The following is a 144,179-nucleotide window of genomic DNA, read 5'->3' as shown; positions in this document are numbered from 1 at the left end:
TGCAATCAGCAATTCAATCGTGGCCATTGTGTAGCAGTGCTGATGAGCTTTGCAGAGTAGATAATGGATTAAATTATTTATCCCCCCCCTCCACCCTCCTCCTCAGTGCTTATTGTTGCCTCCTCTTTGTGCTGCTACAGCGGTACACAGACGTAGGTTGAAGGCCTAGATCACTTGCTGCCTTTCATAGATCTAATTTTTCTAATTAGCGCTTGAATGCAGAATGTTCTTTCCCCCTTTATCCCCTTGCCTCCACCACAGTGTTCATTGACAGATACGTTCCATGAGGTGAGCATGTGAACCTATCAGCGTCCAATTCAATGACAGAGAATGCCACTGAACCACCACATCACCGTCACTCCTCCCCATACTTCTCTTATTGAAACACTAAATGATCTTGATAATAACCTAATCAAGGACGGTTTCTTCAAATGAATGCTATTAGACCGCAGCAGATGTGCCGAGGACCGGCTGATCCGGGATCGGGAACAATTTGACCAAATGTCACTCCTCTAATTGTTTTCAATCAGGTGGTGACCATATGGAGGAAATGGGAAAGCTGGTGGATCCAGAATGCCTATAATTTGAAATATGGACAATCCATACATGATAATGCTCAATATACATTATGACTGAGACCTTTTCACCGTTTTTCATACACATGCACTCCAGGTATTTGTACCTCCATCATAATAGGGTTGCTAAGGTGCGTCTTTAGCTGATGAAGCACTTAAAAGCAGTGTTCTCTTTAGCACCGTTTACTATTGCACTGTTCAATGGTTTTTGGTAGCCAGCTATTTTTCATTGTGGATTTTCAAGCTGTTACAGTTTTGCTTGGCATCTATAATTTATTCCTTCAAAAACAGAGATGAGATGATTGAAGCTGATGAAATATCTGCGATGTCAGGCGATAGTAAATTGTTATTTTACAGTTTGTCTTTTTCAGCTTATCGTCTGACTGCTCGTGCTTCTGTCTGGCTTCTTTTTCATAACGCCCTCATGTTCCCAGATCAGAGTTAATATTATGAGCACAGTTTTGCTATTATCAATAAAATAAACCTCTAAACAGGTTTGCAAAGTCAAATCAGTGATTAGTCAGTTAGCTTCTTCACCACGCAAGGCAGCTGATAATCTACAGCCACCAACACGCATGCACTTTTAAAATGATACCAACAGCCCATAATATGTTTCACCTTCAGCTACCATGTAAACACCAGTTCTCCGTTAGCTGTAGCAGCACTACAGCGACAAACCAAAACACTGCCGCCAGAAAAAGGTATTTTGAGTTTGTTGCAATCTGCAACGTCACCGCTAGATGGCACTAAATCCCACATGCTGGACTTATAAGATGTTTAAATTCACACAAATATGCTAAAAGTTACTACACAGTTATGAGGAGTCATTTGTAAAACGAGACAATTTTATCAAACTAAATCATGTCTGAGTTTTAAGTAAAGCAGTTGTATTCAAACTATTACCAGTATCAGTACAAGCAGTAACATGGTCCTGTGTACACTTTACATTTGCATATGCGCATTCGTCTCAGCGAACATGCAAACAAGCAAATTCATCTTTGGCCTGTTGATACGAGGCCTGTGTGGCAGAGCTCGTTCCTCTTCAGCAGCAGCAAATGCAGGCCCCTTTTAGAGTGTTGATAGATGATGCAACTGTTGTGGTCACATCCCAAAAAAAGTGCCACCAGTGTCTCACATGCAGATGGGAGAGATGCAGACTCCATGTCTACAATCACTCCCTATTATTCTTGTTGTGGCCGGTGGAGGCTTGCATGTACTGTAAGTTCCAGAGCAATGTGGCCTGCTTGTGTTACATACTTTTGTGGGCCGCCTCCCTGACAACTGGCAACAAAGGATCCATTGAGCAGAGGCAGCGACGAGGGGCTTTGATGGGTAATCTGCATGCGTTTGTAGAGGGAAACTGGAGCTGGGTTAAAGGAAACAGGTGCAACTAATTACAATATCCCCAGTCCTCTTTTCCTCTGGATTTCCTCCTGCTTTCTCTCCTTCTTTCATTTTCTTTATCATCCTTGTTTTCCTTATTGCGAAATCTTTCGCCAGGGTGAAATTCCCTAATGAGATGACACTATATACACACATGCATGCTGCAATAACACAGAGCGAGCAGCTTCATTCGCTTCCTCCTCGCAGGTCAGACATCAAAGTGGAGAGGTGAAATCTACCAGGGAAGTAACACGAAGACTTTTTAATTTAGTGCTTCACACCGCATGTGTTACGGCTTTGTTCTTTGCACGTCATCAACGTGCTTTCCAACTTCTGATAAACTGAAAGCAGGGTGACATCCTCCTCACTGCAGCATGCTCCCTCTTTGTCAAAGTGCATGCATTCTGTGTGCACGGCTGTGTGCTTGCAGACACAGTCTACAGTGCAAAAATAATGGAAATCTGAGAGGTTTCTGAAGCACATGGCACTGTTACCTCTACAGTAGATGTGATTTCCAATATTTGAAGAATCAGGCTCTATTTCTGAGTCCAGCACAGCTCTAATACATGAGAGGCCATTCTGTGTAGACACACTAGGTATAAATTTAAAACATGATGCATGGTCAGACCTTTTGCTTCCAAATGTCTCCGTTCCTCCATTTTCCTCAGAGCTTGATTTGAGCAGAGGCCATTGGCCAAATCCATACAGATAAATCAGAAAAATAAGCTGCTCAATACATAATACATTATGTGTTTGGCACCGTCTGTGGTATTTTGAAATCATAAGCAGATTTTTTAAGGAGTTACAGGCTGATCTTAAATTTGGCACAGTGTACAGCAGGAGGGCTTTCCGTGCTGATGTTGAACCTGACATGGAATTGACATAAATTGACCATTCACGAGATAGCTTAGCAACTGTAACTTGGCGAGGCATGTCTGTCGAGATTTAGATTTCTCCATATGCTGAAGCAGTGTGCGTGGACTGCAGGGACAGCAATACTGGCCGTTTAAAGCCTTTGGTGCTCCGCTGTAAGCTGCAAATGTTTGCATGTCTGGATAACTAGCTTACGACCGAGTTACGCAAACGTGGCATTATGTCCAGAGCCAAGAGGCATGAGTAGATAACTACATCATTTTTTCCACTGTTTAGTATTTACCCTCTGCCTTGTAGTCTGTTCTGGATGCTACTGTATCAGAGTTCAGTGTCACTTTAGCAGCTTTGTCTCTTCTGCAACCCCGTCCCAATCATTACCCAGGATAGCATTAAAATTGGCAAACTCATGGATCCCTCAAAGCTTCATCTCATGAAGAAAAGGATATGAACAATTAAGCAGAAATCTCACAACCCTCATCTGTGTCACTTGTCTATTATTATTAGTATTATTCCGCATTATTCCAATTCTCTGCTTACTTTTCTCACTCATATTCCACAAACCATATTTTTTTCTAACCAGCTGTCAAACCCTATGAACAGCAGCCAATCACAGGGTTATTGGGTGGAGTTTTTCAGACTGTTGGAGTTTCAGAATATCGAGCTGTCAGAATAATGTGCAGTCCCCCTTATTCCACTGGGACTTCCAGCTTTAGCCTCAGTCTTTTAGCTCAATATCATGCAGCCATTAAGTGCACATTTAAGTTTTAGTATCAAACCAAGCTAACAATAATTAGCTTGTTAGCCAGCTAGCCACGATAAATATGGGATTTGAGATGAGATTTGAGGACATGAGGAATATTGTTGGACATGTTATTGTTGGACATATTGTTGGACATAGTCTGCAGTGTGACTGAGATGCAACGTGCTGAGAACTGAATGTGCTGTGATGCAGTGATACTTAACCACAGAACACACTCATTCATGTGCTGTTATACAAGTATATGCATTCATAACATTCATTAGGCACCTCTTTTGAGATGTAATTAACATTGAACATAGTAATATAAAAGTGAGGCTTATATTCATTAATATAGTCAATATGACTCTGCGTCAATGCAGCTGAAAAATTACTCCGAGTCATTTTTTAAAACTAGTCTATTTGACATAAAAGCTGGATCAGGCTGTTAATTGATGCCCTTAGATCTCCATCTTTTGTTCTACTTTATCTCGTACGTCTAGTCCTTGAGCTCTCCTTTATATCAGCGCACGATCAAAATATGGAGTCATTAATTTGCAGTTCTGTGTCATGTGGTTTCATTTGCTGCAAATATAGTCAAAGACATTCACTAAAACAAGGTGCTGAACTTCTGCCGTTTCTCTGTGTACGTTGGAGAGGTCATACTCGGATTTTATTCCCTTTGTAATCAGTCATTCTAATCTTGGCGGGTAGAAAAAGGTGACTCCCCGAAGAAAAAAGCTGTTATTTAATTACACAGATCCATTCAGTTCATGCTGAGTGAGTCACATTAAGACAATTCAAAGCCTGCTATCTTGCAACAACACATTCCAAAGTCTATGTTTCATGCAGGGTGCAATATCTTCTCCTGCGCTGCCACACCTCCAGGACAGATTAGCTCCATCTATGTGTGTGTGGGGGAGGAAAGGAAAACAATCTTGCACTAACAAAACCATTATTAGTTCATTATGAATTAGAGAGCCACATCTGCAACTAATACATGGCCAGGTGGGATTTGTAAAGAGAGTACAGTGTAGAGTTTGTTCCACTAATGCATTATAAACACTGCGAGAACATGTGGCCTTTGAGGTTATAGTTACACTGAATATGGAGCTTGATGTTGCTCAGATATAATGTTTCTCACATGGGTCAACATTTTTCAATTAAACAATCGGGGATGAAACGAAGCGGTGCCCTTGTTTTTGCTCGCAGGCAGCTTTTATTTCAGCGCTTTAGTCTCACTTTTTATGGAATTTCAGGACTTGAATTCTCCCTTTTTCTGTGTGCTTTTTGTGGCAGACTCTGTCCATTTGTGAATGAATAGCGCATTAATCAAATCCAGTGAGAGACAAAAGAATGACCGCAGCTAAAAGACTCCTGATGAATGTTTATCCTGCTGAACGAGATGAAAAAATATATCTATAAAGCAATCAGGAGCCCATTCATTGCCGCGAGAATTAAGACAAGAGCAGTTTATTTAGTCTCAACATTCATCTAAATTCCATTTATAGCTCTTAGTTGTCCTGTCAACTCTGTGACTTGGAAGGTGGGTAAAAGGCCATTTTCCCAGGCTGCTCAACCAGATTTTGGCTTGAAAGAGAAGCACCGCAATGAGAGAAAAGGGACATCAAAATTGGCCTCTTGTCATCAGGCCCCGGTATGATCCCCATTTGCCTTTCTCCGGGCGATCCGTCAGCAAGCCTTGATCAAAAAGGGATACGTCTTCGAGCATTCCCCCTTTCCAAGAGATGAGTGTCCCTCACTGTCCCACTGCAATCACTTCCTGTGAGCCAGGAAGCCCCAAACAAAGGCCTGCCTCTTTCTCCCGACCAGCGTGAGTGCAGAAAAAGAAATACAACACATATTTATGAGATTATCTGGCATCTCGTGTTTCATTTTAATGAAAGAAAGAATTGTTTCAGCCTCACAGAGTTGAAACATGCGCCACCAGGAAATGGTTTGGTGCTGTTACTCTCTTGTCTGAGAGGACGAGTGTATTTTTTTGGCAGGAGGGATCCGTGATGATGCTATTCAGAAACTGGTTGAACAGTCTGGAATCAGCAGGGGAGAGAGGCCGCATGCTGTTTGGATAACTATAAGGATGCAGTGTAGATGGCCTTATATCCCATAAGCAAGAGCAATAATGATGTTATCTTATGTGTTAAAATATAAAGAGTATATTTTTGGACGAATAAAGCAAACTTTTAATACTGAAGCAGCAGTAGCTAAAAGTGCGAGAAGTAGGTTTGTATCTGTTGGACTCTGCGCACCAGCTGGGAAAGTCTCACTGCTGAAAAGGAATGAGTAATGTTTTCGCCTCCAAAAACAACCACTTTGCTCCCATTTTTTTCTGCTAATGCTGCTTGAAGCCCAGAAACTAGATGTCTGTGGTTACAAGAGCAAGAAGAGAACATGCACGCTTAGCAAAACCTCTCCCATGATAAATAAAGGTAAAACATCAGCAGCCGCAGGGACAGCTGCCCTGCCTGTGTTTGCTCTGGGTGCCCGAGTGACACGGGACTCGGTTTCAGTGGGATCATCTGAGGCCGAAACCAAGAGGTGCAGAGGAAATGAAACGGCTGGCCGAAAGGAAATGTCCTTATTCTGACTCTGCTCTAAAGTTCACCACTAGCATCTACATTGTGCGCTGATGCTGCTACCGGAGACTCAAGGTCTTTGCCATTAATTGTTATATATTTGTATCTTTCCCGTACGTTTGGTACAAAGCAACAGCAGATGCACACTGTCCACAGGCTCGTTGTATGTGAACAGGTTACTAAAATAGGCTCTGAAACCTTCACTCTTTATCTTGTTTCATTAATTTCAATTGCATCATTTGAGTAATTATGATTAGCACGTTAGCATACTTTCCAGCTTGTTAGCTTAAACCTCACTAGCAGCTACGACAACATTGGACTCACAACAGTAACTGTGGACATTTTGCAACTTACAGTACGTGACAACGCTAAAAATAGGTCCAACAAGCCAAGAAAGGTGAGCAGACAGGTGATCATAAAGGCTGTAAATAAGTCAACAGTCTTGCCAGATTAGCTACCATTTTATTTAGATGTAAAAGTAAAAGTGAAGCTGCCATTATGTCACTAAAAATCCCTCATCGTACAGGAAAACCATGAGTGTGCACAACTACGGCAAGTATGGAGGTCAGTGAGGTCATATAAATTAAGATTTCTTGGCCCTGAGAAAGTTGTGCAAACACAAGGACTTAAAAGGGTTAAAAAAAATCATAATAAAAAGAAGAATACTGACCCATGCAAGCAGATTCAAACTCTCCTCAGGTGTGGATCAGTCAGTGGTTTCAGGTGGGAAATGCACGTGGAGAAGAAAAACAGCAACCTAAATAAGACCCAAAAAAAGCCAAACCAACATTAAGTTATATTTAAATAGTCTCAGTTGCACTATTTCTATCTCACCTTCACCAGGCAAGAACAGCCAGCTGCGATCTGTGAGGCCGGTTTACAGTGAGCTGGTGTGCAGAAGGTCGCAGTCCTGTTAACACATGTTAGAGAGAGCACGATAAGAAGAAACTGCATATGCACAAACATTTCAACTGGAGAATGTATGAAGTGGAAAAAGCACGCTGTGAGCCAACATGCATGCCAGGTGTTCTTTATATTTCCATTAAAGATGTTGGTCATTTGAGTAAATATGACAATGTGAAGGAAAGAAAAGCTGCAGCATGGGAGGAGAAGTGGGCTGACCTATGGGGTGGCTCCGTTTGGGGGTGCTGAGGTAAGATGTTTATTTTCTATAATCAAAAGCTTTCACTCAATGCTATTCATTAAGTCTCGTAGCAGAATTCCTTCTGTGGCTCTGACGTGGCAGACATAAGGTCTCCGTATGTCCATTGAACACATAGAAGGGTTATTGAGCTCAGAGAAATCAAAGCTGACAAACTAAAGACTTACAGTACGTACACGGCTGAGTTTTAAATAGAGTTCAGAACGAAGATGCACGCGACCTCCTCTGCAGCCCTGCACAGCGAGGGGGGGGCGAGGGGGGTTATGGCTGACTTGAGGTGACCTGTCAGTGGAAAGTAATTACATTTACTCAGGTACTATAGTTTATTTTGTACAATTTCAGGTACATACTGAATTTAAGGGGTTTTTTTATTTGTGGTGATTTTATTCTTCTACTCAGCTACATTTCAAATGAAAATAAAGTACTTTTCACTCTCCAAAACTTATTTAAAGGATACAATGTGTTCAAGCCTACCAGTTAGGCTTCGCTGCAAGATTTAAAGGAACAGCACAATGTTTTGGGAAACACATTTGTTCACTTTCTTTTTGAGCGTTAGATTACAAGATGAAGCTACTTTGAGCAGCTGGTTAGTTAGCTGAGCACAAAGGCTGGAAACAGCTAGCCTCAGATAGATTAAACAGACGAGACACAACATTATTTATATACTTATTATTATTTATATAGCTATTAGTGAGCTTTAAAGGCGCTGGACAGAGCCAGGCTAGCTGCCTCCACCCATTTTCAGTCTTTATGCTAAGCTAAGCTAACCGGCTGCATGGACATGAAGGTGGTATCAATTTTATTATTAAAAAAGGGAATAAGTATATTTCCCAAAACATATAATCATTTTACAAAATATAAATGCTTGTACATGCACCAATATTTGGAGATATTTTCTGGTTTATATAGGTTAAATAGGTTAATAATAGGTTTGTTTACAGCGTGTAACACAGGAGACAAACAGGCTTAAACTCTGAATTCTGAAAACAAAATGCTTAATTTTTCAGTATCCTCTTAATCACCTGTAATTTACATGACCACAAACATCCCTAATTTCCTCTACGGGGGATTAATAAAGTATTATTACTGATTGGATGGAGCATAACCACTTCATTCATATCCAACACATGGCTGTCCTTCTCTTTTTGGAGCAGATACGTCGAACAATGGCACTTCAAGTTTTTGCCTTTTACTTCACGTCAGACGTTTGTTTTGGTCGTTCTGTCTGTTCCACCATGCTGAGGGAGGGTTATTGTTTAGTGTGTGTGTGCCCAGCTCGAACACCTTGGGTACAAATTCACAGCACAAAAGACTATGTTTTTCTTCCACTAATTGATTTTTCTTAAAAGCATTAATCTTGCCTCACAGTTTATCCCCATCAGAAATCAGACAGAAAATAGAAAACTCTTTCAGTGACTAATTGCCTTTTCTGACACGTCGTCTGATTTTCCTGCAAATCCGATGGAGCATTCATTTTTGATGTGACACAAAAAATAATAGTCCAAGGTCGCCAGAGGATGCTTTTCCTCCATCTGAGGAAAAAAGTGGAAGGGTGAATGTACACTGTTATCAGCTTTTCATCACAAGCAACCTAAGCGGCTATAAATGAGGCAGGGCAGTAGAGCTTTGCAATGGTAAATAGGATGTCTGATTGAAAGATTGGCCCACCTGGCCGTGACTGTCAGGAGGCCTCATCCAAACGCAGGCAACCACAAAGCTCAGCCGGCGTCCTCCAGCACCCACTTCCCACTCTGTGTCGCCCAAATAGCCTGGGACGGGACCCGTGTCTGAGGAGATTGCTTTCGGAGTGCTGTGACTGGACCCTGATAGAGGAACACTTATCTCTGGGTAATTACCCTCCGTGCACAATGAATAAAATGAGAGACAGCTCCATAATCTAAGGTCTGGCAAGCTCGAAGATTACACAGCCACTCATATTATTCGCCAAGACTAATATGCAAAGATGATAAGCAAGTGAGGTTATCTTTGGCTTGTCTTGATGTAGAGTGGGAGTTGTTCAGATTTATTTTACGTTGAAATATATTTCATTTTAATTAGTGGAACACACATATTTTGAAAACCACTCTATTACTGGATCTGCAGTGTTCCCTTGGAAACATAAAATGACTGTGCTGTGGAGACCGCAGGGAATTGAACCTGTGAGCTTGTTTTAAGGCTGTTGTCCACCAATTTGGGCCACGCGCATATATATATATAAAAACATGCATATTTGATTTCACGTCAGAGGAAGGTGAGAGTGTTTTCTCAAAGTCACTCCATGCTTATGGTTATTTTGAGATCTCCATTGCCTCTCGTCTTTGTGGAGGGTATAAGACTTCGCCACTCTATTGTTGAGCTTTGTAATTGGCTGTGTGTTCATGACAAAAGAGGCTCATGGAGGGACCCTGATGAGAAACTGCCTCAATCCAGTTCCTCTGTTTCTGGATGGGCTTAATTAGAATTGCTGCAAAGACCCTAAGGGCCAGAGAGAGGGCCTATTTCATTTTCCTGTTGTCTTTTGTCATCCTCACATCGTCTTCCCTAATTATTTCAGAGCCAAGAAAATCTGCTCGAAGGATTGGGTAAGTGTCTGAAGAGGTCAGTGTAGTAGATTACCCAGAAATGTATCATTATAAGTGGGAGAGAAGTAAAGTTTAGCAGGAAAAACACACATCCCATTAAGGTGCTCCACAGAATAAATGTCTGCCATGTATAATCATACATCATACACGCGCGTGACTTCATCTATATATCATCTAGAAAAGAACTTACAGCCAAATACAGTATATTCATTATAAAGAAGATTTCTGTGGTTCAAGATATTTGTAATCTGACATTTTGGCAAACATGCTAATCCTTAAATTAGACAAGAAGATACGACTGTTTATTCTGATTCAATAAACATGAAGCTACAGCTAGCAGCTGGTTAGCTTAGCTTAGTACGAAGAGCAGTGACATCCTGATGTCTCTGCTGGTTGACTGGAAAACCTCACAATGATGACAAGACTGCAGGAAGTCTTGGCAACTGGAGGTCTGCACATAAACATCAGCAAAACCACAAAAAACAAGTTAATTATTTAGCCTTATAGGTGCTGGCAGTTGGATTTTCTTATCTTTGAACAGAGCAAGGCTAGCTGTCTCTTTATCTTTGTGCTAAGCTAAGCTAACCAGCTGCTGGCTGTCGCTTCATGTTCATCACAGGCCTTCAGACGTTGGAGTGGCATTGATCCCAAAACGCTTTCCAATATTATATTTATTCACTAAAGTGCAAACAAAAGCCAAGACCTTTGCTGCACATTCAGATTGGTTTCATAGCACAAATTTAGTAAACGGCTCTTCTTAAGTCAAACTAGTTATAACGTATTCAGTATTGCTAAATTAAAAGGAGCTTCAGCACACAAGCTAGATCTGACACTGAGATTATTTCATATTTATACCCACATGGACTGCCAGGTGCGATATGTAGCTAACAGAACTGAAAAGCTATGTTAGCATGCTAACGTATGACCTGTTGAGACTGAATAAAGAGGTTGGCTAATACACATCTGCTCTGACACGTCATCAAAATGCTGTTTAGTGGGAAGATTTTAAATTACTTTTCACAAAAATACACAATAGACTGCACCTCAAATTAAAACATTACGCTTGTATCCTCACACTAAATGATTGAATAGCATCACTTAGTTTAGCATAATGAGATTAGCTCTCATGCTACGCTGCATATAGTAAATACTGCTGAGACACGTGTGTGTGCTTGTACAGCTAATTTTTGAATGTTACAACTTGTGATTTTCTGTTTTTATAATTGATTGCTTTTGATTGCAGGTGCTACAGATAAGTAAGACTTTTACTTAATTACAACCCAATTTACTTTGTGACCAGCTAGTTTTAAACCAGCTAGTAATTATGACGAAGTCAGGAAGGATTAAACATAAAGTCATGGCTTTAATTAGCTGTTGAAACCCAATCCTCGTGCTAACATCAGTGAAGGATTCTACAGTGCAGCATGTTCAGCTTACTGAGGTAAAGCTGTTTACAATCAACCAAGGTGAAACGAAGGCAGCCAGCCGCCAGCCCCCATGCAGTCACATACGTGCTATTACATCTGCATACATGGAGTGAAAATGCATCCTGGCATAAGTAGTCCCTGACTGTGCAATCTGGATCACAGAATTAATGAACATACATGTAATGGAAAGTGTGAAAGAGGCCGCGGAGCTATTACAGTACACAATATGAGTCATTCAGTGAAACTGTTAGTTGGAGCAGTTAATCACTTGACATAAATAGCCTTAAGAGTAACAATTTAGCTGTCGAATTTTACATGTAAAGTCAATCACATTCGTTCCCACTGAACATACTGCCTGTACTGTAGTAGAAAGCTGTTTAGCGGGGATGTTGCGCTGTATGAGGGTGATAGGAGTAATCAAGAAGGGGAGGGGGCTTCTCCATAGGAAGTTCCTGCAAACAGAGTGCACCCACTTTTTAAACCCCATTTGTCTTGTTAATGCTCCCCTCTGATTACCTGATTGCACTGGATGACTGTGGAGAAATCTGATTGCGTAAAATTATATAGAGCAAACTTTTGATTGGGGAGGGATCTGGCGAGCTTGCTGCCACCATTGACAGGCTTTGTGAAATTTGGCCTCGCTGATTTGAAATCAGCTAAGTGTCACGTCCCGTAATTGTAATCAGAACTTAATTTTTTTTATCCCTGTTCTCTTTCACAGCACAACTTTTCTCACGCAAACTTTTAAAGCTTGAACAATACTGCAGCCATGTTCTACATACAATGACAAAAAATACACTCATCCGTCTTTAAGGGGACGTTTCATTGAGACGTGCTTTAATTCATCATGGGTCAATGGACACTCGTTCCATTCTGTGTGTGCCTGTAATGAATTCATTAGCTTCCTCTCCGCTGTTTAAACATATTGCTTCAACCATGTATACTCAGATGTTTCCGTTCTCGCATCACTTTGCACACCGAAACATTCATAAGCAAAAAAAAGTTGAACCTCTTCTTGGGATGTCTATCACCTGAATCAAAGGGATGAGAATTAATACCATCTTTTTTCACAGCCAGCAGCTCTGAAAATTATGTTTTTCGTACTCGTCGTCATTATCAGCCCTCAATCAAAGACGTAATGCAACAGATTTTAATCATGACATGCTGCAACTTCATTCATTCATTTCCTCACTCACAGGTCAACTCTGCAGTCTGGAATGAAAAGCATATTCAGTGTGAGTGGTTGGTTGTGGGCAAAGCTAAATATTTTCATTTATTAGATTGGAAAGGTAAATTAAAGGTAGGTTGATTTTCTTTCAGATGTAATGCTGCTGACATTTCAATGATTGGAGCACAATCATAGGCAATCGGAAATCCATACTTCACAACACTGCATACTCTTCATTAATTAACTTCCTATTGATCGCTGACCTCGTCGCTTCAACTTATTTCCATTTCACACTTCAGCTTACAATTCAGTCTACTTGTGCTTCAGTGAAAAAACAGTGCATAAGTAAGAGGAAGTGGTGTAGGCAGGTGGAAATGAATGGCTTTATGTTCAGAATATTCCAAGTTTTTAATTCTTTTGGACAGCCGATTTCCCATTTGGAGATTTTCAAATTCTTGTTTTCATTAAAACTTCCAATAAGTTCATTTTGTTGATAAAGGCTTGTTCAGACGTTTAAAGTGCAGGCTTTAGACTTAAGCTCAAGGACCCACCCAACAGCCGACTCACGAGGCTGGAGGGCATTATGAATTCTTTTCAGCACTGGAACTGTCTGTGTTTTTCACTCACGATCACAGCTCCACTTTAATGCTAAAATTATTATTATCATTATTATTAATAAAGAAAAAGTCAGACTTTCAGGTAATGCTACACAAATACAGCTGAAATCTCACACTGAGGTGTCACCGGAAATCAACTTCAGCTTATTAAACTAAGGTCAATATGGTTATATAGTAGTTAAAGACAAAACCAGCACCACGATGATATAAGAGATCAGCAGGAAACAAAGAAAACAAAGATTTTAGTCCAATTTATGGCTGCAGTTTTTTCAGCTTTACCCATCAGACTGAATTTACAAATTGAACTGACAGCTGAGCAGCACAGTGACTCCTAAAAGACAACGAAATCCACACAAACAGCCATGATGTGATAACTACTGCTGAGCTATGAACAGTGGTGGTCCAGTACTGAAATCTTTACTCAAGTAAAAGCTACTCCCATAAAAAGTTGCTCATATAAATGTAAAAGTATAAACAGTACAAGTTACTTTGTGTTCTAATATTGTTCAGTGTGTGTCGGACAGAGATCAAGTCATCTTATACGAGTCCAAGTTAAGTCTCAAGTCTTTGGTCGCGAGTCTGATTCAAGTCTAACATCTGCATCAGGTCAGAAACTGTGCAACATGGTCATTTCTGGTGAATGCACTTTTTCTGCTTTAAATGTACACTATCAACGTTCTCTCTGTGCAGTAACATGTAACTCAACCATTATCTTGTTTTCTTATTATATTTTTACTTTTTGTTTTGTTTTGTTTTGTTTGTTTTCTTTTTGTATTGTTTTCTTATTATATTTTTACTTTTGCTGCGTTTTATAACTGATGCTTCTTACACCACTTCCTCTGACTTATGCACTGTTTTTTCACTGAAGCACAAGTAGACTGAATTGTAAGCTGAAGTGTGAAATGGAAATAAGTTGAAGCGACGAGGTCAGCGATCAATAGCGATCACTGTCCACTTTGCTGCTGTAATACTGCACATTTCCCTGCTGTGGGATTAATTAGGGATTATCATTTCTCATGAACATGTAGCCAACTAAACCACTTGCTTTAATATTAAAGGTGCTGCATGTGATTTGCCTCTTCCAATAACGTAGGCAGCCAGTGAAATATTACTCTTACGCTAAGACGTCTATGAACATAATCTATACAGAATTAGCATTAACATGGGAGCGGCCCATTGTTGAATGAGGGTGAGCCTGTAGAGGGAGATCTGTGCGTCATGCATAAAGCCCAACAGGACGGTTTTATCCACCCATGTTTGCTCTCACCCTGTGCTTCTTCAAAATGATTGTTTCCTGGATAAATAACAAGCCACCGGCGACATTAAAACACTATTTAATGAATTCATCAGAGGGCATCGCTATAAAAGAAATAGCAACCATTGTGGCTCATTTCAATCAAAAGAAAGCCACGCTGTGCAACAAGCGCTGATCATCTGACTTACATGTTTAAACAGTGAGCAGCCTACATTTGTTCTGTATAGACTGAATAAGCTTTTAATGGACATTAATGGAAAGTAAAAGTATTTCTGCCGGCTTGTGAAAGGGTGATGCTGCTTTCCAGCATGGCCACCAGTGAGCGCTTACTGGATTTGAGTTACATCAGTCACAACAGCTGAGCCTTATTGAAATCCCTAATTGAAAGCCTAATTGAAGAAGTATTTTCCTCATTTCCTCACTGTTTTTATTTGATCAGCTTGTACCAAAAGGGAGACTAGTTTGAATGACATTTAGCTTGTTTCGGTCGATGCAGCGAAGTGCATGAAAGATAACAGACTAGCTGTAACAAAGGTAGCAATGACAAGTGCAGAGAAGTTAACAGTAGATTACTGGCCCAAAAAACACTCAAGGAAAAAACAAAAGCAGGTTTCAAAAGGTGAAAAAAGACTTTGAAAAGTTACCTTTCCTCAGAGTCAGTTAGACATCGTGCTTCTGTTTGAACTGAACGTGAACACTGAAACTAGCAGCAGACAGAACAAGAGTTCAGTAAAACAGCAGAACTGAGTTTGAATCAGCGCAGAATGTCGTGATGCTTTCACTTGTTGCGGCACTACACGCTAAAGTGAATGCTGAACAAGAAAAACGAATTGACAGGAAACGTTACAAACACATAACGGACACGATGCAGGAGGCTATGCACAGAGCTGAATGGAGTGCTGCGCTGGACGATTCAAACTTCCTGGTGTCACCAGTAACCACGTGTACCAGGACTAAAGGTCCAACTGAAGTCACATTTAGTCAATAATAGGTTTACATACCGCTCTGGAGTCACAGGGGGTCAGGGTGAATGGTGCCGTTTAAAGGACTTCGACTCCAGAAAGGGTTTGCATCCTGACTGTGGTTATGGTTTGGGCAACAAAAGCACTTTGGTTAAGGTCGTCACAGCTGCTGACTTTTTACAAATTAAAACAGACCATAATCTGTCATGTTAACCAAGTGCCATCAGTGCCTGAACAGACCCATGAAGTTTAATCATGCTGAGGTCACTACGAGATGATAGTGTGTTGCCTGTTTTGGTGGCATTCAGTTAGCATTATATAGCCAAGCTGCTAATTAGCTACTAAACCTAACTGATGCTAGCAGTGCACGTTTCCTCTGTGAATGTTGGTTTGGTCACTCGCTCAACAAGCTAAAACAGATGTGTGTTCTTGTTCAAAATCAGGAGACTTTAGCAGGCACGCTAACGTGTAATTTGTTAGCATCTGACTGGCTGTTAAACAGAGAATCAACCACATGCTGACAAATTAATGCAAAATTAGGGGTCACCATCACGTAACCCATTAATATAAATTTCTCCCTTTAAGTTTCACATCTTCTTTCTCAAAGGAGAAAATGGGCTGAGTGATTTATAGAGCAGATATGTGCAGTATGCTGCACCAGACAAATACAATTAAATTTCAGTTGCTACATCAGCTGCATATGATGACAGGCTTGATAAGAGCAACCTCTTCCTGTAACTTTACACATATTCATTTGACCTATTATACAAACACTGATTATTGCAGATTTAAGATAGTGCCCTTAAAGTAAACACAAGTATTGAGTTTTGAAAGTAAATGAAAAAGACAAATCGATAAAATGGTCATATCAGTTTTCCAGCAAATTTCAAAACAAAGGCCCCTCGGAGACATTTTGCAGAAATTCTTTGAATGCCAAAAAGGTGATAAAGCTGCTTGTTTTGAGTCCCAAACTGCACGATGGATACTGTGGCTGCATGTGCAATTTCCTGTATTTGAGAAGGAGTTAGTTCAGGCTTACACAAAGTCGTAGCCTCGGAGCCTTTAATCTGGGTTTGTTCACACCTTAAAGTCAAACATCTTTGCAGAGTGGACTGCAGCACAGCAGGAGACATGCTGCAGCAGGACAGAAACTTGTTTTGTCCCATATGCCTTTTCAGGTACAGACAGTACTTTAGTTGCGAGTGTCCTCAGTCCAGTGACGGCCACAGTGCACAGAGGAAACACCATTATAAACTCAACAGCTCCTCAACATCTTGGACCATCTCCATGCGGCATTCCTTCTGGCTCCCGAGCCTCCAGCCACCTGCACGAGTTGTAATAAAACTGTCACAAATGAATGAAAGTCGGGAGGGGGGGAGGGGGGGTTAACACAGATGTCCAAATAAAGTGTGAATGATTCATTTTGCCAAGATTAGTGGCATTCTCCGGCAGAAACTTTCCCATGGCAGAGGAGCTCCGCTGCTTTCATTACTGCCCCGTGGATTGTCATCATAAATTGATTTTCTCTCTGTAAGACAAATTAAATTGCATATGAAATACAACAGAAAGAACAAGAAAGTGTCTGTTTCCCCATTTTCTTCCACAGCTCCCGTCCCCTCCCTTCTCTTTGTTGTCCTCTTTTTGTCAATTTCCCATGTCTCTCACATCTAAGTGATCCGGAGTGTTCAAACTTAAATTAAGATCTCTGGCAAGATAAACAGTTAAAACCAGTTCCCATAGTTACGGCTCACACAGCGTGGTGATTGCATTATAATCCGACAGCAATCAACTCTAAATGAAACAGGGATGATAAGGGTGCTATTTTCTGTGTGCGTGCGTGCGCGTGTGTGCGTGCGTGCGTGCTTGAATGTAGCTTATTTCTTTCCTTTGTTCGACTTAGATTTTTATTACCTTCCAATCAGGTCAGCTCCACAGTGGAGGCTCTTTGGACAAACATGGCCATGATGTGGGCAGAATGAGATTGAGACACTACAGCGAGGCCTCCGTGAAGGGCCTTCTGCTGCGGGAGTGTTCACTGCCCCCCGAAAGCTCAGAAAATGCCTCAACTGGCACTGAGTATGAAAGGTTTGCCCTTCAAATGTAAGCAGTATCTCATCCTGCAGTCCATTTACTGAAAAAAATGAAAGACATATATCCAGATGCCATTGATCGGGACCTGTTAATATTACTGTTTCACAAAGATTTAATAAATGAGACTGGCCAGCATGATGGCCTTCCTGATTGAGTTTCCTGTGTGCTTAGTCATTGATAGAGCGCGTGCATAACATTTAAAGTAAAAGAACATATGAGTCCAGCTGTTTGTGACCATAGTCAGACAGACTTCAGCCTTGCGTGAAAGAATGGAGCCCCTCAGTCATTTGAACGAGGCCACTTTGCTGTCGCAGCAGTGGTAAAAACACACAGGCTCTAAGCAAAAGGAAGAACATTCGATCGAACCTCAACGAAATACAACATTTTCCAGCAAGGTGCTACCTTGGCCAGTCGGATAGATTATTTTGAAACGTGAATGCTGTATTTCTACCGTTCAATATGTGGTTGTTTTTGATCAAAACGCCCAGCAATAAAAGCCCTGATGTCCTTAATCTGTGCACAAGCACAAATGCTAACAAGTCTAACCCCAGCTTGTGGTGCCCACAAAAACACCAAATGAGCTCAAGCACAACAAAACAGCCAACTGACCGGCGAGGGTCACGTTGCAACAAGACGCAAATACTGACAAGTCGTTCAAAATAAGTAAATCACTAATTACACTGTCCAAAGCTAAGGCTTGTTTTGGTTTAGATGCAGGACAGAAAGAGCATACAAAAGAAAATGAGAGACCTTGTCAGTTGAAACTTTGCATCAATAAACTAGAATTACTGCCTCACAGATGTTTGCCTCCACCAGCCAGTCAAGTTGCAGTTTACACGCACGTCTGTCCAGACTCATATATGTCGTGAAGACTTTGGACAAATGTAATGAAAGATACAAAACTGTTTGGGTGAAACAGAAGTCCTCACTGTATTGACATGTATGATTCCAGTGAATCCTGTGAGAAACATGCTGTCTTCACTTAAAGACTGTTTTTCCAGAGGAGTTCAGAGGACTGACAGAGAGCTTCATCACATGGAGCAACGACAGTCACCTGAAGATCAATATCAGCAGAGCCAATCAGCTTCTGCTGGACTACAACACTTCAAACATGGATGCTGCTGCAGAGAAGCTATAGACTGGAAAATGTGGACGCTTCACAAACATCTTCAACCTGCAGCACAGAAGATCTGAACAACCAGCTCAGTTTGAAGGAGGACAGACAAAACTCAGCATCTGACCAAATGTGAAACATGGGCACAATCTGCCTTCAGGTCCTGAGCTATGGTGTTGAACAATGGCCAGAAATGTGTTTCTGCACAATATTATGATGTCACAGTGAAATTGAGCTTTGGGTCATAAAATGTCATCACTTCATTTGACCTGATGAGACATTTGTGTGAAGTTCTGTCATATTTCATGTCAAAAATGTGTTCTGTGTGTTTCATGCAGTCTTTGATCTTTGACCGTCACAGTGGAATCAGTTCATCCTCGAGTCCATGTGGACATTTGTGGTGGATGTGATAATTTCCTCCAGGTGTTCCTGAGATGTCACATTCACGAGACGGAGGGACAACATGAAAACGGCACGTCTCCGTCCACAGCTGTCGCCGGCGCCGAAGCATAAACATGTTTATTGTTTGTTAGCAGAAAAACTACTTGGTTAAGCTCAGAGAAGCAGTGTGGTTTGGGTTAAAATAACTGGTTAAACTTAGAGGAAGGTCGTGGTCATGGTTCAAAGAAGCCGACGTTGACTGTCGGAAGGAAACGAGTCACGTGCTTTATTGACACAATCGTCCACGCTGACTTCCTCCCAGTGAGGTTTTGCTGTGCTATAATAAGAAAAACCACAGACAGAATTCAAACGGGCACAAAAAGTCCTTGTCAAGTGAACGTGGATTGTTTTTTAGCCATTTGAACAAACAACCAAAGCTACAAGCTTTCTGAGAGAATAAAGCCCATCATCTCATCGCTCACAGAGGCATCTTCACAAATGTTCAACCAGCTCCTGAACCACTATGGAGTTCCTCTCCACGCCATCACTTTTCCACGGCCTCGACGCCGAACAGACAGGCTTTCCTGTCCATTCGTCCATGTCTGAGACTTGGTGTCTCTGTGGGAAGAATGGCGCTCGTCTGAGATGTCTGCAGGTTGTCAGAGCAAGAGGGTAGAGGGGCGAGGGGAAGGCAAACCCCGAGGCAGCCCCAAGACAAACAAGAGAGGCATCTGTGAGTGGAAGCCATCATCAGTCATCCTAAAGAAATTATCCCCTTCGCCGTGTGCCACTGATCAACAAGGAGCTGCGTGCTGAGGCCGCGGCCTCCTCGCAAAAAGACAAAACCCTCTTTCATTATTGGCTTGTTTTAATCTACATTAAAGGGAGCTGGTATCGCTGCTTCTAACCACTTCTTTCATTTGAAGTTTTAGATGAATCAATAAGAGATGGACCAGGTAGATCTGGCACGGTGCCTTACTGAAAGAAAAATGAGCGAATTGGGAGGAGGCGAGGTGACGCCATTCTGAAATACACAGCCGGTTTAAACAAAGGAACAATCTCGTCTCCCACGCTGTACTGTGGTGTAGAGCGGCGGCTGGATGCAGTGCAGAGCATGTCGCTGTAAATAAAAAAGGGAAAGAGCGGTCATTCTGCAAAGTGGGGTTAGAGCCAAATGAAATATGCTCCCAATTATGGCAATGGGTGTAAGGAGCTAATAAAGTGAATGTCCCTACAAGACACTGAACTCTAATGGATCCCTACTAATTTGCTTTGACTGATGAATTTCCCACTCCAGTTGTGTGGGGTTGAATAATTATGAAATTTATCACAAGACATTGAGACTCATTAAGGATTCACGACATTTCATTAAAGCAGTGTTGTTAGAGGCAGCGCATGGTGTTCTGTTTGTGTTTGCATGTGTGCGCATGCAGAGAGTCTGAAATAGTGTGTAGAAGCAATTATCCAACGATTAAAGCACTTAAAGGAAGGGCTGTTTTTGCTTCTCTGTCATTTAGTTTGTGAATTCCATCAATCCACATCTCTCTCCCCATCGCTGAGATGCTTTCTGGCTCTGCTGTGCACATTCATTATTGTCAAGGGCTTCTGGTGTGTTTGTAAATGTGCACCCTGATCCATCAAAAACCTACAAAATCCATTACATTTATAGGAAAATGTCATGACAGACTAGATGGGTTCATTATAGAAATGTTTGCTCCTGAAGCCCAAATCCTGTACAGACACGAGCTTAAAGTCGAGCTAATTTGGTGGAACTGAAGTCTCTTCTTGTTTAGAATGGTATCAAATGAGGAACGCTTTGCGGAATTACTTTTGCATTTTCTGTGACAAAACATCTAACAAAGACAGAGACATCGACAGCGATCGCTTCCCCCCTTGATTTGCTTCTCGACCCACATGTTGAGATTTGCTTCACTATGGATACTTCTGCCTTTCTTGAAGCCTTTCAGCTCAGTCCTGTTGCACCAACGAGCACCTGAAAGCACCTCAAATCAGGCCGAGAGGCAGCGTATGTTGTTCCACACTGCAGGGACTTGCGATGTAAAGACGTGGGGAAAACACAGGAAGACGATACTTCAGGAGATGTTAGTTCAACATTGTGGGAAATACGTGTATTTGCTTTCTTTCAGTGAGTGAGATAAGACGAGAATATCAGTCTCACGTCTGTGTATTGTGCTGGAGTTGGGACCTGGTTCATCGAGCTTAGCTTTAGACTGGAGGCGGGGGAACTGGCTAGCCTTGCTTTGCCCGAAGTGTCAGTTCTTTCATTTGTACTAAAACAGAACTCTAAAACCTGCATTCACTTATTTTTGGCCACTTGCGGCCGTTTGTTGGCAGCAGAAACGAGCTGTAAACACAACACTGTTATGTTATGTCCTTTCAAGTTGACATGCAGATCTGTTAGCAAACAGTTGCCTATTTACACATCCAGCACAGCACGGAGCAACATTAGCATTCATTTGTGGTTGTGTTTGTAAGTCCAGTATTCACCCTCATTTAGCTCTATTTTTGTTTCCACCATGTCCTGAGGGAACTGCTGAGAGCGCTGTGTTCGCTGTGTTCACGTTGCGTGGCTGATGATTGGCATTGAACAGGCAGTTTGTTTTTGTTGTTGAAAACAGTGGAGTGGTGAAACTGAACCGAACCAGTAACGTTGCAGGCCCTGAAACCAAAACAACGAGCTGAAAGGCGCTAAAACGCTGAGGGGAACTTCAATATCAGGTGATAATTATCTCTCGGCTCATCACTATGAATGACTGTTTTCACATTACACTTACTTATTTAATCCATTTTAACATAAGAAATATTGATTATAGCAGCTTTAAGTTTTATCATTAGCGTGAGTTTGCTAGGTTTGGTCCCAGCGGGCCTGTCCAGAGATCAGGGCAAACCCTGTGCTCACTAAGTGTAGCTGGCAACCCCTCACTATAACTACAACTACAACTACAACTACAACTACAACTATAACTATAACTGCCAACCCATCATAATTTCAGCTGTAACTACTATAACTACAATTTATAACTATCACTACGACTACAACTATCACTATTACTATAACTGTAACTAAAAGTACAATTACAACTATAGATATAACAATAACTATAACTACAACTATAACTATAATTACAACTACAACCATGCAACAACAGCTTCACCCTGCTTCCTGTCTTAATGCTAAGATAAGCTAAAGGTGTCCTCCCTTTGGGGCCGTTTTTAACTCACAGATATGAAAATAGCATCAACCTTATCATCTCATTCTCAGATAGGAAGCAAAAAAGCGTCGTTTCCAGCATGTTGAACAATCCCTTTAAAAGCCAGTAAATACTGCGTATACTTGTTCTGTACTGATTCATTTGTACTGCGCGTGACTTGTACTACATGTCTCGAATACAGGGAACCATAATCTGTTCTAGATTCGCATACAGTGTCACCCTAAGTGCAATATTTGTTTGAGTTTCTCTGTTTTATCTCCTGATCTTCAGGCCGCTGTATTGGTCCTGACACATTCTGTTGCACTGCCCGGAGCTGATGAAATCAAGAAGTATGAGCCCAGGCTTCACAGAAACCCGCCGACACTCAGGGGGTATTTATTGAGTTGTTGATTTCTATTTACTTAAGCTCGCTTGTTCTCTGTTTAATTACAAACGATAAATGAACATGATCAATACCACCAAATAAATGAAGTGAGGCATATTTTGAGAGGGGGGTATTGAACAAAACACTTCTGGCTGTTTCACTGTTTCGTGACCCAAGTTGAGCTGGAACCACATGGGAAAGTGGAAGGAGTACAGAGAACATACCACAAGACAAAGCAACACAGCCATGAACTCAGATTGAAGGATTTGATTACACTAATTTAGTCATTCTGAATGTGCTTATTTTCATGCCATTTCAACTACACATCGCATGACTGTAGTCTCCATAACTCTGACCTGGAGTGTATTGATCTGCAGAGAATGGGATGTGGTCTCACAGCGTCCCACAAAAGCACCAGAAGTTTTCTTTCTTTGTTTTCTGTTATCGAACTTTCTGTCACACTTTCATAATAACAACTGTCGTAGTTGATAAATGTTTCAGGAGGGTTTGAACAAATCGTTTGACATTTTAGGAAATTTGTTTATGTGCTTTCTTGTCAAATTACCCAAAGTTATCTGAGAGGATTGACACCCCTCTCACGCCCGTACAGGAAATATGAAGCTACAACCAGCACGTAGCTAGCTTAGCTTAGCATTAAGGCTGGACAAACAGGAGTAAACAGTTGACCAAAGGTATTGAAATCAATCCACCAGCACCAGGCCAATAAATAACAGCTCATAATCCACATAAAACCACATATTTTGTCATTTTTTTCACTGTTTTTGTGCAGATTAAATATAAGTGTTAATTACAGTGTTGATTTTATTTCCATTAGACAGAACTAGGCTGACTGTTTCCTGTCCTAATGCTAAGCTAGGCTAACCATGTCCAGACTCCAGCTCCTGACTCACCACACTGACATTAAATCGATACTGAAGCTGCTGCAGCAGTTTCCACCGTCTCTCTTCCCCCATGTTTCCCCTTTTTATGCTAAGCTAAGCGGCCGCCGTGGGTTCAGCTTCATATTTAGCATGAGTGGTATTGATCTTCTCATCTGACTCTTGGCTGGAAAGCGAATAAGCGTGTTTTCCAAAATGTGGAAATATCCCTAATGTGTTTTTAGGTAAGTAGCCAGTCACTTAGAAGATTTCATTTGGAGATCTTTCCGCCGAGTCCGATATCCTCCGTTCAGTCAGTCTCTATCTGCAGATAATCTGAACTCTAATCTTCCCTCATCAGCTGGCTCGGCTAACTGAATATCATTCTCTCTAAAAGACAGCACACACACACACACACACACACACACACACACACACACGGCAAAGCGAGCGCTGTATCACAAACAGCAGACAAGGCCGCACTTCGCTGCGGTAAACAATCCAGTGGGATCTTACGAGATGTGTGCGAGAGGAAGTTGCGGTGACCTGCGTGTTGTTTGGCTTGAGGATTGTCTGCAGTGTGTAAACTCGCAGACTGAAGGCGGCCTCTTTGTGGCTCAGTGTCATGTTAATAGAATATAACGCAGAGTGAATCCCAATCTGAAGTTAACCATGCTGAATGTGGCTCTCCTGCTTTTTCCCACAGGAGGAGCAGCTTCATTATGAAGCACCGAGGTCTCCTTTTCATCTCGGTGAGATCACCCCTGTGGGGAGTATCAACACTGCGAGCCACATCTGACGCTCTCTTGTCCCTGTTTAAACATTGAAATAGTGTTCCGCCATATTGTTGTGTGCTGCTGTTTTGTTTTTTTTTTTATCTGGTCTGCTTCATAATGCAGCTGCTTGGAAACTGCCACAGGACTGAAAGATCTCAGCGGAGAAAGGAGATGATCAATTTCTGAGGGAACACCCCCCCCGAACCACTCCTCCTCATCCCCAGTCCGTCTCCCCCTCAGAGCTCCCTGACCCCTCCACCGCCTCCTCCTCCTCCTCACTTCAACTAGCCGTAATTATTTTGCAAAAGAGCTCCAGAAAAAGAACACGCAGAGTAATTTCTCTTGCCCAGTTATGAAAAGCTCATTAAAACAGGCCTGGAACAAACAAAGCTTTTCCTGTGAGGCCCCTTTTCAAATCCATTTCATAATTTCCCACTGTTTTAATCATTTATATCAATTAATCATTCCTTGGTGGAAAAGATATTCTTTGCCATCTTCTGTGGTTTTTTGTTCTGCTGAGTGAGAGGCTTGATGAGGGTGTCAGGAGAGCGAGGCTCAAACCAAGGTGGAGTAGCATCGGCTTTGCCAAAGGGAAATCAGCTTGATGCGGCACGATCTCTTCGGAGCTGCAAGAATAATTAAACAATTAAAGTCAAGAAAAAGATCATCTTTATACATCTGATGTCTTTCTAATGAAGCCAGGGGCATCTCATAATGAAGCTGTTTTGTCATGTAAAACCGCTCGACCCAGTGAATCTCAAGCAACTTTTCTCCGAGGCAACTTTTCTCCAATAGCAACAGTTTTTCCAGCCGAGCTGAAGACGTCACTCGCCTTTCACAACTTCAGGCTGCGACACTGCAGCACTTTCGAAGCTGAACGCAGAAGAGGAGGAACTCCCTCCTCTTTCAACATCGTGCCGGAGAACATGTCAGCACCACCTTATTTTTATGAGAAGGTGTTGCAATCGCTTCCAGTTTATCTTGTCTTTGAAGTTTTAATGATGGTGGAAAAACTAAAACTGTGAGGCTGAATGAATTAAAGGATCTCAGCCAAATCGAGGTCTTGCAGATTAGCCTTAATAGGTGTTGAAACCAATGACCTGAGGCTTAATGAGGTTGTAAACGACAGCAGGCCTGGCTGCGATTATTTCCAGTGACAGACGATGGCGCCACTACGCAGCTATTAGGCCTGATATTTCCCAGAGGTTGGAGTCACCCTCGGTAAACTAAGTAGTTATTGAATGTCAACTAATTAAACTCAGACGTGAGATGAATGTAGTTTACCGGATGTTGCCATGCAACTTGTTTTTAGGAAAATGTTCATTTGTGAATCCAAGCAGAATGGAGGCCCTTCGGTTTAAAGAGGATTATATGAAGTTATCACAGCAAATCAGCCACTTTATTATAGAGAGGAGAATAAATTACACGATTTAGTGTCGCAGCTAATTAGAGAGGACACTCATTAAGAGTATGTTTGTCACACGTGTGTCCTCGCCCCCCCCCCCCCCCCCCCCCCCAGCCTTAAAAACCCTGAAAAGCTTTTTTAAGTGCGTCCCTTCGCCGCTCGTCCCCTCGCCGTGTCCCTCGCCTCTCTCGGGTCCATCTCCGCCGGTCACCTCCGCTTCCATCCTCCTCTGCGTGTCCGAGTCCATCTCCCCTCCCTCCGATTGGCTGGATTTGTTATTCCTCTTAAATGGGCTGCGCGCCGATTGGCTGCGGCGACACCTTCGTCACGCGGCTAAAAGGGGTTTTTACTGGAGGTTTCTTCCTGTCAGCGACACATGTAGACGAGCAGCTAACGGGACCCGGAGAGCGGAGCGGAGGACGCGCAGCTTCAGCCTCTTCGCGTCTTTTCTGCCTTTCTCTCCAAAACACGCACTTCTCGGTGTGAGGAACTACGGCACGCGCGCAGCTGACAGCACGGCCTGCGATGGACTCCTTTTGTTCCAGCGAGAAGCGCGAGCGGTGAAGCAGCAGCAGCGGAACCGGGAGCCGTCCAGTGGAAATACTATCTGATAACTCCATTTTCTCCGCCGCTCGCCGGTGAAGACCCGAGCTCGAGCCCTCGGCGCTGGAGGCCGGCCGCGCGCGACAGTGCGTCCGCGTCGTACCTGTACTTTTTTTTTTTTTTTTCCTTTCAGGAGGGGGGGGGGGGACGGGACTGTTGTCGCCTACCTGTTCACCTACCTGCGCTTCAAGCCGCTAACTTTCCAGCCATTACCCTGAAAAGAGACCATCGAGGTGGGTGTCCGCTGATGTTGCAGCTGTTCCGTTTCTTGATTTGTGGTTTCTCTCCGCAGAAACGTCCTCGTCCTACTTGTGTCTCTCTGGTTTTGTCTTTCTTTGGAGAATGCTAGCGGTGATATTTGATAGCCTGTTATTCTTCAGACATCCTCCTCCTCCTCCTCCTCCTCCTCCTCATCACGCATTTAACCCGCAGTAACACCATCGTGATGCTACATTTCTTTCATTTTCCATTAAAAGCAGCAGCAGCCGCCGCCGCGCGCAGGACCTCTTCGCACATGGCTGCCTCATATGTTTTTTCTTTTCCTCTCTCTCTCTCTCTCTCTCTCTCTCTCTCTCTCTCTCTCTCTCTCTCTCCTCTCTTTCCATGACTTGGTCTCTGCTCCCAAATTGCCTGCCCGTGTAATTACTTGAGTTAGCCCATTTAAGTTAAAAGCCCCCTCCTCCCCCTCCATCCCTGAGCGAAAAAAAAAGAAAAAGAATCTCCTCTCTGAATGAAACTTGACGATGGTCCGTCTTGTTTATCCAGGGAGTCACTTTCAGGCCTTTTGATTCATCTCCTTTTAGATTTAATCAGCACTAAGGCACGCTGTGGTTTGTCCCTAAGAGCCATCACTAATGGGCTTACTGAATGCTTTTCTGTGTGCGCCCCCCTCCCTCCTCCTTCTCCCCCAACTCTAATTAGCCTACCTGCCTTTCAACAAAGATTTGGCTTTATCCATGTAGTCTGCTGCCCGACCAAATTGGAGAGGATTACATGTGAAAGAGCCCACGCTAATTTCGTGGCTGAAAATGTCTGCATTGCATTAGATTAGAACACTTAGCGTCGTTGCAGCAGGTCTGTGGTGAAAGTGCCGTTAAATATCAGTTTTTCGCCTCTGGACGGCTCGTATTAGGCGCTGGGGTCAAAGGCCACGCGAGCATCAAGTGTTGGTAAACACAGAAGCGGCGAGCCAAACTGTTCACGCGCCAGTTAGAAGCCGATTCTGCTCGAGCCCTTTCATGCAGCGGCCCTTTGTGCTCGCCAATAATCACCACCTTCCAGCTATTCAACCTGCAGCAGAGTGAGGAGCTGTGCCGTGAAGTATTGTGCTTTTTAGAATTTCTTAGGACAGCTCGACAAAAGCCAGCGCTGCATAATTGTTCCTGTGGCTGCCGGTGTTATCAGTCAACGGACATTCATCATGAGGGGTCCGATGAAGCCACGGCGCGGGGATGAGACAGAGATCAAGGACAGATTAGTCCTCTAAATGACTCGCAGCTCTCTTGTAGCAGAACAGGACTCACAACTGTTCCCTTTATGAGATCAGCTATTGTGCTTTGGTGCGATTTGCAGCCTGCAGCCATCAAAGACCACGCAGACGCAGCGAGACGTTCGAGGGGCCGAATTTGAAACGGGATAATTGATAGATTGGCTTGTTGCGTGTGGCACAGATGACCTTGTTGTGCAGGGATCAGACTCAGTCCTCTGACCTTTGCCAGGTCCCGAGCTGCTGGTAAACAGAGGAAGACTCGCCTGGTGAACGGCAGCCTTCCGGGTGAGACGTGCAGCCGGTTAACATCACTTCTTCTGTGGTTTTAGGGACAATGGTGAATCCCGGAGGCAGCAGCCAGCCGCCGCCGGTGGGCACGGGCTCTCTGTCCTGGAAGCGGTGCGCAGGCTGCGGGGGCAAAATCGCCGACCGGTTCCTCCTTTACACCATGGACAGCTACTGGCACAGCCGATGCCTCAAGTGCTCCTGCTGCCAGGCCCAGCTGGGTGAAATCGGCACGTCGTGCTACACAAAAAGCGGCATGATCCTCTGTAGAAACGACTACATCAGGTGAGCAAAAGACTCGTGCATCGTTTGGTAAATTCACACCAGTTTTCAGGAGATTATCACTGTTAGCGAACATGTGAGGCACTGATGCTAAAGTTAAATACTTACACCAACCTTTAATTGTTTTTCTCTGAAACCGGATAACTTTTAAAAGTCCAGCAATAAATTAAGAAAGGACATGTTAGAAAGGGACAGAAACGGGCAGCGATCAGCAGGACTGGGTGTGTTTCTGCAGAACATGTGTCTCAGATTGTACTAACATCATCAAAGCGTCCTGGCCGAGTCTCCCTGGTCTCCCCTGAAGGAGGTCAAACACGCTGGCGTGTTGACAGAGCACAAAGCGATGCTCTGCTCTGCAGGCCGTCTGCATGTCTGTCCTGTTCGCTGCTCATGGTCAACTGAAGGACACAAAACTGGTCTTGTAAGATTTATGTCTGCTCTGCAAAACATACGTAGAGAGTCCGCGTTGGGCGCAGACCAGCGTCTTTTTATATCGCAGAAAAGCGCCATTTAATTTGCAGGGAGAGCCTTTTTAAATATTCTAGTAGGTGTGCCAGACACCCAACCACAGCTTATTGACGACACTCATTCTGGTAATGTAGAGCAGCCTGATGTGACGGCGAAGACAGTTTACAGAGAGTTCAGATACTTTCCTGAATCACCCTCAGGCGCAGTAACGGCATCGATTTTAACCCTTTTAACTGACTGTTTTTTGACTGTTATCCTCCAGCGCTTTAGATCGCTTTCATACCAGTGCAGCACGTGTTGTGAGCACATGTGAATTAGTGCATGTGAGTTTTGGGTGCAGTTATTTTGCATTAATCGTCTAAAAGCTGGAAGTCGCGCCACAGTCAGCTCCAGCGCTGCTGTTAAATGTGCTCGGATAATTCAGAATCTAAAGCGTGCCTGTGCGCTCTCACACCCACCTCATAAAAAGGATGAGGAAGTCAATGGGGTACTTCATTCATAATGGGACTATAACGTAATTAAAATTGGAAGGGGAGAAAATGTGGATACACCTTTCCACTTGTAATGAGAGCATGCTTGGTGGAAGAGCTAAAACGCATATTATGGAAGCATGAGATCTCTGTAGAGATAAAGATAGGAGCGGGGAAAAAACATGTGACAGTGAGTCTACACAATTAAATGCTTTAATTATAGTCCCCCTCCATTTCCTTTAGTCCTGATGGGTTTTATCTAATGAGATCTGGTCCCTGGCTTGTATCCGCTCCCAATGACGTGTCCGAAATGAATGAGAGCCACACTGCAAACAAAACATTTAATTAACCAAATTGGCTTTTGAGAGAGAGCAAGAGAGAAAGACAGATAGAGAAGAGGGATTATTGCGAAGGCCATTTGCCGCTGTTTTTTTTTTTTTTTTTTTTTTCCCTCTCATCTTAAAGGGCCAGACTCGTTTTTCTGCTAAACCGCACATACGTTTCAAGCTGTGGCTCCAAACTCATATTAACACAGCTGATATGAAAATGCCCGTCTGATCGATCAAGAGTCGAAACGCATCGCAGCATCGCAGCCATAATGGGGCGTACGCCCGGCCCGGGACCGTCCCCACCTCCCATCAATCATCAGGAGCGTTCACAAACGCCACAGGATGAGCGCCGGCCCTGTTCTTCATCCCCCAAACGCTTTAATGTCAAACTTTGAGCCACAGTTGCATTTGCTGTGGCGATGGTGTTGTTTTAAGCTGGAGGTGATATTATTTCTGTGGGCTGCTCGTAGACGGAGAATTAATTTACTCGTGGCTGCTGGATTCAGGGAGAATGCTGTCCCCTTAATTGAATAAGCCAAGGTAATTAAATGGCACTTTTCCAATAGAACGTGTGAGGTAAATCTAATAGTTGGTTATTTAATATCACTTTGAAGTCTGCCCACTCAAGCACTATGACAGCACGAGAGAATGTGAACTATTAGGCCGGGAAAAAACCAGGATCTCAGAAATTAATTAAATCGCATGCAATTTAGGGGAAACGTTTATCTTGATTTGTCATAACAGAATTAATTCAAGGCCTTCAATTCACTTGGGGCCAGATCTGTTACTCTGAATTAACCAAGTGTAATTTGGCTGATCCCCCCCCACCACCACCACCACCACCACCACCACCCCCACCACCCCCACCCTCCACCCTCCACACACACACCTCCCCATCCCCCTCTTCCCAAAACACACACACACAACACAGATCCACGCACGCCCTCCCTCATCCTCGCAATCTCCCCACCCCACCCCACCCCACCCGGTCCCCGGCCCCTCCACCCTTCTCTCTAATGCAGCTCTTGCCATTATGCAAAGCCCCGCTTCAGTATCAATATGGCCTAGTGCTTTTAAGGTGCTTTGGCTGCTGATGTAGAGAGGCATTTTTAATGGACTGTGTTGCAGAAATCATTGTTGTGGGGTAATTTTACCCTACTCAGAGGCCTTGGTGAATGAGGTCTGCATTTACCAGACAGCCTAGCAGCCAGCCATGCTATATTTCACCTGGCAGTCAGTGCTGAAATGAAATCCAATAGTCATTGCCCATATAGACAACAGACAGCTCCAAATGTGTTTTTTCCTTTGTTATTTAATTTAATCAGAGCCGCTGGTCGTCGCAAAGTCAGATCCACGGGGGGAGGAGACATAAATCACGATGAAACCATCCTCCAGAAACATAGTACGAACCACTGGTTTCTTTAGGAGCAGGAAGCTGAAACCAGATGTGTCACTGCAATTAAAGAGTCCCTTGGCCTTAATTAGACTGACCTGGGGTGTCTACTTCACTTCAGCGCTGTAGGTCACTGGCGGAGGAGGCCATTAGAGCTCAAGTTCAAACCGATATAGCAACTTAATTGAGCACCTAAAGGCTTTGGCTCCTTAAATCAAACACTATCAAGAGCTCTCCCCTGGTAAAATAATTAACCTGATCCGCGTTCCACGCTGTGGTGAAATACAAAGGCTACGGTGACAACGTCCTGCAGCCTTTGTTTCGACACCTCTGCGAAGCGCTCGCGCAGAGGAAACTCCTCCGGGAAGGAATCTGCCGCGGACACGAGGAGCAGCAAAGTTTGAATTCTGGAGCTTTGATATGCAGAAGCATGTTTTGCGGGAGGAGGGTCGCTTTGCCTCTCCACACACTGCGCGAGCATAAGAGTCTTAAAGCGAGGCCTATATGTTCATTTCCTCCGTCGTGTTTGTCCCAGTGAAAGCAGAGAATTGGCAGCGTCGTGACGACAGTCTCCAGTTAATTAGTTTCTGAAATTGAGTTTTGATGGAGCCTTTCCAAATGATGCCAAGACAAAATTTGCTTCTGCCTCGGCTGTCTTATTGAAAGCCATTTCTGTGTCCCTTTGCAAAGAGCTCTGCCGTGTTTGTTCGTCAATATATCTAACAACTGCTCGGGTTATGGTCGGGATGGTAGCGGCATTTATTCCCTCGCTCCGTCTCAGCGTGAGTTTGTTAAATACTGTTCGTAAAATCGTCCTGAAGAACGTCTGAGCAGGAAAAAATCTCATTCTGACATCTTTTCTTTTTTAGGCTAATTGTTTTTTAAGCCAAACAACTTTATCTGATGCACACACAGCGATGTTAACCACTCCCCCCTATCCCTTTCTCTCTCACCCCCCCCCCCCCCCCCCCCCAGGAGCATGTCAGATGCCGTGCTCTTATTTGATTGCTTAGGAAAAGTGCAGTGATAGAGCAAACACCCGGTGAGATATGATGACAAATGGGTCCAGATCCCAGTAAATTACTTTCTGCTCAAATCGAAATTTCATTCAGTTTGCTGCTCACCGAGATGAAGTAATCTAAATTGTGGACTCAGAAGGAAGATAGAAGGGAAGCTGGAGCAAGCATTTCATTATCAAGAGGCAGAGGGAGAGAGGGGGGAGAGAGAGAGAAGGTTAGGGACGAAAGAGATGAGCAGAAGCAAATCTAAAGTGTTGACACCATGATTGAAAAGGTTAACCCATGCACATTATATATCAACCCGAGTAGCTACGGCTTTCTAATGGAAACACGGCACTGACAGAGCATTCACAGGAGTCCTAATGGCAAAAGCACTATGTCTCCGCCTGGATGTACAATCAAATCCTCTTAGCTCCTGATTGCTTATGTTCCAGGTTATTATTAGGTTGCAAAAAATGTGCACCAAAAGTAATGTGCAGTTTCAGTGCTGGATGCTGGTGGAGAGCAGAGAGCTGCACGATTCGTTTTTCCGTCGATGTTGTGATGATTTTCTTATTCCTTCCTTCGTTCTGCTCTCTCTTTTTCCCGCTGCGTGTTTCCCTTCGCGTTGGGAATGGAGCTGGGGAATCGTGAACTTATCGCCGGATGTAATTCTCATTCAGTCAGACGCTCAGCAGACAAAAGTGTGCATGCCACAGTCCATTACTCAAGGCTAAATCTATGCAGATGCAGCCAGCGGTTCCATAGTAACACGTCTCGCTCTTCTTCTTCTTCTTCTTCTTCTTCTTCTTCTTCTTCCTTTCTCTCAGATTATTTGGAAACAGTGGAGCTTGCAGCGCTTGTGGTCAGTCCATTCCAGCCAGTGAACTGGTGATGAGGGCACAGGGCAACGTGTACCATCTCAAGGTAAGGCCGGGTTTCCTCCACGCAGCTTTAAGTGGGTGAAGTCGTGTTACGATAACGTCACCGCGTGACTGTCGAGCAGCTTTGTCGCCTCAGACTTTGAAGCTAGCAGCACAGTCGAGCTGCTGTAAGAAAACGTTAAACATTTCTTTTCTTGGGTTGGATCAGATGATCAGATTACTGCGACTCGACCAAGCCAGCCATCAGTTAGTAAGAAGTCTTTCATTGCTGTGAATTAACGTCCTCGTGTTGTCCACCTGTCCGCCATCGCCGGCGCGTGTTTGCTCCGAGGAGTGATTTCATAACGGCATTGGGCGCGGCCTCGTGGGCCCGGTTGTGATGGCTTCTCTCTGTCCACCACGCAGTGTTTCACATGTTCCACCTGCCGGAACCGGCTTGTCCCCGGGGACCGGTTCCACTACATCAACGGCAGCCTGTTCTGCGAACACGACAGACCCACAGCGCTCATCAACGGCCATTTGAGTTCACTGCAGACGAACCCGCTACTGCCCGATCAGAAGGTAAGACCCCCGCCGCCCTCCGCCCTGCAGCTCGTGGTGGTGGAGGGCTCTTTGTGGTCTCATTTCAAAGTCGGAGAAGGGGCAGGAGACTGGTAACTTCAAAGCGAAGCAGCAGTCAGTAAGAGCTCGTCATCAGTCAGTTGGAGTCATTAACAGGAAAAGAAGAACATCTGTAATTTTCACGCCGACATTTTTCACTCTGTTTATATTGATGTCGTCGATTCACTGCGAGGCACACGCTGGATATTAAATCTTACAGAGCAGAGATGAATTTTATTTTTAGACAGCCAATGGATTTTTCCATCATTCTTGTTGCAGGACACGCACTCAGAAAATCTGTATTAACCGTCAGCACAAAACATGTGAAAATGATTTTTTTGTGCCGTTGTCCTCACTCTGCGAGCACATTTGACTCATCTCGAATTTATCCGCCGTCCCGAGCCAAACTCCCGATTGTGCTGAAAAATGACACTTGCTGCCATTAAAGGCGAGTGTTTAAAACAGCATTTGACTCCTGTATCAACAAGAGCGGATCACCTGGGCTAAGTTATGACTCCAAGGCCAAAAATATGTATCCAGGGCCCGAGGTTGAGCACAGGCAGCGAGCTGCAGCAGCCAGTACATCATGAGAGCTGTCATCATTGGCTTTCCCTGATTTGATCTCGATGCCTCCAGTGAAAGCAAAACAGAAGGCCTAATCATATACGAAGGATAACTTCATTCTTCAGGATAGCTTCATTCTGCCCGCCCGCAGCAGATATAATCATTTTTGCCTCACAACAAGGAGCTTTATTGATACCTTGTCTGCACACACACACACACACACACACACACACACACACACACACACACACACACACACACACACACACACACACACACACACACACACACACACACAGATATGGGAGGTGTTTGGAGTGTGTCAGACTCTGACTGAAAGAGGAATTACATTGTTGGGAGCGTGCATTTCACCTTGAGTGGTTTTGTGAGTCGAGGAGAGGCAGAACTCCATTAAGCCCCCCCACCCCACCTTCCACCCCCCCTCCCTCCACGTCACAGGCCTTTTAAGGGCTTGTCACTTCTACAAATCAGCTCTTAGAGCTCTTAGAGCTCCTCACATTTAAATTGAAAGCCGTTGCATTATCTAGCTTAATTTTAAATGTCTGTTTAAGTCCTTACTCCCACCCTCCATGTCTCCTGCAGCGTGGCTGGTGTAGTAAATATGAGGCCTCATTGTTTATTTATGCGCTAACATCAATTGTAGTGAAAACTGCTGAATTATTGATGCTAAAATGCAATCTGAATATTGGCCCTGGTGCTTTAATTATAGCAGGGAGAGAATTATTAAATAAACAGAGACACATTACTCAGTGGAACAGTCTCAGGATGCTTTTGTTATCTCCGAGAGTGAAATAAGGAGAATTATCCTGCTGAAGCGCTTCACCACACAAACACTCTCGTTGCTCTCTGCTCAAACAGAATTTGGACGGCCTCGAATAACACAGACGTACAGTCGGGTAACAGCCCTCAGAATCAATATACCTCATGTATCCTCCGCAGCACAACATAGATTGAATATAGAAACACGGGCTGGGTTAGCAGAGGGAAAATGAAGCAGTCAGCGCTCTCGCGGAAACGCCGGGTTATCGTCTGACCGCTGTTTTGATTATGTGCGATTTCGCCGTGACATAATTGGTGTTGTCCGCGTTCGTGGCATACGACATTCGATGCCCAGTTATTAAGCTTTCTTCCCAGCTTCTTCCTAATCTCTTTGTTCAGAACAGACAAATTACTTCTCTCATACGGAGCTGCTTTGACCCAGGGGAGTGAGACCCTCCCAGCGTCAGTCACTTTAATTAGCCCCCAAGTAGGAGTTTGCAATTACTAATAGACTGAAGCCCTCCTAGTGATTTGAGGGATGAAGGGAAAAGTAAATCACCCTTAGAATCATAAAGAAAGTACAAAAAAAGAGAGAATTCAGTTTCACAGGACTGAACACCTCCTGCAGTTATGCTGGAGCGTGGGTCTAATTATACCGAAGAGAATCGCTTCATGGATGCACTTTTGAGTTAATGCAAAGTAAATGGGACACCAGATGGTTTTCAAAGCCTGGCTGATCAATAAATTAAACACGGGAGCTGGTGCAAAGTTGATTTATCAGGGTGAAACATTTATGGCATTCTGTGATCTGATGGTGACGGCCTGGATTTTTAAAAATGTAAAAATGTTTTATTTCTCATCTCTCACTATTCAGGTGTGTTAGGCAGGAGCCGGGCAGGAAGCAGGATGTGTGCCTTCATTTTAGCCCTTACTCATTGTCACCCGAGACAGCGTGGATCAGCAGCGCCCTGGCCTTTTAGCTGTGCTCCCAGGCCCTCCGCCCTAAAGGACCCCTCCGCCCATCCTACCAGTAACCTGACTTTTATTTCTGCAACCCATGCCCGACGCTCAGCCTCCAACCTTGGCTTTTCCCCAAACATGGGAGGATACTTGCACTTAACGCACCTGAATCGGGACGCTGAGGACTCCGTGACCTTGGAATTAAAAAAGAGAGAAGAAAAGGAGAGCGATGTGAATCCAAGGAGACTCTTCAGGAGGAGAAAATGAACTAACACAGGAGGGGATGTTGTGACTGAAGCGAGGGGAAGAGAACTAATGAGGTTAAAGAGATGCAGACTTTTCAACTCTGCGTATTTGTTTAAAGACGTTTTGGGGGGAAAACCGGGACCTTTTCATTTTTCCTCTCTTCCTTTTCTATCCTCATTTCCCAACGACATGGTGTTTCCACTTTCTATATTTTAAGTGTTGTCAAAGGGGAATGTGTTTTTTTTCTTTGGTGGTCTTTACAGTATATATATATGAAAAAGGGGTTTTAAAAAAAAAATACTGTGGCTTTTTGTGGAAAACAAATCATGAACACTCTCTTGGTGTATTTGTAAAACTACCATGTATGTACAGTATGCATGTAAATGTCGTTGTCCAGGCGTGGCTACAGTACATCTGACCCCCCCGCACTCAGCTCCAGTACCCCCCCACCCCCACCCCACCCCAACCCCCCTTCCAAACCCCAACCCATGGAAAACTGAAGAAACCTGCTCATAGTCAGTAACGTAGAGATCATCACCAACATATAAATGCTGAATGAAAGAGAAATTTATTTGTGATATTTTCCGAGACACTTGCTCCAGTATGGTGTATTTAATTAATAAAAATATGGAAGATTTAAAAGCCTCCTTAAATTCATTGCCAAGCTTCAGACTCTGGGGGTTGCAGGTTTTGTTGTTATCAATGCAGAGAATTCACACTCGAGTCCCTTGTTTTTACCAATCAAGCATTTCTGAGGCGTCTTTATGTCTGAATTACATAATTACCACCAGACCTCGTTCGCCAAGTGCCCCAGAATTTATCTTTCATGCAAAAGGCTGATATTTAGCGCATGGCTTGTCTGTCTTGCCATTGAAAATCCTCCATTGAGGATCCTGCAGTGCTGCCATTCAGTTTCCAGTCCAATCATCGAGGCGCATGATGAGCGTCTAACTGAAAATGGATAAACATGCATCCTCTCGCTCTGTTCAAATGACCGTTTGCTATTCATCACTCTAATACCTGACAGAAATAGAGGAAAATGTCCCTTTGAAGATTCAATTACTGCAGAGAGGGAGAGAGGTGTCCCTCTTTGGCAGGCACAAATTGAACGGGCTATTTGCAGAACAAATTGGTGTTTGAAGTCCTTGCAAGACCTAATAGGTCTGAAGGAGGAACCCGGTAATGGCTGATGCACTTATCTGTGGAGTCTGGGCCCCTCGTGAGGCCGCCGCCGCCGCCAAAACAATGCCGGCGCACAGGATAAGACTCAAAAATCAGCTCCAGTGGAAGCGGAAACAGGCTGAAAGAGTAAACAGACTTTAGTGTTTTAAATGGAATTTAAATGCAGCGAAAATCTCCAAAACTGGAGGAGAGTGATGGAAAGTACAACCCTTCTCATGGAGAGTCCTGAAACCCGAGTCCGAGAGGGACTTCCACAGGCCGGCGGAGGAACGTTTGGTTTGAATTACTGCGGGTGCGTCTACGGCTCGTGAAATCAACTGTACATGTGCAGAATTTCGCCAAAATATCAGCAAATGCATCTTCATTGTTTGAGAGGGTTCCATACGAGTCCGTCTTTATGTCCCACTAATGTAAAGCAGAGGGCCGCGTCCCCAGAGGACAGTCACAGGTCACAGTGGGAAAAGCACAGGTGCAGATAATAAAACGAACGATGGCTGAATTCCATTTAGTTGCTCAGAACACAAGAGCTCAGGAAGTTCATGCTCGCAAAGAACGTCAGCAATATAATTTGCTCTGCATTGTGCGTTGTGACAGATGAACTTTTTAAGATCATGTTTGGACAAGCGCCTCCTTCCTGCAGCAGCTGTAGACTTCAGAAGATTAAAGGCTGCAGCTGATTTAATGTGACTGCTAAAATCTAGATCTGAGTCCAAGACAACACCCAGACTTCTGGCCTGAGTCACAGCTGCTACACACGATGAGTTAAGGTGTGCGAGAGGCTCGGCGCCTCAGCCAAACATGGCAGCAGCGTTTAAATTTAGCAAACTTAAGACAGGAGTTTGGATGATGAACGCAGATGTTTTGAAACTACATAAATACAACCAGCATTGTTTTGTTTGGAGAGCTGAGCCTGCACCGAGTCTCATCGCCGGACGGTCAGATTTACCGAGAAATCAAACAATCTCGAGGGATAATTCTGCTTTTCACGTGACATTTAAATGGAGCTTTGGCTGGAGGTCGTCTGAACCACTTAAAACTGGAATTTGGGGGAACAGCTATGTAAACATCGTCGGCATTAATACTTAGATGACTGCAAAATGCTTCAAAAACATCATCCTCATTTAGCTTAACCGCTGCATTTGATTTAAGGTCTTTTAGGATGATTTCAATCTGAATTATGAAACACGTTAGAGGCGGTGTCGGCGCTGATGTTTGGAAGGTGACGACCAGAGAAGCAGATCATGAATTCCACTTTCACCTGCTTATTAAACGCCTCTCAGGCCAAAGAAGCCTTTGAGTATCAGGTTTTTAGAAATGAATTATCCTTTAAGTTGATTTTGGGTTTGATTTTGCTTTTAAGTGACCTCAGTAATCCACATCACAACAACACCATGTCGTGCTACGCTAACGTTGGCCTTTTCCATTATGAAATCCGCTTGCTTCCATTAAGCTGTTTTACACACACACACGCACACACACACACACGCACGCATCCATGCACACATAAACAGACACGCGCACACACATAAATATAGGTAAGCTGCACACACGCACACGCATACGTCATCAACCTATTGAGCAAGTCCAATAGGTCGGATCCAGACTCGCTGAGATTATTAAAAAAAAACTTTATTTACACATAATCCATATGTGAGAACTGGCTTTGATGTGGCAAAGCAGAGTGAGGGCTAATGGATCTCACCCACAACAATGGAGCACTCTTAAATGGCACGTCGGCCTGAGGGAAATCACTCTGCTTCAGCTGCAGCTCCTTCCTGCTCTCACCGGGGAGTCTGCCGATGCACCACAACTGGATTACTTATGATTAGTCACCTTGTATTTATTTGTAATTAGTTTATGTCTTCATTCTGCCACACGTTTCTCATCATCGTTGATCTCGGTGTGTTCGGGAGGTTTTTATGGGAGATCAGATGTTGTGTTCTGCACGGCGGGCAAACCGACCGATGTTTTCTGTATCAGAGGCGATGCACGAAACATCTGATCAGGTTTATTTATTGGACAAAGTAAAGAGTTTATCAGTGTTTCTCTCGAAAAGTCTGAAAATCTTTCGCCGTGTGACATCAACGCCTTCAAATTCATTTCAAATGAACAAATGTTACACTTAAAATATACTTTTTGAGCAGTGTACTAAGTACACTTTGTGCTATTTTTGTCACCTTCAAGTATTCCCACGTGTACTCGAGCAGTCGGTATTCATGAGCATGCAAACACACTCGCAGTACAATTGTATCATATCACCAAAGTGTTGGAAATATACTTAAAAATACTTCAAGTGAAGTGAAGTTAAAGTACACTTTAATTAAGCATGCTAACAGCAGGTTACAAAGGACTTACACTCTTCATAAGTACACCTGAGTACTATTAAAAGTATCTGTAATTTAGTACACTTTTAGTGTAGTTATTGCGTTTTTATTCATTTAAACTTAATAGCATGTATTTAGAAGTACACCTTTTGTCAGTAATACCACTTTAAGTATTACAAAATCAGCATATTAGTTTTTAATACATTTAAGTGGAAGTTAATGACATATTTAGAAGTGTTAAATGTATATATCAGACATTAAATTAAGCACAAAAGGTAAAAGTGTACTTGTAATGACTTCAATACTTCAGTTGTATTTCTAACATGCGCTTTAACAGATTTCCATCAACAAAAGATGAGAAAAGACAAAACAATGTTGAGTTCGAAGAGTGAATGCAGACGCCTGCGAGGAGAAGAAGACTCTGCTGATTTGAGTCAACGAAACGTGGAGCAAACAAACAAAAACAAGGTCAAACGAAGGAAAAAGCCTGAATGTGATGAAGGTTAATGCGCTACAAAAGCTAGCTGGCCTTCAGTCATCGTGGCTGCTCTGTGAGTCGTAGCTAACTTTAGCCAACGTGATGAAAAAGCCAAAGTTCAAAACGTTTGTCATTATAACCAGAAAAAAACAGCAGAAAATAAAAAAATATTTGTATTATATATTGTTTCAGGAGAAAAAAAAACCCATCAAAACACTGACCTCTAAATTCCACCGTCAGCGTAACATCTGCGATCCGTCCACGACGCGTCCGATGGAGCTGATCGCTGCGACTCTGGACAACCTGTGGAGATCCAGCGGTCTCTAGAGGCGTCTGCTCGCCCTACTCCACAGAAAAAATGGCTGTTTCTGAGCGTCGCAGAGCAGATGGAGCCAGACAGGAAGTCAGACACTGCGTAGGGAATCAGGTACATTTTCAAAATAAAACACCTTGTGCAGACTCCTGATCGTGCATCAACAATTAAGACAAATAGAAAAAAAACCACTAAATCAGCAAAATGTGAGCAAGTTCACAAAACCAGGACGGCAAAACGCTGAATGCATCTGAAACGAGCTGCGCGAAACAAAAACACATCGCACGCACGACATCAACACGCTAACAGAAAATATTTATGACTAAATAAAATAAAACAACAACGACAGTTTGAAAACGAAAATAAAAAAATGAAAATAATCTAAATCTCTAAATATTTTACTTGAAATGCTGCTAAATCCTGATTGGTGCACAGACAGATATGACATCACCTCCTTCCAACAAGCCCCGCCCACTTCAAAGCAGTGACAAAAATGCAAAAATAAACACAGAAAATCTCCTGAAAAATAAGCGCTGTGTTGGCTGTTTGACACAAACGTTCATGTGTGACTCAGAAGAAGAAGGTTTTCAGGCCTCTGATGTTTGCTACGCTAACAGCTAAAGCAGGAGGATCTCACTGTGTGCTCGCACTGCTGCAGCCTCACAGGGTGATTAACTGTTAACTTCATGTTATTTCTGAGGGCGCATCTAAAATAAATGCATGCTGTATTCACCATTTCCTGCGTTTCTTAAATAGAACTTCCTCCATATCATCATTCAACTTTCATTTCTTTATTTTGTTCCTTCGTTAGCTCATCCGTCCATCTGTTTTCTTGGCCAGTCTCGATCAGATTTTGCCAAAACCTGTGAAAATTATGCATCTCACCACTGCGTTCCAGCATTTCTGTAATTACACTGATTAGGTCCAAGGGGTTTTGTCTGTTCCTTTGTTCATTTGTATCTCATAAACCATTTATCAGGTTTTGACAAAACTTGGGCAAGTGAGGCGTCTCATCACCACACTCCAGTTTTCACAGATTATGATGATTACAAAGGTATTTACTGCTGACTGACTGCAGTCAGTGTGCTTCCATGTTCAGTCATTTACACGGCTGATAACTGCTCTGTGTAAAGCCTCTGTCACACCGGACAAAAACCCACTAACACCCACTAAAATGTGTAAATAGGCAGGAAACTCAAAGCAGCGTTGAGTTTGAAAGACACTGAAGTGAAAGATATAACAAGGTACCCGCCGTCACATGATCACCGTCCGCCATGCTGCTTTCTACTGTTTCCAGGCAGGTTTGTGACGTCCAGCGTGAGACACCAGGAAGAAGACGGGGAGGCAAACCGGTCTGCTGGCTCTGAGAAAGGGGTCAATAAAACATGTTCATAGGGACGACTGGGACAACTGGGACAACTGGGACGAGGTGGCGTCAGTTCACAAAGGAGAAATCTTAAACCACCTTTTTTAAGTGAAGTCACTTTATGTGCGAAACTAATTTATTTTTATCCAAACCACAATCTTCTCCTACACCCAACCAAAATGTGACAACGTTAACCTCGTGTTTGTTAGCGTTCAGCAGCTTATATTTAGATCAGATAAGATAAAACTTTATTAATCCCACACTGGGGACATTCAATTGTCACAGCCAGCAAAGTATAAAAAGAGCAGAATAGAAAGATCAAAGGGACAATAAAAAGGAAAATAAAGTCCAAAATCTACATTATGTACAAGATTATAAGAATACTGCTGCCACATACGTGTTTGGACCACTGCAGAGTAAAAACTGTCATATTGCAAAAGATGTAACGGATATGAGCATCTGTTAGCTTAAATAAGAAATAGTGCAAACAGGCATCGATGCAGTGCTACGTCAGCAATGCTGGTGGACGCAGCTGTTACTGATGTACAGTGAAAAATGACTCTACAGGAGTCTTAAGATGTGACATCAGTTGACCTGCAATTTAAAAAACCTGCATATTCTCATTAACTTAAATTAAAAGTATTAAAACATGGGATAAAACAGAAATTCTGACTTCCAGGAGACTTTGAGTCAGATCTGGACCATCTGCAGAAGCTTTCAGTGAAACCTGACGTCCCTTTAAACACCATAATGGTGTGAAATGCGGTTTATAATTGTCTTGTTTCAGCCCACCGTGGAATCAGCAAACAACTTAAAATAGTGCCTGGACCGAGGTGCTCAGTTACTTAGCAGGGTGTTCAATAACACAAAGAGGGGCATGCAAATATTGGTAAGGCAATTATTGGCAGTCATGTTTGGCCTAAAGTAGCAGGTAACTCTATCCTCTCCATTATGTATGCTGTGAACTGTGGTGCAAGGAGCGCCGTTAAAGCTTTGCTTTTTACTGTTAAAAGGCTCACCTCCTGACGAAAAGTGGCTCACTTTACGCTCAGATGTCCTTCACAGTGGAAATGCACTCGTAATGCAACGAGAGAAACAAAGCACCTCCTGCCCTCAGGACTCTTATCTTCTTAAAGCCACATTTACTCAGAGGAAACCGTTAACATGCAGCGCTGCTTCTGCAAGAAGAAGCGACAAATCAATGAATCTTTTCACGTGTTCACATGAAGCTTTAGGTCAGATTTCCTAAAAAATGGCTGAAATATCACTTTTTTCCTTTCTTTTTTTAAGCAGAACCTTCATATCATAATGACCTCGGAGCGACTGTCATAAGATAAAGACCTTTAATCGGTTTAGGATGAAGTAACTGCATCATCTCTTTGACTGAAAAAATAAACACACAAAAGCAGCAGCAGCCATTCACATAAATGTTTATTCCACCAGGAAATATTATAAACATGACATCTGGGCTCCGACGGCTTTCATGAGACGTTATTGAAAGAATGAGCATAAATACAAAAAGAAATTAGAGAGTCAACACAAAGCTGTACACGCACACACACACACACACACACACACACACACACACACACACACACACACACACACACACACACACACACACACACACACACACACTCTTCCCCTTTTACTGGTTTGACTCCTGAAAAGCATTCCTTGTTCCATTTTCCCCCATTCTCCTCAAGAATGTAGTAACAATAATAATGCATTAAGTGGACGGAGTACTCTAAACACTCAGAGCTTCCTCTCACAGTAAGTGCAGAAGCAGTTTGCCTGCTGTTGAAAGCATCTTACTCAGAGTCCTACAGAGAGTGAAGAGTTTGCCCCTGCAGCCCCCCCACGCACCCCCCCTCAGTCTGTCTCACACACAAACACAAGCAACACGACGCCTACACGCTGTCTGTGGACGACGAGCCCAAAGCCCCGTCAGACTCGCGCTGGCCGGTGAATCAGAGGACGTCGACACGTGAAGCTGCTTTTTGCACAGGCACAAGTCCCATCTGAGCTCCAGCTCGGCGTGCTCGTGTCTGCTGGAGCCACCAGCATGGTGCGGCTCTGAGCAGGGGGTTAAATCCCCCATAAGAACACCAAAAGGTCACCAAATGCTCTTGTTTATCAGCCATCCTAAAACGAAGCGCTGAGCGGGCGTCCTGTGGATTGATTTTAGTCCCTCTGCGCCTGCAGCATCGCAAACACACCACAGCGATGACTCCACGTCTCCTTTTTATAGAAACACGCTGCAAAAATAAGCGCGGACGTATATATCAGGGAATTGATTATTGAGCGTGTTAATGATCAGTGGTTGGTTAATTGTTAGAGAGTGACGCAGAATACAGAGCACATGGTGTTTTTAAAGACTGTCGACCTCCACAAACTCCATGTCGTAACATCGTTTAAATAAAATAACACTTCACTGAACATCACGCCGCTCTGACTGCTTCACAGCTGCCTTCATCAGACGGACATGAGATGAGACTGATGGGCACATCCAGCACTGAATAAATAATCTAACCCCATTTTTCTCGTATCAAAAGCTGTGAACTGATGTTACAGAGTAAACACAAACTGCCTCAGACTGAGCTCTCCACAACAGATTTAGCATCGCGCTCCTCGTTGGACTTCATTGTCAGACTCACAGTAGAAACTGAAACTCGATGCAGCAGAACCACAAACATCATCTTGTTTTATTCCATCCATTATTCTTCCTTCTCTTAACCACATTACCCACAAATCAACTGGACAGCAGACAGTTTGCGGTGTTTCATGCTAGTAGCGGCTAATGTAGCCTCTAGCAGAGATGAAGGGGAGCATCTTTATGTTCCTGGTCAAATTTGACCTGTTTTAAGTTGAAATATCCTTTTTTTTTTCATTGGAACAGCAGCTGAAACCAGCGGTTGTCATTTTATGTGATTTAATCTGAACAATAATCTTTTTCAGGTTCCCATTTTGTTCCAAGCAGAGCCGGGGAGCACTGGACCCTCACCTCCTTCATTTTCAGTGTTCAGACCTAACCCGCCGTCACTGGAGGCGTTTGCTTCCTGCAGCTCCCGTCGGAGCCACAAAAGGCTTCATGCAACTTCTTCACACATGCAGAAGCACGAAGCGTCTCCTGTAAACTGACTGTGATGTGCAACATTTGCACACTTCTGCTTCAAGATAAAAATCAGTGGACGAGACACTGACGTGCAACTTTCCCAGCGTGGGGACATCTGCAGCTGCAGTGACTGAGCGGCTGTTAGCCGCCTCTGCTGAAGAGGGCAGTTTGGTGTTAGCATTAGCCTCTGGAGAGCTAACCAGGCCACTGCCTGTGTTTTTTGTGTCTCCTACAGCTTTTTGTTAATAATAAATAAGAAGCGATGATTTTCTTAAAGAAAACATAAAACACGTTATTTTTCAGTCATTTCAAGTCCAGATGAGCAGCTCAGCAGCAGCAGCAGCAGAAGAAGAAGAAACGAGAAGTCTTTAATGTTGGAGCCATTAAAGAGCACTGAATCAAGTTGCCAGTTGTCTCAGCAAAGGACTGTGTGATTTGGCATTATCCTTGCAATTATGAGGAAGGGAGAAGGATCTGCGTAAGATCTCTGTCTGTGCCCTTTGCACACGCACACACACACACACACACACACACACACACACACACACACACACACACACACACACACACACACACACACACACACACGCACAGACAGAGAGTGAGAAGGATGTGAGCTCTCCAGGCTCAGGAAATATACCTGGAGGATGTCCTCTGCCTTTGATTTCATAGCTCTGCACTGCCTGAGTCCTAAATTAACTTAAATATCATAGTAATATAAAAAAAGAGGGTGGAAGTGGGGGGGTTGCATTTGAGAGTGGGGGCGCTCTGTGTTCATCTCAGTTGAATTATGTCCGTTAATCGTTGCTGAGTTTGCCCAAAGTGTCGTTTCTTCCCGCTGCAGTTGTCATTTCCGATTAAGTTCGTCGTGAACGTAAAGAACAACAGACTTCACAAACACCCCAAGACCAAAATGCAAAGCGCGAGACCTGAGAGCGCACGTCCCATTCGTCCCCCGGTCAATGACCTATACATGTAATTATGGGACCAGTTCAAGCAGCTTCAAATCTACCCTGAAGAATGTCCTGAACCATCACTTCATCGCCTCAGAACTGATGTTTTTTTTTTAAAGGCATTACAGTTTGCTGTTTCTTCATATGTCACAAAGATTCAGAATCTGTGACCTGAAACAGCCTGAGGGGAGCGACTTCACAGGCAGTTTCCTCGGGGACTAATGTGTTTTCAGAGCGGCGACCATCTTTTTCGCTGTTTAATGAGCTCAGTCATAAATAAATGCATGGCCTTAATTAGCCTGTGTGTGGCGGGGGCACTGGAATTAGCGTGGAGCTGTGGAGATGGCGGCTCCATGCCTGCCCGAGTTCTTCTGGAGATGGTGATCCGGGCGTGGGGAGGTGGCCTTTGAGCAGATGCTCTCACTCTCTGCTGGTTGAGGCTTCCATGATTCCCTCCTTTCATCTAAATCTATTAAGCTGCTTCTCACCGAGCTCTCCTCGGCCGGTGGAGGGGCTTATATCAGACGGCGGGCCGAACACTAATCTGTTTTTTTAAGATGCTTAGATCAGAATGATGAAATTAAGCTAGAATTTAAAGGAAACTTACACTCTTTATGTGCATTTATATAGAATTATTATCTAATCTGCCTGCTTGTTTCGCACCATATCGTGTGAGGAGCAGTTGCACAATTTGGATGATCCCAGTCGACATTCAGGTGTTTAAATTGTAGAAAATGGCGCTGGCTTTGCGACCCAGCGCATCGTACTGTCCACCATCAAAGCAGAGAGTTGGACTTCTCTGCGTCCAATCAATGGTTTGTGTGAAATCACAGTAAAGCGACACTGAAGTGACGACGGTTGCGTAAAGAAGGACAATGAACAGTTGCGTGAAAATAAAATACATCATTAACTCAAATTAAGCTAAATGTGTACAATCTCTTTTTCGTATCTGGTTTCACTCGTTAAGCAACAGCTGCAAATATTAACACAATAAAAAGCTGATTTATTTGTTTTTGGTCATGGATTACATCACTGTGAAGCTGTAATCTCATTTTTATGTCTTAATTATAAGCTGGTAAATGAAAAATGTTTCCAACAGCACCTGAGGTGGATTCAAGCTAAGAGCTACATGCTATTAGCTGTTTATTTTGGCTGTAGTCAAGCTGAAATGTTATTCATGTGCAACCAAAGTTATCGAGCTTCACAATAAAAGCAAGACAGCAACGCAAAGGAGGAAACAGTTCATGTTGGTTCCTGAAGAAAAGCAGAAAGCAGCCTGAAGCTAACGTGTTAGCTGTCTGTTAGCCTACCTGAGGGACAAACTTAGCAACTGTTTCTCCTTAAAGAAACATGGACTGCAGCACATGTAGGAGACAACACATGAGGACGTCTCGGCTCAGGCGTTTGACATTTGATGCACGCAGATGCCTGCGAGTCAAAACACAGGGAAGAGTCACGTGTCGAACCAAACGTGCTGCTTCATAAAAACTATGACGCAGGGGAGATTCTTCAATATCAGCTATTGATTGAGGGACTGACGGTCTTCATCTAAAGCTCCGGGAGGAGGTGAGATGAGTGTCTTCCCGCCAGCAGATCAGGTGGGCGGCTGCAGCGTTCACAGCACGCAGGTGGTGACAGAGACGTCGCTAAAGTGGGCGAATGCCTGTCGGGGACGTGGTGACTAATTCGGCTCTCGTGTTGCATTCTAAGTTACAGCAACTACGAGAAGGCCGGGGGCTCCTGCTCGGCGCCGGCTAACACCTGAGCACACACACACTGATGACTAACCAGCCTGGCTCTGATGAAAGCAGAGAGGGGCCTATCATCTCTCCTGACCGCTGCATCTGTTGTCCGCGGCATCACCGCTCTCGACCGCGTAAACAGCTCGAGCGCAGCGCTCTTCGCCGTCTCGCCACACATCAACATTTGTCCAAAACAATTTGCAGAGTGGCTCCGGATCAGGATTGTAAAAATACATTAGGAGCGGACATTAGTAATATTGCCGGGCCATATGTGTGGCAGACCACTGAGGTCACCTGACACTGAAGGTCACCTTTTTCAGTACAAATTATTAAGTGCTTCCCTTCTAATCAGATGAGACGTCGCACAGGCTGCACATGCACACAGCAACCAGTTTATTTATAGGCTCCAAACTGAAATGACCAGTTGGTTTAATTTAATAGTGAGCAATAGGATTATACATGGAAACAAATTACCTAAGTGGGGGTACACGCCACCAAAATCTTTTAACAATGATGGAAACCACGGACATGATGTCTCCCAGTATTATTTCATTACTGGGTTTAGCCTCTGCATCTGTCGGCTAGGCCGGGCTTCTGGATGGGCCCAGCTTGCGTCCAGACTGACACACAGCTGCTGGCGGCTCACAGAGACCCACACTGCGGGGTCACGAGGGGAAGGGCAGCGGCCTCACCCACCAGCAGCCACAGACGCAGGCCTCTTACCCAATTACAATCCATTTGGCGGCTCGTTGCGGTCGAAAGAAAGCAGACGGACGCGTTTTTCACATGTTTTCCGCCCCTCGACGGCGTCGTCTGTGCAGGGCGGCGTTCGTCCTGCGAGCGTCCACCCTGGCGTGGAGCCTCTTTGACGGAGGACGTCGGCGTGCGAGCAAAGCTTAAAGACGTTGCAGGAAACCATTTCTCCACTGAAAGAGCTGCGCTGGTGACAAGATTTTTTTTTATTATCAAGGAATGCAATTAGACTTCAGCCTTAATATCTCAGAGGCTGTCTCATTCTCAGACTCCTCTGCTATGCTTGCCAACTGCAATCAGAAATAACTCTGTCCCTTCAACTTAATGAAAAACAAGTACTTGGCTATAAACTTGTAGTCATCCTCTATCCAATCACATTGTCTTGAGTAATTAAAATGATTAGCTTAATTAGCTTAATTAACTAAATTTGACTACAGGACATGGCCATATGGTGAAGAAAAACAAAGATGGGAGCTAATTAAAGTTAAAATAATGCAGGTTTTAATTAACTCAACCCTTAGGCATCAACATTTTCAAATTTATCCAAGCTGATAATTAAAAAGTCCTCTTGCCCAAGCAACATTTCTTCTCTGAGCTAATTAAATCTGGAAATAAATTAGCAACATGACGCTCCAAATATTAATTCCTGCTAGAAGATGACTTCACTTTCTAATGAAATTAATTAGCTGCACTGGACCCTCAATCAGATGCCAGCCGCTGTCCGTGAGCATAGACCTCATGTAATCTAGCGCCGGGCGAAGGGCCCGAGGGCAGAAATTTACAATTGTAATGAACACTCTTTAACTGTGTGTCTCTCTTAATATACCAAATGAACATGTAGATCTATTTATGCCAAGGGCTTCCTCATTTATAAAGGAGCCGTAAGACCAGCTAGTTAAAACTTTCTTTTTTCAGAGAGAATGTGTAGTGCGAGAGAGCCCATAACCACATCGCTGCCAAAAGCAATGCCAAGACCAGCTTCAGCAGCCTGTAAGGTTCCACAGGCTGTGCCTGTGTGTGTGCCAGCCTATTACAGAAGACCCTCATGAATTCACCCCCCTACACTCACTTGGCAGCTTAAGGGGTTGACACTGTGGACGAGGAAGATGCAGTAAAATGTATCCGTCTGCATTCTCTGCTGCTGCCTGTCCCCACTGCCGATGCATGTGATTCAGTGTATGTACTGGGGCAGCGCTGTAAAACAAACTTCATTATGGACCATTATGGCTCTGTTTGAACAGATGTCTGGCGTGTGAGGCACCTTAAAAGGCGCCACTTTACCTTTTATTCTGATATATTTAAAGAGAGCTTCAGACTGCGCATCGAGCCTGAAATAGGCACAGTTTGCTGCATCGGGGGAAAAGCAGGTTACAGTATATTCAAACAGATTTTAAGATTATGATTACGGAGATAAGATCGAGATGAAATTTTAATGATCCCCAAAGGGAAAGTGCATAAAAATTAAATAATTGCAGCAAAATCCAAAAGTTCCAGTGTGCAGAGCTGCTGCAGAGAGTCAGGTGAGACACTTTAGTGGTAAACACAAGTTCATCAGGCATCGCAGCCACTGCAGCAGAGTGAGAGTTCACAGTGACGACGCAGACATGATTTAATGAAATCATGCATAAATACCTCATGATGCTCACTGCATGTTTATCACGTGGGTCAAACGTCACTCAGAGGCCTCCTGAATGCATTCGTGTTGATAAGCAGCAGCAAAGAAACTACGTGCACGACAGTGAGCCGTGCAGGATCCACTTCCTGTTAGCGCGCTGCTTTATTTCCAATCATGAAGTCTCAATGTCGCTGATCAATATGATGCACTTTCCATTATTCAGGGCCTGCTGAGCACATCAGCGGCCTGACGAGCAAACGAACATGTCGGCCGTGCAGTCGGCGGCTCTCCAGAAGCTGCACCACGTCCTCCCCCCGACGCTTGTTTCGGCCCGTTGGGGAAGCGCGGCACGAAGGGCGAACCTTGGCTTCGCTTTGGCGATTGTGTCGAGCGCGTTCCCTCCAAACAGCCCGCAATGTCTTCAAAATTGAGATAATTGTGTTTACTGGGCACGGAGCGGTTCTCAGTCTGCGCAGACAACAAACTATGAAGAGGAAAAAGCTGCTCTTTTGATTCTGTCAGTTTTTCAATAATTCATGCTCTCCTCTGGCAATTTTGATCCGATATGTAAATAGCATCTCATCCCATTATGCAGAGCATTGATGAATATGACAAAATTCCAAGAGATGACAGTCCAGCTCACACAGTTGTGGGCAAACATTACAATACACTAACGACCCGGGCCTTTAATGTCCTCCCATCTGAGACATTAGAGAATTTGAAATTAAAGGTACAGCTGGCTCACACGACAAAGTGGCCCTCATCTAAGAGCAACACGCACATCAGTCAGGATGCAGCCATGATGCGCCCGAGCTGAGCTTAAAGCTAGTTATAGCTCACATCAAAGGAACGTCATCATGCCCAACAGCTACCCTTGCCATTTGGATCCCACTGAATCCGATCCTTTAGTTACATTTTTCAAGCTATCTCTCCTCCAGCTTCCACGCTTAAACACCATTAAAATGGAAAATATAGTGTTTTCTGCATCGGCCCCGGCCTTCGTTATTTCACAGACTTGTCCTTGTTATCTTGATCGCAGTAAACAAGCAGCATACACTCCTCTGAATTCTCAGCTCTAGTGCGGAGTTGTCTGACAAAGTGGTCAAGAATGTAGACACAATTAGTCTTTCAAAGAAATGTCTAGATATCAACGAGGTGGTGCGATGACCTTTAAAACAAAGCGTTAGAAACAGTGGGATCACAGACGTGCGCTGGCTGCTGCCACCACAGTCAAACTCATCTATTCAGGTGTTTTTCATATGTTCTGCTTTGAGGAATAATAAATCTCGGCGCTCTAATCATGCCGCTCGGGGCTGCAATTCTTCCCTTGGATATTAATAACACAGAAAAATATACAAGCGATCTGTTCGCGCACACACAGGCGGCTTTTAGAGACGATGATTGTTAATGCGATGTTCAGAGAGCTTCTTTCCTAATTATCCTGCTGTGGATATATCACGACAGAGATTCTTGCTTTTTCCCCCCTTTTGACGCAGATTCTCTTTAAACTCGTCGAACAGAGCGCGACTGTGATTAACTCTAAAAGGTCATCTAGGAGAGCTTTCAGGAAGCGTGCGGTGAAACCTGGCTGAACGTTTCTAAATGATGTACTCGGAGATGAAGACACTACACCAGTCTTGCCCAGCGACCCCAAAAATACACTTTATGCTTTAATAACCCCTGACAGCGTACAGAAGTCATTTCCAGACCTCCTGGCACATGTACCTGCAGAAAAAACATGCCGTCCTCCAACAATAATACTTCAAGATTCCCTTAAATGAGTCTTAACATGTCTCCGGCTGCACCTTTCGTGACCTACCTCAGACATGAGAGGTTAATCCATGACAGGGTTAAAAACTTATCTGGCCTCTCTGGTCACATAACATCCCAATTACTTTAACAATCTCACAGTGAATGGAGGGAAGAGGGAATGAAAGAGGTGGGAGAGAAGAAAAATACAATAGATAAAAGTCTGTCTCAGAGTAAAAGATAAGTTCTTATCTTAATCTAATGACTCCGCAGCCTTAATTTGTCAGACCTGGGTTGCCTGGAAGGAGGAAAAAAGAGAGTTTCTTGTACACACTGTTAATAAGGGACATCTCTCAAGTCTCGCCGTCTCCAGCCGAGGAGAAAGGATCGTCGGCAGAACATTCGGCGGCGACGGCGAGACGTGCTTCATTCTGTGGATGCAGCTTTTTATTTCTGCTAACAGTTGCTAATTAGCACCTTATCACCCTCCAAGTAGCTCTATACTGCAGAGATGCCAAGCACAGAGTATTTATAACCCGGCTCCAGTGACTGAGGAGATAAACAGCTCAGTGTGGGCCAGCGGCCAGATCAAACATTTTGCTGGTGTTATGAAACTATTTCGCTGCATTATCCGACACGAAACGTGGGATGATAGAGAAAACGACGCCTCTTAGATCAAATTCACGTGAACTCGTGTGAACTGAACGCGCCAGCTGCGAGGCCAGCGGTTACATGCCAGCATTCACACCTTCGTAATGCGTCGATTTGATTTTTGTGTTAGCAGCGTGCTAATGCTACGAGTGCACTCATCTAATGCATGGATGGATCCCTTTGGAATCAGAGCGCTAACCTGGCAGCGTCTGTGACATGCTTTGCTAACGGAGCTACACAGGACCAGACTGACGGATATGACACACGCACACGCACGCACACACACACACACACACACACACACACACACACACACACACACACACACACACACACGCACACACACACACACACACGCACACAAAAAAGCCTCTCGAGCTGCAATTTCTTTGATGAGACAAAGAAAATAGAATGTGAGCGCCGTGTGAGAGCAAATCTCAATAGATTAATTTGAAGTGTTCACTGAATTGTGATTCCTTTTAATTAATGATAGAATTAACTGCTTTGTTAATGCATTCCTGGAGGAAATGAGCTGCTGGCAAATTTTGTAGCGAACAAAAGGAGGACACATCTCTCTTGACATTTATACAAGTCTAAGTTTGCCAGCGTCGGGGCGCAGCAGCTCATGTTGGGTGAAATTCATCTTGAAGGAATGTTTTTTCTGCTCTGTTCAGAGACAACGATTCCACACCGACACTGTGTGTGAAATCAATAAAGGCAGCGCGGCTACAGCTGACGGAGAACTGGTGTTTACATGGAGGCTGAAGGTGAGACATATTTTGGGCTGTTGGTATCGTTTTCAAGCTGCATGCGCGTTGGTGGCTGTAGATTATCAGCTGCCTTCTGTGGTGAAGAAGCTAAAGTCTGAGAGCGTGACGAGCAGTCAGACGACGGGCTCAAAAAAACAAGTCAGTTTCCCCAAAACGTTTTTCGGCTCACTTCCTGGTTCAGCTCTGATCTGATGTCTATTAAGTCCAGCAGGTGTGTGCACAGATCTCCTGTGCAATAAAAGATTATTAGCAATAATAACCCGAACAGAGATCGATAGGCTGCTTTAAAGCTGCCACGTTTTATTCAAAACTGTTTGAATGCGGGAAAGAATAAATATCCATCCATCCATTATCTATACCGCCTATCCCTTTCAGGGTTGCGGGGGGCTGGAGCCTATCCCAGCTACAATGGGCGAGAGGCGGGGTACACCCTGAGCCGGTCGCCAGCCGATTGCAGGGCCACATGCAAGGACAAACAATCATTCACACTCACACTCACACCTATGGACAATTTAGAGTCATCAATTAACCTAATGAGCATGTTTTTGGTCTGTGGGAGGAAGCCGGAGTACCCGGAGAGAACCCACGCATGCACGGGAAGAACATGCAAACTTCACACAGAAAGGCCCCGCCTGACACGGGGATCGAACTGGCAACCTTCTTGCTGTGAGGCACGCGCACTACCTGCTGCACCACCGTGCAGCCCAAGAATAAATATTCAAAATGTAAATGATTAATATAAAAGGCAATGAGCCGTGTGCTGCGCTCCTGCAGGGGGCGCTGTCACTGCGCTTTAAAGGACCAGACTTAGTGGCATCTAGTGGTGAGGTTGCAGATTACATCCAACTGAATGAACCTCGACTCGCACGTGTCGGAGAAACTACGGCAGAAGGCGCTCTGTAGAGCCAGCGTTTGCTTTGTCCTTTCTGGGCTACTGTAGAAACATGGTGGACTGTGAGGACAAGGACCCGCTCAATCTGCAGATATAAAACAATGCTTATTTCCAGGTGATTCTACACTAATGAAAACATACGTATGAATCCTTTTATTCCATTTCTGCCAACAGATCTTAAATCTTAAACACTCTGAGGCAGTGAATCATACATTAGCTGTCATTTGCTCTCATTCGACTTTTTTAAAAGCTCTTTATCCGTCTAAACCGCGGCTTGCACCATCGGACTGTACCATAACCAGCAGGAAGGACGTGAAGAAGAAGAAGAAGTGAGCCCCTCTCCCCATTGACTTCAATTTAAAGGATGCAGCCAGTTTAAAAAAAACACTTTTACAAGCAGAAATGGCTCTTTGGCTTCACACAAACACATTTAGTGTTCAGTAGCTGTGTGAAGAGGGACTGATGTCACACTGAAAGGCTGTTAACCCCCCCTGCCCCCCCCCATCCAAATCTCACTGTTCACTTAACTAAACACCGCCTTTGTAGAAAATGGCTTTAGCCGCTTTCCTGCGTGTCGACGCACCTCTGACATGTGACAGCGCTGACGTTAGCGTTAGCCCATCAGAAAACACCACGAGTTCGAGGCAACGCTGAATACTACACGGACCTTCAGGGACGACGAGTGTCTCCACTTCTGTAGATAAGACTAAGGAGCAGGAGACGTTTGATAACCATACATCCAGAATCTGCCTGGTTCACCTATAGAGGACGTCACAAAAGAGTTTTTCAGAGCTGAACGCTGCATCGACGCCAGGACGCTGTGTACTCCCTGACAACAGCGTGAGGCCGCGCCTGGAGAGGACCGTGCTTCACAACATTTTATTTCTGACAGTGTACTCTGTGATGATTTTGTGTCCAGGACCGGCGATATTGGAAGCGTAATAGAGTGTTGGAGGCTGCAGAGCAGCGGCTTTTAACACACTAAATGACTCCACGGCCACACCTGAACTCCACATAAATCCATCACAAGCAGGAGGAGGTGAACACGGTGCGTTCATCCAGTCACTGCAGACGTTTAATGAACTATCTGGAGTTCAGATATGCATCCTTCAGTCAAAGCTGTGTTCATTCAGTAACAACAGCATGTTCCTCAAGCCTGTCCCGCCGGGGACGGCGCGATAATACATGTCCAAATTAAAAAGACTTAAAACTCATATGAGCTTCTGCTTGGGATTTTAATGAGGGGAAACCATCGCTGGCTCCTCTGGGGACATGCTTTCAAGATGGTTCACCTATCAGGCTAAGAGGAGCACATGTTCACGCAAATGTCACCTTGTGTTGAGCACCCCCACCGACCCTCCCAAAAACAAACAACAGCTGCATATTCTATTGGAGAGCAGGCGACGGGGCGTCCGCACGAGCATAATATCACCGAATGGCCGCTTCCTGCGCAGGCCTGTCGAGCATGATGTACGTAGCGGAGCGGTATCTCCCCCACCAGAGCTCAGATTGTTCAGATATTTTTATTAACATGTCCTCAATCATAAATCACCCCGGGGAAGTGAGGCCGATCCCTCCTCTGTGCGCAGCATCAGATTACAGGTGGGAGACAAAGTTATCGGACACCTTGCCACGTGTCTTGCGTTTAAGCTACAACATTTCTTCCTGCACATAAAGACTTAAATTCAGTTTACATTCACACATTAGAGCAGAATACGATATACATAAGATTATGCAAATGCGTCTGCCGTGTACTGGCCGGGATTGGAGAGCAGGCTTCTATCCTTCATCTGTTTTTATCAAAGCTGGAGACAGACCCGGCCGGACAGGCAGGAAGCACTTCTTGCAGTGTCAGGATTTGATGTCATATCGCTTTAAATAACCTCGGAGGACATCATTTTGGTTATTGTGCATCTTGTGATGTTATCTGCTCAAAGGGGACATATTAATGCATTGTTTAAGCACAATAGCGTGTCCATTTGCATCACAATAAGACTCCACGCTCCTCTTTTTTCCCTTCTTTTTTTTTTGACTCCTCAGCAGGCCAACCAGCCCCACGCCCCCCCACCCCCACCCCACCCCACCCCGACTCGGCCGAGCCGTTCTGCAGCCACACACATTTTCATGTCACACTAACTTGCCAGTGTGCGCAAAACTGTCAGACTCCCTTAAAGGCTCCGGATGCTATGCGTAATTCCTTTAACACAAGGCCACGCAGATATCCTTATCATTGTTGTAATGGCGTGCGCATGCCACCCTGCATCCCGCGAGCTCGCACGAGGCAGCTGGTAATTCCTTTAATTTATTCAGCTCCGGCAGGATCGGGCCAGAGGACCCGGCCGGACACTCGGCAGCCTCCGTCCTTCAGAGGTGATCCCAGGGTCATGTGTGATGCTGTCACAGGCCAGGAAAACATCATTCATGACTTCCTCTCTGCAGCGGAGGAACAAATGTGGGAGCGCTCGGACGCTTGGCGGGAAAGGCCTTCTGGGCTGATCTGTGAAAAGGTTCAGAGCTGACGCATCCAGATCGTCTATTCTCCACTTTCAGCGGCGGCCTGTGTTGACTGAAGCTTTTCTCGCCATCATCAGAGCAGAGATTGCCTTTGTTTGTTTAATATGTGAACACCATCTGTATTTTGTTTAATCCTCCTCAACAGGTAGCCAACTCTAAAGCGGATCCCCTGTCACTCACATCCTAGGACATTTGGCACTCTGACGCGCTGATTCAAATCTGTGTGTTGATGCTTCAAAGCAAATATCTTGTTCACATGTGGTCTGAAGCGCCGCGGGTGCGTTCGACTGGATCTCAGTCGGCGCGGAGCGGGAGATTTATCTCTCCTGATGGATCTGGCCACTCATTACGAGGTGGACTCGTCTAATGAGCTCTGATTTCACAAAGGCCTTGGCTGGAGTTCAATCTAACGCGAGTGTGGGGCTTCAGTAAGTTGGGTTGTGTGAGCGAGCTCGAGGCAAAATTCAGCGTGGAAATGGAAAAATTTGGGTTTGACTGTAACACACTAAACCACAGTGTAGGTTTAACGATGATCTGCTCATTATTAAGACTTCAGTTATGTGCAAACATAATAAACAGCTGTTTATTTCTGCTTGAAAGGCCAATTTCAGACCCTCAGTGCTCTGAGAGGAGCTTTAAGTTCTGACGTTAAATCTGTTTCACATCAACGCTTCTACAACAGGTCTGATGATGGTGTGACAGCACAAACAAAACGTGATCTTCTCTAATCCTAACAAAGTGCTTTTTGCTCCTAAACTTAACCAGAGCAGAACCACAACACTGAAAGCTGAAGCGTTTCAACAGACCTGCGCTGTGCATGAACGCAGTGTCAACATTTATTCTGGTTTTTGAGTATTTAGTGGTTATTTTTCAGTGTTGTACTCAGACGCCTCATCGAAGTATAAAATCCAGTGTGACTGTTTGTAATTTTCACTCTGTTTTAAAGATGCATTAAATTGCTGTGAAGGCAAACTGAACTTCTTTATCGAGTTCACATTAACAGAAACATAATGTGTCTTTTACTGAACGCAGCCACAGAAAATGCAGTGTATTTGTCACTAAAACGAACAGAATTATTTTCATTGTCCATAAATCTGTTGGCTCTTTTTCCAGTTTACCAGTTTGAAAATGGTGGTTTGTGGTGACGAACCCACAGAGAATCACAGTCCGTCTCAGCTCTGCGGAGCATTTTAGCCTCTTTCAGCTCATTGTTTTGGTGCAGCGGCTCAGTTTTAAGACAAAAACGGCACTTAAAGAGTCATTTTTCTCCAGAGTTGTGAGAAGAGCTAAAAGGAGACTGAATACTGGACACAAACATGACTCCAGATGAACGCTGATGTATGCAGGATGAGTAAACAGGCATCTGCTCGCTAACACGTTCTCCATATCAACCACATAAACTGAAGCCAACGTTCGCACCGCTTGTGTTTACAGTGGCTAAAAAAATCAGTGCTCCACATGACTAATCAATTATTGAATCGCTGCGGATTAATCTTCCGTTCACTGACTAATCGTTTCAGTGCCAGTGCTTCCTCGTGCCGTCGCTCTGATGGCCGCTGACGCTGAATGAGAGCAGAACGTGATAACGTGTTGTTGGCGGTGGCGTGTTCATATCGCGGGCAGCTGTAGCTCAGGTGGTAGGCCATTAATCATACGGGTGGAGGCTCCTCCGTGTCCTTGAGCAAGACACCGCACCCCAAATTACTCCAAAGAGTGTTTATGGGGAAAAAATATAAGAACAATGTCGTCACATCTGGCACCTGGAAACATTTAGCTGCTGCTGTCAGGCGGGAAGCTAAAGACGGAGGAGGACGCCATGTCCGCCGGCATTCAGAGGAGCATTTGTCTCGCTGCATCGTCTGGTAACCTTTCGGTCTGCCATTTGTGGCGCTGCCCTGTCGGTGGGTGTAGATGTAAGAGAGCCCACTGGAGGGGTGCCCTCCCCACGCGCCCACCTGCCTCTCTTACCGCAGTCTGCTGTACCATGTGGAGCCCCAGATGTAGCCGGCAGAATAATCCACACTCATACACTCATGAAAGTGTCCATCTGGCCCCACACGCTCACATTAAGCCCCCGGAACCACACAGGCACGGGGACGCCGGGAAGCCTCTACAGTCCTGTTGTTGTGGCATTTAGCAGATACGGCAGAGCGAGATACTTCCTCCATTCTGTCCACAGAAAGGCCGAGCCGAGGCGGCGCACAGCTGAGAGTCACTTGGCTGTGACCGGGAGGTGAGGCGGAGACGGGCCGAGCGGGATAAGCCTGCAGAAGTCACCGTTAGCAGAGCAGAGCGGATCCTCGGTGAGGAGGATCTTTTTACATTAGCTGCGCCTCGGGCACATGCAGATAACAGCAAAGCTCCCGCCTGGCAGGGGAGGCGCCGACATTACAGCCCTGCATCACAGCTGGCAATGTTTATCCAATCAAAATAAAAGACTTCTTTTTTATTTCCAGGTTTTCTGTTCAGATCTGAAAAATATCTAATGTCTCTTCCTTCGACTGGATGCAGATAGTCCAGAAAATGATTCACTGTGAACATCAGTTTTGTTTGTTTCGGTGCACTAATTGTAACTGTTTACAGTAAAACACAATCAGTTCATGTATGTGAGTCTCCTCTGGATCACACTCTCATAGCAGCATGTATTTACAGTATTTACAGAGGATGTCGTGTATTAAAGGGAAGTGCTGTAAACTGTTGTCCATGTGTTCTGAGGCTCTGAAGGTTGATGTAATCAGAGTAGTTCAGGTGACGCTATCAGCACTTTGGTTTGTAGACTACAGGTCAATAACACAAAGCCTGCAGAACAAACCGCACAAACACGAGCTTTACCGAGCAGGGACCAAACAAAGGATGCTGCTCCTGGTTGCATGATGGGAAATGTGCGTGCTTTTGGACTCACGTTACAAACCAAACATCAGGATGGTCCTTTTTGAGAAGTGCAATGTGAAATGCTGGAGCGACCCTCAAAATCTGATCCGGATGAGGATTAGGATCACGTCTGCTGGTCCTGCATGCTCACACACACACACACACAGACCCTGATTAGTAATGAACAAATAAACCCAATATATTAAGTTAAGAGCTCTCAGCCATTAATGTTAGAATGAACATGTGATCACGACTTCCAAGAGTGACGGTCAAAAGCATGACATCATTTCCCTTCAGTCGTGCTTAAAGGACGAGGCTGGTGGCGTTCTCCATTTCAATATTATTTATTATTAAATGACATGAAAAAGAGATTTAATCACATGAGAGTAAAATTACTGAACATTTATTCATTATAAATTCAAAGTGCATGTTTGTGAGCTGTTTTTAAAGGTTTATGAGAAGTCTGTATGTAACCGAAGACGAGTTGATTTTCAGACCAGAGACTGAACAGAGCATGAGGAGAGGTAACATGTTAAGTGAAAAAACACAGATTGAATACTTAATAGATGAAACTGAGAACACTCAGTTTAAAATGCACTTGGTATAAAAATTCATATATGGCGCCTTCCAGAGAGGTCTCAGCTGAGAGAATAAAGGATGAGGACACTCTGTCAGGCTTGGTCTCTGCTCCTGATGCTGCTCGGCTCAGTTAACCTGCTGCCAGTTCAAACTATTCCAGCCAAATAAATCCCACACCTGCAGCTCAGGTGACCTAAGCAGGACGTAAAGAGGAATGTAAAAACACTCAACACTTTCTGACTCGAGGACTGTTCAGAGGGATGAAGCTGTGTGCAGAGTTCAGGACTGTACCAACATATCTGAAGCTTTCAGCAGTTCCAACAGCTTGGCTGCCGCGTCCGACGGGCTCGGCTGTGAAATCGGATGCTTGGCACGAGCGATCGTGTCTTTAGTCTTATCAAAGCTGATCTCCAAGTTGCTGCTTTTGCACCGAGCCTGAGGAGTGTGTGTGTTTTTGGGCCAAATTCTGAGTCTCAGAGGAAGTTAGATGACCAGCGAGAAGTCTTCATGAAGACAGGAAGTCAGTCACTCAGCACACTTAACGATGGAGAGTTTGCATGATTTAGGGAGTGTGCATGTGCTCTAATCTGGAATAACCTTGTAAAGAGTCCTTTTAGCTGTAGGGGTCAGGCTTTAAGGACATGTGCCTTCAGTGCATCTGGACCTGAGACACTTTGCTCATTAGCAAACGACTGACTGTTACTGACGCAGCATCCCTCCTCCTCTCCGGCTCTTTCATGTTACCTTGTGCTGCGCTGGTGACGGGCTTCACTCGTACCTTCTGCTTGAGGAAAAGGTGAATAACACTGTGGTCCCACTTCCCAAAGGACGGCCTGCAAACAGCCTTACAGGCATCTGCGATGTTCCCAAAGCAAAGATCAAGAGCCGCTAAAGCGAGTGGGACAGTCTGCATACTGCTGCAGGGATTGTAAATACTCAGATAAATCACACGTTTTAAAGCCTCCCAGAATAAAAACAGGTTGATCTGCAGAGTGAAACTCTCTGCTGCAGCGCTGTTATTTGGATCAGGCACCAAAGAGAGAATAGGAGTGATTTGTCCAAACTGAGGAGACGACAGAGTTCAGATTTGTTTTCCTCAGTTATTGTCTGTGTTCATTCCTCTTAGATCTGGACTTGTGTGATCTTTGAGCCACAGCTCAGGTACGACTCTGCCTGAATTCCCTGGCCGTGACTTCATCCAGATGCATGCAGAGCGCACGCTGGATGGCGTGATGACAGGTGAAGGGAATCAGCAGCTGTGTGTCTCACACCTCCTCTGCAGCATCGTTTCTTCCCTCTCTTTGGCCGTCTTACGGATCTTAATTCAGCGCAGTCCCTCCGGTAAACTCAGGGAACATCAGCGGCGTGCGAGCGAACAGAAAACAGGTGTTCACGTGTGTCGACCAGGAAGTCGTGCTAACTGGTCCAAGAAGAGTTTCCAGGCAGCAGGAACGCCATAAGGCAGAGAGTGATTCACTGTGATTCTGTGTTAGGTCGCTGCCGTTCATCCACATAAAACAAGGACCACAAACTCAAACAAACGGCGGGTGAGCGCAGGGTCAACGGCACAACCGTCCCTCAAAACAGCATCTTTGCATGATTCGTTCAGAGGAGGAAGAATCTAGAATACTGCCAGCCAGTTTGGGAATGTGTAGCACAAGCCAGTCTTTGTGCTAAGCTAAGCTAACTAGCTTCTGGCTGTACATGGACAGGACAGACATGCGAGTACTGTCATTGACTTGCAGATGAGCATATTTCCTGAAATTTGGCTTGAGCCATACCTTCACCGTACCTCCGCCATGTGCAGCTCCACCTGAAAACCATTAGTGAATGTCTTATGGGTCCAATATGGATGCTGTGTCTGCTGCACCGTAGAAATGTGCAGTGCGGTGCTTCATCCCCTTCAAATCACACAGCAGACGCTAATTCAATGCTGTTATATATAAGAACATAATCCGCAGACGATATGACGGTAATATAACACGAGGGCTACTTGTTAGCTCTTCTTCTATCTGTATGATAATGGTTTGTGTTTTAAGAGCAACAGCAGCAGCGTCTCACTGGGAAGCTTTCCTCTCATTGCTGAAGCAGCAGCGGGACAGACGCCGCTCTCGCCCCCGTCATCGTCACCACTTCACAGGCTATTCAATTAGCAGAAGAAGCATGGGAGATGGAGCCATAATGGAGCTGATGAGATGCACAAGGACAGGTGACACTAATCAGAGCGGCGCCCCATTGTCTCTGTGTGGACATCATTATGGAAGGAGAGTGATTTCAGGCTTCTTTTCTCTCTGAGCCTCAACACGCTCATGCCAGCTCCGTGCATCCTCTTCCTTAGGATCAATTTGCAATATGTGGAATATATCTGCTGAGTACAGTCAGTGTGCGGGTTTGACGTGGAGGAAAACAGGAATATTCGACACCTCGAAAAAAGGTTTTAAAGTGCAAGATCTCGTAAACGCCACGCTGATAAACTGATGTGATCTCCCGAATGGCTGTGAGACACATCTAATACCCAAAGGATTTACTCTCACCACCAGTTCTGTAAACTCTTCTGTTGGTGGTTCAGAAAAGGCTGAGACATCCGCTCTTCAACACATCCACCTTCCTCTGGTCCACTCGACCGGGCGAGGATGCTGACGAGGTGCAATCCCCCGCTGAAGCGGCCTCGGAGCGATCCCGGCGGCCCGGACTCGTCCCGTCCACCTCAAAGCCTCTGGGCCGGACCGTGAAGGAGCTCTGCTCGGCCTGCCGGTAGCGACTGCTGATGTAGCTGGACAAAAGCCTGAGGAAACACCACAAAGGACAGGTTCAGGGACTCAGCGTCTCACTGCTTCATCCCACATATTCCTGTCAAGGAAGTCCAATTAGGTACATTCACACTTTGACTAATCCCAAATAACGTTGTTAGTATAATAACATAATCCTAATCTCATTATTAAGTCCCTCTCCTCTTCAGAAACTCCTGCTGGATGCAGGCGTGACCACACATCTGACGCATGGATAAGAACCGACAAAAATGCAGTAAAATTACACATTTTATTCCAACTGGTTTCCTTAAAAAACGGCGAGTCGTTTCCTTTGCCTGGGTACGTTTGGATGGAAACATAATTTCTGTCTAAATTAAGCGGTTTGGTTTTCTAATGGAGGACACATGACTGTCCAACAGCAGAGACGCCGTAGAGAGGAGGTGAACGTGGACGGTCGGGCAGGTCGAGCTCGAGGGTCCAGAGGACGGCGTGTCAACGTCACGCTTTGCCTCGTTCAGGTGTTTAAAGTATACACGTATGAAGGTGCAGCACCAGCAGGGGGCGATAATAGCTGAATGTCGTGTAAACAGTGACAAAGCCCACCTGTGGACAGGTGGAGGTGGATGAACAGATCGAACACGGGAGGCCGGGGTTTGTTTCCTGTGTGGAACCAAATATCAAGCTTTATTTTGAAAGTTTAACCAGATGTTACATATTTACGAACGCTACCTTGACCTCGGTGGCCCAGCGGTTGTGTTACACGCTTTAGTGTGAGACCGGGTTCAAGAGCTATACCTGTAAACAGAACTAGTATCAGGCCCTTTGAGGCTTCTGGCACTTTGATTAAAGCTGCTCTATATTTCATATTAACAAAGGAAGAAATGATTAAGTGGAACGTGAAGGTGTCGCTTACACTGATGAGCCCACAGGGAAATATCTCCAGACTCCCGCCGGTCTGAGTGTTTCTGCCAGTGTGAATTAGCTGCACATGAACGTACACCTCGGCCGGGGGTGTTACTGTATGGTGATTGGCTCAGTGGTTACAGGTACCTCCACCTGGTCTAAATATGTAAACACTCCGGCCGCAAACAAACAGAAAGCAAAAGATAAAACTGATCAAGACAGAAGGGCCAGTGTTGGACTTTGAGCTGCTACCAAACAGGAAGAACATGCATGTTTCAGTCTTGTGCAGAAGACAAACTGTCATATGATCCTCCATGTTGGTGCATACTAACCACCACAGCAATGAATTAGACATCATGAGGTGACTGATGTACGAGCTAATCAGGATAGCCTGACTCTGAGGTGGCTGGACGGCCTCGTACCGTATCATTTCCTGCAATCAGCAGCCACTTAATATCAAGACGTACACCTTCCAGGACTGCCTGGCGACCTGATGGAGGACCTGAGGCATCGGCACAGGCGCTCATTATTTCCTCCTGTACGTTACCACAGCAGCTAATAATGCATTTTAATTCAGCGCCTCATGTTTTCAGAAACCGTTCGGTGCAAAGTAATCCAGCGGACAGCGAACAGAAAGTCCCTGAGCCTGCAGATGGACTGAGCGCATAACCCCGGTCCACACAGCAATTGGCTGCTGAGGCAAATCGATGCCTCAGATCAGAATTGAAGCATTCTGCTTGTTTACAACATCTATCATTTGTTCTTATCAAGTGTGGTCAGAGCAATTTTCCCTCCCTTAATATAGGTTTGATGGGACAAAGAAAAGCTCAATTCTCAGAGAATTGGAAAACACATTTCTTGTGCTTTGTGGTAACTAAACTGTCAACAGATAAGAGAGTCCATAGCATCAACTCCTGGGTAATTCATCTCGCAATTGTGCTGCTGTGTTTTCCTTTGGAACATCTTGTAAATATGGTTTGAGGCCTTTGCTCAAATGTCACAGCGCATGCTTCGTCCGAACGCTCACAAAGGAAAATGTAAAGCAGAATGCAAATGCTCTCTCTGGGCCCGGATCCTCTTAACTTGTGTGTGGTTTCTGCTTGGAAAAGAAGCCCGTTTGTACCCTTGTGCATGCCTGTATCTGCAAAAGGGCGATGAGCTAGCCGTCCTCGGGCAGATCTGCAAACTGCTGTAGACAGTAGCGTGAGGTGAGAGAGCAGCGTAGGCCACTTTGTATCATGTCAGCACTGGCGGTTAGACGCCATCTCCACAGTGTCCCTTGTCACCAATCACATCCTTTTAAACCACCCAGGGAGCTCGACACCCCCCTCACACACACACGCACGCACACACACACACACACACACACACACACACACACACACACACACACACACACACACACACACACACACACACACACACACACACACTCCCTTATCTGTCAATGCTGCTTAAATAATGTAATTAATGACTTAATTAACATTTCCATAATCTATTTTAATAAATCTAACACGGCATAATGAGAGTTTCTAACCTCCAGGCAATGGCATATAAAAATTCACGGCGCAGAGCTGCGTGGTCAGGGCGCCGTCTCAGCGCCCCGACTCTCAGCGTGACAGTAAAGGAAAGAGAGGCTGCATATTGTGTGACAGCCCTCTGAAAGGCAGTTCAAGCCTGACAAATGTCATGTGACTTGGTGAATGTGTCCAATAACAGACCTGCAGCACGGGGAGGAGGACAAAAGGGCTGATTTTGGAGGTTCAAACTGTTGCAAGACTGATGAGGAACAAATGACACGAGTCAGCGCGTCTCCTTTTACATTCATTAGTAGCTTTTAGCTCTTGAACCCAGCGCTGCTCTCTGCTCTTTTCCTGCTTCCTCTGATCCAAAAATGTCTTTGGCTTGATGTTCCTACAGGTCACGAGTTAATACTTTTAAAAGTTATTTTCCAAAACATCTGCACGCTGTAGTTTTTACTCAAACAGGATGAAATAGTGCATTTATTGGGGACTACTTGCAGCGGCGGATTCATCCACGCTTGGTGCTGGAGTGAGTGTGTGTGTGGCTGACTCAGAACAAACCGCAGTGTGTGTGTTCCTGGTAATGAAGGAACATGTCAGCCGGCGCAACAGTGAGGCTCACTGATGTGTTTTTAATAGTTTTCGGACAACAATGGAGCTCTGTGGCTCAGAGGAAGAGGCTGTATCAGGTTCTGGCCACACAGACAAAACCTATTGGTAGGACCAATTTATTGTTGGTTTTGGCCTTTTTATGGGATTCGTTGACAGTAAGAAAAGGTAGAATATTGGTAATTTTATTCTTTAAAGGAACAGAGAGTAAAAAGCTTCTTCAACCAACAGATTTATTTAAATTTATGCAGAACTGGCCTTTAACACTTATTTTTTTAAACTATTTATTTATTGAATTTTTCTCAAACACATGAAAAAACAGAACTGAGAAGCAACATCAGAGGGGGCAATGGGGGGTGGGATATATTTGAGGAAATAAAGACAAAATTTAGCACATTAGTACTTGGAAATGAAACGATACATGTCTACACAGATGTATGTGTGCATATCTGAAATAAGTGAAGGCTTGAAGCTGACAGCAGGTGACACACTGGGAGGGCAGCAAAATGCTCCGCCCCCCCACCTTTAACCAGCATTACTGCATGTCACCATTTCACCAAGAGCCGGTGTAAATGAACACATGAGCAGACGACACAGGAAAAGGTAATTCTGAACTGCTTCCTTGTTTATCTTTCCTCGTTCGTGTTGCAAAGACTAGCAGAGCATGTGGTGGGCGAGAGACGAGGGGGGTGCTCCTCACAAGGACCTCCACCCTCGGGGTGAAGAGTGACTGAGATGCACCCTGACAGGGGGCAGCAGGAGGCTGGCACATCCCAGGCAGCACAAGCACCATGGGGCACGGGTCTCTGAGGCCCACCAATCCTAATAAGGGCACCCACCAACCTTCCTGTTGTACCAGTAATAATGTGAGCAGCAGCTGACAGAGACGCTGTCTGCAGAGGGACACCTCCAGTGTCACAGAGTGCACGCTCAGCAGACAGACAGTGGACGTTCGGGACATGATGACGGTCTCTGTTTGCAGTAACATAAAGTACCTGCAGTCTGAGGAACAACTGCACTGAATCCATTTAAGATTCGAGCTTTGAAGCCTCAAAACAGCAGAAACATGTGACGATAAGCTATCGAATGATTCACGGGCATTAACAAAGTGTTAGCATTTTAACAGCATAACTGCTCGCATGACAACATATCTGAACGTCTTTCAAGTCAAACAATGAAAAAATACCTGGAGCCCGGATCTGCCAAGAATGCAGCTCGTCTGAAGCTGCTGAATGTGTTGTAAACAAACCAATTTCCTGTCATAAAATTACAGCTCATTACTAGCGTGGATAAGGGCTTCAACAACATAATGATGCAGAAGCACATTACCAGTGCAACCACATTTATTAATTACCACTTCACTCGCCACATTCCTCGCGAACGCGGTTAATGGGGAAAAAAGTTACGAGCCTTGTTGACTTAATTACAAACAGCTTCTCTTATTTTAGTTAAGACAAATAACGGAGGAAGGACAGATGCAGAACACAAAGTTTCAATTCTGCAACTGGCACGAAAAGCAGTTCAGGGCGACTGGAGGGTTACATCACTTCTACAGTGAATTGTATTCAGCAGTTTGTCTGAATCCCAGCATTCAGTTGATTGAGGTCAGTCAGTGAAGTCACATTAAAACACGATTTCATTTTCAAACATTCAGACTATGATTCTGTTTTTTTCTAAGTAATCAAGTGAGTATTTTTTTTAATTTACAGCCTGATTGAATTACTGCTTTAGGCAATTACAGATTACATAAGATGTATTTGTAATCTGATTACAGTATCGGCCATATGTTGCTTTCTAATCACAGAGTAGATATTGTTTATGCCAGAGTCTAATGCATTATTTACAAGCTAGATGTTGATAAAAACAGACTGTTCATTTACTAATGGTTTACAGTACCGCAGGCATCATTCCAATTAGCAATATCAAAATGGGAATGAAGACTAAGTGAAAACAAGAGAGGTGGGGGTGGGGGTGGGGGTGTGGGGGGGTCGGGGCTGGGGGTCAGACAGCAGCGTGTTTTCAGAGATGATTATTTGGTTGACTCAGACACTCACCGCTCTTGAAACTCACATAAAAATGAGACATTACTTGAAAATACTGGCAGATGAAAACAGATCTAAGACCAGAAAACAACCAGAGAGGAGAGACCATCACCATCATCACTTCAATCATTAATATTCTGACTGTTCGGCATCTTCAGACCGAGGGCGCTTTAAATCTAAAAAGTAGAGATACGAGAGTTTAAAAAAGAAAACACTCACTTGATCAGCAGGATCTCTGTCAGCAGCCCAAAAGAGATTGCAGCCAGTTTAAAGGTGCTGTGAGGAGGAGGGTTGGTGAAGGCGGTCATCATGCAGTGAACAACATAAGGCACCAGACCGAGAAAGAAAACCACGGCGATCACCACAAGCCACGTCTGCCACTGGACGCTCACCGACCGCCATGGAGAGCTCCTCTGGAGCTGATACTGGACGAGAGGAAGAAGAAAGCAGGACTCATGATATCACTGTGAAAGCACTGTCTGATCACACTCACCACGATGGTTCCAGCTGTAAACACATGCAGTAAGAGAAAGGCTGCTAGCAGTGCTGGCTCACTGTCAACAACTATGGGATGGACTGTTAAGAAGTCTTGTACAGACATGTGTGCCCCTTTTAGGATGCTGAATTCTGGATTAGGACCAGAACCTGCAAAACTAATGACATTCCCATTCCCTAACTTAAATCTGTTTAGTGCTAATTTTAGCACGCTAACATGCTAAATAAACCCAGCAACCTTTACCTATCAAATGCACATTTTAACAGCGTCACTGTTAGCATGTTAGCTTGTTAGCATACTAATATTATGATTTAGCTCATCTCAATGCTGCTGGCACAGCTGTAGATTCTTAATCCCGCCTACAAATCTCTGATTGGTCAACCGTGTCTCCAACCAGCTGACCTGTTTGAACCGGTGGACACATAAATGTGAGCAGTGCTTTAAAAGTCTGGAACCATGACTACAGCAATGTCTAGATTTCAGTCATTAAATCATTTCCTGCTTGTCTGAGGCGACATTTAAGATCCTGAGCAGTGGCTGTATGCTGACACAAACTCCTGTAGAGGCCGTTCAGGTGAGTTTCTGGCTTAAAACAACCAATTAAAGCTCAATAATGCAACCTCACACCTGCTCTGCACATGCAGTACTTTTCACCTCTGCCTTGGCACTTTAAAATCAGGATAAAGCACTTAAACAGATAAAGAGGAATGAAAAAACAACAACACTATTAGCACTCACACAGGCACACATAAACACTGAAGGATGCATGCAGTCATCAAGCTAACATGCACACACTTCCGTAAATCCTTGCCCTTGCTCTGAAGTAAAGCTGAACAATGAAGTGAAATATCATCAAAAAATGGCCAAATGCAAAGTCCAAAGTGCTGGAGCTGTAGGTAAAAAGGTAAAATGTGTCCTGAATGAAGCAGCGTGCTGCTGCAGAGACGCCCCGGCCTGCACATCATCTCCACATATAAAGAAACATGCTTGTTTGTCACAGACCACATCCTCATTTTTAGATTTATTTCAGTGAAAATTAGAAATGACCAATCCCACTAAAGTGACTCATATCATAATAGGATTTTTTTTTTTTTTTTGGTACGTCGCTCAGCTGTGCTCTGGAGACAAACCAAACCACTTGAACCGCGTTTGATTAGTGTCTGGAATTCATCTGCAAATGCACACTTGCCTTGTCCTCTTTCATGGCTGCTATTCATTAATTAGATTCTTTGTGCAACTGAGCTATCCTCAATGTTTAAGGTTACATCAGGCCCCAGTAAGTGGCTGCCTGATAACAGAATGCATCCATCTTCATTACTCAGCCCTTTCTGTCTGGGCTTGCTCCTCCACAAGTGAGCTATGTCAGTAGGTTCTAAGGAGCTGATGCATTTCATTGCATTCAGATCCTGAACTTTTGCCTCCTTTGATTTTAGTCACTCTGATTAAATTACTGGCTTGTGGTTTCCACTCATATCAGGTTCTTTTGTGGTGATTTTTCCTTCTCAAGGTGGAGCAGCGGTGCGGCCAAATGAAACTCAAACAGCTTTTTGTGTTTTTAGATTACAAACTCTCTTTCCGAGGATTGTCAGAAAAACATTACGGCCGAGTAATTTGTAAATCCTGAGTTAATGTCACATTCCATCCTGTCCTGCTGGATCAATGGGTTTGAGCCACTGTAGTCAGTAAAAGAGCTCCTTTTATAAGTGAATCTGGTCTCACATTCACTTTAAACATTCTGCCTGATGTCTAACATCGGTCTCGACAAGCCAAAGCTGTAGATCAGGTTCACAGTCAGGTCATTACATTTAAAAAACCCATTTCGATTCATCTGGAACACGGCAAACGCATGTAATAATTCAGAATTGATTAAACTTGAAATTAGATTTCTATCAAATTAATTATTGAATTGATCATACATAAATCAACAGCTAATGAATTCATACAGCTTTGTGCACTTGGTTTCAGAGTGTAAACTGGTTTTCCTCAGCTGGTACAAAAGCTGAGAGACAGAAGAAGAAACCGTAAGCTTGTTCCATCCTTTCTGCCAAAGAAAGCCCAGACATTCAGATAAATGTCTTCACAAACCAAAACACGTGTTTTCAATCTTAGAGGAAATATGAATAGACTCAACTCCCAAGGTAACAACAGAGCAAATGTGCTGCCACACAGTGCAGCCTTTTTTTTCTTTTGGTTATTTGGGAATGGAAGCTGATAACAGCCATTAAAAATGCTTCTAAATGTGGCGGTCAGTCCTCAAGGTTTGGCCGACTGAAAGCACACTCTGGTGACAATCCTGAAAAGGCACATTTAAATGACACCGTTAGCGTTCCATCCATCAGCAGAGCCTCAGCTTTTAGTCAAGGCCAGCCCGGTCTGAACCAGGCTTAAAGCAGCTCACTGTGTTTACTGTATTCCCTCAGCCAAATTAACTATCTGTGAAGAAGCTGAATAAACTAACCACGAGGAGATGGACCATCACATCCGTCTTGTCTCCACGTGACTCTGCGTGGAATGTAAGCAGGTTTTTAGTATTTTGGAGGCCAGTGGTTCAGAGGAAGAACCCATGATTAAAGACACACTATATGAGGACATGTATCACAGGCCTGCAGACCTTCCTGCCCCTTTTTGGTGAGGAGCACCGTCTCATCAGAAATTACATTTCCTCTGCACCTAATCTTAAATTCAAATAACACGTGCTAATCCAAACACTCGTCTGAGAGGCGAGCTATAACTTAAGAAGTCAACACACAAGGCATTAACCACTGGTTAAAAATCACAGTGTGTTAATTACATCCTGATGTTTTATGACTATGACCTTTAAACACTATACCAATCAATCAATACAAGAGGGAAGCAGCCTATTGGGAATATTTAGATCCACAGATTCTGAAAGTAGGGCACTATTTATCCAAACACAATCATTATTAATAACCGGACAGTCAACCCAAATACATTTTCTGCATATTTTCCACATTACGCCCTCTCCCCCCAGAGGTACAACCACAACACATTGTCCAGCATGGAGATAATTAATTAAGCAGAGCAGTCACATTGGCACAGCAGAGGGGACAAAGGCACAAAACAGTATTTTCACTGAAAAGTCACAGTCAGACATGTTTGACCTGACATTTCTCTGATTCATGATCAAACCCCAACCATAGTAACATGAAGGTTTTAGTGCAATGCTCTTAGACGTAACAAACTGCAACAGAAATGAAGGACTGACACGGTACACCATCGTCAGATCGATGACTGCAGAATTTTAAATTTCATCCTCTTTCTTACTTCTGCTTCGCCGCCACGCTTTGAATTCTAGGACGGCAAGTCTGCCGTTTAGATTTATCACTTGAAATTCAAAGCAATTTTTAAAACAATGTCCTTGATTGCAGACGGAAGTCGACAAGAGCGGACTCATTTTTAGTAAGTGGGCGTCACTTTCGCCATTTAGAATTACAGCTGTTGCTAGCAGATTACATCAGCCGTAACTAGCTAGCTAATCAACGTTAACTCTGTTGAAGTTTAATCTCCTTTCAGCTGACTCCTTTGAAGGTGAGAACCCTGGAAAAAGGATCTGAAACACGTTTTTTTTGATGGTTACATACAGTTAATGAAATCATGCTAACAAAGTGCTGTAATGGGGGTAAAAAAGCCTGCTAGCTAAAGCTAACAAGGCCCAGGCAAAGAGTCACTCAGGATGCGACAGAAAAACATTCAACACAAAGTCAGATTTATGCTTTTGCTTTTGTACTTTCAAATATTTACATGTAGATGCTAACATTAGCCTAAACTCTGCAACAGTATATATTAGATCACAATGTGCTCACCAAAAAGTCCTTCGATAGCAAGGCATGCTAATTTTAGCAACTTTCTTCAGAACAGAAAAACAAATGGTTCAATCCATTCTTCATATCTTTACTTTCATATTGTTTGTTTTGGAAATATGAAAAAATGACATCATCAAGGGCTTAAAGCTTAAAGCCAATCAGCCGTACCCAGCTATGATTGCTATGATTGGACATTAAGTGTTCAGGGAAGCGGTTTAACTTCAACACAACGTGACATCTGCACGTTTCACGATGTTATCAATCGTAGTTTCGCGTCCTACGTGGACGAGTACTGTACGTGTCTTCTGCTAAACGAGTACGCGTACACATCGGCTATAAGCTAAAGCATCTCCCAACCATGTATCTATAGGACTTTAGCATGAGTTCCCGTTGGAGTACAGATATGGATTTGTTTTCCTAAACTCAGTGCGTAGTGACCTTTACCTGGCCGTTATCAGAGCATCCACAAACTTAAGTTAGATCTCCTAATTTCAGTTGTGGCACAAACTAACTGTGCAATGTGAAAACGCCAAGCAGCTCCAGAGCCGGCCTCATGCTGCTTGTGTGCTAACAACAGGGATGAAGTTCTACTTAGCAAGGCCAGACTAGAAAGTCTATTAACTTATTGAGATTAAAAGCCTGATGCCTTCCCTCCCACTCGAACCTCCGTGGCCCCTTCCCCCAGACGGCATCACACCTCCAAAGGAGAAAGGTGATTGATGAGAGCCATCAGGCGGCTTGGAATCTCTCCTCTCATTAGACTCCTTATGCATCGAAGCTGTTTCAACACTGGGAGAGCAGCTCAGGGGGAAGGGAGTGAGGAGGTGTCCATCCTCTGACTTTTTAGAAGATAAGTACTCACACTAAAATATTTACCATGTGCATTAATCTCTGGGAAATTAATTTGCCATTATACTTTCTCTCTGAGGAAAAAGAGTTTTTTTTTTCCACTCCCTATTCTTCATGCTCAGTGAGCTTTCTCTCTTTTGATTCGCTCATGGGACTGCTTGGAAATTAATGTCCCTGAGGGAGCGGTGTTTGGACAGTCAGGGTGGATCCCATCATCGACCACTGAGGCTCTCTTGAGGAGGGTTAGCTGGAGTGGCGGAAAAAGAATGCTGCACATCCCTAAATCAGACACGCTCAATCGTATTAATGCAAATGCAGCACGTTATTACGTAACTAATTGCCAATGGATAGCGGCATTACTATAATGTGCTGCTGATTGTATAAGACAGGTCCATTCTGTTCAGATAAATAACCTCATTGTATGCAAGACAATAACCAAGATAAAGAGTCAGAGTCAATGCCCTCTATGGAAACTATTGAGTTTGCTGCAGCTTATTGTGTTCACTTTTATTTTACACACTTTTTGAGTTTTCACAGCAGCATTTTTGATAAATTAGACCAACAGTATAGTGCACATGAGGAATAATCACAGATAAAAGTATGAAAAGGCAGAAATCTTTCCCTGTAAGTGGTTGCGGCACTGCAATTGACCGTTCGCTTCACTGCTCCACCAAACACAGCTGTCCAATCACAGCAAGTTCTTAGATTTCTCCAAATGTTGAAGTGGAGTGCATGGGGCTGTAGTGAAAGACGTGTATGTAAAGAGTCCGGAGTGTGTTGTGTCTTTTTAGCTTTTTCAAAACCAAAAACACAAGAGCAGAAGTGTAGGAAGTGTACTAACATCTGCGCTAATAAAAGCTAAACCTTAGCGTGTTCAGCTAACTAGCTCAACGGCCACAGGAGTAACCTGTGATGTTGTGACATTAGCAGAGTAAAAAAATGATACAATGTTCACGGTAGTTAACATTATCATTACTATTCTGAAATATTTTCCCTCCCTTGTAGGCTCACACATGCTTTATATCACCGTTATCACTTTTAGCATCATATCCTCTTTCCTCTAACGTAGCGTCGCTCGTCAGCACTGTACCGTGGTTGAATAACAGTGACGGGCTGCTCGCTGGCGGTCTGACATCCAGACAGAAGGCCAGGAGTTAGCATATCTTTAGCTAACCTGATTATTTTGAGGTTTACTCTAAATATACTAATTATTCATGACTAGTAGCTGCTCCCACTGTGTGAGCTCGTCATGGATCATAGTACATACATCAAAGCGTGGGTGACGTAGCTCTCTGCTGCTCCTAATTGAATTTGGGGAATTTTAGTTTTTCCTGAGAAATTAACCGAGTGCTACATTTGCCCCGTCCTCAAAGCCTTTCTTGTAATGGAATTAGAGTGTAAACAACAACAACAACAACAACGCATATATCTCACCTTAGTGTTGCTGATCTTAACTTTTTTCTTCGTCATACTTATAATACTGGGCTAATTAGCCGACATTTCAATAAAAGAACAATGCTGTTCCTTTATGTCTGTGTCTTCTTCATGTATTATCAAGTGGTGCGCATGAAGCCTTTTTCTCCTGGTATCATGTATGTAGCCATAAAAAGCATATTTAACACCTTTTTACAGGGTCTTAAAATTATCCCAGAGGAGACAGTTAATGTTAGCTTAATTAGCTAGCTAGCTCCAGCTAGCTTCCGACGACTGCTGGTATTTCAGCCCTCAAAAGCTGCTGTGTCGAATCGGGAAGCCTTCTTTTGTCTACCTCTGTTTCAAATATTAATGATAATGTCAAGTGGTGAATCTGCCTGTTATCATTGCAAACCGCATTCGCGCCGCCTCAGAATGCAAAGCTTGACTGGTGCACCAACTGAAACTTGGCAGCTGCTCAATTGTGGCTGTGTGAGTCCTTGTGGGAAGTGTAAGACAGTGTGAGAGGATGTGCATGAGAGTATGTGAGCGAGGAAGACAGAGGATGCATTGTGTGAAGCAGTCTGTGTGTCAGAGCGAGAGAGAGAGTTTGTCTGTGAAGGGTGGGGTTTTGGTCATCTGCCATCGGATAAGATATCCTGACAAGGCAATCAGAGAGAAACAAATTCTGCAGCCACACGGGTTCAACTCTCTCGTTCTTCACCCTGATGAGCTTTTGAAAAATGGAGTGCAGTTGAAATTGGTTTTGTATGAGAGGCTTCAGATCTGTCTCTTGTCAGGATTATTGCCACCTGTCTTCATTGGCTGCAAAGGTCTGTTAATTAATCTGCCTCTCCTTCTTAGTGGCCGGAGAGGATGGCGGGAACAGAGCGCCGTCTTCCCTCCTCCACTCCAGAGTCAGTCCAAACAAAAACACATCTGCTTTATGAAAAGGCCACTGTGGTGTTCAGCAACATTCCTAATCAGTATCATTAAAACACTACACCATCCCCTTCCTTTCTAATTTTTTGAGTGAAGCTGTTTAATTGGATATTTAATTTAATTTAGTTAATGAAGGTCCGCGGAAATTTGACTTGAGAGACAGCGATATCTCTGGTAATCAATGATGCTTCAAATAGAGCTCTCCAGAGATCCTCTTCTGACTGCTCACATCCATCTCTAACAGTGAAAGTGTTTAGCTCAGAATATTAATAAATAAAGCTGCAAAAATGACTATTTGCTAATACAGAAATATATGCAATGTGCTCACTGATCCCTGGTAAAAACATGTCAGCTGATATCAGTAAATGTAAGTGGAAGCATGCAGTTAAGAGCACCAGCATGTGATCCAGCATTGATTAATTGGACATGGATAGATTAATATGCCACTGGATACCCATGCCAAGCTCATCAGTGTAAAAGTGTTATTACACAACCATCAGCTGGGATGCTATAAATGAGCCGGAGAGTGGAGAGGGATTTATTTGGCCAGGATGCTGCAAGACCGGAGACAGGAAAAAACAGGAGAGAGCACTCAATGGAGAGCAGATCTCCAACAGGTGTGAGGTGAGTCTGGGGGGTCTGTGGGCGAGGGACAGGGAGTGCAGGGCAGGCTGTGCGTCCGGCGCAGATGTGTGACAGTAGTGTGAACAAAGGGGAGATAATATGCAGGTTCCAAAACAGCAGCCATGTCAAAACGTCAGTTTCAAAGTGAAAATGCTGCCATGTATGCTGTCCCTCGAGGAAACAAGACTCCAAAGTGAAGCAGCCGATGATCACCTGTGGCCCCGAATGGGTGGAGCCAGCAGTCGATGATGGTACAAACCAGGAGGAACAATCATGTTTCCATCATTGATGGGGATTTTACTTAGACTTGCACTAATTTCCTGGAGACTTGCTCTAAACCTAATCCTGACCTAAATCTAATCCTATCCTAACCTTAACCTTAAAGTCTTCACCCTGACATGTAATGATTTTCATAAGGAAGACGAATTCGCTACAATGTGGCTGTAAACAGATCCACAGCTCAGTGGACTCGTTTCTTTTGTTGCATGAGACCCCATCACAACCCCACAGGAACTTGCCATTGGCCTCGGCCCTGCAAAGTGTCAAACTGATCAAGTGTTGGCTGCGATTGTCTGCTGCCGAGTGTCTGCACCTGTGCATTCCTCTAAGTGTTGAGATCCCGGCGACTGTTGAAGTGAAGTTTGCACTCAGCCTGCTGTTTGTGGCTCAGGCGTACCCAGACTTGCCTGGCTGAGAGCAGCTTGTATTGTACACACACTCCTGTCACTCTCCACTGTTCCTCTGGAATGTAAACCAGCAGTGTCACACCAGTGTGATATACTGGGGCTGCACATTTTTGCTGCAGTGCAGGTGCAGTTTGGGGCTCAGCACTGAACCACCTTGCCAAGTTCCAGCGTGCAAATGATTGAAAAGAGCAGTTACTTGGACGTAGCTGCATGCACAATAAAGTTTTTCTTTCCTTTACGAGTCTGAACAAAGAAAATCATCAGATAATGTTCATTACATATTTCCCCTCTGAATGCATGCCACAGTACTCTTAATCAACAGCACTTCTACATATGTTTGATTAAAGAAAAAATGGGCTGTTGTTTCTCCAAGGACATCTTTTCATGAGAATACTTTTTCATTTAGCAGATGCTTATATGCAGAACAGTGTTGTTGCCGCCCACAGGTATAATCAACCAGAAAATTAATAATCATTCTGCAGGACTACAATAAATCATTACGCTTTGGACAATTAATAATGGAGGCGAAGCTTGGGATGTCTGATTACAATAGTTATGATGCATATCATCAAGATTTAAATTTAACATTTCACAATGGAATTTCAGACACCAGTGCACATTACTGATGTTTAAATTTGGCATTAGGGCGTGTCAGGGAGGTGAGAGATGGTGTGTATCTCCATCTACAACTCTACCCAAACTGCTATTTCAAAAATTACAGAGCAGTACTTTCTGTAGCTATAAATTTACATTTTATGCACAGCGAGAAGAGGCTTGACTGAGGGAAAAAAAAAGCTGAAATAAAGAGCTTTATGGAGCATCATGTCCGACACGTTCTGTAAGTATAAGCACATTATGTTTGGGGATTAAACTAGCTGAATACCATAACTCTGACTAAAAACTTTTAAAACTGAGGGACACATTTTCAGGTGCCAGATGTCATCCTGGAAAGTTAATGAAAAGAGCGGCGTTTGTTAAACAATTTCATTATTTCCACATTACTTTCAGTGGAAAATGTAGTTTTTCAGCATACACATAAAGAGGTTCAGTCTATTTGCACTCTACTTTAATGGAGATGATCAATTCCCGGTTAAGTGATACAGACAGTAATAAAATGGCTGCTGCTGTCTTGCTTGATTTTAATGTTGCATTTGATTTAACAGACCATGAGGTACTCTCTGCTGTGTATTATTTAACATTTCTTCTGATAACTGGAAGCCTTTTTAAATGTATTTTTTCTTACTCCGGTATGGTACCTTACGGTATCCCACAGGGAAGCTGCTCGGTGCCACTGCTTTTCTCCATATTTATCAATAATACACCACTTTCAACAAAGCCAATGTCAATGTTTGCTGACGACAGCATTGTTTACACATCATCATCTGATTTAATGTAATGAAAATCAAAAAATACTTTTTAGAGACGAATTTAAGTGGATTTGAAATTACGTAACCAAAAACTCTTAAGTGTTTCCAAGAATAAATGCATAGTTTGGCTCGAGCCAAGCACCGAGGAGAGGGCATCAGTTATGTTTTTACTTTTGGGGATTACAACAAAGAGGACAAACTGACATTTTGTTAAAAGATTATGGATCTAGAGTAGCTGTTGCCAATGTAACCGCTAATGGGGATCAAAATAAACAATAAAAAAAAAGCAATACCAGTTTAAGCCCATTTGACATCTTTTTTTATTTGCTGGCTGGCAGCTTCACCTGTAAATGAACCGTACATGCACTGAAGCTTGACTTCAGAATAAAACATTGCCATTATTTTCACAGTGCTCTCATAACACAGGTGTGCAGACGTCTTGCATGCTGTGAGGCTAACTGACTCTGGCTCCACTCAGTTCTGACATCCAGCTTGAAAGAATCATGTAAGAAACACTGAAAAGCAGGGAAGTCCAATACCTGAGCGAGGCGGTTAGCTCACTGAGTGGACATAAACTTCCTCCACCTGACATGTGGTGGGAAGAGGATTAGTTGAACACACTCAGCCTTGGCTGACTCACACTTTGTGGAATCACAAAGTAATCTCGAGGCACATTCACTTAGGAGGCAGCTTGATGATCCCAGGCCAGTGATTTATTCATCTTAGACACGTTGCGAGGCTGTAAGAATTTGTCAAGTTAGAATCCTAATTAAAACTGTTAATCATAGATTCCTGTTTGTTCAGCACTCGAGTGAAATGAAAAATGTGATCAAATTATTCATTGCTCCCTTTCAGACAGGTAAGTCAGCCCAGCCCCGAGCGTCAATGTGCCGCAAAAGTTTTTTTTAGAGGCTTATGAAGACTCCAAGGCCTGACTTTTTAATTCATTTGGTGTATATAAAAATTTTAAGTTGACATCAACAATTTAGCCACCTGATCAGTTTGGATTTATCTATTTATGTAGATCAGCATAAGTTGAGACATCTAGAAAATGGGCTCCAGGCGATGGGAAGTATGCAGTGGACTGGATCAAAATGCATGTTCAGAACTGCTGCTGCTCATATTGAGAGTGAAGCCTGGAGCTACATCACACAAAGGTACAGTGACTGAGGAGAGACTGCTTTATTTTCTCAGCCCTAATCTCTCCTACTGTTCACACACACTCTGTTCCTGTCGCTCTAATGAATTCGCCTCCTGAACTTACAACGCTGCTCGCCATTGTCATTGAATCTCGCTGTTGTCAAGGGTTTTGAAGCACATGCAGCAGTCAGAAAAACAATGATGATGACTGGATAAGTAAATCTTCATCATCATACAGTTTGTTTTGCTTAGCTGTGACGTAGACATGCACAGCACTCCTGACCCAGCACACACATACAGTCCTCAAGCCTGAAGGAAAACCCCTGCATCCTTTTCAGCATAGAGAGGAAAACCAGGGAGCATCAGGGAGTCCAGAAAAAGGGCCGACCAGCACAAATGGTCGTCTCGCCGCCTGCTGTGAGGACCCACTAAAAACAATGTGGACACCAGCAGGTGGTCAATCTAAAGACCACCAGTGTGTCCCTTTGATGTACATTAGCTGGAGACAGTTTGATGGAGACCTTCTCCTCCGTGCATGGGCACAGTGCGTTGATTATTGAGAAAAACCTCCACCTCACACCAAGACTTTAGGTATATATTTAACACACTCGCAGCTGTAACACAGAGGATATACCAACAGCTATCTGACTAGAAATTATTTAATAACAACATTTAAGAAATGCATATGGAAAATGTTTACTTTATGTTGTTCAGCAGTAGGCGGCGACTGACTTCAATAGTTATTTGACCATTCTGGCCCTTTTTTCTTTGTGTAGGATGGTCAAAAAAAGGAAAAACATTTTATTGTTTAGTACCTACAGTATCATCTTTTATGCGCGTACCTGTCTGTCAGTTGTAACCAGATGTCAGTGTTCCACTGCTGATTGTCAGGACGTCAGAACACGTTAACGTACCGTACATGTGTGGAAATTCAGCTTCTGAGCTCACTAAAGCTTGCCACCTGCGTAAGGCTGTAAAATCGCATTGCATTACTGACGTTAACACATTTAAGTGTTGCCAATGTGAAGTCTTCAGTGTAAAGAAATTCCCGGCGAGACAAAAACTGAGTATTTCTAATCAGCTATGTTGTACTGTATGTGTCCAATATTCAACGAAAAAACATGACAGATGTCTAATATTCAGATGTTTAGCTAAACTGGGTTTGGTTTCTAATCAATCAAATGAACTGCCTTGGGTGAATACTGCACTAAAATGAGTTTTTTGTTTGGGGCATTACATCGCTGATTACGCTGTAAAACAAGACCAAATGTACCACATGGAGCACGTGTGGAGCAACTTGTTTAAACTGTAAACTGTGTTTGGTTCAGTTGGATCGGGCAGGTGACAACATTCAAACTCCAGCACGCTCCAAAATCACCACAACAAGATCCTCCTCAAAGGAAATGGTCTGGAGCCTCGCTGGAGACTCTCCAGGGACTCCACTTTGGGAAACACCTGGTTAGTGGATAATAGTCAAGAATGTGTGTGTATGGGGAGGTGGTGGTGGTGGGGGGAAGGGGAGGGGCTGTAGATTAATTGGCCTACTTCCTCCAGTGTGACATCCTGCTTCTTTCACCATAGAAACAAGGCATCTGTACAAGTGTTCAGGATAGGACTTGTTAAAGGAAACAAGGCCTCATCACCGGCATCTACAATGGAGCCAAACACACAGAGTAAGGGCCGCGAGGGGCTTAACGCCGGACCCTGAGTGCCTCTGATAAGATAGAAAGCATTACATCATTCCACGGTGCATCTGTGCGCACCACCAACATGCACGTTAATCTCTGTAATTCTGATCTCTCCCAACGCGAGTTCAAAGCCATTCCAGTGAAATGTAAAGCTAGAAAAAGGAAGGACTGACATGTCTAGGTAAGTCTATCTAGGGCACAGTTTACAGGAGGTGGAGGTCCAGATGAGCATGGAGATGTGAAACTAAATACAATGACATCATGCTTATTGATGTCTCTTCAGCAGTTCCGATCTGGTACAGACTCCAGATTCTTCTGCAGAGTTTCAGCATTTGGAGCTCGTCTTCCTTTAAACTGTCTTTGGGTAAGAGTTTGGTTTCTACTGGAGGAAGTATCATAAGAGACATTGAGGTGGATTAGGTATTTTATAATAAGGCAAGAAGAATCAGGAAATTCAATTTGGAAAATAAAATTTTAAATATACATTTTATATAACACATATAACATTTTTTGCTCTTTGCTCTGACACAACGGCTGTTATAATGCTAACGTCAGCATGCTAACACGCTCACAATGACGATGCTAACATATTGATGTTTGGCAGGGTATAATGTTCACCATGTTCATGTTAGCATGCTAACATTTGCTAATTAGATAAAAACAACGAATTGAAATTACAAACTGATGTGGCTCTAAATGAAAAGCTGTGGAAACGTCAGAGTTTTTTGTGTCTTCTGAGTGGAATAACGAATGTATCTACACAAATACATGACAATCCATTCAGCAGTTGTTGAGAAACCTACACCGCCTTCCCAAGAACCACTTTGCTAGCAAGGCTAACGAAGCCTCAGTAATAGCTATGATAAAGAGCAGAGCTGCAAGGCGTGAATATTCAGCAGGTCAAATATGAATATAAGGCACTACAAATATCCTGCCAGAGTTTGGTGAAATCAGCTTCTGGACGCTGTTTTTTTTAATTTGTATCAATACATAATATTTTTCTTAAGTTATTATAATTATACTCATTCAGTCATTCCAAGCTAAGTAACACTGGGTTGGTGTGGAAAAACATCAGTGTGTCTTTTAAAAATGTTCCAATGTTTTATCACTTTCGTTCCTCTTCGGATCAACTTGTTAAATAATTGGATAACATTTATTAAATAATTGGATAACATGCATTCAGTCATTCAGCACATTAACAGCAAACAGCACTAAGCAAACACAACGATGATTGCCAGAAATGATAATGTAAATTACGATAATATTGCTTCCTTAGTTTTATTTATTGCATGTTACTGTGACGATGTGATGCTGGTGATGTATTTCAGCTTAATGAGCTGAGACAATAATGAATTAGCAGCGAGTAAATTGATACATTGCTGTTCTTTTCACTGATTTTCCCAACGGGAGGCTGCTGCTGTTGGCCGGTATTGAGGGTTTATAGTGTTTTTTCTGCCCCGTCGGCCTTTTGTGTCACTTCCATGCAAAACAAACGGAGGCAGTCTTTTTAAATTCGTCGTTATGTACAGTATATTGAAATATTATTTTATTACATTATGTATAAGTTGTACAAGGCAGTGGTTCGTAACATCTTTAACATGTGCAATCTTAAAATGTCACCCGTCATCAGCGGTGCCACACGTGACTGGATTATGACGAGGCCGACCAAAGACTCACTGTGGCATCTTCCCACTGATTACCTGATACAAATGAAGAAATCTGGGAGTCCTAAGACTAAGTCGTTTTAGTTAGTTTAATTGTTTTGTGTTTAACAGTTGTTGATTTCAAGAATAATTTCCTCCATTTAAACCAAAGCAAATATGCATTCAGCATTCAAATATTACTGGACTGTAGGTTACACGGGAGTTTTCGTCTAATTAGGTACTTGAAGGTATAAGAACAGATACCTAAAATCAGAACCAAATAACATCGTTATTTCCGTAAAACCTCCTTTCACATTATTAGTTAGATATTAGGAAATATGGGCTTTTAAAATGAAGCTATTTTTTCCCCTGAAGCATTAAAAATATCAAGAAATTCACAAGACAGAAAGTGAAAATAATACAAATGTCTGAAAAAGCAAATGTAATTCAACTTTTGCCGACCTTTAGTTTCATCTTGAGACCCCGTCCAAAGCTCCACGCTGGGAACCACGGGTACAGGAAATCCCATATTGTACGTCTGTCACATGTCCGTCACTGAGCAGTCAGAGGCATTTGGAAAACGTCCGTGAGGCTGAAACTCTGAGCAAAGCGTCTAATTGGAATAATTCTGAAATGGAAGGTGTAGTTCAACATGGGTTACGTTTATGAATTAGCTGGAGCAGCTGTCACTCAAGCCCTCTTCATCTGCGCAAAGCATCCCAGTCCTCAGTCATCTTAAGGTGTTCATTCTACCGTGTGACAGCCCCCGTAGGTGAGTGGGCCCCACTCTAAAAGCCCATCCAGACACAGATGCGTAGCACTGCTGACCTTTAATTTCATTCAGACTGTGTACAAATGACTTCAGCATAGTCCACTTAGGGAAAAAAAGCCTGTGAAAGAAAGTCTTTGCAAGATTGTAGCTACTTTGGGTTTCGGCACACTGGCATTATCTACTCCCAGGCTTTAATGACTTCCCGCCGAGAGGAGCCACGGTGAGAGCCTTGGCAGTCAGACTAAGAATAGCATTAGACACAAGGTTATCTGGGCATTACACTCACTGTAACATGCAATTAACTCCACTCCTCCATTTTCATTACACAATTATTCATTAATGTCAATTTAATTTTATGCATTGTTCTACATGACCAAAGCCTGATTACGGGGCCCTTGCACTCCAATATCCCAAGTTAACTGGTGCCAGCCTCACTTGCAGGCCGACTAATTGCAATTTAGCCCTAGACAGCACCTCCCTCTTTAGGCTGTCCTTAATGGAGCAACTGATTCACAGACAGGTAACGATTGGAAAGACAAAGTGCTTCTCTCTCTGAATGGAAAACAAATGCACTGCTGCTAAGCTGTTTTCTTTGTGATAGCACGAAGGTCTGCCCTTTGTATTCAGAGAGGGACAAGAGGTAATATGTTTCCTTAAATCCTATTTGTCTTCCAATTCTATCTCCATATAGAAATAAGACGACCCTATTAAATCACACAGGAGTGTCTACACAGAGGGAGCAGCGGAATTTAGTTTATGGACAGATAACTATTTGCATTGCCATGTCAAGATTAAGGTACCATATGTAAGTTTTTCATTATAAACTGGCCAAAAGTAGTCTAAAGTGATGCAAAGATAAGGGCAAGAATAAACGTCTGATACTTTTATTCTCTGTTTGGATGGCTGCTGTCCCTCAGAGAAGTCTTCCCCTATAGCTGGAGCGACTCCTGCTCCTTATAGAAGTTCAAGCTTCACCAGCTCTCGGTAACAAAAGTAATGTATTGCAAAATATGTCAGAGGAATGGTCAGAAAAAATGTGTCATGCCTCACAAATTCCCACTTATGAAACAAGGTCAAATGAAGATGGAGGAAACTCACACAGGCCACAGGAATGAGCTCTGATGTTACAGATCCACTTTCATGCCTCACGTCTCTGTTACTCAGGACTAGCGATAGAGAAACAAGCCCAAATGCTTTTTAAGAACACAAAGAGTGAAGATTAGAGGGACCATGTTTTCAAACCCCCAGAACAGGAGTGTACCACAAGCTCACGCACACACACACACACACACACACGTATGCACTTCTGCATGCACCATCTGCTTTTTCGTCAGGACGGGTGACAATTATTTCAGCGCTTGGCACACCCACCGAGCACACCTTTCAACACCACGGCGGCCATGAACACAGCATTTCGGTTGCTGGGTACTTTACAAAGGAAGGAGTAGGCCTCCTGGAGCTCTTAACAAAAGACACTTTCTCTGTCAGAAAGAGCTGCCGGCGTCATAGCTTATGGCACTCGCCTATGACTCACAGGCACACACGGACTGACTGACACACAAACAGTCAAATCAGTGTTGAATTGGGAAGCGTGGTGCACTGTTTATGTTTTCATGTTGGGTTAGGCAACAATGAGTCAGACAGAACGTGATAAACTTCTATGAAAGTGGTGAAAAGTATGATAGAATTATTTTAACTGTGATGAAAACCAGAACGTTTAGTGTTTGACAGATATTTGGGACATCCACCTTGAAACCAGGACAATCCCAGACAAACAGGGACATCTGGTCACCATAGCTAACAAGGTTAGTTTGCTGCTATGCTGTAGCAGTTGGAAGCTGCTTTTGCTGTAGACGGTTTTAATCCATAATGTTACAGAAGTCTGCATATCTCAGTCATATCTTTGGTGCTGGAGGGGGCCTCTCGTTTCTCGTTCAGAAGGCTCTTTTATATTAGTGGTCTATGGGGAAAATGCTTCTTGGGCAGCAGGGGATTTTTTTTGCTGCAACACCTGCAGTGGCCACTGGGCGGAAATTTGCAGGAGGGCTGAGTGGAGGCACCATATGAAGCTTTTTTGATACATGCTTGGTCACGGTTACGTTAGCATTAAACTAAAAAGACATACAAGGATGACGGGAAACTGCTCAGTAGTTTTTGCTGTATGCTGTCATGAAATTTTCAGTCCTGTGTGTGTAATGATGAAATAAAATATCTCAGACTTTTTCTATGCAAAAGACCAATTTCTCTCAAATTTTGTTCCAAAATTCAATGTTTGTTTGTGAGCACTTCTCCTGTGCCAAGATAATCCGTCCACCTGACAGGTGCGCCATATCCTGCTAAACAGCATGATTATTGCCAGGTGTGCCTCGGGCTGGTCACATTAAAAGGCTAGTCCAAAATGTGCAGTTTCACCTTGAAAAGAGACATTTATTAGGCAGCGGACGATGAATTTCACACGACGAGGGCCAGTCAGCATCTGCTGTGACCACTATTTGCCTCATGCAGTGTAAAACATGTCCTCGGCATAGAGCTGATGTGGCTGTTGACTGTGGCCTGTGGGATGTTGGTCCATGTCGTGAGTCATACACGCCGATCCAGAGCATCCCAAACATGCTCAATGGCTGACATGTGGCGAGTATGCGGGTCATGCGAGAACTGGGATGTTTTTGGGAAAAGTGTACAGAAATTCTTTGGTTGTGCAAACTAACTGCTGCGTTAGCTGTACGGGTGGAGCAGCGGGATGTGGAGGTCCTGGACTGGCGTGGCTACACCTGGTCTGCGACATTCTTGCAGCCAGCATGTCAATCCTCAAAACCTGTGATGTCTGTGGAATTGTTTCAAGACAAAACTGCAAAGACTCAGAGTGGCCTCTTATTGTGACCAGCCGAGGCACACCTGTGCAATAATCATGCTGTTTAATCAGCATCTTGATATGCCACACCTGTCAGGTGGATGGATTATCTTGGCAAAGGAGAAGAGCTCACTAAAGTGGATTCAAACTAAATTTTGGAGAAATAAGTGTCTTTTATTTCAACCCGTGAAAAATGTTGTAAAAAAAAAACGTAGAAACCAAATTTCCTCAAGCGGGATTAAGAAAGAAACAATTCAAATTAAGATTAAATGAAATAAAAATACAGTTGAACGTGCAGATTTTAACCTGCTGGTAGCCTAAAATGGGAGATAAAATTCACAGTGTTGGGATACTTCAGCCTGGGCCAAAGCATCGGACCGAGGGACGACAGACCAACTGAGAAATCCCTCGAGCTGAGTTGGTATTGTGGCTAAAAACGTTCAAACGCTAAAAACCTTTCAGTTCCATCCATCTGATGGTAATTAGGCGCTGCAATCCCATTGTTTATGAAGGTATTAACACAACAACTGTTTGGGCTGCTCCTCCCGTCCTGTCTCTGTCCTCTGTCGTGTCTTTAGCAGAGAGCGCCAGTGTTTTGTGCGATAACTAAAATCAAACCTAAAGCAAATTGTTTCACACTGTCAGGAAATGTGCCTCATGCATGCAATAATGGTCAAAAATTATAAACCACGAGGGACCATTTTTTAATACACCTGACATGGAACGGATGATTAAAGAGTGCAAATTTGAGGGTCACCCCGGGCCAATTGGACCTGTCTTTCATGCACTGATTCACATCAAAGAGTCTCAGGCAAGACTCCTTAAGGCATACAGTATGTGATCAAAGCTCTCCCCTCTTTGTAAATTCTATTTTATCCTTGTTGTTCACATTATGTTTCAGAGTAACCATACAAATCTCAAGCGTAATTGGGAGGGTAAAAGACATTTTAATTCTTCCAGAACCATGTTCAATGCACAAAACAAGAAACTGTAATGTAAGATAATGATTAATGCACTTCTTTGTTGATTGACCATTGAAAAGAATACTCTTTTATTCTTCTGCTCCACAGACTCTGTAAGCAGTAGGGCAGCAATTATTGTTCATTTTCAGACTGGGAATAATCAAGGCCTTCAAAAGAAAATTAGATAATAAGCATATAAAATATGAAAGGAACGAAACAGCCGACTAGAGTCTTCACTCGGAATAAAAGAAGATGTGATTAGCATGGCCAAAGGTTTACAACATTTTGTTTGAATATAATAGATATAATTACTTTCATGTTGAATTGAATTCACTTCACAACAATGGATCAGAATGAGGTGAAATATGTCTGGATTAAAAGTGTGATTCTGTTTCTCTTCTACTTCTTTGCTCACAGTGAATTTGGATCATGTTGCAGTCTGTTGTTATTATTTTTACAACCACAGAAAAGTCTTTTAAAAGCATGATAATTAGATTTTTTTGTTCCTGCATCAACACAGATACACAAGCTGTTTGAGGAAAATGACTTGGGTTCTGCAGAATTGTTCAGCGTGCATGACGTGCGGAACAGCTTTCACTGGAGAGCGTCTGAGCTAATCAACAGGAGTGCTCTTCATGAGGTTTGTCAAGTTTCCTGCTCCCTCGTTCTTCTCATTACGCCGAATTCCCTTCATACATGTGGCACCATTTAATTGAATGGCAACACTTCAGATACATTCTGTGTTTGGAAATGAGCTAAATAATGTGTGCTAAGCTACTTTTCAGAATATTTCCCCTCCTCGAACGCTGCTTTGGGATGGTCAAGAATTCATGCGGAACTGCTGCTAATGAAGCTACGTGCAAAGATTGAGTTGAAGAAGGTGCCACTAACCAAAATCTTGATTACAGCTGATAGGGCTGTCAGGAATATCACCTCTGTCCATCCTGGGGTCGGCACGCGACGCTGTATGAAACTGTACGTCCAAACACATTTCATCTGTGACGCTCGTGAGAGTAATAATCATTTTTAAACACAAATAACATCCTCACACCCAACTTAAGCAAAGTACATTGAGAAAAAAATACACATTAGACCTATGAAGTTTGTCAGAATGGCTGCAAGATATTCTAGGTAACACTTAATCTAATCAAGAATGTATGGAACAAATCTGCTAATTACAGCTAACTGCTAATTAATGAGTATGTCTGAATGTGGAACTACAGTGGATCCAAAGTTACCTGAGAACAAGCTGCTGCACACTGTTGAAATGACAGCTTGACAGTGATTCACCCTCTTGTTAAGAGTTAAATGTGATGCGCTCTCACGTGTGTTCGTTCAACATGAAGCTGGAGCCAGTTAGCTTAGCTTGGCATAAAGGCTGGAAACAGAGGAAACCAGCTGCTGTGGCTCTGTCCAACGGTAACAAAAAGCTCACAGCTCACGTTACACCTCGTTTGTTTAATCCCCCCCAAAAAAAGGAAAAAAGAGAAAATTATGCCTAAAGCAGATACACATAATGATTCACATTCAAAGACATCAAATGCTAGCAGGCTGACTGACAGCTGACATTTATAGCAGCAGACAACATGAAGAGCATCCCTCACAAAATGTTTGCTCATTTCCTCTTAAACAACTTCCTCTTATTTTCAACAATAAAATAATGAACTTCCACACACAGGATCACATCATGTAGCCCTTGATTCAGTTATTAGTAACTAATGAATTAGCATTGAATTCCTGATTTGAGCTTCACTCAACCAGCTACTCAAAGTTTGTCTATCTTTCTGTTCTTTTCCACCTCCCCATCTTTAATCCTAATGATCCAGCGACGGGCAGGTTACTGATTCACTTGCAAAGAAGCTCTTCCTATAGCTGCATTTTCAACGTACGCGATGCGCCACATCCAAAATGAAGTTTCAATTATGCAATAAAATCCCCTGAAAAGCTCCAAACCAAAAATATTGGATGTTAGTCCATCTACCAATCCTCTCTGACCTCAATTCTCCGTCAGCCTTTTTGTTTTTTAATTAATTTCATTATTTACTCGTGTGCGTTTCCTGTTACGACACGTCAAAATGCTCCAATGAAAAGCAGCTCTGATCAAGAATCCAGTGTGATTCCTTCAGATTAGTCTCCACAGCAGACAGTCTGACTCTTTCATGTCTCCATTGTTGTCATTTGTCCTGGCGGTTTTGTCAAAGTTATAAAAGAAATAACGTATTGAGGGAAACAAGTATGTAGCATGTGGAGCGTGGGCTCAGGTGGCGCATGTATCCTACGAACAGAGATCATTCAGCGGACATAAACGCTTCGATCAGGATTTAGATAAGAGAGGAAAACAGTTATCAGTCTGCCTGCTCGCTCTTCACACCGCTCTGTCGACGGCTGCCGTGCCGTCGTCATCCTGCCTGATTGGTGGGGATTGATTAACAGCTTTGCGCATCCCCCAACTTCTAATTCCTTTTTGTCTTTTAATTAAAACCCAGTTCACTTCACCTCTGGCTGCATTGTGCAGCAGTATAAGGAAAATGAATGAAGTGCAGCCCCGGGCTAAGAGCACTCCTCATAAGATTATAATTGTCAAGACGAAGCTCTCCTAAACAAGCTGCAGCTAAACACACTTTCGAACATGAATTACGATTAGTGCGTTTCCTTGCACAGCGAATACATGCATCCCATATTTTGTTATTGTTATATTATTAATCCACTGTGCTGAATAATAAATGCCACTCTATCTTAGAGAATGACACATTTTTCACAGACTTTTTTCCCTCTTTCTTTCATAATTTACAAGTATTGGGATGAAACAAAATGAAAACATTTAAACCAACACAGAAAGATATTTTTTCTGTGTTGGTTTCGCACTGAAGAGACGAAGATGCTCTGAGATTTGATGCTTTTTAAAAACACAACAATTCAGAGAGGCTGCGTCCTTGCGGAGTGATTTCTGGGTAATCAACACAATAGAATAATTACATCTGGAAGAAAACACGCAGCATTTAAAATGCACCGCTAACACCAGACAGCTGATATGCTGCATATCAGCACGTGTGTGCAATTACAGGACATATGGGAAAGCATCCGCGGAGCACAGGAGGCCCTGGATGCTAACAGAGGCTGAGCTCTGCGCTCAGCTCTTCAGCTGGAGTGTTGAGATGGGGCCGCTGATTGTCCGCTGAGAGTTGTTTACATTTCTTCAAAAGCTCCATTTAGTTTCCCCTGACAAGGTGGAATAAGTGACTTGGCCATGATGGATGGAGGCACCTGTCCTAATGGTGGCTCAAACTGTGCCCACTAGTGCACGCTACATTGATAAATTGACAACAGTTGGGACATGCTCTGCTGGCGGGGAGAATGGGGCTACCAGGACATCCGACGGCTCGCCGTGTCTCCGCGTCAGCGTTACGGAAGCTCACAATGTGGAAGTCTCCAAACAGCTGCAATGGAGAAATGAGCGCTTGCAGGGGTGTTTGATGATTAATGCTTGATCTTTGTCACGCTCGCAACTGTACAAGATTAAAAGGTCTTTTAGTCTGTCAGGTAGGGTGAATCTCCTTCTTGGAAGAAAACCAGATTTAAATTTCATAGTTGGTAAAATTAGATAAAATCAATCGATAGGATACCCTAAAGATGGCGAAGTTCACTTTTCATTTATGTCTTTGTGGTAATTTTATTTAGATGTAATTCATTAGAAGAGTGCTGAACTAAATCCAGGCTTGAAAGCTGCACCAATCTATAGTTTTATATTAACAATTGATCAAACAACACCTTCCAAAAAGACTGATGGGTCCTCAGTTTCGGAACTTGCAGTCCTATTGGCAGGAAGTCATCATTTTTCTGACTTACAAAAAAATATAAAATAAATCATCACAGCAGCTTCTGTTCCATCAACTCTACAGCTGAGTTTAGTTTAAGCTGAGATGGATTAAAGCACTCTGGGTTATGGACAGATTGTTGTCATGGTAATGAACGTGGCTGCGTCCTGAACCATCGACCCAAACGCCTTCAAAAGAGACACGTTGACAGTCAATACTGCACAAGCACTTGTCTGGACAGCATGAATAAAGGTAGATTTAGTTAAGTCAGCAACTGGTTGGTGAAACTAGACGAGCGTCCAGCTGATAAACAGGCAGATGTTTCTTCAGGACCAGAGCTAGCAGCAGAGCGAACACTGGACTCTCCAACAAAACTCCAAATGAGTCCAAATGTTGCGGCATGTTTGCTGGATGTGTAAATAGGCAACTGCTTGCTAGCACGTCACCACAACAACTTTATAGGGTGATATGTCAGGGTTGTATTTATAGCTTGTTTCACTGCTCCAAGGTGGCCAAGAAACAAACAATCAAAAAAAAAAGAGAAAATCAATTACTGCTGCTTGAAGCATTTGAACGCCGGCGTCATTTCTCAGGTGAGGCCACTGTGTTGATTAGAAAAGTGTTTCCACACAGAAATTCAATTCCTCTAATAATGACTACACAAACTGCAAATGGTTGTTTTAAAGGCTCCAGACAGTTATGTACTCTGTGCTGCTGACTATCTCTCAGACGGCTCATACAGTTTCTAATGAGCGTCAGTTCAGCTTACCTCAAATGAGACTCATAAAGCTTCCCTTGGCATCCTCCCTGCTGTCTGTTTTGCCTTAGTATGATATGGAGTCCATAACAATCAGCACCGCCCTAATTATTTTTGGCACTCAAAACTTGCTCTGAAGGAGAAAAGACCAATTTGAGGCCTTTAAAATGCCTTAACCTTCTTTTAAAGAGCCAATTAGCCAGCATATCTACCCATGAAGCCCAGCATTACACCATTTCTGTCACTTCTTTGGCGAGAAACCTATTTTACACAATTAATGAGGATACTTTGCAGCGTGCATTTCAAAGTCCAAGCTCTATTGTTGTCTGCGCGAGTTTGTCTCTCAAAATCTCCTGCATGTGTGTCAGCACACACTCTGCCTACGAGCGCAGACCCAGTTTTAAAGTGTGTTAAATTAAATTAGAACATGGAACTTTGAACATACACTCATGCTATCTGGTAAGTTTCTAATAGCCGATCCTGCTCCAGCCCGTGGCGGGTCGTGTTGCGCTGAGGAGAAGCAGGGAAACGAGACGCGGAGGTCAATCGCCCATCACGCCTCTTATTGACAGAGGAACTTCTGCAAATGTAAATGAAGCTATTTGGAGAACCGGGCTCTGCAATTATCTCACATCTGCAATAGTTTACTTGAGTTACTCTGGTGATTAGTCAGACTCCTCAGGCCTTATGAGATCAAAACCAGATGCTGCTGTTCACAGCTCTGAGGGCTTCATACAAGAAAACATCTACAGATCTGCGTACGGAACGATCTCTGATAATACCTTTACCAAACAAAGTGTACACTGAGGAGGACCTGCACGGTGGTAACTGATCAAATAATATGCATCTGAAATCCCATTTGTTCCACTGTATCACAGTAACATCACATTTGGAGGCTGGAGCCGGTCTACAGCAGAAGTGACTCATGATTGTTAGTCATTTGTCTCATGGACATAAATGTCATAAATGCTCTCATTTCAATTAAAGCTGTTGTCTCTTGGCTCTGTGCTGGCGTGCGTTCGGCTTTGTCGCTGCAACCTGCTGCGTCTTGGAACAGCTCATACGCACTGCATCGCTTCTACCATCGTAACACGAGTTTGGGCTGATCGGGTTTAACAGGCTGTGATTTTAAGTAATCCTTCCATTTTTGTACTTTCTTGCATTTTCACTAAACACATTTGTCCTCAACTAAAACGCTCTCACAGCACCAGCAAGCATCCCTCCTCCTCCTCCTCCTCCTCTGATCAGCGATTGAAGGCAGATGGTTTTATTTTCAGTGATTCAGCGAGCGCCATCGAACTCCATGGAAACTAATTTCACATATAGAGTACATGACGAGTGCGCACCTTTGAGCACTCAGACAGCATATGGCTGCAGATGAACTGAGAGAAATGTCATTTTCAGTGGGTCTCCAGCAGATGTGACTCAAAATAAAAGGTGTTACCTTTACCAACACCGCTTCACTTTGCAGTGCTGCTGAAAATGTGATAAATGGAGAACGGGGAGACATTTTCCACTGTGGACGACGTGATAACTGCGCTGTGCGTTACTCACTCCACTCAATAACAGCTGAAAACTTGAAATGGAAATGACAGTTACATAACAGCCCAGATGGACGACATGACAGCTGCCCAAAAGCGAAGCCAAGTGTCTCGATCGCCCCCTGGAGCCTGGCTGCAGGAGAGGTCCTAAACCCCGCCCCCTGCATGCTAGCGGATTGGACGTGGGCCAAGCAGCTTTGATGTATGTTCATTTCCTGCTCAGTTTGATTTTAATCAGTTATTTGATGCCATAAAAAGGGGGCGTGACCTCATGATTGACAGCTCGTGTGTGTTTGAGATGTAGTCGCGCGGGTGTATGGGCCGTATCGCGACTCCACATCCTGATCATTACTGCGCCGACCACGCCTCCAAATGACGTCACCAGCGCCCGAATCCGGGGTTCATTTTGGCTTTTGTGCAGCAGGAGGAGGCGGAGACTCATCGTCCATCTTTACACACAATCTACAGAGTTTACAAAAGCCTCAATAAGTGGACGAGATCACTGCGAGGACGCTGCAATGAAAGAGAGATTTCATTGCCTTACGATAATTTGCTTCCTGCAGCATAAATTCAAGTACAATCAGAACATTGTCACTGTTGAATTCTGCTTGTGTTTGTCACAGACTTTTGGAGTAATGTGTAAATGATACTATTTTTAAGCAATATCTGGTGTCAGGCTCAAAATAACTGCAGAGAGTCATCCAGTGAAACATTGGTGGATGTGTTTCCTGTGTGTGAAACGCAGACAGACAGACAGACAGACAGACAGACAGAGAGTGTGTTGGTGCATTTTGAGGGGGAGGTGTGTGTGCAATGTGAAAGTCGCACCTTCGCCCCTGAGCTGAAAATCATTTATAGGCCTATGAGCAGTTTGCTTTGCTTCGACTTGACTTTTGTCATTTTTGTGATGTTGTCATCAGCTTAGCCCAGATGCTGGGAATTATTGGAAATTTTGAAAACGTGTGGAAAACTTTCAAGTAGCACTAATTCATCCTGTGAGCTTATCATGCCTTTCACTTTGTACAGCCACAGAACCTACACGATTATTCAGTGCGTCAAACTCTTTAAGCTTCAGTAATCAAACAGAAAACGCAAAAGACTTTAAAACGTAAAACTGAGGACGAGCGTATGCACGACTGAGGCGTCCCCGCTCGGTAAACTTGCTCTGAATCAATCAAAGCGAGTAGAGGCGATTGCCTATCTCACAGATAGCTGCAGGGCAGAAGTTGCACAGCACAGGGCCAGGCAAAAACAAAATCTTAAGGCTGATCTATTTCCTTGTTTGGAAGTAATATGAGTTCCAACATACCTTCTTGTGATTTAAATCAAGGTCATTAACTGTGATGTGTTGGAGGATGCAGAAATTGGGACATTAATCCCGAGGAAATAGTTATCTGCCTGAGGAGGTGTGATCAGAATGCAATGGGACGGGATAGTGCTGGATGAAAAATGTGACAACAAGTCTATGTCACCAGACATTATCTTCCACAAGTTTTGCACATAACTCCTGAACTATTCAAGATGTCACTGAGGGAGGAAAATCTAGGACCGTCGCTCTCGCTCCCATGAGCCTCATTTTCTCAGCTATTTATTGTGTACCGCTGAAATTCTCCCTCTGTTCTAGGTCTGCCTCTCAAGAGGAAAGACGCATTAACAACAGGATCCACTTGCATTTTAGATAAGAGTAATGGTTGACTCACAGAGGTGTGAAAGCCTTGAAACAGGCTTACAGAAGTGAGGCCATTATTTCTCATTTTCCTTGTTTAATTATATCGTATAGGAGAAAGAAACCTCTGGGTGCTCATCTGCTCCTGTTTTATTTCTGGATGTTTTCTTGTTAACATCAGTATAAAGTAGATTTCCGTGTCATACTCACGTCACTGTTGTCATGTCAGTTAATGGATCCTCCACTTCAGTCCAGACTGAAATGTGTCAACAGCTATTCGATGGATTACCATGAAACGCTGTACAGGCATACATGGTCCCTACAGGATAAACTCTAATGACACTGTAACCCTCTGAATGTCACTCTAGCGCCACCTGTAGGCCAACCTTTGAATGAACTATCTGAACGGCCTACTTTAGCGATCCTCTAAATTTCCCTCTCGTGCCACCGTGACGCTGACTTTAGGTTTCTATTGGAATATCTCTACCATGATTTTATGGATTATTGTTGTGACATGTGGTACAGACATTCATGGTTCCCAGAGGCTGAACTGTAATAATGATCCTCTGATCTCTGAAAACATGCTAAATTAAGATGGTGAACATTAAGCAGCAGAGCATTAACATGTTAGCAGTGTGAGCGTGTTAGCATGCTTATCAGCATTTAGCTCAAAGCAGCGCTGTGCTCAGCTCAAAGAACACAACACTTCCTGATGTTTCACATTAAAGTCCGTCCAGCGGCTCAAAGGGAATCGTCCATTACGACGCAAGTGATCAGAATTAAACCGCGATCTCAGACTGTATTTCTGTCAGATAAAACCGGAGCTGCAGAGTGAATCTGACTGATACTGATGGATGCATTTAAACTGTAGAATATGATTTTTAGACAGTTATGAGATGATATAAATACTTGTTTTGAGTGAAGTTTGTGAACCTCTTGTCCCATTAGCAGCTGAGCCCAGCAGAGTCGAGCAGGCTCCTTCTTGGAATAAAATCTGATGCACACATGCTGTAGGATTATTATTATATTATATTTATTATATTAGGAATCTCAGTGAGCAATTTCTGACTAAAACATGATTAAATCCACCTTCTCTTTCTTTGTAAAAGCACATTGTTCCATTTGTTAGAGCCTGATTTCCCTCTATCATAAGGAGATTTGGATATTCCGTGCATGTATTAATTAGTCTGGTGCATCTGCAGCTTGTGGCAAAGGTAAATCCCTTTGTTGGGAATTGGCAGGTGTATGAAATGTCTGAGAGCTCCTTGTTTTTTGTGTAGCTGTCCGTGTCCTAACATCTTACTTGCACATTTTACAGACTTCACATTTCCTACGACTGAATTCTGCACTGAAGGTTAGAAAACCAGATTAGATCTGTGTGTATAAAATGGGATTTCCTTCTACATCAAACTTAAATTGTGAGCCAAGGAGATTAGCTAAGCTAAACCCAATCTAATTTAAGCTTTGCTCTCCAATTTGCATATTCTGTAGCTATAAGATAGAATGATTCACCTTTTACACTTTTACAGATGGGATCATCAAGGATCAACTGATGCATCAATGTATTTAGATTTGCCTTTTTTCCGGCATTAAGTAGCTTTTGATAAAGTCTTAATTTCCTTACTACATCATTATTAGCGTTTGATACCAACATGCCATCTGGCAAATGTTTAAGCACAAGCAGATAAGAATTCATAATGAATATGGTTGACTCTATGACAGATTGCAATAAAAGAGAGGGGCTGTGACAATTATCGCAGAGACAGAGCGTGAGGGCATTTGACAATGTGGCAGGCCTGCACTTGCTAATTGCAAAGCTGCTCATACATTCCCACTATCTCACCGACCATCAGAATTCCTTTATGTGCAATCACGTCTTTTGTTATGTTTCCACTCCTAAAGTCCCGCTCTCCTGCTCAAGACAGCCTGTGCGCTTAAATGGAGTTTTATTTAGCTGTTAAACTGAGTTCAGTGATATATAACAGAAGACCTATAACACTTTCCCACCTACACATGGTGAGAATGAATCCAAATTGTTCCATTTCGCAGCCGTGTCAACTCCTCCCCAGCACCACCTGTCATCAGGATATTTTGCAGCAATATCAGAGGAAACACTTTGGAGATTGTGCGAGCTGTATGCTTTCATCAATGTCCCTTAATTAAATCTACCTTTCCCCAGGCTCTCCCATGATCTCTGCAAATAAAATACAGAGTAAACACACCTAATTAAAGAAGTTAAAACACAACCCAACCAGGTTCTGCCTCAGTGTCAGTGGCTGGCATATCTGCAGAGGCTCTGCAGTGCGCTGTAATTCCTCCCCGGCTCACAGTCGGCGCAGGCTAAAATCATGTGTCATTAGTAAATTACACAGGTGCCAGACTGAGTTATCATCTTGAGTATGAAAAGCTTCATAATAACCTAAGGAGGTGCTTCTAAAACGGTCCTATCTTTTAAGCTAAATGAACACGCCACACTGATATGAGATTATCCAGCTTTAGAGCAGACACTGTTGCCCCGAGGCCTGCAGCCAGTTTATGATGCACTATTTTCCCCTAATCTTTTTCAACCTCAACAAGCACAAGTGCAGGCTAAAAGGAAGAAGAGAAGGGAGGAAAATGTGTTGTAGGTACTAAATTTTGAAGTTCTTTTTTTAAAATGCTTTTTTAACTCACTGCTGTTTCCAGAAAAGCCTCAGACGGGCTGACAGCGGTGGGGTGGGGGGGGCTCGCTGTTATGACATTCCTCCACCCCGACGCCTGATGGAGGGACGGATGCTTTGTTCAAGCAGTTGCATTACAGCAACCAAAGAATTCACTCTTACTCAGCACCTACATTATAAAAAAATAACTTGGATTCATATTCTGGACATCTCTTTGGTCAAAGACCATCATATGAAATTACAGAGTTGGTCGTTCTGATCTTTCCACGGCACAAATTCTTTTCAGTCCCGAACATTTGCCGCAAAACAAAGATCCTGAATTATAATAAATGGGAATTACACTTTAAGAAACCTTTAATAGAGTGATGAGAAATAAATACTGTGCTTTGTACTGTGAAGTACATCTAATTATTTGACTCCCACCTCTACAAAATATAAGATATGCCCATGTGTGGGGGTTCCTGGACCACTTAATTAACATCTAAGCCCCCCTAAAACCATAAAACATATTTTTTTAGGGCCTCAATTTTAAAGATCTTTTAATTGTTTTCTATGTTTTAAACTGTGGAGTTTGTTTTGATGCTGAAATGCTGAAGCAGTGCAGAGACAGTGACAGCTCCTGTGCACTTTATCTCACTGCCGCCACATTAAACTGGACTTAGAGTTGGACTTTACGACAGAAGAGATAAAGAGATAAATAAAATCTGAAACAGCCTCACTTAAGTTTCTTACAGCTCCTCAGAAACTGGTTATAAGTACAGTAACTCTGTTAAACATGAAATATTCACGACTGAACAATAAAGAGAAAAAACACAACTTCAGATCTTATTTATTAAAAACGTGATGTCCTGATTGGTGCACAGAAGTATGTGACATCATCCTTTCCAGCTGAGGCCCGCCCACAGAGAAACACACAAAAGAAAGCAGCAAAAAGTCTTTGTACTGTGAAATGAATGCACGTGTGGTGTGAGTCAGCTGTGAGAGAAGAAATGGACGAGCAGATTAACAGAAGTGACTGCTTCTATCTGAGAGCGTGTCCTATGAAAACATGTTGGCTTAGCAGTCCATAATTTACTCTGCAGTCCGGCGGGCCTGGTGCATATTTTACTGAGCCGCTCAAACACTGTCAAACAGAGAGATTGCCATATTTAATCAAGATTACAGGAGATAAGAGCAGAACAGGTGACTGTGAGAGTACCCAGGACATCTGCAGATCCAGTGAGTAACTCATGACACCACTGCAACGTGTTTGAGAGCGTTGAAGCGAAAGATGTGCACGGCCAAATGCTGGTGCCACTTTTTAACATTTAGTTTCTCGGCAAACGTCGATGTGCACGTTAATGAGCGCTGAGTTGGCTTCGAGTTCTTGCACCGTCTGCCCTGTGATTTGGATATGAGTTTACATAAAAATGGGAAAAGAAATGCTAGAAATGTCAAAATTAAGACTATTTATCATCATTCCATGGCGGTTTTTGACGCACGTTTTCTGCACATTGATTCAGAAAGTCAAGTTTGAGAATAAAAAAGACTAAAATATTCCAAATAAAAGCCTTTGAGCTTGGCTGAAGGGGAACGTTGGAATATTAATAACGAATGCCACAAAGGCTGATGGAAAGTGATTTTCCAGAGTACTTTCTCAGGTCACAGTACCTGCTTCTGCTTCCAGGCCTCCAATCCACCAAAACCTCCAAACAGAAGAATATGCAGAGCAGAGCTGTTGGAGGTTTACACAAAGAAATCACTTTAAAGGAGGCCATTCAGTCTAAGTCCTTTTCCTTTTTTATAAATTAAACATATTTACCTGATAGTATAATTACACTGTTATATTGCTGCTTCTAAATTAAAGGAATCCTTCATCCTCTGTTAATGTGAAGCATAGATTTACAGCACAAACTTAATGATCAACACCTTAAACAGGACAAAAAATAATACCACAAAATGTCTGTTGGAATAGAAATGCCTAAAAAGTTGTGTCCAACATAAGAAAAAACCTGAATAATTTGACTGTGTACTGCCTGAAAATGTGTTTGTCAGTCTATTGCACTTCCATTTGTAAGGCCTCCAGTATGTGACTGTCCAACGCTTATCTCTCCAGGACTTATAGGAGTTAATGAGAGCAGCTTGACAATGTGAGAGTACCTGGAGCCTGAGGGTCTGTCGGGGAGTGAGTAAACCATTAGCCCTAGCCCCGGGGCGAATGGCGCCTGAAAACTAGAGAGTTCTGCAGCACCGTTTCAGTCTCCATGCAAAGGCAGATACTACGCTGGTACTTACTGGAGACAGGGACAAGCTGCTTTGTCCTGTTACTGCCACTGCAGATATCTAATGCTGTGTACTGTCAGAAACCTGAAGCCCGAGCTCGTCAAAACAAGCCACAGATATAACACTGACATACAGTAATCCCTGCAACCAGCACACACGCACCGGCTTTTTAGCAAGGCAGCGAGAGTTGATACAGACAAGAGTAATGGGTCTCTCACCTGTAACATGATTCTGTCTTTAGAAGGAGGCCTGAGGATGGTTGGGTGTGCCCACCCTCAGTCCTCCCAGTTGGACACCGCTATTCTGCAGCTCATTGTCTTTGTGTGATGGGTCAAGAAGATAAATCCTCTTAGCTCTCGGGTTTTGCAAACAGCCACAGAAAAATGATAGCCCTGGGAGCATATTTTTGGCATCATATAAATAAGAAATGAAAAAAAAAAAAGAAAAAGAAATTATACCCCTGAAAGAGGCATCTGGTTTGCAAGCCTCGTAGGGATCCACAATCACAGGCCTGTGAGCCAGTTTTAGATACCAAACCATGTCGGTAACACTTAAATAAGCAACGTATGAACTATTAATAAATGGGAACGCGCTTAGCTGTGAACAGATGTGAGGACATTTTTAATGTGACTCCTCTTCAGCGTTCACGACTGTTTACAGTGAAAGAATGACAATAATCAAACAGTCACATATCTTCATGATCAGATTTATCATTTAAACCTGCTGTTTGTGCACAACAAGCTAATAAACTCCATTTAACTCACCGTAAAATTATTATAAGCCAACATATAAATATCGTAACACAGTAACTGCAAACTTTGAAACACTGCAAGCATGTATTTGGATACTAGTGCTACTTGTGTGCGTGTACTTGTACAGCTATCTTTGTGAGAACCCGTTTGACTTTTAGACTTTGGGAGGACGTTGCTGCAAAGTGAGGACATTTTGTCTGGTCCTCACTTTCAGACAGACCTTCAAAGGGCTGTTTGAGGGTTCAGATGTAGTTTTGAGGGTTAGGTTAGAATCAGGATTTTAGTTTTTTAGTTGTGATGGTTAAGGGGCTGGGGGACGCGTCATGTCCACGAGCGTCCTCACAAGGATAGAAGTTTAAATGTGTGTGTGTGTGTATAAGGGACGCACGGACGCTCGCACATGTGTGGGTGTGTTTCTAAAATCCCACACAGTCATACTGCAATGCCTCAGCAAAGCTCTTGATTAGTTGTGGTTTTATGTTTGGATGGTCCATTTAATTAGGTTATGTACGAGATAAAGGCCGGCCAAAAGTAATCACAAGGATTATTTACTCCTGTTAATTGAGGTTCCATCTTAACACCACAACTAAAGGTTAATGTTCTCTTGGTATATTATTTACTGTCCACGCTCCAGAGGCCGGCCTGCACCACAAACAGCGGAGGAGGGAGGGGAGACTCCACAGGTATGGGGGGGTGGGGGGTGGAGAATGATTTGTGGAGTAATATTGACAGTGGTTGAACTCGGCCCCGCTCTAAGCCTTCTGAAATACTGCACGGTCTTCATTTTAATAATCTTTCTGTGGCTCAGGTGTGATGCTCAAGTTTCCTGGAGCTTTAGGTGGGTGCAGCCCATCACCACTCCTAATCTCCCCTTTAACTAACCACAGATAATTCTCCATGCACATGTAAATCACAGAGCGCGCTTCAGAGTGAATTGAAAGGTAGATTTGAAGTGACATTGTGTGATTAATTCTGCCGCTCTCTAAATGACCCTTCGTTCTGTCTTCATAGGAAAGCTGTTCTAATAGTCTTTCCAATAGTGATTAAAATTACAAAAATGTGAACCTGTAGGTTAATAAAAATGGTAATTTAACTAGTATCTGATTTAATTGACTCTGAAGAAGTACTTAAACGTGTTTGCACTCTGGAAAATCTACATGGCTCAGCGGCAAAGAAATTGGAATATCCAGCTGTCAAGATAATAAATTTGACTATTTCATCACTGTAATCTTCATACAATCTCCCTTTGTGCTGGTCCCTGCCGCTCGCCGCTAATGTAATAAATCACCTCCATGTTTGGAATTGTTTCATGTGTTTTAGAGTAATTGTAATATACTCAAAAGACCCCGAGTGTGGTGATCAGCCGGTGTTCTTAACCTTTGTAGATTCAAGATTTGGAAAGTTTAACTTGACTTTCCACCTACATTAAACTTCTGCTGTGCTACTGTAAGAATGGCTCCATCGGGGTGGGGTGGGGTGGGGGTGTATGGAAGAGTTTTACAGTTCCACATGGCGGTTTATTGGAAAGCCCCCCCATTCGGCACAAGCAGACAAAGGATGCTTTGAAGTGCTTCTTAGAAACTCGTCACAATAATGCAGATTAATCATTAATGTCTGTAAACTTCATCAGAGGACGTTTTCTGATTTTTTCTTTTCTCTTAATACTGCACTCATGCTGCGACTGTTAGTTCCTGGTGACACATGAGCACTGCTTATATTAATAAAATCAATTAAAATTAAGATTCATTTTCTTTGTAAGGGATGATGACATTCTGCTCGCACTGTTAATGTTAATAAATCAGTTTCATTTTACATTTGGCCCTTTTCAGACAAATAAATGGTAAAAAAAAAAAATGTTTATACATATACTACAGTAAGTTATATTCCTTAATATTTCAAGAAACCAACCTGTTCTGATAATATTTACAGTCTGCACGTTGTTTTTTTTGTCGTAGCTGTCATACACTGTATTTACATGCAGTATCATTAGCTGTCTTTTACAGTTTTCAATGTTAGTCCTCCTAGTTGTGTTAGTCCAATGTTAGTCCTGTGAGTCCTCCTTCCCTCTGCGGTGTCTGTATTTATGTTCATAAAAATGTTACAGATGTAGGAGCTTCCTGAGTCACAGACAGTTTACATTAAGAAACACGTCAGGTCAACATGTTTACATGACATAAATAAATCTGTGAATCTAAGACATCACGAAATGTTTCCATCAGAATACAGGACACAGTGAACCGTCGACCAATCACACGCTTCCTCAAATCATCGTCTGACAGTTTTACAGCACGAGAAACTTGCATTAAGTTCTAAAACACACACACAGTTTGAAAGACTTCATTGATAATAAATAGTTTTTGTTGTGCAACAAACCCTCAAAATTCAGCTAATTAAATCTCACATGGCTTTTATTTTAAACATGAAATAGTTTTTTTAATGGGATCAAACTAAATTGAATAAAATGAGTAAAGTCAACCTTTGTGATTCCTAACTAAATTAATTAAACCCAATTATAAAGATGGCTAATAAACAATGTGCATACTCTCCCTCTCTGAAGGTTGTTTCATTCATTTACCAACTATCAGAATGACCTCAGGTGATCAGTCGGTGAGCTGTTCATTGCAGAACCAATGACTTTGGCCTTCAAAATTACTGAAAATCCACTGAAGAGACGCAGCGTGAACTAATTTAAACAAACAAGACCGCAGGGGATTCGTAGCTGTATCTCATGACAGTGGTACTACAATGCTGCCCACTAGAGCTGTGCAACACACCAAAAAACCACAGATAAAGGTCATTTTGTTCACGTCAGCATAATGTTTATCCTCCAGATGAAAGTCTGCATCCAGTCACGTGTTTGACACATCGTGCTTTAATTCTACATCTTCATCCCAAACAAACCCAAAACCCAAACGCAGCATGCAACGAGATGAGTACGTTTGCTGATGCTTTCATATCTACAACAACAATATTTAAACGTGATCTTTCAAGAGATTTGATGGTAGTTACACCGTGTACTGTCCACAACTTCAAGCCTCAACATTATTAAAAACAGTGAGTTATATAAAAAGAGCCGGCTTTGTCACGCTCCTCGGCTGTATCACACAGACGCAACCGGCTTTCAACTGACTCCACGCCACAAGGCGTTGGCGGCAGCGTCGGAGCAGTCAATGTACAAACAGTCAAAAATGTGCTTTTCAAAAAATCTATAGAGCAGAAAATCCATCATGGTGGACTTTTATGGTCCAAGAGGCGTTTTTTTTTTTTTTTTTTGTAAAGCACATTGAGCTGAATTCATGGTTTAAGGGCTGTGGCATTTCCAAAACTGCATCTTTGGATTTTAGAATAATATACTGGCACAAACACGAGCTGCCTGATGAAACACACCCTCATCCAGTTTACTACACTCTGGGTTTTGCTGCTACAGCTTTACTTGGTCTGGTATGACTGGTAGCTTATGCAGCTAGCTAACGTTAGCACATGTTATGTAAACAGCGCTGTGAAACTGACATGAGGGAGATTTGCCTTTATGACCTTTCTGTAATGTGCTACTGTTTCAGCGTTTACCATGATCTCACAGCTGATGTTTGTGGGCCTACTGCGCGACGGTCAGCTAAAGGTCGTTTCAATGCTCCATTCGTGGCTTGTTTCAGCTTTTCATTACAACTAACTGATTAATCTATTAAACTATTTATAATCAATTCATTTAAGCAAAAGTGGCAAAAATGAAGCTTTCAAATGTGAATATTTGCTTGTTTTCTTTATCTTCTTGTAATGTGAATATCTTTTTTTTGACTTAGTTGCAGTTGTTTATTTTCTGTTTTATTATTGCCAATTTATTTATCTTAATTTTTAGGGAAATGTTTGTTTGTATTGCCAGTGGACCAACCAGATGCGAACTGAGGACGTCGCCTTTCACGGCTGGCACTTAATCTCGAGGCACCCCGGGGTTCTGGGTAATTGTGATTAACTGAAAATAATCTTTAGTTATAGCTTTAATCCAATCCAGTGCTTAATATCTAGCTTTAATTTTAGCTCTCATCATGAGTCAATGTGGAAAGAGAGTGCCAGTTCAATGCAAACACTGTAAATGTATATGATACTATACTGAAGTACACACAGGTTGTATACTACTCTATACTGCTCACACTTCAAGCCTGTGTGTGCCGGATTACGATGTGGAGAGATTTCTGGAAAGACTTCTGGAAAGAGACAGAATAATATGATGTGTTGCAGTGTCTGCAGCCAAGGTAATTACTGTGATAAAACAAAAACAGTTGTGAATGCTGCTCAGGCAGCGTCGCGTGTCGATATATTAGAATTCTACTGTGACTATTAATTGAGTGAGTATTACCCAATGTGTACCCGGTGTAATATTACTTATTACTGCACTGGTGCTTTAACACTGAAAGAGCTGCACATCTTAAACCTCCCAAACTGTTTCTGAACAGTTTCTCACTGGACAGTTGAACTTATTTGAGGCCTTAATGCAGCAATATCAGATTTGGTTTCATGGTGTTTGCAGGTTGGAATTGGTTTAAATAGGCCATAGGAAATTGACTCCATTTAATCTGAGCATTGAAATGTAGACCGTGTAATCAGTTCTCGTTCACATGTGGGCCAAGATAAGGCTGGTTTTATTTGTGTGTAAATCTATCCTGAGAGGCCTCATTCTTGGCTGTGGCTTTAGTAAGCCATGCCTCCGAGCTATAGCAGCGTGTGTGTGTGTGTGTGTGTGTGTGTGTGTGTGTGTGTGTGTGTGTGTACATAACTGGTCCTTCACTTGGGTCCCCACCCTCTGCCTCAGGATCCTTGTGTAATTGAGAGATGATCTGGGCATCGCACACAAAGCATGGTCACACTGCCTCAGGAAGTGAGCACAATAATCTTTGTAACAAGGCGAAGAAGCCTCTTCCTCTCTCATTGTGGAAATAAGGAAATATAACTCAAGGGGAGATAATATAATTCCTTAAGTGTATTGTTCAATGTGAGATGAAGATCTGCAGAGCTTACCTTGAAGCGAAAGTAAAATCTGACATGGACAGCATGACACACCTCCCGACACCTCAGAATCGCAGTGCGTGCCGTATGAACACTGTACTCTTTGTTTCAGTAAAAGTTGCAGTGTAATACGATACGTGCATGCATTCTTAATCATCTGCATCCATATCTGTTACTTCAGCTCCGCGGAGGCACAATGCATTATGAGGAAAACTTGATGGCGAGTTGTCACCTGAGCCTCATTCCCTTTAATTACATCCGTTGCGTGGACATATATGCATACAAATGGCTTATTTGAAGAGTGGATGAAAAGGAGTTCATTTGAAAAACTACAACAAAGCCATTTGTTCCTACCAAAACAGCACTCGCTGTATGACAAATCATGCTTTAGTCTTATGAATAATTCTCAAATTCTAAGCAATCACGTTTTAAAGATATCGTAAATCCTGTTTAAATAGCCTCATTCATTACACGGCGGATATGGGAGGGATGCTAATAAAGTGTTACGTCTGAAATTGTCGCTGACTTCATGCGTTGCTGGGAGATGTTCAGCGCAGAGCTGATGTATGGTGCGACTGACTGTATGGTGATGGAAATGTCGCTGTGGCCTCGTTAGCATTCTGCTGTAACCCTCGGGCAGGGGTGTCAGATTCTCTCAAAATTTACAGCTCAGTTTGGAAGCGAAAGACTCTGCGCATAATGGCTGTGAGCGGCCTTATAATGAAAATACTGATCCACACTAGCAAGGTCTGCTATGAAGAAGACGCTGATTAATGATCAAGTACATATGTGAAAGGTTAGAACTGGCCAAAAGCAGCAGAAACATGAAGCTGGAATAGTTGTTATTAAAGGCCGTTTATGTAAGTTTTACTTTCTGATGTTACTTTAATCACTTTGGCCACGGAGACGACTGCTGTACGTAGATGAGTCCAACATCATAATGCTTCAGGCCGACTGCCTGAGCAGCAGGCTCAGGTAGTTATCAGGAGGATTTACGTGCAGCTTTCTAATGCCAACAAATCATTATAATGAGGCATACGTTAGGCCTTACTATGAGCAGAACAGTGTTTTTGAAGGGAAACAACACTATGAAAAGTCAATACCATAAGAATTGTTATCCAGCATATTAGAATTGTAATAAGTTAAAAACATTGACTTGTGTAACATTCAATTGATGATCAAATTATCCTCTTAACCCCCACCGACCTGCCAGGCGGTCATTACAAACTAACACCAAACACTGAACAAACCCACAGAGCTTTATGCTAAAAGATGAGCCTGAATATTGTTTTTATTTCTTTACTGTCAACAAATAAGAAGAAGAAGAAGAAAAACAAAAGGACTGGATGTAAACACTTGCTAGCACACCAAATCTGTGTTAATCCGCAGCTGAAAATAGTCCCTGACAAACACACTGTTTACTTGTGTTTGAGTGATGTTTGCTCAAACCTACAGCGCCCAGCTGTTTTTGAAGAAACAGTTCAGGCTTTCTGAAAAGACAAAGTATGATTCTGAGTGGGCCGAGTCCACAGACAGGACAGACTTCAGAAAGCATGGACAGACGGACAAACACGGTGTCGGTTTAGGTAGGGAAATGTTGCCAATAACACAAGTACAAACGCTGGGAAGTCTTATCTAAATCCTAATTCTGGAAAGCTTCCAAAGATACCAAACATGAACCTGGGAGGTGTGTGTACAATATGATGCACAAGACACCTGGAAAAATTTCCACCTGATGGCATGAAGCAGTCCTAGAAAAGACAGAATCTTCCGAGCGGACGTTTTGCTCGGTGTTAGCGCTGCAGCTAACACTTTGTATGATCACGATTGTGTCATTATCTTCATTAAGTGATTACTTGTCTGGTCTATGAAATGTCAGCAGATATCGAACGATGCCCGTTGCAACAAACGTAAGATGACATTTAAAAATGCTTTTGCAGACCAACAGTTCAACATATTCAGTTTACGATCACAGACGGCAAAACAAACAGAAAGTAGCTGAAATGAAGAAGCTGGAAGATGTGAATTTTTCCTATTTTTGCAGGCTAAATTTTTACCACGTGCCAGAACTCGACTGAACCCGGGCGCCACGTTTCCATTTCAACGTGTCTTAGCGTGTTCTTACCTTGATGATTCAGCTTTAAGCACACATTGGCACAGGCCGTGACTTTCCAACTAAAAACCAGAGTTTATTTTCATTTCATCATCAGTGTGGTTTTAACTGGCCAACGACTCTATTTTGATGCTAACAGTGGGGGCTGAAATGATTGTGTTCATATGGATTTACGTTGCTGCTTTTGCCACGTGTTGACCTATATATTAAGAAGCTGGATATAAACATAAAAAATAAATTCAGGACCACTCTGAGGAGCTGCTCTGACCTCACAGGCCTCGTGTAAATGATCACAGGCTTTCAAACGCTCCTGCATGCGGTGCTCTCTGGTTCCTGCTTTAGACGTCTCATTCCTTGAGCACTCTGCTAAGAAGGGTAGAAAATGTGAATTAGAACTAAGCTACTTAACCACAATGAATTAAGGCCTAACATTTGAAAATTTGATACTGAAATTACTGTCATTATGGTGCATTATGTCGGAGCATAATGATTGCTTTGGCGCTGTTTGAAGACAAAGGCAGACTCTGGGGGGAAGCACAGTCAGAGGAAAAGTTGATTTCATGGCTGTTAATGATATGTGAACTTCAAACCTTAATTTCAGCAGCCATCATTTCCTGCCATTTCACAACTCTTCCTTTGTTAGCTACCTAAATAATAACGCATCTGCAAATGATTTCTCTTTCTCTGGACACGGAGTGAGCCATACCTCCAGACAACTACTTGTCAGACAGAAAATTACTCGTTTCTTATGTTTGCTTTGTACAACTAGAGAGAGAACAAATGAGAGAGAACATGGCGTGAAGGCTTAAAGGAGAGGCTAGACGGTTTTAATCTTTCATCACGAATTGATGATCTGATGGCTTTAGAGAACCATTTACATTTTGAAACCATACGCATCTTGTGCAAACGTAGGAATAATAAGATATACTGTACTTACGCAGAGCTTTCTTTGGCCTCTGCTGTGTTTTTGTGGGTACAAAGTTTGCACCAAACATCCAGAGTGTTGACAAAGAGATGAACTGCATACCAAGAAGTGGGACCACACAGAAACTGCGACCGTGTTTCCTCGCAGCTGTATTATCGAACCACCAAAACAGACACATGGAAAATGGGGCTGACTTAGCCTCCATTTTTAGGATGTTTCCAAGGTTGCAAACAGTGCGTAGCAACTGGAGCTGTTATTAATTCTCCATCAGTTTCAGTTTGGATGCCTGAAAGCCAATTAAAGGAAACTTAATTGAATCAGCCTCAGGACCCTCCCGAACAGGAACTCAAATGAATTGTGCTCGAGGACGGATGGCAGGAAAGAGAAGGAGGGCAAAGAGGTTAAATAAAAAGGGTGAAATTACCAAGAGTCCAAGTCTTTGCTTGGAATAACGGCTGCAGACTGACCCTGCTATGATGTAAATTCAATCTTGTTTGCAACCTTATCCAACCAAACCAGATGCCGTGGTTTTTGTTTTTTCTGTGTCTGGTGACATTATGACTCTTCAGTCTAAACCTGACAAGTTTCAACCAAATTCAGAGTGGAATTTGCACCAAATACAGATGCTACACTCATCTTATATGTACTCAAACAAAAGCAAGGTTCAGTTTTCAAAAACCATTCATGATGAGAAATTAGGAGAGATACATGAATGGTGTTTGCTTACAACTTGTGTACTAAATCGGTCAAAACTGTAATTAATAATCAAGGAAATTTGTTTATTTGTATTTTTTAAGGTTTTCCTTCCCACGAATTGTACAGCGTCTGAACAAGCTGAGATTTGCAACAAACTTCTGACATTTTGTCAGGTTTAATATATTAAATGGTATATTACACAGAGATTTGATTGGTAGATTCATGTCGGCAGGCACTAAAGATAGTTTGTAATATCACTTCAATCAATCGGCCAGACAGGCAGCTCACTAGCTGGGGCATTAATGTTGTTAGCCGTTAGCTGTGTTGTTAGCCGTTAGCTGTGCTGTTAGCTGTGACTCAGTCCCATCTGTGATTTCAGCATTGACAACATTTTTCCACGTAACTGTTGCATTGAGTGGCTCTTTTCCACAACATAGGACGAGTAAAACACTGAGTGTACGACATACGAGCAGCTCAGCGAGGGTTAAGAAAATGGGAACAAAAAGTGGGAATCAGTATCAATGCTACCAAGCTAGGCTAGCTAGCATCCACTTTCCAAATGGAAGCTAGCGTGATGGATCCTCTGATGAGTGTTGTCAGTGGTTGATAGCTCACACTGGGTTTGTTGAAAAGGGACAAAACAACTCAAAGTCAGTTCTGTCAGTAGCAGTTTGCACCACAGACGCTGACAGCACGTTAGCTGTTAGCTATGCCTGCAGATGTCAGTCAAACACTGCCAAGGACTCTTTTAAGAAAGACTTTATTTTAAAAGATTTTATATGACCTCACACAAAGAGTGAGAACCCAAATTTCAGGTTAACTTTAAGAAAAAGGCTTATATTTAAAAAATAAATAATTCAATGTTGTAACTAAAAGAGAGAAAAAGAGAAAGCTCTGTTTGAAGAGATACGCAGAGCAAACACCTTTCTCCTTCCTGCTGGTGTGTGTCTGTTGTTGTACTTCAGCAGTTCACTATGAAGCAATGTGCACGCACACACACACACGCACACAGACACACACACACACTACCTCAAGGCCATGTTCCATTGTCCTGGGAAAGCCACGAGGAGGAATTCCTTTCATGTGTCATCTCCTGTCACAGTGCTGTCCTGACAGAGGCTTAGTGACATACGAGAGGCCTCAGCAGAATGTCCTGCTTTTAGTCAAATGAAGAGTCTGGCAGCTGCTGCATTCATCAAAATCAAAGGATAATCTGCTTTCCATATAAAATCAAGTGATGATTAACATTTTTTTGGGGGAGGGGGATGGGAGCGTAAACCCTAACACCTTTAAGGAGACACTTGAGAGACAAGGGGCGGGAAAAGTTCCAAAACGGTGCAGAAGAAGATTTGAAGTTACATTAACGTAACGTATAAACTAAGCTGTCGGGTTAGAGTGTTGCTCTGTCTGCACCACATCCTAAATTATAACTTTAATTGCCCCCTGGTATTTAAAACCAGTTCATTTGAGGTGCAATGTCATTCTTAAACCCAGATATAAATCAGAGCGGGTGCGCAAGCTGGAAAACACCAACACTATAAAATGTTTATGTTTTATAAAAGAAAATGTATAATCCGTTTTATTGTCAGCAATAAAATGTTTCAGAATAGATCCATTTTTATCATCAATCACCAAGATTTAATTTTAGATGAAAGATAGGAGGCAGATGCTTTTTGAGGCAGTAAAGAGCTAACTAGCACATTTAGCATCTGAGACAGAGAGGAAGAAAAAACAAAACAAAAAAAACAAATAAAACTATATATATGTACTTATGTATACAAAAAATACAGTAACTGACCTGTTCTGATGAAATCTAAAAAGGCTGACATGACCTGCATCTTTGTTTTTAGATTTCAGTTTGAATTCTTTCTGTTGTATCAGCAGTCGACCGGTTGTGTCAAAGGGTTTTAATATATATATTTATGTAGAATTTGAAATCATGCAGACATTTCAGACACCCGTCTTATAAAACCTTGTGTCCCGTCACAAAAAATTAAAACTGAATTTATTACCAGACAACGCCAGTGAAAGTGAAGCAGCGCCACACTGATGACGTTAAATTCCCTGACAGGTGTAAACTTTGGAAAACAGATCTCCATTGTGCCAACATGGCTCCTACAGTTACTGAATCAGGTGAAGAACCCCGTCTGGTACCAAGAATGACTGTTTTTTTAATAAGAGTGCATCATTAGACACAGTCTATGCTCCTCGCCCCTGCTCTGCATCAGACAAGGGCTAATCAGGACCATGGAAAGGAGCTGTGAATCTCTTCCTCCTTCACAACTCCCCACCAATGTCTTCTCCACCGGAGTCCAATCAAAGGGAGCAGAGGCCATTAGGCGGCTCTGGACCTCCTTTTCTTTATAATTACACCCTCCTGGATTGACCGAGCACCAGCTAGCCCTCTGCTATTTGTGGTAATTAGTCCAGAATGTGAGCTGTCAACATGCAAAAATCGTGCCAGTAGGCCCACAATGCCACGGCCACCCCCACTGTGTTCAACAACAAGCACCTAGCCTCGGCCACTGGAATGCATTAACTTTCGCCTCTCTTTTTTTCCCTCGGCGACTCATGTCAAATCCAGGTCCCTCAGAACAAAATCTTAATAATTAACTGGCAAATTTTAACATGATTGCTTGTGACACACCTACTCTGGTAATTATTGCTTTGAGGCCATGTGCTAATGAAATTAATGCATTCATTGCCCCAACAAATTAGCATAACTCATACAAATGGCCCACATTTGAGACCCCGTTGGAAAGCATACAAGAAAAAGCAGCATCAAAAAGAAAAAAGCTGGAAAATGAAATGCTTGGCACATCGGAGTGGAGGCTGTATGATGAGCACTGCTTGCTCAAAGTCTTAATAGCTAAAGGCTCTTAATGTTAACCAAGGGTGATTGCAGTAATGCATTACAGAGTGATAGCAGCGCAGGACAAAATGATTATCACTATCATCATTATAGTCGTTGCTGATCTACATATACATCCCTCTCTGGACAAATATTAAATGGCTGTGCCACCGCAGACATTAAAATGTTATTATACTGATGCATTAACTTACTGCAGCAAAGTTCATATCAATATACAGTCGAAGCTTCCCAACAATCATTCTCTAAATGGCACAGCTGCCACTCGCAGCTATCACCAGTCCTGCCACTAACCCCTGTTCATGGCCGTTTGGGCTCTCAGTGGGATGTCGCTCAGACATTTACTGGCCGGCATTAATAATTGATGACGATGCCATCGGTACAATGGACGAATACAAGTGCAACGGTCAGTTGGAGATGCTGCAGAAGTGCAAGAAATGTCCCCTCTTCGCTAAAAGGGGAGCAGAGATGGTTGCGACACCTAAAAAATGTGTTTGCCTGCAGCCAAATACTGTCAGGGACACAGAAAAAAATGAAAATGGCTTCCATTTAAACAACATCGAGTTACATTATTACAGTTAGGGGAGAGTCTGTGGGTTAGCATGACAGCTCATGGTGGTTTCTGCACAACTTCTCCTGGTACATGATGGGAACCTCATTTTGAACAGCAAATCAGTAAACTGCAGCACAGAATCCATTATGTTTACATCAGGTTTGGCCCAGTGCATAATATCTGCTCCAGAATACGAGTGCAGGATGTTTCATGCTTAATAAATATTACTAATTTGATTTTTGTTTGAGCTGCTTTTATTTGTCAAAAATCTAATTATTAAAAAGAAAGACGAAGGAGTTTAAGTTTCATTTATTTCTCTGCAGTGACAGCAGACCTTAATCAGTTTTCTCCAGGTGTCGTGACTGTTTGGCCCAGACTGATGATGCTGTCATCTGATTGGTGCATTACTTGTGGGGGTGTCTTAAAATACTCAATACATAATATCGCTACAATTCCAGTTGCCGCACAGGAAGTTAACCACGCGGGTCAGACGTCGTTAGCTACTTTGTCCACCTCATTGTGCTGCTGAGTCATGCTGAGGATAACTGTGGAAGCAGGTTAACTTATCGGGAAATAAGAGCTAGCAAGCTAATAAGCCGAGCTAACTAGCTTCAACTTTGTGGGTGGAATTCATATTTGCGGTCCCCCAAAATATTGAATTTGTAAAGGCATCTTCAATCACTCATGTTGATAACAACATGGGTCTGTATCAGCGTTTGTAGGATATATGATTATTTTGTTCTTCGTCAAGCTCCTCGCCGTCTCACAGACGCACAACGTATCTTTTAGCGCCTCGAACACATGGCTGTCAAACACATTCTCAAACGCTCGCTGTTTGATTCGGCTTGGTTAGGTTTAGGAAAAGTGAAAATCGTGAAAAGTCCTGTGCATAACCCGACCTCCACCCCGACCTCCACCCCTCTGTAGAGTTTGGTGTCAGGTGGATCTGCTGCTATGAGCATCTAATAACGCTACAGATGGGTTTATGCAGCCGTTAGCTGAACGCTGTGTGCGTCTCATACGGACGATGAAGCGTACCTTTTTGCCTCGTCGGTAAAAACTCCAGCTGTGTGTAACAGACATGTTGTCTTCTGTCAAAGGAAACATCAGGACTCAACTGCTCTTTGGCCCCAAAGGGGGACGAACACAAACTCCTTGATGAATAACAACCATCAGCGGAGACTTCCCCGCAGACTAAACGTTTCATTTAACTTCCATCAGTGTGTGAATGTGTGCGCGCACGATTTCATGTTTAAAATATCCTGAAAGGTCGTCGTCAGCGTTACTGTGACATTTTCTTCCGCAGACTGGATCTCGCCCATACATACACACCAGAACACACAGCGAAGATCACATTTTGAACCCGCCGCTGTGGAGCAAACAATGAATAAAACACTCAGTATCCAGCTTTTGACGCTTTGACCCACGGCACAAGCATGAATACATACAACACATCAACAGCACACTTCCTAATCTGAGATGGTTAGTAATGCGGCCACCTTATCCAGCATGCAAGCCCATCTGTGGTGACACATCAGCTCCACCATTTCATACGAATGAACTCACAAACACAAGACACAATGTGTTGACAGAGAATTTGCATTAGGAATGTACCACAGGAAAGCGTGATTAATTTCTGCTCATGAAATGAATACAGATTTTGTCATTACATGGCTTGTATCCTTTGCCAAATATTGTAATGTTTCTCCCTCCTTTTCCACTGCGAGTGTTCTGCTGCAATAATGAGGAATAAAAGACAGCTTACAGCTCATAAGCAACACAACTGCTGGCAAACCAGCTAAATCACGGAGCAAAACAAAGACCTGATTGCTCATTAGTATTATGGATCTGCTCTGTTTAAATGTGTTTTGCGAGATGCAGCCACTGTTTAATGACTTGAACGGTGTTTGTTTAAATGCGCGCTACCTACATTTCACACATTCAGATTAAAAGAATGAGACATCCTCAGATATCTCCCTGAATTTATCACACGCACATCAATACACTTACCTTGGCTTTGCAGGCGATGCATCGCAGCCTGTCTTCACACCCACATCCCTGTCAGGAAACAATATTTAAAAGCAATTTAGCGACAGTGAACCATCACAACAGCAGTTCTATAGCTGGACAGGCATAAGTGACAAATAGTTCGTTTGTGTTTGGACTAATTAAGTAATTAGGTTTGTTTGGAAAATGCGATCGCATCTTTAAACCAAAGGTGCATTATGGATAACAAGGCTGATTTAATTACGGTGCTAAAACCTGCATAGCACAGGAGCCCTGAGGTGAAAAACAAGACATTTTTAGAACAAACTCTCTCTCTCTGAGCCATAGAGAAAGTAACCACACATCTATAACTACATGTAGTTTGAAAGCACACGCTTCATGCACACATGACAGAGCTGCTCGTGAAACAAAAATAACACGTTGGCAATAATCTCCAAGCTGGTGCTAACTATCCGAAGATGCTAATAACAAGAAAAGCATTTGTGCAAACACAAACTGCCAAATCCACTGCTAATACGCATGGCATGCAGGAGCACATTTTGATAGATGTTAATGGCATATAATTATAGAACACTGCTATTAGGCAATGTGATTTTATAAAGAGGACCATTGCCCCTGGCACTGTGGCCTGATTGCTGTGAGTGTTGGGCTAATGAATGTAAACCAAGTCTGTTTGCAGTGAGAATTATCAACCCATGAGAGAGAGAGAGAGGGAGTGAGAGAGGGTGAGGGGCGGTGGCAGGGGGGAGGGGAGGGGGGGTTACTCACTATTCACACAGCTCACACTTAAAGGGAACTATAAGCATGCACACTCATTGTCAAGGGCACGCTCGCTGACGTAAACACACACACAAAAACACATCTAATACGTGTCAGCGCGGAAACTCATCTTCTTCTCTTATGTTCTTCATCTCCTCGCACTCAACGCTTCACTCTCCACTGAATCAATGCTATATTTAGCGAGCTGTTAGCATTTTCAAACCGGCTCATTGTTTCTACGTGCTATGTATTTTATTTCAGATGGATGAGCTTCCAAATTTTGCAGAGCAATTTTTTTATTTTTTTGCAGAATGCTATTCCCATTAACTTCAATGGAGTGAAACCAGATGTAAAAAAAAATGAAAAACATGTTTATCTGTCAGGGAAGCGACTGTATGCCATTACTTTGCAAAAGCCTGCGTCCTTGCTCAGTACACTCTCCAGCCGTCGCTGGGCCGGGCAGTGAGACACACCAGGCCACACTCGGCTGGTGCGAGCCATACAGTCCTCCCATGCCCTTGTACTTTGTGCTGTGAGGGTTTTCACCCCTCTAGGAATGCGCTCCCTATAATGAGGGTCAGGGGTCAAAGTGCTGCTGCGCCTGGAGGCCGGGATCTCCTAGGCACACTCAGTCACTGACTCTGTCCCTATATTTAAATCCTGCCTCAGGACATGTTTTTCAAAGGGCATCTCCTAACTAGTTCCTGGTTACTAATTAGTTTTGTGCCATGCTATTTGTCTTTGGGAACCTGGGAAGGAGAGGGGGCCACAAATGAGGCAGTCTAAAAAAAGATAGCGTATGGTTTGCCTCAGTGCAGATGATAATCATTCAGATGGTCCTCTGCTGCAAACACGCTCAAGTATGTATCAACAGTTGTGGAAATGAACGCCAGCGCTTGAATGTGTTGAATTCGTCCTGCCCGCTGTTTAGTGACAACATCTGTGTGATACCGTCGTGGGTGAAATGAAATAAGGACGTGGAATTCGCCCTTTTTCTGTCCGAGCTGCTTTTAGCGGCGGTAACGGTGCATGCTATCACTCCCAGCTGGCTAGCTCTCTCCCTCTCTCTCGCAAGTCAAATCATTATTGGATTACATTTTCTGGCTTCATAAAATGCGGTTAAGAGGCACTTTAGACATATGTGCATGACCTGCTTTCCAGAGATGGCTATCAGAGCAAAAGTGACAGGTCAATTGCTGATTTCTGTTCCGTAAAAGGGAAAGGGCCTCCCTTCCCCGAGCACTCTAAAAGGTCGCACTCCCTCTCCCTCTCTGCTCCTCTCACACACAAAAAACTAAAGTAGTCTCGCAGCATCGGCACACACTCTCAGCAGAGTGTGTGGGTGTGTGCGTGTCTCCTTCATGAGCCTGAGCTTGTGTGTCTGTATATAATTGTATAGTGGGAAGACACACACTTAATGGAAGTGGCTCTTCACTCTGACAGCTGGGTGGTGCTGATGAAAGGTCTGCTGTAGCATGTTGTCTACCACTTGTGGAGTATCCAAAGAGACCCAGAAGCTCATAGATTCACCAGCAGACACACATTTGATCCTTAATTAATGTAGAACGACTGTATGTGATAATAAGTAATTCGTCTGTTATGTACAGCGTGGTGACTTACAGATACAGAGTACTCTGGTACAGAATTGGATCTAGATGTTATCGTCTGGAGTTGCACTCTGCGTGTACGTCATATGGGAGCGGGCGACTGAAAAATCATACAGATAAATACAGATACTGTACAGTCCAAAAAAGCTTAAGTGACACAGATTGAATTAATTTTCCGTTTATCTGCTCTTTGGCTCTCCAGTCAAACGGCACTCGAGCTATCTAGTGTTGCACATCTATAAAGATGGCCGACTGGCGAGACACAGATTTAAAACGAAATGGTCAGAATTAGTGAAGCAGATTCCAAGATACTTCGAAGTTAATCAAGCTCCATAAATACTGGATACTTCCTATAAAGTAACCCGATAGGGCCTCCTCATCAGATCCTCTCAGCCTGTTAAATGCCAGCAAAACTCAAAGCCAAGCATTGATAACTGTGACAACCTCATCCAGGTTATCTTCTCAGGTGTGACTGAGGTCCCTCAGAGCAACGCAAGACTACATACAACAGGCTGGGTAGAACCCCCCATGATGAGTGAACCTGGTGGGCTTTGCCTTTAACTGACTCATATTAGCAGCTAAACAACATATTTCAAGATGCATCGCTCAGCTCTGTTTGCACTTCGGGGACAGCTGAACTCCACAAGCTAAAAAGCAAAAGCTAAAAATGCCTTCGTGAAATCAATATTCAACGTCCGTTTGTCTCTGATTGATTCATTGATCTGACTGGTTGAAGTTAGCCTGTGATAGACGGTGATGGACAGATGGTTCGTCCAATCACTTGCCAGGCATTTTTTGGAAAGAGCCCTTTTCCAAACAGTTTCTATGAATGACTTCCACATTGTGTTATAAATCATCTGATGCTTCAGGTTAGCCTCCACCAACTCCTGACAAGCAAATCAGGCTTTTCTTTGCTAAACGCTTCCCTGTGTTCAGCAGCTAGCCGCTAACTGTCGGTCTGCTGTTAGTGTTAATAGGTTGTGGTGGTTTATCAAAGCTTTTTCGCTGACTGCTATTAGAGAACCAAACAGTGGGATGTAAAGCAAACAATGAGCTAAAAGAGGCTAAAAGCTCAGTAGAGCTGAGGGGAACGGTAGAGCTGGTGATGAGTCTTGAGCCTTTTCATATCACACATTGTCACTTGATGAAAAATAGATTTAACTTACAGAATGTTGTAGGCTGAGATGCTTTCAGTCATGTGATCATTCTGATGTCATTTAATGTGGTTGAACAGTGATTACATCAGCGTATAACGAGTCTGTGCAAAGTAAGAAGCTCCTAAAGTACATTTTCATGTCATGTGACAAAAAAACTCATTTGCACACTGAGGAGGTTTATTACTTTTATGAAAAATTTAAGGCGAGGTGTAAAAATCTGCAGTTCATCTTACATTTCCTCATCAGCACACCTCTTCGCTTACTTTTTAGCTTTTACTTTTTACTTCTGGGAAAACACTTATACAGAGGCAATTATACATTTTTACAATTCTGGCAGCGGAAGCAGCAGCAGTTGGCTGGGAATTAATGGAGGAAGAGTAATTAGCATGAGCAGCAATGAGCACCATGACAGCACAGGAAGAGCAGCATATGCCACCTACAGAAACTTACATTTCATTAACTGCAATGAGCGTAAAGTGATCTTTTTGGAGGTGCACTGCAAGAACGGCACATCAGTGACGGCTGTATCAATACAACTACTGGTTCAAGGAGTGCTACAGATGTTAATGAGATACTTTGCAGTAGGTGACAGGTGTCAGGTGCATGATAGCTTCCTGGATTCCTGCCAGTCCATTATGAGGCACTTCTCACTGTTTCAGCCTCTGTGTTTCAACTGCATAACGATGACGTGTTACCATTGTTAGCAACCCTCATTAAAACTAATTGGTATTGCTATTTGAAAGGTAGCTCATTACCTTGAGGCAAACAGCATCGTTTTGTTTCAATAAGGAATGCTAACATGGCAAACACATTTATTCACTGTTAGAAATCCAACACAGACACTTTCCCCTCTCACATTCCAACAAATGGCTGACGTGGAGGACGAGCCAGGCTGAAATTCAAAATATCAAGGTTGGCTGTGTGGAAAGACCGTCTTACCGTCTGGATCCATGTGGACAGGCACACGTGATGGGCAAGTAAATTCTTGCAGTCGCAGAAATTCCTCAGTGGGTCACTGGCTGTAAGTTCAACATCCCTGCATATAAAGCACTCTGACGCCTCTGTAGAGGAAGAGGAGAAAATAGAGGTTACCAGCGGTTTAGCAATGATTTCACAGTGCATCAAAGGCTAACCCCTGATTCATTAAGATCCATGCTGGTCAGGAAACCGCTAATTAACTCAGAGCTGATCAGAGATGAAAATCATTGGAATTTCTTGAGAGGAAGATCTTTGCAAACACTCCCACTGAAACTGCAGCGTTCACCACAGCGTGCAGCTCCCTCGAGCATCAGACCTTCACTTTGCTCCCAGCGGGAAAGTCAACGTGGGCTTTCAAAGTAACGGTTTCATTCCTCACAGCAATGCACAGGTGAGTTTCAATAATCAACTGGTTTGTTTTCTCCTTTGCTAACAGTGACATTATTTCATTTTCAAACAGAACAGGAAGCGGGTACAGTTTTTTTTTTCATCTGGTTGTATATGATATGTTTTAGTTTACAATAACAGCAAATAATAAATAGCAAAACCACTAAGGCACTCAAAATAACGTGAACCCACAAACCTCAAAGCTACATTTTCTTTCTTTCTTATTTTTTTTTACACAAGCAGTGACATAAGCATTGATCTGAGTTACGTTTCTGGCCACCTGGAGGATGTAAGTACAATATTATCTCTGGTTTGGTCTCCACCATATGAGGCTTTTCAGCAGCTATAAGCTCCACTAAAATCACCAGCTAGTCATTGACTTTGTCTGCTGTCTGGTGCTGAGCAGGAAATGTAAGGCGGGTTTAGAGAGATGAAGGATGCTAAAAGCTCGGTGGAGCTGAGGACGACTGCAGAATCAGGCGGGTTTCTGTGGGTCTGTCACAGTGAGCAGCCCCTTTCACAACACAGGCAGACATTTGAGCCACTGTTCATATGAAAATACCTATAAGTGCCGCTTTAAGCGCCACATGCTTCCCTTCATCGTCATGTTCGGACATCCTTTGTTTTAAAATGCAGTGAATAGTGAAAGTACTTACTCCCACAGTGAGAATTACACAGAACAAAACTTGCATCAGTGATACAGAACAATTTAACCATGAACAAATAACAGATTCATCATCTTCAGGGTCGCGTGGAGCTGAAGCACATCCCACAATGCATTGGGCAAGAGGCAGGTTACTGTGACAGGTCACCAGTCTGATGACTGACATGAGTGTTGATTGATTTTTCATCATTTCTCTACATTAGCTCATGAAATGTGAACAGGATGTCTGAAATGTGCCGACGCCCGGCCTGACGTGAGAGTGCGATTGGAAACAGAGTGAAAAGAAGGATCTGGACTTGTTAATTGCTAGACAACACATTGTTTGCTGCCTTCACAACTTATAACAGCTGCTTTGAACTGGCAGCTGAAACGATGCCTGATATCTCGCAGTAAAATGATCCCTCCCGGTTCAATTAGGAGTGGACATAAAAGGTGAGCGGTGGAATATATCATGCGCTAGCTGGCAGGCATGTGGTCCCAGCCCGGGGCTGGAGTTAGCCACAACATCCATTCAGAGTCTCTGCTCCTTTGTGCTGCAACCAGCAGCTCTGATTTAACCAGCAAACGATATCGCCGTCAGTGATGATGTCTGAAGCTAAATGTTGGACAGTAGCTAGAAGCCAGATTTGTTGGTTTCATCCCATAAAACAGCTGGAGACAGCAGCGAGAGCTAGCTGTCATCTGCATGCTCTCCTTAGTGGGGAATAAACTGCTGCCTCAGAAGCTCCTGTCTCTTTTGGGCCTCTCGTTGAAGCAGATTGCTTCAGGTGCAAATCTATCTTCAGATGAAAAATCTTTTAATCAAAGGGTGGGTTTTTAATGTAACCCATCAGATTCTGTGTAAGCAGATTTTATTACTGACCAGGCATATACCTCACCTTGCATTAATATCTGTGAGACAAGCTGCGAAACAGAAAATACAGATAAACTTTTTTTTCTTCTCAACATCCAGTTTGGTTAAGTAAAAAAAAATAAGTCAGGTGTTCTGGGTTAAATGTGCAGCTGCCACTTCCTTCGCCTCCCTGCTGCAGACACCAACCACCCGGTCTAAAAATGAATCATCTTTCCAGTGAAGCACCTTCCAAATACTACTGCGTGTCAAAAGTCGTATCTTTGCTTCCTCTCCGTCTGCCTGTCTAACAATATATCAGGTTTAGTTGGCTTTCACTCATTGTCAGAATAATTTTGTATCTGTGGGAGAGTTTGCAGAAAATAAGGAGCCACGCAGGAACATATAGAGCATGACAGTCGAGCTAACAGGCAGTGTGCGTGTTTCAACAGCCTGACCGAAAACATTTCCAAAGTTACTGTGATGGCAGGTTCACCAATTATACCCACAAGTCCTTTTTAAGATTTCATTCCCCCAAATCTGTGCTGCTTTTACGATCATTATGGCAAGCCCAGAGGCACTTCTGCAGCTAAATAACGGATGCACTGCTCACAGTGAGAAAATAACTAGAAAACATCGTTACAACAGAGATGTAAACATGCGGAGCGTCAATCGTAGCCGAGCTGACACGTCTGCATGATCTGTGACTCCCATAATTAACTGTCAGCGATGTCAGTGTTTGGCGGCGCTTCACATGAAGGTGACTGCTTGACTAACTGGCTGAAGTCACCCTCTCTGCACGTTTTAACAGCTAACAAAACTTCCTCTGTGCAGCAGCAGCAGCAGCAGCAGCAGCAGCAGCAGCAGCAGCAGCAGCAGCAGCAGCAGCAGCAGCAGCAGCAGATCCGGGCTGTGCTGCTTCCACACGAGGTGATGATGTGCTGAAATACAGTTCGTCAGGTAGCGACGCTGATCTCCCTCTATCACAGAGGAGAATGTACCGATGGAAACTCTGTCAAGGGTTCTGTTTATTCTACCCGGCTCTCTGAAAATGGCTGTATAGTGGTGGTAACAGTAGTGGGTGTCTGTCAGTGACGTTTTAATTCGCTGCTGCACAGACTCACTCGAATCACAAGAAGAAAACGGCAGAAGGATAGAAGCCTTAATCTGAGGAGAGGCAGTCCAAGCGAGCTGTGGCGCTTGCTGAGTTTGACAGAATGTACTGTACACCATACAGTAAACAAACGAGCAAAATGCCAGATTGAGATAATTTAATTGTCCATTGCATTGCTAACGACCTCATTAACAAAAGAATGATGGGAAATCAGCATGGTCTGGGCGAGGCACCGCCTGTGTGACAGCCATCTGGCTACAATGGGGGTGGGGTTGTGTGGGGGTTGGGGGACTGGTAAGTTAACACCACGGCCGTCGTGACTTCCAAACGCAGGCCGAGAGCACCTCTAGATGGAAGCAGGGATCAGTGTTTGTGTGAGCGATAACTTCTGTTTTTCTGTTCTGTGAACCAGGTCACAAAGCGATCAGCTGAAATAGAACATAGCAGGGACACGAGCCTCAATCTGTGTCTGAAGACAGACTCCACACTGGATTCATGAGGCATCTCCAGGTAAGAAATCAGAGCTTATTAAAAGAAACTGAGAGGAATCAAAATCATAGCGCTTGTGACTAAATTTGTGCAGGATGCAACAAAGAACACATGTAAAAACTGATGAAGACGACATGGCAAACTGGCTGCAGCGAGCAGTTTCAGCAGCAGTGACGTGCACTTTGGTTGCATCACAGCATCAGAAAATGTGGAGATTCATCCCTTTCCACAAGCTGCGTGCAAATCATTGTTTAATCATCTATTTATGTTAAACTATAGAGGACGGGCCTATAATGTTTGACAGATGGCTCATATTGTTGCAGTGTATTTCCCAAGACGGCCATGGCAGCACGGCCATAACTAATATTTCCCTCAGCTGTAAGGGCACACAAGTTAAACAGGCACTCCAGCCATTTAGCACTTCCGTATAGTTGGGACACTTGTGATGACAGATTTAAAAAGGAATCAAAGAAGGAAAGGCTGGGATCTCTTTATTTCCCACAACACAACTCTACGCCATCTTTAAATAGACCCTGGCTGCCTGACACAAGCAGGCGTTGGGTCTGTAGTCTCTGAATCCATCTTCCCTCCAGAAGCACAGCAGATATCAGAAAGGCTAACTATGACCGCGAGCTGATTAGTATCCTCTGCAACGAGAAACCTCTAAACAAGGAGTGTTGCTGGACAGCAGAAGAGGAGCGCTGTAAAAGAACGTGAGGAAGTTAGATATTTTTAATTGTACATATATTTATGTTTAAAGACACAACTGCTGCTAATGCTTACTTATGTACAGTCCTATTATTACTAACTAAGCTATTTAAGATAGCTACTTATTCATATAACCCAAGCAATTCAGCAGCCAATATTATCTGATTCTACACATAAAGCCTCCAGCGAAAGACGTGATTTATAGACTTAGAATTTCACCACTTTGTAAGACATTTACACCATCATAATTTCTGCTGAGCAGCTGGTGTTGTAGCACCAAGGCGTAGTCCTTCTTCTGCTTAAAAGAAGTGCAGGAAGCTTCATACACGACCCTCACGTTGCGCCCTGAGCTACTTTAACTCTCATCATCATGCCTGTGAGGGCCTGTGAGATGTTTGACAGACACAGGTCCTGGTCTCACTGAGTAACATCAGAGTGACAGACAACAGCAGATAAGAAACAACAACTGTAATTAGATTTCTGCCAGAGCTGTATGAAAACATCTGTTCTCCAGTGTAATGTACGCTGTTTCCATGGGAAAGGCTGTACATTATGTTCCATGTGAAAGTGAAACCATGTTTGTCGTGAAAGAGAAAGAAAGACTTGAGGACGACATACATACCAATGGATAGACTTGTGCATGACTCTGCTGGAGACAGCGGTTTGTACTCACTGCCCATATTTCACTCTGTGTTGCTGCTGAGAGACGACTTCTTCCACTCACTTGTGAGTGGTTCCAGATTTCCTCCACTTCCTGTTGAAGCTGCCCTGTTTTCTCTCGCTCTGAAACCAACATTTAGTTCAAACCGACGTGTCAGAACAGGAGTTTGCTGCCGTATATCTGCACTTTCTGCTACTCAGCTCGCTCAGCTGATCGCTCTCTGTGTTTTTGTTTTTGAGGAAGTTGTGAAGCGAGCAGCCAATCAGAGCTGTGCTCTGGGGTGCGTCAGGGCAGGAAGAGAAACAGAGCAAAAAGAAAAAAAAGAAAAAAGAAAAACTTCCCGTCATCTTGGTTCATTCGCTGTAAAAGCAGATGTGAGGGGGAAAGTGATGTAGATGCTTTGTAACTCCAGCCACACGCGTTGCTTTGTAAGGCTGGCAAAGTTTCTTAATGAGGAAGAAGTGTGTAATAAAGGAGATTTCTGCCCTAAAAACAACACGCTGACGCAACAAGTTCATGCAAGGAAATGACTAACAGATTTTGGAATCTCCCCATGTGACTGCGAAGTGACTGAGTACGCGTCTCAAAGGAAGGTTCCTCAGAAACAGTCGTGGCCTTTATTCGTCCCCTCAGCAGCAGACACCTTCAGCTCTCTGAACTGCTTCCAGTCTGAACTCTGACGTGGGAACATCTTTTATCATGTTCACCATCTAAACTGAGTCACTATTTCTGCCAGGCTTGAAGAGTCCTTTAAGCTGAAAATGATCTTGTTATAAGTCTGAGCTGACCAATAATTTTATGAGCTGCAAAAAGAAAATCAATTTAAATATAAATCATGCAAAAAATTTTCCGTCTCGTCGGTATAATTCTGATGTTCCACTGTGTGAAATGCTAACGTCCTGGATCATTTTCTGATATCACTAAAAAAAAGCATCTGGAGTTTGCTGCTGTCCTCCAAGTCAGCATCCAAACAGACAGAGTTATAGTAAAAACAGCATTTTAATAATGTTTTTGGTAACACTTAAGGTACACATATTCACCTTTAAGTAGCTGTTTATTATCATGCACATTAGTGGCATATTGGGTGTTTATCAGTCAATAGAAAGCACTACAGCTCACTGATGCTAATAAGCTAAGCTAATGTAGAGAAATGATGAAGCTGTTGTACATGGATCATGATCTTAACACCCGAACCCTTAAAAACCCTTAACCCCTTCATAATACATTAATAAGTGTGTTATAATGACTAATAAAGAGCCAAAATGCTACTGAAATACATGTTAATAAGAAACTCGTTAGTGGTGAATGTGTGCATGTGAACATAAAGTGCGACCATATTTTTATTTCTAACACTGTAAGTCTAACTGGCTCTACGTCCTACGATAAGTACCGTGCTGTTTCTCTGTGTCCATGTCTTCTTCGTGGGTCATCAGCTGGTGAGGACGCTGACTTCCTGCCTGGAACACGTAGCTTTAGCTTCAATCTTTTAGCGCTCTGTCATGTACACATCGATGGCGTGCAGATTTAAAGCCCACTTAAACAGGGCTGTTGCTTTGGAAAGATTCAGCTGTAAACACAGAAAAATCTGCTGGAGACGAGTTTTCAACCAACTTACGGAGTTAGTGTTGGCTAATTAGCAAACGCGAGGCACCTCCAGCTGACAAAGTCAGCTCACGGCAGTTCATTTTTCAGCTAGAAACGAGAAGCCTGCTTTTATTTACTTCTGAGTGAAATCAAAGAGCCGGTGTTTAAAAAAGGTCTATAAACCTGGAGTGGTAAATCTATCATTGTTATCACTGTAAACTGCAGTGCGTACCATCTATCTGGCTTTTGATACTAAAACAATAGCATGTGGTGTGTTTAGCTGACTAAACCGATCCTGCTGTGCCTATATTGGGAAGTGGGCTGTGTGTTCCTAAAGGGCTGCCATATATTTGATTAAAGATCGCTTTGCCTCTGTGACTTGCTGGAAATACGTTATTAAGCAGTGTAACACAGGAAAAGGTCCTGATTTGCTTCATGTAAAGGAAAAGCTTCGTTCACTATCAGTATGTTGTTTAACTGCGCAGCCTTTCTTAAAACTACTGTCAAAACCTTTCAAAATCCACAAGATCGCCGTTTTTTCTTACGATGCAAAATTCCACACCTTCCCTAACAAAACCAAAAAATAAAAAAAGCTGGAGAAGTGGTGAGGACACGATAGGTCTACACTGCCTAATTAAATGGCATGTCTCCGACTATTCACGAAGAGCGCTTATTAAAACAAGCATTCACATCCAATCCACTAGATAAATGACTTTACACCAAGTGCCATGAAGCCCATTAAATTGCTTCTTTAGAGATGGATCAGGTCCAAACACACAATCAAAGGATTTGACTGGGATTATCTCAGATTAGAAACACTCAGGGACAAATGAGGAGATGACAGGATATCATACATTGAAAGGATAAATTAGCAGTCACATACCAGACCAAATTTGTGATGGGTGTTAGGGAATAAAGAGCGGGGGAAAGATTGAGTGCTAAAAAGCTACGAACAGCTCTTTGGTTTTTAGTAAGCCCAGTGATACATGGCCAATGTAAACCACAGTAAAAGCTTTTCCCTCTCCCTCTAAAACCTCCTGCCATGTAAATAGAGTCCACATCAGGGACGGCTCGAACGCTGAACACCAAGAAATGGAGACGCAGTAAAATGTGAGAAATTCGTCTGTAACCTTCCCATCATGCCGGGTTTCTGCACATTTTCGAGATCTCTCTTAAATGAAGAGAAAATTCATGAAAAACAGTCCTCGCACCACAAAGTAATCTTGGAATTCAAGCATTTCAGGATAATCGTGTGGCTCGCTCTGATATTACAGCGATGCTAAAAAATAACAGTGAAGATATTTTGTCGCTTACTGTCTCCAGACTGAGAGCACAAACTGAACACTGATCGTTTCTTGACTGTATTTCAGTGAGAGAGAAGAAAAGCATTGATTACTGTGGGTAGCTGGGCCTTCGGCAGCTCTTTTCCAAACGTGCAGCCCTATGAACGATGAACCGTGTTTAAGCAAACATATGAGACGTGTGAAGTGAAAGAGCTCCGTTCTTCATGGCAGAGATATTAGTTCTGCTCTAATTTGAATATTCAAAAGTAAAGTAAAGCAGGCCTGGTGCTGATAAAACACTTTTCAGGTGGATAAATAATGTAGGCAGTGGTTAATGTTAGCATGTACTTCTTTGCATATTTTAAAGCCAATGAGGACCTCCGTTCTATCGCATTAGACGGAGGCTTTCGCTTTCTCCCAGACAGCAATAAAAGGTATTTTGGAGGGTTTGCGCATAAAAGAAATGTGACCTTTGAACTCGACATAATCTCCTCTGTCATATGCTCACGTGTCAGGCTCTCTTCCCTTTGCGTGGACAGTGGGAAGCAAAGCTCTACCTGCAGCGCCTGTTGAAAGCTGAGCAGCTCAATTCATCGACTCTTTGATCTGTTTCCTCGTCTTTAATGATGAATGATGTGACTCGCAGGTTGTCTTTGTGTCGGATTTCATTTGAGTTTCTCCACTGTAGCCTCAAAGTTCCTGCGATCGCTGACTCTCTGTTAAACTCTGTGTCTGGATGTTGTCTGTTTCATCAAACAGAAACCAGACCAGAAACCAAAGGATGACATTTTGGAAACAAAGAGGTAATGACAAAGTCTTCATCAACTCAAATTATGCTACAAATAACTCACTTAATTGGTAAATAACCATTACCCCAAAAGTTACTTTCAGAATAAAATAAACACTTTTTAAGTTAAACAGAAATCTTTTTGTATAAAGACTAAAAAAAGGACACTTCAGAGGCTGAGGGTATTTTTCCAAAACGTTTAAGACATTTCTGTGGAAACAGCAACATAATGCTGGTTATCAATCACTGATTTAAATTATCTGACTTTGACAACGTTTGAAAGCACCTACCCTGCTTTTAGCTTTGAAGTACATAAAGAAAGTGGAAGCTAGCAAGACAGGCTAACTAGAGTCTACTCAGAAAATGGGAGCTAGCAAGGAAGGCTAGCTATCATATTCAACTCAAAAAACACTCAGAAACTAGAGGCTAGTATAGCTTAGCTTAGCTTACGCAAGGAAAGTGGAAGCTAGAGAGCAAGCTAACCAGCTGTACCTCTGAGAGTGGAAACCAGTTAGCCTAGCTTGCCAACGTTAGCATCGAGTCTGACTTAATCTAACTTTTTGTTCATGTTGTTGTTCATGTAGCTCCTGAACATTTAGTGCAGCGTTATACAAAAGAGGAAGCTAATGTTAGCGCTGTGTCCAGACCGTGAAAACTGACCAAAATGGTCCTTTAAACGCAGCGCTCCGCATGTTACAGAGGGATTCAAGTCACAATGCAGCTCAACACATCGGCCTCAGCCAGTTTACTTCCTGTGTGGGCCGGCCTACAGAGATCTGGAACCAATCAAATTAAATTACCGCCATTGTTAGAAAAACAATGTTTTTATTTCTGGTTATTACAGTTTTGACCAAAAAAATCTAAATAACAGTCAAAACAAACACCACAGATGGACATTTAAGTCACGCACGCACGCGCACACACACACACACTCCCTCTCAATGGAGTACTGAATGTCTTTGATCTTTCCACTTGATCACAGCTTTAGGATGTCAGCCGCGGTTCAGATAGGGAGAATTTGTCATTGGCTGCTGCCAACTTCCTCTCTGTCATCCACTTTTACTGCCTTGATTTACAGCAGAAGCCGACAATCTGAGTGTGAATGAGGGCGTTTCACAGACACATAACTCCATATCTAACACCTTCTCATAAACAATAAGCCGCTGAAGTTATTTTGTTCTCGTCTCATCCTCTGCTATTAACAAGGCTCTATTAACAAGCGCTGCAGGGAACGCATCTGATCTTTCGGATCGTTCGCTGGGGCTCTGCTTGCCACCAAAAAATAAAAACAGTTATTGTCACAAAGTTCTAAAGCAAGGTCAGACGCTCAAGGTTGCAACACAGTTTAAATATTCAGACTTGACCATGTAAAGCTTCGGGAGGTAGAGAATTTTCACTCCATTAGAGAGGGGACGAGCATAATTATGAAAATGAGATAAGGGAGAGTCAAAATGACCTGATTGAAAAAAAGAGAAAAAGTCCTCCAGTGCAGAACTTGGTTTGATTGATTCAGAGCAGATGAGCCCAGGGCTCCACTGTTGGCAGCCCAGGGTTCATGCTGTAATGATAGCTTTATAATTAAGATTAAAGACCAGAGAGCGCAGACAAGACACTTGAGTGGTGTTGGGGGCTTCTCCGATGACACTGGGAATAATTGGAGAGAAGTATCTACGATCCCTACCTCCCCAAAGAGTAGGAGACTGTGGGTATCACTATATGCAAACACTGGATGTGACTGACAACAGGAACGAGGCTGAAATATCAAGATGGCTGCACTCTTTCAGACGGCGTGACGACTCACAATCTCCGTGCCACTCGCAGATCTAAAAAAGGAAGAGCCTGCTTTATGTATTACTGTAGTGTATAATTTTAAAAATTGAAGCAAAAGGCATGTGTTAAATAGCAGATTATGTGTGATTACGATGATTCACTCTTTACACAGGGCAGATTGGAGAGCCATCTGGGCAGCAGTTATGACTGAGACAGACTGACTTCTGTTGCTAATGAGTTGGACAGCATGAAAAGAACAACCGCACTCTCGACAACTTTCCTCTTTTACATTCAAGGAGACAGTGAGACTTTCTGTCCGGCGTTTTGAACCCTCTACGAGGAAGTCATGTGAGGATGGCGGAGGGAGAAAAAAAAAACCCACGCATACATCTTTTGTTAAATAACATTTTCAGTCGGCCGTCTGCTTTCAGTGTTTCGCCGCAGCTCGTCAAGGTTCACGTTCAAAGTGGCCATCATTTCTCACCTTCGCTGACATCTCCTATCTGATGAGGGTGAAGTCAAGTTGCTTAGATGACTAATAATCATATCAAAGGTGCCATGTCATGCAGCAGATTTAAATAAGAGGGTTTGGGGGAGCATTTGCATGCATCTGTACGCCTGGGCTAAGAGGCTAATGTCATAAAGCACGGCGCAGACATGATTTAATGTAATCTGTCATGTCATATGCTAATCTTCAGTCCTCTCAGTAACATAACATATAGCGCGGGGAGATTTCAAGGAGCACTACAGTAAGTCAGAGGTGCAGCACACAGTGAAGATTACCTGCAGTGTGGCTTTGAGCTGATATCGTCAGATGCACATTTTCTGTTTGTATTTATTAGCTGCTGTACTTGTTGTTGCTGTAAAACTGGACAGAGATGAGACTAAGTTTAGCGGTTTGCACAGCATTTTTATCCCAAGCTCACCTGCAGCCACTGACAACTTCTGTTTCATTTTTTCCCCCCTAAATTCAGTGCTTTCCACTGAATGAGGTTTGGTGCAGTCTGGTGCAGTGCTTCCTTAATTTTATTTTAGGTGAGTTGCAGCACCTGCACTTTCACCCACAATCAATGATGCCAACATATACAACGAGAGCGGTCTTAAATCAAAACACGCATTTTGTAGCAGCACTTCCAGCTTGATCGTGGACACCAGTGAACACAATCGGCAGCGTTGGCCGATGGGAAGCCTGCAGAGGCTCTCCAGGGCGTTTACAAGGAGTAGTTACCAGGGCTGCAGTGTGGAGGGAACTGGGCCTTCTAACGTGGGAGAAAACAGGTGAAAAATATGAAACAAGCAAAGTAAAAGTGACTCATTTCTGCATTACTGACCCAAACTGACAACACACATCCAGTATGTCGGAGTACCCGTGAAGCCAGCCTCCCTACACTGGCTAAAGGCTGCTTTTCAGCTCCACCTACCCCAGCTGCTTCATCAATAAAGGTGGGTTCAAACATAACACATAGGAAATGTTTGCACAAGCTCTGCAGCTGCATTGTTCTTGCAGTCTAAAATCTCAGTTTATTTGCCCCTAAAGGACATTGTGCAACCGTACGGACGCTAGCTGTAAGTCAGCTACCAGCCTACACACTCCTCCAGGTCCCTCTCACCTTTCATTGTCTATATATGTCAATTCAAATGTGTGTATTAAAGCTTTATGAAACACATATTTTTGTCTGAGACATTTTCTAAATGTGTCTAAATTCACGCTGCCCTCAGGAATTCATGTCCACACAAGTCTTTCCATCGAGTTTATACACAACAGTACCACTGTTCTTTACTTATTAAAGTCAAAGAGATACACACACGCACACACTAAGGAACAGCATTACAATACCACCAGCAGTAAACAACATATTAGAATAAATATAAAAGAAGAAACATCTGCATATGTGTATGAGAATCTATCTATGTAGATAAATAGATATGTGTGTTAACATTTACATACAGGTTTCCTCCATGTTTCCATCCATTTGTCACACATGGCTGTAATAAACAGAGCAGAAGAAGAAGAATGCTGTAAACCAGGACAACACATGTCAAAACCTATTTGGCGAAGGCGTTTCCATCGCCTATGGGAGCTTTTGTGAATTCTGCTGTTTCCACTGAGCTTTTTGATACGATATTTAAAAGTTCTCATGAAAACAGCTTGATGGAAACACGGCTAATGACGGGGACTTCTACAGCACGAGCTTCTGGACGCGTCAGAGCCAAAAACCAAAGAAACACAGTGAGCTTTAAACATGTTCTGTTACCAAACACACTGAAAAACTGTTCATGTATTGCGGTGGTCAGAGCTCAGGGTCCTGGTTGTGGGGAGGGGTCTTAAATCTATAACTGCCATGTTTGAGCTCATGAAGGGAGCATCTGTAGGAACGACTTCAGTGTGCTGAATCCTCTGCCGACTCCTGTTCCTGCAGAGCGTTTCACAGCGCGGCCCATCTAAAACAATGAATCATTAACTGATACAACGCGGCACATTTGCCCGTTCTTCAGCTGCTCGATGTGACCTTTTCTTGACGGGGGTAACTCCTTTTCTTTTCCACTTTCCATACAAAGAGCAATTTTCACACACTTTTATCACCGGCTCGCAGTACACACAGTAAGAGAAAAGAGCTAAATTTGGTCACTGCTGCCAAAACACCAAAGAATGAAAAACATATTCATTGGAGGGAAATGTCAGGTACGAAGCTGTGAGAGGGACTTTGGAGGCCTGACAAGACACAATTACAGACCGGCCCCCCACTGAGGACTGGGATGTGGTATTTTCATGTTGGTAGTCTCTCAAGTAAGCCCACAGCAGCGTGGCACACCCCTCTTTGATCTATGTGGAGGGGGCGTGTGATGCATCCCTTCCTCGCTGCTGATATAGTGTGGGAATGAATGTCAGAACAAAGTCAGCGAAGGGCCAGCCCCCCCCCCAACCACGCTCCCCATGCTCGCCAGCATTAAATTGTGTAAACCTGCATAACGGCGAGCCTTCTGTCTGCTGCTGATGGCTGATTGTGACCTAACACACTAACACGGGCTGTAATGTATATCTGTAGTAAAAACTCAAATCCCATATTTCCTTCAGTCTCCTCAAAATGTGCGTCTGTTCCCTCCACATATCCTGTATGTCCTGATATACACAGTTTACACTCTCATCTGATAATCTTTCCAATTATTCATACCCTGAAGACAGCCTGATAAATCGCCTGTGGTAATTAAAATGATTAAGTGAGAAGTGCAAAATGGTAATTTGTCCTTGCATGACAGAGTTAAGTAAACCTGGTTATAAAACTTGCCTAATTAGCTGTCGTAAAATAGAGCAGGACGGTAAACCAGTGAACAGGTAGTTCAAGGGACTGGCCAGACGCTCATGTAGCTAAAACCTTTTATATGTTTAATATAACGTTTATATGAAGATATAAGATACGAAAGATACTGATGGCCATGAAGATTTGAATCTTTTAAGAAATACATTACCTAATTGTGGAAGTTAATAGCTTCTGAATACAATGTTGGAATTTAAATGGAGCTGAAATTACAGCAGTGAAATACTTTAGTTTAAAAAACCATCGACCTGAACGTCTGAATTCTTCTGCTTGAAAAGGGTTCGCAAATTCAGATCAAACTTTAAATACCCAATACTGAAGCACTATATTGAAATTATTCAAATACAACAGCACCCAAGACAAAGAGCTGGAGCCTGAGTGGAGCCTGAGTGGAGCCGACCTCTGGCCTATCAGATTCCATTCTGTCAGTCATGTGATTCAAACGTGTATCACCTGCCTTACAAACCCAACACAGACCAAAAGAGTAAAGACTGAACTGTGTCCTGTGTCTCAGCGTTAACTGTTTCTAACAACTTTGTTTACATTTCCAAAGGATGTCATTAAGGTCTAAATATTTCTATCCTCCCTCTTCTTCCTCCTCATCGAACCACGCAGGTGAGGAAGGTTCAGGTGCATCACTGCTGCCGACTATCTTTAATAGAAAGTAGGTAGGTGCTCTCACATGGATACGTACGTCGTACGTATCCATGTGAGAGCACATTCACAGAGGAGTTGTGGCGATTCTCCTGTAGGGAGGAAGTTACAGTCAGTCCAAAAAAAGGCGAGCTTTGTCGCGAGGCGCTTCTTTCAGCCGAAGTTTGTAAAAGCTGTAAAAATCTAGTGAGAAGTCGCTAAGTTGGTGCTGCTCCATGTCAGAGCTTAGAGAAATAATAAAGAATAGATCCACCCTCTGTGTTATCAGTGTGTTTTTTCTGTTGTAAACATCCAAACATGGTTATGCTCGATCTAAATGACACTGTTTAGTCTCATGTTAATACTCTGCTGTAACACAGTTTGTGTCCTCACATGTATCCTAATCGTATTGCACTATGCTGGTAACGCTAACAACACAGTTAGCATTTTCAACTGGGTTCCAGTCTGATCGAGTCCATTCAGGCTTTCATTTTAGAATCCAAACTTCAGCAAACCAGTCTGAGCATTTGGACTTTTGAGATAATTACTAGATCTTTTTAATTTGTAGATATTTCTTTTATATTTTAGATTTTATATTACATTTTATATTTCATGTTTATTGCTGTTTGCACCAGGGATCTGAGGGAAACAATATTTCAATTCTGTTAATGTCCTGTACAAACAGCAGCATTGACAATAAAGTTGACTTGACTAAACACTGCAAGAAATGGACCAGAAAGAAATTCAGACCACGTGAATTCAGACGATTTTCACGTAGAAATGACATTTCAGAGGTAATTCAGCAGCTTATAAAAATCTTTATGGGCAGTATTTGCTTCCATACATGGCAGGCGGTAACTTCTTGAAGCTAATTTCATCTCATTTGTAAATGAGGTGATTGTTTATATCTTCCCATCAGTCTTTTGTATTCGAGAATAACAATGGCCACATTTTACTCCAGTGTAGGAAAGTGTAATAAATTCAGCGGTCCATAAACATTTCTCTTCTCATTTATGCTGTGCGATAAAGTCTGTCTCACTCTGACAGGCCTCTCCTCAGCTAAGGTTAGCCTCTCTTATCCGGCCCCGTCTTTGACGTGAAGCTACACCGTAACGTCGACAAACAACATGTCTCAGCCAATGAACGGCCCACGGAGACATGCACAATAACCTTTCCCAACGTCGGCCATCTCAGCACGAGCCTGTCACATGCTCGGCTGCATTGCATGTGACACTACACTCGGGGGCAGATTTCTCCCAAATATGATTTGAGATGATTGAAAGCTTTTTGATTTAAAAGTGTATTCTCTTAAGCTAAGTGCTCTCAGAGACCATCAAGGAAATTTAATTGCCTCACTTAGAGAAAAAAGCAGGTTTTCTGACCGAAATGATATCAGATCTTAACATCTCAATAGAAACACATGGAATTGGATGGTCAACTGGGCGCCTAATGTCATTGGGAAATGCAATTTTCTGATGGCATTTCCTACGTCTGCCTCACCGAGAGCACAAGATTGATCAAAATCTTAATGAGCCATTTTCAGAAGTGGACTTTGGCTTGGGCTTTATGGTAGATCGTGGAGCCAAACAACCATGAATGTTGACCTTATAAAAGGAAAGTTTCTATATTTGAAGAGAAGTCGGTCTGACGTGAATAATCGGCCACTGAGCACGAGTGCAAAGGAAGAGGATTAAAAAAATCAGGTTGATGAAGGAAGAGCACAGCGGGCCAATGAGAGCAAACACAGAGAAAAACAAATCTTACACATCTCAGTCCAACTGTCTTTCTCCTTCATCTGAGTCATCTCTGACATCAGGCTCCATTACATCGATCTGGACGGAGCACACAAACGTCCCACATGTTCCCCGGCGTGACGCCAGCAGCCCGCTGTCCCACCGTCACGGCTGTAGGTAACGCCAAGCTGAGGTGCATCATCCCGACCTCAGACAGACCCGGAAAAAATCACGAGGAACATGAGAGATTCTTGCACAAACACGGAGAAGAAATGTTCAAGCAGCATTATTATGCTGAGCACGGGTCAAGGCCGCCGCTCTGTCCATCTGGCCGTGCATTCATGTTGTTGATATTCAACTAAAAGCAAAGAATGTTCACTCCAACAAACCACTCAACACTCTCAGTGCCATTACACTGCCTTCGACTTGGCTGGGCTCCAGAAAACAAGGAATAATAGGATGGCAGCGTTAGCTAATGCTGTCACCACACGTGTGCTGCAGCCTCTTACAAAGCCTCTGTCACATTCATTTTTGATCACATTCAGGTATTATTTTCTGCCTGTCACGCATCTTAAGATTTGCTGATGTTTAAAAGGTTAATTAAAAGGTTAATTGGGCTAAATGCTCACACCTCAGCATTAATGTGTGCTGTGAAATAGATTTTTATTGATTAGAAAAGGCTGCAGTCTACCTTTGTGTGTTTGTCAACTGTATATTTTAAGTCTTTTCTGTTTGCTCTAACATGGTCATCCTACCATGAATACCATGAAATGTCAAGGCACTGTGGTTCAGACAACTCCTTTTTCATACTGGTTTCTCATTTCTTGTGTTTGAGAGAAAATGTATTTCAGTCTAAATTGATGTGTAGCTAAATACCTTCATATAGGATGTGATGCAGCAAAGCTTAGTGTTGGAGTTAGAAAAGAGTCATTATGTGAGGGATTGTTATTGGCGGCGCAGGTCGGCAGTGAGGTGAGGAAGACGCAGGCTTTTAGCTGCACATTAGGACAATCTGCAGTGGCTTCTTCAACATTGAGCTGCTGTACACTCAGAGGACAATGACCAATGCAAACAAGCTTTTGGTGATTGTGAGCCTGGCTGATGACGGTCAGAGGTGACGTGCAGCCTTACATGTGGTCTGCTTCAGCTCTAAACTGCTGTACATTAGCAGAAGTCTTCATCAGTGCAGCTTTCGCTCTGCCAGCATACTGCATGATCCAACCGGTCACACCACGACAACACGTTCAAATCTCTCCAGCGTGGACTCTTCAAACACGTTCAGATATTAATAAAGAAAGCTGCTGCACATTTCGGTCTGTCTGTATACAGCTCAACAGCAACAGCACTGTGCTGCAGAACATCTGAACTTCAGTAATTTGATTTCTAAATGGACCAGGTCTGTTAGCTGTATGACAGAGCTGCTAGCCGCAGCCTTGTTCTTAGCCTGAGTCCACGTTTTCATTCAGTTAAAAACAATGTATTACCAAAGCATTACAGATCTAAAGTGATCTGATCTGATTCGTGTTCTTATGACTTTGACCCCTTTTGCCCCCCTGGTTTCTGTGTTTGGCTCAAGATGATTTCAAGAGAAGACCAGCCTCTTCTGTTGTATTTCAGAGCTTTCCAGCCCGAAAAATTCCAGCTAGTTATCGGTCACAATCTGACCGATGGCTAACCTAGAGGACAGGAAACAACCGTCAGGGTCCCTCAGGTTTCACAACATCACAATTTTAAGTCCATTAATCAGGATCACTTGCACATTCAGAGCTGAGCTGTAGCTTTGCTCTGTTAGTCTGTGAAATTATAATGTTAGCTTACATTAGCTTAGCAGCCAAAATGAGATTGAGATCTGTCAACAGGATCATTCAGATCAGTAATCTCATACCAGGGGCGACGCTGTCACAGGGAACAGGGAAATATGGTGGAGCGGCTGAGAGAAAAATCATATTCTGGTGAATTTAACACAATAACCAGCCATCTTCCAGCTATGACAGACCGAGGGCACAGGACTCGCTTCCCAACGACAGTCAGCTGTAACAAAAGTATGTGCTGCAATAGAGTGCATGAAACCTCATTAGCATACAAGAAAAGAAGTCAATATGGATAATTAAGATGGCTGAAACACTCAGCTCATTCCAGCCCAAGTGGAATCCGTATGAAAGACCAAATAGAGTCAAATATCATTCAGTTTAAAGTCCATTCAATGAACAAATCTGGGAAACGGTGAAGGGGTATCTGAGCAGGGTTCCTCAGACAAAGAGAGGGTTTGGAACCAGTGATTTAGAAATCTTCAGCTTTAATTGTCAGACATGGTCTAACCAGCAGTTTGTCATTATAACCATAGAACTGCAGAGCAGTCTGAATGCAGTGACACCAAACATCCCAGAGTCCTTTTACTACTTGAATTTTCATGTTCTTTGAAGTTGACTGACAAATATTCTTCAGCGGCGCAGCGTTGGTGAAAAAAAGAATGCACTTATTTGATTTCTACATTTTTCATCCATACAATTCATAAAATCACACTTTCCTAAAATCTGTTACTGTAGTTGAAAACAAAGTGATCTCTGTGTCTAACATGAAGCATTCATAGATCTGCTTGTTGCCCCCTTTGGCAGTGACCCCGCAGGAGAACTGCTGGCCCATCGGACGCCCTCCCTGACAATCCTGACCCCAACACCGATCACTGCTTCAGTGCAGCGAAGCACCAGTGAAGAGGCTTCAAATAATGAAATCAGAGAATTAAGAAGTGACTTGTGGACGTCTCATTGGCTGCTTTTGATGACTGTTTGACCCATTTTGCTGCAGTCACGGTGACTTCAGTACATCTGCATAACATTTAGAAACTCTTTGGTTTTCAGTTTTATTTGTAAGCTGTGCAACACAACATTATTTTGATGGGTGCATTATGATGTTTACAGACATCTCTGTAGATGAAGATAAGCAGGGAAGTGCAATCTACTCAAGCTCATCACAGACTGTCCTTGAGGCTTTGAAACAAGATCCATTTAGATTGTATGGCAGAGTAAAGGAATATGGCCTATAATATCTACAACAGCTTTGTAGATAATGATCAAATGAAGAGGTCTTAGGAAAATAGCTTGAACCCCAAATGCTGATTAGGATCCAATTATAGGGTGAGAAAAAACCCCATAATTAACTTTAGGATGGTGTATTTCACACTGCAACTAACTTACCATCATTCTGTGATTTCATGTGATTCTAACGAGAAACTCGATCAGCTGATGATCATTCACAACAAAGATAACTACGTGGCCTGTTCCACTGCATACTTTCACTTCCACTGTTTGTTTTCTCACTGTTTACTGCAGTATTTCTGTATTTAAACACACTTTGATATGCAGAGAACCTAATAAAGGCCAGGAGCCAAGAAAACATCAATTCTCAACATCAGGTGTCTTTCCTCAGCATGGTGGGTGTATTGTTTCTCAGATAGTCAGCTGGTAAAACATGTAACGCTGGAACACATTCTGTGCGTGTGCAAACTTTTCTAAGATTAATTATTGAATAATACCATTTATGAGGTGATCTACTACAAAGATTTTATCAATTGAGTACTTTGACAAATAACTGAACATATACAGCTCCATTGCGTCTCTTTGCATCCAATAAATGTGAGTCTTTTGTCCTTTTTGGCCAATTCAAGCTCCAGTACTCCAGTACTAGCGCCAACAGACATGCAGCAAAACCCAGGCAGCGGCGGCGGCGGCGGCGGGCTTGACTGCAGTTATCTTTACTAGCGAGGCTCCTTACATGCCTGCTAATGACTGAGGTGAAGAGTCAGGTCTCTGAGATTAACAGCACTGTGTTCAGAACATACATATATATACAGAGACATTCAATGCTCTGCAGTGAAAGAGGATTTTACTAATTTTAAATAGGAAAAAAATATATATAAAAATATATCAATATGTAAATGTTGATACTGTGCTGGGCCACCACAAATAAATATGTTTATGGGACACACTGGATGGAATGAAATAAAAATCATTAAATAACATTTTGAAATAATGAGCTAGGTTTTAAAAGGTGAATGTGTTAGTAGTCAATCATGGTCCAACACAGTCAGTGTGAGAGCCATGTGGAAGCCTGAAGCCTCCAGAGGTCGCACGCTGACAACAGACTGAACAGACATGTCGAGGCGTCTTTTATACCCAATCATGATCCTCTCACCTGTTACCAGTGGCCTGTTCACCTGTGGAACGTTCCAAACAAGTGTTTTTGGAGCGTTCCACAACTGTCCCAGTCCTTTGTGGCTCCTGTCCAGATGTGTCGTGCCCATTCAGGGTTCAGATTTTTCATCTTATCTGGATTTATATTTTTATTAGTGCTGTCAATCGATTAAAATGTTTAATCGCGATTAATCGCATAAATGTCATAGTTAACTCGCGATTAATTGCGAATTAATCGCACATTTTTATCTATTCTAAATGTCCCATTAATTATCATTTTAATACTCTTCTCAACATGGAAAAGTGGATCGGCTTGCTTTGTGCAAATGTTTTTTATTGAAAACAATTTGTGAATGAATCAAATGAATCAAATCTCACACAATTTAACACTGTCAATAAACAGATGACAAAAAAATAAATACTTGGTTACAGAAAAGCTCCTTCAACAACCCTTTCTAAGGGATCAAAACAGGGTAATACAAAGTTACAAAGTTAGAAAAGGTACAAAGTGCACATCATTGTAAACTAGGACTATAGTGGCTATAGTGCAGTTAAACAATGGCTTAAACTTTCCTTTCTTAAGTTTCCTTTGAACATACGAGCAGTCAGACTGTGATGCTCTTCTGTTTATTCACCAGAGGCTCATCAGCCAGCCTCTTATTTCTCTCCAGAAAGAATGATCATTACTTTTAGTTGTGGTGTCCATATGCCTCTGTCCAAACTTTGGTCTTGTCAGTCGACCCATCCGGCAACTTTTTGAAACTAAACTTTCTATACAGTATCTTGTTCGCATCCATTTCGGCGTTTCGCGCTTGACATCTGCCTACACTTTCACAGCTAGCAAGCAGGCAAGACCAAAACATGCGTGGGGCGTGCCTTTTGTTTTGTTTCTGGTTCACAATCGGATCCTGTAGTTTTTCTTATGTTACTAGCAGTGGCCACAGCTTATAAAAAAAACTACAAGTTCACTAGGTCACAAAGAACGTTAATCGTGCGTTAAAAAAAATGACGCCGTTAAAATTGATTCGCGTTAACGCCTTAATAACACAATATTTTTGACAGCACTAATTTTTATTTCATTTTATATGTTCTTGAGGTTATTGTTGTAGTTAAGATCATTGTTGCAGGATGAAATCTGTTCGCTGCTGCACACAGCGCTGCTGCAGGAGATGTACACCACAGCTGAATGGTGTGTTGCTGAAATGGTTGGCTGATCACCAATCCCCTTCTCAAATGTGTGAAAATGAAATGCAGTTAGTGACACACTTAATTGCATCTGAGAAATACAGGCACTGCTTTGCAGGACAGTCGGCTAGTACAAGCTAAAGTTAGCAGCCATCCCTCAGTCCGGCTGCTGAGCCTTCTGGCTCGCTGGCCAGTGCTGACTTGTGATAGGACAGCATCCTATCGACTATCGGTAAAGGAGAGCAGAGTGAATGTTATGGCAGTGAGCCACTACCACAGGTCATAGTCAGCCAAACATTGAATTTAATTAGATATCTCCAGGTCAGTGTGCAGCAACATCACTCTGTCCTCAGTCAGGAGGCTGATGGGACAACAGGTAGGTTATCTCAGGTGAGACTTACAGTGAGAGGCTGGTTCCTCTTTCATATGAGGATCTCTGACCAATCCAGGAATGATGATGATGATGATGATGATGATGATGATGATGATGATGATGATGATGATGATAGCCTAATGATGATTCTCACAACAACAACAACAACAACAATGACAAAAATATATATAAAAAAAATCACTGCACATTCAGAATAAGCTTATATTAACAGAAGAATGGAAACGGTTGTTTTAGGATGACCTCGCTGTATATAGATGTAAAATCTAAATGCTGTATTATTAATAAACGTGATTGTTTTAACTGAAAAAAGGACATTAACAGTCGACACATGAAATATCTCTGAAACACAGCCTAAGATGACTTGAAATTTCCAAGAACCAACAGCAAAACCCCACGAGAACCGACTCCACATGGATCATATCAAATCAAGGTGTAACAAATAGGATAGAGTTAGGACCAGCATGTTCCTTTAGAGTCATCCCAGGACTGTAAGGCCTACTCCGGTGTTTGTTTGCCATGCAGTAATGAACTTGCTTGATTCACTAAAACCAAGCTGCCGCCGTCACACTGTGACAGCAGAGCTCACAGCTGCCTGGGAAATAAGATAAACTATTAGCAGATGAAACAGAGCTATCGGTTCCATCTCACTTGAATCAGGAACTTGTTTGCCTCTGCACAACCTTCAGGAAATGCACAGGGCCTCGGCTGGTACCGCGAAACGACGCCCAGACACAGAGCACAATTAAGCCCTGCGTGGCATGGGCAGCCATTATGTATGAAATCAAATTACCTTCATTAACCTGCCAAGTTGGCTGAAGGCATCACTACCCACTGGTTCTTTCTCCGCCCTCGTGGAGGAAGATGAATGACAAACCAAAAGAGGTGTAGCATGCTGATATCCCTGTGGAGTTCTAATACAACATCCCCTCCCAAAATTTTCTAATGCATTCATACTCATGGAAACCATTTCTGCTGCCTCCACCACGTATGTTTTAATGTTGCAAAATGAAATGCATGGCTGGAAAACAATACCGCACGGTATGAGATAATTAGCTCTCCTAGCTTGACAAATGGGCCAATACCTATGTGCATACATGCTTTTGAGCACTGCATATGTTGCCTTCATGAATAGGCATTGTGCTGCATCCCCAGCTGTAATACATATATTTATTGCCATAACTCTTAATGCCTGATCAAGGCACAGAAAACACACAGCTAAACAGCAGCACACTGCTAAATAAGGTACAGTGAATGAAGATATGGAATCATGGAAGACGGTCATGGCCACATCACAGTCAGGTAAATAAGAGGAGGCATTTTTCTTTCAACGTTTTCAAAAAGTAAGCCGACTGTCTACCACTGACCTCATTTTCCACCATGGAGGATGTCAAACAGTGTTGAATTCACGCTCTTAAAGGGAAAGAAAATCTCCCCACAAATGGTTATTTCTCATAGGAAAACACGAATCAAGTTAACAACAAAATGCAATCCTGTCTGGTTGTGCGCATAATCATCTGGCCTTATGTAAAACTGCTGGCAGAGGCACTGGGGGGAACTGATATTTGTGGTGACTGGCTATCAGAGGCAGCATCAGAGGTAAGTGATTCTATTTAGATAGATAATAAATATGCGGTCATGGGGAACCTATATCCAAAACCCACATAATGACTTTCTGCTGTGGCTGGAGGAGGCGGCTGCCGATCAGTCTTTACAATATTTACAGCAATTTGCTCCCCTTCATCCTTCTCAGTGCTAATTCTCTTTCCTCTTCATTACGAACACCATATTTTTAATAAGAGAGGCCTCCTCCCGCTCCTAACGTCTCCTCAATCCTTGTATTTATTCATCACACAGAGGCTTTTAGGCTGCAGACGCACAGATATCACATGGTCAAATCAGTCTTGAATCCCGCTTAACCGATGCGCTGACTGATTGGAAAATTAGCTTGAATGTTATTTTGAATGACAGTCATGCAACAGCTCTGAGGCAACAAAAGAAGAAAAGCATGAAGGGTCCTAAAAGCTAAAGTTCATGCTGTATAAATAACTGTTTCAGCTGCAGAGGTCAAACGACTCATTAAATCTGGACTTGCAAGCTTGTTTATGCAAATGAAAAGCCACTGATGCTTTCTTTGAATTGACTTATTGCAACTAAGAAAGTTTATGCCCATGCCACCTGGAACTGGCCGATGTATGGAATATAATATCCACAAATGAGAGTAGATATCTGGGATTCTGGCTGTTGTAATATCGTGATGTAGCCTAAATGTTTTCTTTTCCTGGTGCTAAAGGCTGCATTACCCTTAATGGGAAATGTTCCTGATTAGCTTCTTCTAGCTGAGCGAATGAAACATGCGTCTCTCCGCCTGTTTGGTCATCATATTCACGTTCCTAATGATCATTTCTAAACCTTTCATATCCTCTGAAAGCACCAACAGCCAAAATATCAACACATTACACATATCAAGAGGCAATATTTGGGTGTTTCCAGTATTGTGCAGCCTTAATACCACAGGTGAAATGTATGAAGTGTGATCAGCTTCTGTCGGGATATTCGAACATAAATGCAGAATATCAGAAACTCCCCCTGAGTTTTCTTGAACTGCGTCTGGGATTTTGTATTTCCTGCATCTTTCAACAGTAACTGCTAGTGTGACCTTTGAGAGGCTGCAGATGAAATTTCAGAGTTTAAGAGCTGAAGACAAAAAGACAGATTCTTTTCAGGTTAAAAGAAGAAAAAGACAACAGTTTGTTCAGATATTTGACACGTAAATAACTAACTTCAGACAGACGTGCGATCAAATGAAGACCAGTGTGATACTGGGCGATCTTGGTGGGTTTTCTACGTGGACAATAGCAACGGTTTCTGGGGTTTATGGCTGAAAGTAAAGCAAATCTGTGAGAGCTGAAAAGGTCTCAATTTGGTCAAAAATCTGGACATGACTTCACGGATTAACAAAGGTAAGAGGATAACGGAAAACATACTTTCACAATCTGTTTGACTCTGTGATAAAGACACAGACGCGCTCTGCTAACATCTGTGCAACCATCGACAAAAAAAACATGAAGTGAACAGACTCGTGGTCAAAGTAATAAAACCTGAATGATCTGATTGTTTTCAGGCACTTTGAGGAAGCAGAAACACTGACATGTCTTCTGGAGTTGCTTACGAACACATTTAGCTCTTGCAGAAGCTAGATGCTAACTGTCAGCCATTTGTTGCCGAGCAGAATTGGTTTTAGAGCTTTTCCACAGAAATCAGCTGCCTGCTGCCAGAAATGACAACGATGAGAGCGATGAACCTGAGCTGCTGTAAAACCAAAACAATCAGCCGACAGACACCGAAACTCTGGAGAAATCAGAGGAACGGCAGAGAAGCACTGATCACTGCAAACAAGCCCTTAGACATTTCACAAATACGGACTATTTATTCGAGGTAAAAAAAAAAAAAAA

General features: G+C 43.0%; 2 protein-coding genes across 2 annotated transcripts; one reads left to right on the top strand and one right to left on the bottom strand.

Annotated features, from left to right (window-relative positions):
* Positions 1 to 25,950: 25,950 nt before the first annotated feature.
* lmo4b (LIM domain only 4b) lies at positions 25,951 to 36,417 on the top strand. Its single transcript, XM_070961317.1, has 5 exons — positions 25,951 to 26,415; positions 28,001 to 28,241; positions 32,727 to 32,823; positions 33,186 to 33,341; positions 35,599 to 36,417. Exons 2-5 carry the CDS (start codon positions 28,006 to 28,008, stop codon positions 35,605 to 35,607), a joined length of 498 nt encoding a protein of 165 aa, XP_070817418.1. The 5' UTR covers positions 25,951 to 26,415; positions 28,001 to 28,005; the 3' UTR covers positions 35,608 to 36,417.
* Positions 36,418 to 61,584: 25,167 nt separating this feature from the next.
* Positions 61,585 to 124,051, bottom strand: LOC139330528 (uncharacterized). The gene is made up of 5 exons (XM_070961485.1): positions 123,813 to 124,051; positions 118,961 to 119,082; positions 114,502 to 114,549; positions 67,844 to 68,049; positions 61,585 to 62,582 (listed from the first exon to the last, which is right to left on the bottom strand). Exons 1-5 carry the CDS (start codon positions 123,868 to 123,870, stop codon positions 62,363 to 62,365), a joined length of 654 nt encoding a protein of 217 aa, XP_070817586.1. The 5' UTR covers positions 123,871 to 124,051; the 3' UTR covers positions 61,585 to 62,362.
* Positions 124,052 to 144,179: the final 20,128 nt, after the last annotated feature.

Source organism: Chaetodon trifascialis, chromosome 4 (assembly GCF_039877785.1).
Source record: "Chaetodon trifascialis isolate fChaTrf1 chromosome 4, fChaTrf1.hap1, whole genome shotgun sequence".
In the NCBI taxonomy this organism is placed as follows: Eukaryota; Metazoa; Chordata; class Actinopteri; order Chaetodontiformes; family Chaetodontidae; genus Chaetodon; species Chaetodon trifascialis.
This window is presented reverse-complemented; position numbering and strand designations above follow the sequence as displayed.

Coding starts and splice junctions, on each gene's coding strand:
- lmo4b (XM_070961317.1), top strand. CDS start 28,006: ATGGTGAATCCCGGAGGCAGCAGCCAGCCGCCGCCGGTGGGCACGGGC. Junction 28,242..32,726: donor TGTAGAAACGACTACATCAG/GTGAGCAAAAGA, acceptor CCTTTCTCTCAG/ATTATTTGGAAACAGTGGAG. Junction 32,824..33,185: donor GCAACGTGTACCATCTCAAG/GTAAGGCCGGGT, acceptor TCCACCACGCAG/TGTTTCACATGTTCCACCTG.
- LOC139330528 (XM_070961485.1), bottom strand. CDS start 123,870: ATGGGCAGTGAGTACAAACCGCTGTCTCCAGCAGAGTCATGCACAAGT. Junction 119,083..123,812: donor ATGCACAAGTCTATCCATTG/GTATGTATGTCG, acceptor CTTCCTCTACAG/AGGCGTCAGAGTGCTTTATA. Junction 114,550..118,960: donor TGTCCACATGGATCCAGACG/GTAAGACGGTCT, acceptor GTTTCCTGACAG/GGATGTGGGTGTGAAGACAG.